The 144,179-nt window shown below is 49.5% G+C and overlaps 1 protein-coding gene across 1 annotated transcript; it reads right to left on the bottom strand.

Moving 5' to 3' along the window:
• Nucleotides 1-51,930: 51,930 nt before the first annotated feature.
• LOC147659470 (butyrophilin subfamily 1 member A1-like) lies at nucleotides 51,931-142,807 on the bottom strand (the record flags this gene model as incomplete). The annotated part of the gene is made up of 3 exons (XM_086951732.1): nucleotides 51,931-57,489; nucleotides 140,847-140,890; nucleotides 142,785-142,807. Coding segments are annotated over 3 exons (567 nt in total), but the record flags the coding sequence as incomplete, so codon positions are not given.
• Nucleotides 142,808-144,179: the final 1,372 nt, after the last annotated feature.

Raw genomic sequence — 144,179 nt, 5'->3', positions numbered from 1 at the left:
GGTTGCCGGCCCAGAGTTACGAGAGTGGGAGTAAGGTGGGAACCCTGTTGGCGCGCCAACTACGGGCCAAACAGGAATATGAGTACATCAAACACATAGTAGATGGCAATGGTATCTCTCACAGATCGGAGGAGGGTAAGGCTGGAGCTTTTGAAGCTTTTTATAGGGCCCTGTATACCTCAGAGTCATCTGGGTCGATCGACCCATCGGGCTACTTAGACGCTCTGGACCTCCTTCAGGTAGGGGCACGTACCAATGAAGAGCTGTCGCAACATTTCTCTGTCGAAGAAGTGCAAAAGGTGGTCGATTCCCTTAAACTCCAGAAAGCTCCCAGTCCGGATGGATTTTCAGCCGACTTCTATCGGACTTTCGCACAGGAGCTTGCCCCCTTCTTAACTACACTGTTTAATTCCATTGCTTCTACACACAGGGATACTCCTTCCGTGGTAGAGTCAATAGTGGCTGTAATTTCTAAACCTGGCAAGGATCCAGCACACTGCTATCGCCTGATCGCTTTGCTGAACCTTGATGCCAAGATTTATTCCCAAATCCTGGCTACACGTCTAGAAACCATCCTACCTGTTCTCGTGGATCTGGATCAATCGGGTTTTTTAACGGCAGGCAAACTCATGACAACTTGAGGCACATCATTCATATCATTGAAAAAGCTAGCAAGAAGAATATTCCCGCAGCGCTTTTCTCGTTAGACGTAGAGAAAGCTTTCGATCGGGTGGAATGGTCCTTCTTTATTTAAAGTGCTTCAGCGCTTTGGCTTCAGCCAAACCTTCATTGGGATGATTAGCGCTATCACTCTCCTAGTTCTCGAGTCCCTGTCAACGGAGTTTCGTCCTCCCCCTTTCCCTTGACGCCTGGGACGAGACTGGGTTGTCCCCTATCTGCCTTCCTCTTTGCCTTGAGCATCGAACCTCTGGCGCATAGGATCAGGGGGTAATGAGTAGATTCGGGAGATGAGTTTTGGCACAGACGATCATAAGATATCGTTATTCTCCAATGAGGTGCTACTTCCGTTGACGGATCCCCAGGTTTCTCTCCCGGCCATCCAATCTGAGCTGAAAGCGTTTAAAGAGGTAGCAGGTTTTAAGGTACACCTAACAAAATCCTTCCTACTGAACTTGACAATACCCAAAGACGAATGGCGGCGGATCGAAGGGATGTCACCTTTTCGTTGGACTTCGATGGAAATTACCTATTTGGGAGTTATGCTTACCCCGCGGGTGCAAGACCTGTTCTAGGCTAATTTGCCTCCCCTAATGCGTCAATTGGAGAGCGATTTGAGCAAATGGAGTGCGGCTTACATCACCTGGATAGTCAGAATTCATGCCATTAAGATGAGTGTTCTCCCAGTCTATTTAATCTCTTTCAGGGCCTTCCTATTTCAATTGAAAGAAGACTTTTTCAGGAATTGCGAACCATGCTGACCAGATTTATTTGGCTGGGGAAGAGGGCTACACTTCCGTAAAAATTGCTCATTAGACCACGCAAGGAGGGCGGCCTAGCGCTACCGGACATTCAGTCCTATTACACCCCAACACAATTGCGCATGCTCACGGAGTGGTCATTGAGGGAATTGGAGAAGCAGTGGCTTCACATAGATAAACAGATAATTGGGCGCACAATTTGGGATCTCCTCTGGAAACCTAAACGAGATGGGACACTCAATGCTTATAGTAGCCCTCCTACCTCCACCACACTTAAGTTATAGGACACTCTCACCTCCAAAATTTAACTTATGACCTTTCCATCCCCTCACACGCCTATACACTTTAACGCAGCGTTCCCCCCTGCTCTGCAGGACGGCCCATTTGAAGAGTGGCGTGAGGGGGGTTCTCTCATGGTTTCCCACTTGTTTATGAAGAGAGAACTCCTCATGTTCCAGAAATGCAAGGCGCAGTATTCGTTAACATATAAAGAAGAATACCACTGCTTGCAACTGAAACATTGGGTGCAACAGCCCCTGGTGCGGCAGGCCGCTACCCGGGAGTTGCTCCCTATCGAGAGGTTCGCGCAATTAGGGTCCTCTTCCAAGGGGTGTATATCCTTCCTGTATTCTCTTATCCAAGCGCTGAGCCACAGAGCAACTCTGCGCGTCAAACAATTTTGGAATAATTTGTTGGAGGCCCCTATGGAGGACGAGCAGTGGGAACACTTAGGAAGGGATATAGCTAAATTCAATCGTTCCATGTATCTCAGGGAGGCACACTACAAAAATATGTATGATTGGTACTTGTACCCTCAGAAATTACACACAATTTTTCAGGGAACCTCTGATGGGTGCTGGAGGGTGTGAGGGCTCTTAGGCGATTTCAGACATATTTGGTGGGATTGCCCTGTTATCAAGTCTGTTTGGAAGGAGATCCTCTCTCAAATAAAACTTATCTTGAGCTACCCCATTCCCGACTCTATATAACATGTCTGGCTGGGGGTTCAGGACTCACTCCTGAGAAGACCGACACAGAGTGACAAATCTGTCCTTTGGCTCTATTTGGTGGCTGCGCAAATTGCAGTAGCTGCGGCGTGGAAGAAGCCGGAGGCCCCATCCCTAACCTAGTGGCATGCTCGACTGTGGCGGGCTTTTGCTTTGGAGCGTATGACTGATATTGTTGGTGACGCCAGGAAAGGTTTTAATTACATTTGGTGTATACAAACTGGGAAACCCAATATACCCTTGGAGGCTTGGGCAATTCAACAATGATAGGTAAGGAGTGCCTTCAAGGGGTTTTGTTTCAAAGAAATTCAATGAATAACTGTTCTAAAATTATTCTGGGGGTGAGTCTCATGAGAACATCCACCCAAGTATCCTTTGACAACAACAACAAATGAAATTCATCAGCACAAAAACACGGGAAAATGTTATTTGTTTGAAAATATAGATTTGTTTATATATCAGTAGTTAATTAAAAAGAGTACAAATGAACGATCAAATCAGCAATAAATCATGAAAAGAAGTAGAATTAAATGAATCCAACAATTCATGAAAGACATCTATTCCAATGAAATCTGTAATGACATATTCCCTGATGAGAATAATAGTCACTAAAGACCAACACATATCTCAGAAATAGATGGTGGAGTCGACGTTTCGGTCTCAGTGGCATCAGTCCATCAGATCATCTTCAGGACAGTAGATATTGCATATAAAAAAGGACCCCTATTCAAACATAATACAGTAAGTTACAAACAAAATTGCAAACATTATTGTACTGTAAACATATATTACAACAATTAAATAAGATACCTGTGTGCAAGAAAAACTAAAAAATATATCTCATGTGAAATTTCAGTTATGTCAACATATTTGTGCAGGAATACAATTTGTACACATTCCAGGTGAAAAGATACTCAGTATCTATCACCACCCTCACCTAAGTTTATTCTGTTAAATAAAGAAAGTCATGCTTACTTCTATAGTCAATATTACCACGATTAGTCCTTATCGTGGGTGTATGGTCAAATCCGCGTAAAACGAGGGCGGAATTGTCACTAAAAAACAGAATATGCAAATGTCATCCGACCAGATGCTATTGCCTACATTTCCTGATTGTATTCTGTTCAAAGGCTTATTACGGACATACCTGATCCACAAATCAAGAAAGTCATGTTGATGAGGATGATTTAAAGTACGAATCAGTGGCATCAGTTTCGGGGGAAAGGGTAACAATCTTACAGTCACCACGTGTGAGTAATATCTGTAAGATGTGAGACATCATCATGTGCTATGTCATCTTAATGCGGAGTATCGCACATTAAGTAACTAAAAAGATTATTGTCATAGATAGAGTTTATGCAGGACTATCTTATTTGTGAGCGAGCTCTCTTGGTATTGAGTGGGCCCCCTCAGAAAAAGAACGCTAATCTGATCTAGATGACTAATATTGTGGTAATACTAAAAGTTAGTATTGCCACAATATTAGTAATCTAGAGCTGAGCGATACTCGGCATTAAGATGACGCAGCACATGATGTTGTCTCACATCTTACAGATTTTTTAGTTTTTCTTGCACACAGGTATCTTATTTAAGTGTTGTAATATATGTTTACAGTACAATATTGTTTGCATTTTTATTTGTAACTTACTGTATTATGTTTGAATAGGGGTCCTTTTCAGGTCGAGGACTCCGACGCACCGCGTAAGCAGTGGCGGAGCTCCGAAGATTTTATGTTTCTTAGTGTAGGGGGTTTATACCCGCCCCTCTTCTCCATTGGCTGGCCTCGTAAATGCTGGCCAGCCATTGGAGGAGAGGAACGTCAGTCCCCTTTGAGGTTCCGTGACAATTGTAAGTGGTGTTTTCGACTCGCACGAATATGGTCGAGTCTGGTATCTATGAACCGCAAATGACGAGTTTAGTAAGTGTGCGTAGTTTCGCTGTGCTAACTTCAACCGTTCGTTTGTTATATGGGTTTTTCATCTGTACCCACGGGTTCCATCTTAGATACGGCATCCATTTTGTCTCTTGCCCTCAAGTAGCCAGCGAACGGACGCTGTCCGCTTCGCGACCCTGGGACTCCCAAGATATTTGCGGAAGACACATGTCCTTTGTAAGTGTCTTTATGACGAGGGGGATGCTACTGTAAAGCAGATGGCGCCGCTCGAGGCTCATCTTGCCGCACGGACTTATTGTCTCAGCCGTGCATCTCATTAGGCACGTCCCTTTGATGCCTGTATCTCGTGTTTCCCGATACCTCCCCTTTTACACCCTTTCCGATCTCCCCACTGTCTCCGTCTTCCTCTGCACCTGTCTTTGTTCCTATTTCGATCTGTTTTACTGCCGATTGGAATTCGCTAATGTTGGGAAGATGGGTTTTTACAGTTGGGAATCGCCAAATGTTTCCGCACTTATGTTCCGGACCTCATGTGTATTAAAGTGACCAAAGCGACCCCTCTGGGGGATAATGGTGGGAACCGGGTTGTAAACTTTTGTGTATCATGTTGTCCTATGGGTAAAAACTGTATAAAAGGAGCGATCCACAGAACCAATTTGAAGCAGTCTCCCCGAACTACACTCGATGTACTTCCTGTGATTTCTGTGTTCCCTGCAGCAAATAAACCTTGAATCTTTGACGTCGAAGGAAGTGTCCCGTGTCTCTGTGATTCGTACGCCGGAGCAGGTTACCCACGAAGGTTTCAGGTGTTGTGCCCTGGCACCGCTGGGTCTTAAAGAGCCCAGTCCTTCAGTTGGCGCCCAACGTGGGGCTGCATCAGTGGTACCGGTCCAAGCCCGACGATCGTGAGGAACTTCGTGTGAAATCTCCGAGGGAAGGTGCACTCCGCTTCATCGATCCTGTTGTCGAAATAAGTGGCCCGAAGACTTTTCCTGCGAAGATTCCCGCCTCCTGACGGCTGCGACGGACTGCTGCCCTGACTGTAGACCTGTTTTGGCGCCTGGCGTAGACCTTGGTAGAGCGAGACGATTGACGGGCCTTCCTGGAGACGCCATCGATCTTTGAGTTAAGTATTTGTGGGTCGCTCCCAGAGTTCTTGGTTGTTGACACTTTAGTGAGTGTTTTTGTTGTTAACGCTGTGTGAGTGTTTTTGTCGGAGACACTTTGCTAGCGTACTTTGTTGTGTTGTTTGACGACTGCAGCCGCCAAAAACCGAGGGTTTTGTTCTTTGCTGGGACTTGGTAAATCCCGTAACCCTTGAAGTTTGTGAAACTCGGCTAGTGTGCAAGATGCCTGGCCGCAGTACTTTGTTTAGTTGTTTCAGGCCTTGTGGTACGGATTCCCGACTGGAGGACTCGTGTCCGATACCTCCGGTTGGAACTCCCACTTATGAGCTCTATAGTAAACATGGGCTAGGCCCGATTACTTTTAATGATTACTGGATCAAGTATACGAAGAAAGACGGCGACCTTCGTTGGCCACCTCATGGTAGCTTCGAGGCCCCGATCTTAGATAATCTAGAGATTAAATTGTTCGAAAGAAAGTCAAGGCCGGCCATGTTTGATGCCTTTCGGTTGTGGCGTAAAGAAGCCCGACAGAAAGAAATCAGACAGACTAAACGTAATCAGCGAGATAATGTTGCTACCATAGTGAAGAAAGCAGAGCAATTTCAGCGTGACAAGGAGGTTAAGGATAAGGAAGTGTTTGACAGACTACAGCGTATGACCGTAGATAAATGTTATCCCGTTTTGCCTACGGAGTCGGAAAAGAAGGAAGAGGCAGTTGAGGATCCTTTAATGTCTTATCTTATGAAGTCGCCACCTCCGTACGTACAGGGTACCACAGCCCCTGTGATTCCCCCTGTACCTGTTCCTGCACCTATTCTTCCTTTGCCTGTTCCTCAACCTGCACCCGTTCTTCCGACTATTCCTGCTCCTTCGTCTGTTTCTATTCCTACTGCTCCTCCGCTTCCACATACTCCTGCTCCCGCTATTGCTCCTGTTTTGCTAACTCCTGCTGTTGCCACTGTTTCTACCCCTTCTCTTGTTAGTCGTGTGTCCTATGCTTCTCCCTCTACTCGTAGTCGCAATTCTCCTCTTGCGGCTAGCTTCTTTCATTCGCTCGGACCTGTTCATGGGTCCGCTGGTTCCGATGGTCCTCAGAGACGTAGTCAGCTTCCTGGAAACAGAGAACGCGTTGCGCTATATAATATGGCGATGGGTTGGATGGTCAATCCCCTTAGAAGTCCACCCCGTGTCGTACTCGATACATTTTGTCAATTTAATATACCTACCCAGAGATACGTGTTTAACGAAATGTGTAAGTTCCTTCATGATCAGATAGCGGCCGACGCGCCTGACGAGGTGCTGACCGCCCTGTCTGATCTTCAGCTTCAGTTCGCGAATGGACTGATAGTGGATACCAACGTTCGACGTGCTGTTGAGCGGTTGCTATCTTTTCGTCCCACTCCGATACCTCATGCATTGTTTGTCGAGGATGTCGAAAGACAGACAGATGAGTCTGGTCAATTCCCTATGCGTGAAGTTCCGCCGGTTTGGATACCAGCTGATCCTAATGCTCAACCCCCGGTATTGGCGTATTTTCAGAAAGTATGGATACATCTCCCATGGAAACGCTCGGAAGTGTTACAGGTGAAGCAATCTTTGCCTGATCCACGTAAAAATCCTACAGGGTATTATAAGGAATTATCGCAGCTCGTAGATGCTACGGTGATGAATCTTGCCGATATTGATATGTTGTTCGGCAATGTCGTACCGCAACCGGTATGGGCTAAGATTCGCCATGAAAACCATCCGAATGAATTAGGTGGTGCATGGGCTGCCATCGTAGCGGCAGATGCCGGACAAGCGGCTGCTACTAAACCCGACCAGTTGATTATTGACCTTCCTCAAAGAATTATAACGCTAATGAAAACTCTTATGCCAGCTATGAAGGTAAATTGGGACAAATTGTCGGCTTGTAAGCAAAAGAAGGACGAGAGTGTTTCCGATTTCTTTACGAGGTTCGAGGAAGCATTTATCGACCATAGTGGTCAGGATATGGGCACTGAGGGTGGTCAAAGGTTGTTTGTGGATAAATTTGTTTTGAACTTATTGCCCGATTTGAGCAATAAATTGAGGAATTCAGAAAGTGCATGGGCCGTTTCTACTTCAGCTCAGATATTGGCTACGGCACAATATTATGAGAACAGAGAGAAAGAAGAGAGCGACCGTGCTGATAAAAAAACCAAAGAGCTAAAAACTAAAGTTCTGCTTCAGCAAGCGTATCCCCCACGCTCAATTCAGAATAATTCGCAACAGAATAGATCGCAGCCTCAATCAAACAGATCTCAAACTCGTAATGACTCCTCTTCCCAAAGATCATCGTTAGGGTACAATCAATGTGCTTATTGTAGACAAGAGGGTCACATTAAATTCAATTGTCCTGTTCTAAATGAACGTAATAGTGGTAACTCGTCTAGAGGAGGTCGTGGTGGTTCGCAGCAGGCATCACGTGGTAGAGGTCGTGGTGCTCCGAACGATCGCTCAGATAACTCATCCAATTCTAATAATTGTTTCGATCAACGTGGATCGTCACAAGGACGATCTGCGCAGTACAATGTAGACGATTATTACGTCGATCAGGGAACTGACGACAGTAATTACTAGGACAGCCAAAGACAAGGAGAGGGAGTGGTATCAGTTCCGGTTGATCAGAGAGGGCCGTACGTCGCAGTTGCTACATCGGGCGTCGTTGAGCCTTTTCTGTTGGACACTGGTGCAGCGAAAAGTTCTATCATGCATTCAAAACTCCCTGGCGCACCTTTGTCTGGCTTAACAAATGTTTCCGTTGGATTCTCTGGCGCCCCTGTTAGCAATCCAGTTTCGCGCCCTTTGCCCCTTAAAATTGGGCCACGTGAGCTAGAAGCTCCGTTGATTTTGACTACGGGTTGTGGTGAAAATCTTTTGGGCCTGGATTTGCTTAAACGTTTGTATGCGACTTTGTATTGTTCTCCTGCGGGTGTAAAGCTTACGTTAGGAGAGAGGGTTGTCTCTCCCATGTACTTGTCTCTCGATAAGCTTCCACCGGAATTGAGTTCTCTTCCTGCGTCTTTGTGGGCAACAGGTCCAAATGGCGTGGGCCTACTTGATATCTCACCATATGTTGTTCAGTTGAAATCTAATGTGCGATTGCCACGTATTCCCCAATATCGTATCTCCCTTGATGGTGAACGAGCACTGTTAGCGATCATTTATGATTTGATCGAGAAGGATGTTATTGAGGAGACTCGGGGAAACGTGTGCAACAGTCCTGTACTGCCCATTCTAAAACGTACGGATCCTTCAAAACCGCCTGTTTATCGCTTTGTTATCGATTTACGGGAGGTGAATAAAATTGTGGTTCCTCAATTCCCGGTTGTGCCTGACATCACGGCGCTACTGACTCTGATTCCAGCTTCTGCATCGTGGTTTTCGGTGATTGACTTGAAAAATGCGTTTTTCAGCATCCCGATTGCCGAGGAAAGCAGAGACCTTTTCGGTTTCTCTCTCGGTGGACGCAGCTTCCGGTTCAAACGCGCTCCTCAGGGCTACTGTGAAAGTCCATCGATTTACAGTCAAGCCTTGAAGGGTCAACTGGATGCGTTTAGGTTGCCGGCTGGCGCGGCCTTAATCCAATACGTCGACGACTTATTGGTAGCTGCTGATACTCAGGACATTTGCAAAATTGCTACGGTGTCGTTGCTGCAACATCTCTGTGAGTTGAATCATAAGGTGTCCCCTTCTAAACTCCAATATTGTTGTCAAGAAGTAACCTATCTAGGTCACTTATTGTCAAAGGAGGGAAGGAGATTGACCCCAGAGAGAATTGCAGCGATTGCGCGAATGGCTGTGCCAACAACCCAAAGAGATGTGCGTGCCTTTCTAGGTATCACGTCGTACTGCAGGCAATGGATCCCTAATTTTTCATTGCTAGCGAAACCATTAGTGGCTCTTACGTGCAAGGATGTTTCAACTCCTTTACCATGGAAGGAAGAATGTCAGAAAAGTTTTTCTGAATTGCGTGATTCATTGTGTTCGGCTCCTGTGTTGGGTACTCCTGACTACAGTAAGCCGTTTACATTATATGTTCACGAGAGGGAAGGTTGTGCGTTGAGCGTCTTAACGCAACCTTTTGGTGGTAAGCAACGTCCATGTGCATATTTTTCCTCGACTTTGGACCCAGTAGCTAGAGCATTGCCGAGTTGTTTGAGAGCAACTGCGGCAGCCGCGGTCTCCATCCGACAATCAGCAGGATTGGTCATGGATAATATGCTTACGGTGATGGTTCCGCATGCAGTCGATACTCTTTTGAATCGAACGAAAACTCAGCACTTGACAAGTGCAAGGTTGTCTGGGTACGAGTTGACGCTGTTGGCAAGCCACATTCAAATAAAACGTTGTAATGTTCTGAACCCGGCAACTTTGTTACCAATTAGCGCAGAGTCAGATGAAGTAGCAGAACATGATTGCTACTTGAGGACTGAAGAGGAAACAAAAGGTCGAGTGGACCTTAAAAACACCCCATTGGAAGATCCGGATGGTACATTGTATGTGGATGGGTCATGTTTTAAGTTGCCGAATGGCGATGTGACTACTGCTTATGCTGTTGTAACGTTGAATACTGTTGTTGAGACTGCAAGATTAAATCAGAATTCTGCTCAAGCTGCAGAGCTGATTGCTCTTACTAGAGCGTGTGTGTTAGCGAAAGGGAAACGTGTGAATGTGTTTACCGATAGCCAATATGCGTTTGGTGTTGCACATAGTTTTGGACGATTGTGGAGAGAGAGAGGTTTCTTGACGTCGCATGGCACGAAGATTCAGCATGGACAACTTGTGAATGATCTCTTGGATGCACTGACGTTGCCTAAGCAAGTTGCGATTGTTAAATGTAGTGCGCATCGTAAGGTGACGGATGATGTTGGTCGTGGTAATGCGTTTGCGGACGAGACTGCTAAGGAGACTGCCCGGAACCTTAGCACTCGAATGTATGTGACGAGTTCGGTTAGGTGGCCTACAGAATCGAGTATGTGTGAGGACACTATCGAGAGTGTGAAAGCAATCCAGAATGAAGCTACCGACACTGAAAAGACGAAATGGAAAGAAAGTACGGGAAAGTTGGATGCGAATGGTTGTTGGATTGATTTGTCTGATCAGAAAAGATGGATGTTACCGGATGCGTATGTGCTGGCCGTTGTGACAATGGCGCATGGGTTAGCACATATTAGCGCGAAAGGTATTTGCAAATTGCTATCTCCTGTGTGGAAGAATGATGGTATTACGAAATGTGCTGAACGTCTGGTGAAGAATTGTATGGTGTGCATGATGTACAATCCCGGCAAAGGAACCCCAACTCCTCCTGGCAGTTTTGCTCCCCCTTCATGCCCCTTCGAGGTGATTCAATTGGACTTCATCCATATGGAGCGATGCAATAACCTGAAATACGTTTTAGTCGTGGTTTGCGCATTCTCCCGATGGATCGAGGCCTATCCTCTCAAAGACAATACTGCTTTGTCCACTGCGAAAATCCTGCTGAAGGAATATTTTCCTCGGTATGGAATGCCTAGAGTCGTGTGGTCAGATAACGGAAGTGAGTTTGTGGGTAGTGTGATGAAGAGTGTGTGTAAGGGCCTTGGAATTAATCAGAAATTCCATAGCGCCAATCATCCCCAGTCAGCTGGTTTGGTTGAGGGGTACAACGGCACCCTTAAACTAAAGCTAGCGAAGATTCAGGCTACGACTGGTCTTTCGTGGCCTGACGCTTTACCTTTAGCATTACTGTCAACTAGGGCGACTGTACACTCCCGAGTAGGGCTTAGTCCCTATGAGATAGTGTTCGGCCGTCCTGCGAATGTGTGGGGGGTTCCTAGGCCAGGAATATTCTGTGATCTTGAGTACCCAATGTTGATCGATTATCTACATGACTTGACTGCTAAACTGAGTTTAATTCACCAACAGGTTTACGACGCATTGCCGACGCAGACGGAGGGTCCAGGCCACCAGCTCCAGCCCGGAGATTGGGTGGTGACGAGAAATTTTTCACGCAAGAATAACCTGGACCCGAGGTTTACTGGACCCTACCAGGTGCTCCTGGCCACGAGGACTGCTGTTCGTCTCGAGGGACGCAAGAATTGGGTGCACGCCACCCACACCAAAAGAGTCCCCATCCCGTTGCCAGCAGACTCGTGGGTGAAAAAAGGCATTGCATCAACTGAAACCGAAGGATTGCCGGCGTTTGTACCTTTCAGCGACGCGCAGCTTGTTGGAGAATCCTCAGCGCAGCAGAAAGACATTGTTGAACAATTATCATCAAAAGGCTCAAGACCAGAACACTCAACTGATCAGCGGGACGCTGTCTCTTCAACGGATCCTTTGTTTGACGAGCAGACACGTCCTGGGAAAACTCGATACTTTCTACGATCTAGCACTAAAGACTAATAAAAGATCCTGCTTTGCTGTATTGACAACTGCATTATCCCGTTTTCCGTGATCAGTTTTGAACATTCATATTACTGTGATTATTTCTGTATATATATATATTGAGCTTCATTCCTTATACTTTTTGCTTTCACAGCTGAGAGACTTTGTTTTTGCATCTATACATATTGTGCATTAAAGGCCGTAGGGCCGCGCGCGTACTTCCTTCTGGATAGTAGGTCTTGACGCTAAGTTAAAGGCCGTCGGTTCCTGGGAACTCCTAGGGATTGACTATTGCTACACAGAACGAAGTGCGTCAAGAAACGTTGCGGACGGTCGTAGGGAATGGCATTCTCGAAGCTGAATGATTTGGAAGGAGCTCAAGCTCACAGATTCAAGCTGCAGCAACTCAGTCGTACCAAATGTTTTATATTCCAACTATTCGTATTGTTTTTGACTGCTTCTGCATTATTGGCGGGTGGGGTGTATTACACGATGTCTTATTTCTTACCTTCTGCTACACCTACTCCTACCCCTGACCCTAAACTTACCTCCACTGTTTCTCCTCATTTCTTTCATATGTTACCCGAACACGAGCAGGCTAGACGTGTAGAATTCCGCAACAATTCCTTTATTCAGCTCCTTCATCAGCATCAGTTAGTGGTTAACACTACTAATTGTTGGGTGTGTGGGTTGATGCCACATACTACGGATAAGGGAATTCCATATCTGGTGTTACCGTATAGTTCCCAAGGGTCCGCTCGAGCATTCCAGACAATGTTTCGAAGCGCACTGGGTTTCCACCCCATTCGAGAACCACGTTCCCCCTACTCTGGTCCTACCTCGTATCAAAAACCTTTGTCGATAGCAATAGAGGATTTAGATAGTGATATCTATGATCCCTCGCTTATTCCCGAAGAAGAGATACAGGCCTATAGGGTCCTAAGTAGAGGTGAATATAGTGCGTTCACTAGTGAAAAGCAGCTTAAAAGCTCGCCTCCAATATGGGTCGTACCCCACACTGGTAATTTTTGTCTCATGGGTCGTGGCCGAAGATCGCAAGCCCGACTTGGAGCGAGTGCTTGCACTGAAAATTACATTCTGCCGATGTTTTCGTCCCCTGTGTTTCTGGCTGCCAAGGGTACATACTTTATCTGTTATGATCGTGCATACGCATGGCTGCCCGCTGACTTCATGGGCTCATGTTTCATTGCAAATTTGTTGCCTCCGACGTTCACTGTAGATGCCGATTATCATAAGACTAGAGTTGTGCGAGGCGTAATTAGCGAAGAGGATACTGCCGGTCAAGAGGCAGGAGACTTTTTCAAGGGTTTCCTCCCGTTTTGGGGACCTATGGTTAATAGTAGGAACCTGAGACAGTTGACTCGAGTGGTAGAATCGACAGCTAATATTACTGCCAGTGCCCTTGGTAATATCACCACAGAACTGCAGGCGGATAGACTTATGACGTTACAAAACCGTATGGTTTTAGATGTCATCTTAGCAGATCGAGGTGGGGTATGTAAGGTGATCCATTCGAGCTGCTGCATTTTTATTCCAGATAATGCTCCCACTGTCTATCAAGCCATCTCGAGGTGGCATAAGATCTCCGAATCCATACACGTGGATGTAGGGGATTGGACGCTACTTGGATGGTTTTGGGGCCTGATGTCGACTTGGGGTTGGAAGATTCTGATGATCATCGGAGTTGTTGTGGTGTTCCTGTTCACGTGTTGCCTTTGTGTGCAGTGCGGTCCTGCCTTATGTGGCCTCTGTGCTACGACGTGTATGAGACAACCACCTGTTACCAAGGGGACTCGGGTGGACAGAGCTATGCTACAGCAACATCTCGATGGTCTGATGAACATTGAATATGACTCCGACTAGTGCTTGCCTACATGAGGGCAAAAGGAGCGTCTGAGGTTCCGTGACAATTGTAAGTGGTGTTTTCGACTCGCACGAATATGGTCGAGTCTGGTATCTATGAACCGCAAATGACGAGTTTAGTAAGTGTGCGTAGTTTCGCTGTGCTAACTTAAACCGTTCGTTTGTTATATGGGTTTTTCATCTGTACCCACGGGTTCCATCTTAGATACGGCATCCATTTTGTCTCTTGCCCTCAAGTAGCCAGCGAACGGACGCTGTCCGCTTCGCGACCCTGGGACTCCCAAGATATTTGCGGAAGACACATGTCCTTTGTAAGTGTCTTTATGACGAGGGGGATGCTACTGTAAAGCAGATGGCGCCGCTCGAGGCTCATCTTGCCGCACAGACTTATTGTCTCAGCCGTGCATCTCATTAGGCACGTCCCTTTGATGCCTGTATCTCGTGTTTCCCGATACCTCCCCTTTTACACCCTTTCCGATCTCCCCACTGTCTCCGTCTTCCTCTGCACCTGTCTTTGTTCCTATTTCGATCTGTTTTACTGCCGATTGGAATTCGCTAATGTTGGGAAGATGGGTTTTTACTTTTTACAGTTGGGAATCGCCAAATGTTTCCGCACTTATGTTCCGGACCGCATGTGTATTAAAGTGACCAAAGCGACCCCTCTGGGGGATAATGGTGGGAACCGGGTTGTAAACTTTTGTGTATCATGTTGTCCTATGGGTAAAAACTGTATAAAAGGAGCGATCCACAGAACCAATTTGAAGCAGTCTCCCCGAACTACACTCGATGTACTTCCTGTGATTTCTGTGTTCCCTGCAGCAAATAAACCTTGAATCTTTGACGTCGAAGGAAGTGTCCCGTGTCTCTGTGATTCGTACGCCGGAGCAGGTTACCCACGAAGGTTTCAGGTGTTGTGCCCTGGCACCGCTGGGTCTTAAAGAGCCCAGTCCTTCACCTTAAGCCCCGTCTTTTTCGGATTCGGGGGCGTGTTTTTTAGGTTCTTTCTATTTGTAACGTCATCCGTCACTCAAACCTAAAAACACGCCAGATTCCGAAAATATCGGAGCTTTACGGCAGCCATTTCTGCCCGACCGCACATGCATGTGGAACCCTCTTCCTTCAGCCTCCGTAAGACCCTGTGCTATACTACTTTAACAGGCAAGCTCCATCCCTTCTCTTTAAAGAGGATTGGGCTGAATCTCTGATTCCCACACACTCTGCTGCATCTCGTGTTTTCTGAGCTCTTGAGGTAAGCGAGGGCCCAGGGGTTTCCGTTCTCTTTCCCTCATTCTGACGGCTCCCAGAGGCGCCCACGCACCGGTTGTTTTAATCCGTTCTCGTGTGAGGCTCTGCCCGGGGTCCTGCTGGGCTGCCCTGACTACAATCGTGACTCCCTCGGTCTGTCATGCTAGCCTGCAGAGGCTCCAAGCAATTCCGAAATCTCCCAGATTCTTACATTCAATTAGTCCCATCCAAAGAGGCAAGGTTTGGAAAATCTGTATAACTGAGCAACAGTCTAAAATAAAATGCCTGCCCCTCTGCCCCCTCCCTGTCCTACTCTCGACCCCGAACTAGACTTCCTCTCTTGCAGAAAGTAACAACACCGTTGCAAGCAACAGGTAGAAAAGTGCTGCCAGCCTCCAGCCAAAGTGCCTCCGGGGCCCTTGCCTCCGTTCCAGCCCCTGTTCCCCACATACAAATACTGCGTCATGGCGCCAGCAGTGACTGCTACATATGGGGCGCCAGGGCGTCGACTCAAAATGTACAGCTTTTACATGGAAACAAATGCCCTCATGGGTCATTTATTTGCATGTAAAAGCGGACTTATCCCATTGCCAGCAGCAGGTGAGGGCTCCAATGAATGGACTGCGCATGTGTCAGGCGGGGGCTGATACGGCCCAGCCTTACACTGGCACAATACATATCTGGGATGCTTGCACTGGCTAAGGCAGTGCAGCGTGCCCGATAAGTAATGGAGATTCAAGGCTTGCCAATTCATGTGCCTTCTTATCCTATCAGAAATCGGAAAAGAGAAATAAGGTGTACCTCACACTCTGTTCCGGCTTCTGATTCGGTGAAAGCTTGTCTGTTGTTCATAAAAGTGGACTGACTTGCCCGTCAGATTAAGGAGCAGGTACGTTTTGTTTCTCAGCCTCCAAATGTTGTGCATTTGTCTCTGCCAGGACTGAAGTGCATGTGTATGCCTGTGTGAATGTCTGTGTGTGTGTGTGTGTGTGTGTGTGTTCATGCATATATGCTTGTATGAGTGAGTGCGTGCGCAATTTGGATGAGCCTGTTCGGTGGGTTGGCAAAGTTGGGAGCCGGAGTCAAAGTTGATGGAACTGTGAATACACTGTGTGATTTTTATGCAGTTAGCTAAGTGAGGAAAGCAAACCTGCTGCTGCAGAAGAATTACTATTTATTCCAGATTTCTGACTGCTACTTAGGAGTATTGGTTCGCTTGGAGAGAGGCCTGCCTTCTTTCCTGTACCTGTACCACAGTAAACGTATATCAAATGACAAAAGAGACTTTGGCCAATACACCACTAAATAATTATGTTTGCGAGGAAAGGGGAAAAACTTAGACCCAGGTTTATTTGTCAGGAGGTGTTTTGAGAACTGTATGCCAACCATGTCTCATTGTTTTGGAGAGTTTTGACATGTGGAAAAAGTGGAGGAAAGGGAATATTGAAATTTGCAATCTGTGGAGAGGCCCAGTTAAGGAAGGGGTTCCTTTGTTTCTGCATACACCATGGTGTGTGTGTATGCAGAAACGGATGGGTGTGTGTGTGTAAGTGTGTGCGTGCCTGCGTGCCATTTACTTACAGGAAATACAGGGAGATCAGAAGTGCCCAGAAGCCCCGCCTCGAGCTGCCAAACCTCCGCTTGGCTTTCATTCACAGCGTGAGTCAGAGGGAGCAGCCATGTCTGCGCCTTGTTTACCAGCGTGCTGCTGTATGTGTGTGTGCATGGGTGTCTGTTCCCTGCTTGTCATCCTGGTTTTTCTGCGCCTATGTGTGCGTGGCTCTGTCTGTGTGTGTGCGTGGCTCTGTCTGTGTGTGCGTGGCTCTGTCTGTGTGTGGCTCTGTGTCCGCAAATACTCTCTACTACTCTCTAATGCTCACCTATTGCCATTGTAAATGACAATACCATTTATTTATGTTTTAAAAAAAAAATTAAAAAGTCATGAGCAATGCTAAAAGCTCTACCTTTATTAATGCTGAGACCATTGCATTGTACAGGCTTGTTTTATATGCAATATCTACTGTGTTGAAGATGGTCTGACGGACTGACACAACTGAAACCAAAACGTCGACTCCACCATCTATTTCCGAGATATTTGTTAGTCTTTAGTGACTATTATTCTCATCAGGGGATATGTCTTTACCAATTTCATTGGAACAGACGTCTTTCATGAATTGTTGGATTAATTTGCTTTTACTTCTTTTCATGATTTATTGCTGATTTGATTGATCATTTGTATTCTTTTTTTTATTGTGGTGATTATTAAAAAACAAGAGCATCAATTGCGTCTGCGCACAAGCAGGCTTAAGGAAAAGGATTGTGTACGGTTCAAAATAGAATACACAGCCGTTCAGCCCACACCCCTGAGGTCGGGCGGCATACAGAGGAAGCATGTCAACAAATAAGACAAATAGTGGCCTGCACTGAACACAGAAAACTTATCTGCACCACTTTTTTTTGGAAACAAAACTCAAACATACAAATCAAGCAGAGAAATTCAATTAGCATACATCTCGTCCCATGGGTCCAGCTCGGACTAATGTTATTTCTGTTATCTGAAGATGTTAATGATAGAATAGAGCAGAGTCAGAAAGTAATCACGAGCATCTTAGTACATATAAGACCATATGTAGAGCAAGCAAGTTAATGATTAGCGTACATGTCTTCCCCTGGGCCCCTCATGGGACAATGCCAGTTAGACTGTAGGCAAGTCACACAGTTCGCCCCAATAAGCATTCCAGTGCCCCCATTTCTTGCCCCACGTCTTTGGGCAACCTCGTATCCTTTAGACTGTCTTCTCTGTGATCATGCAGCGATCCATTTCAGCCACCCATCCCACCACTAACGGCCCGTCCGGGGATCCCCACTTCATCGCAACGGAGCGCTTGGCCAGTAGAAAACCTAGCGCCGCCCACTGTAACTCTTGGACATTCAAATCATTTGCCCCCCAGATGTTAAGGACACATTCCCTGGGCGATGGCAAGAGTGGTTTACCCAAGGATCTGCTCATTTTACAAAGCGTTCCCCTCCAGAACTTCTGCACCACCGGGCAGTCCCACAAGATGTGATAAAAGGTACCAGGTAGTCCACAACCTTGCAGGCACAGTGCGCCGTCCAATTTTGGCCAGGGTAAGAGCAGACATATACGCCCTGTGCAACACCTTCAGTTGGATCAACCTAAACCTATGGCAGATAGCTGATTCTCTCGGGGTCATTAAGGCTGACCGCCAGTCTTCCTCATCTAAGGGACCCAGGTCTGCCTCCCACTTGGCCCGTAATGACAGGAAGGGATCGGGGAGGTTATTACAGAGCTTGCGGTAGGTAAGGGAGATGGCCTTCTCAGGGAGAGGTTCTGATAGCAACCTGTCCTACAGAGGGGAGGTCTCGGGTATGGAGGTGAGGTCCGGGACAGCGGCATGAATGGCGTGAGTAATTTGCAAGTACCGAAAGTATTCAGTGGATGCAAGGGCATATTTGGCTTGGAGGTCACTACAGGTCAGCAATTCACCCTTATGGACAAGGTCCCCCACCTCAGAAATCCCAATCAAGTCCCATCCATCGAAGCCCCGAAGGAAGCAGAGGGAACCCAGACTTTGTGTAGACCACAGAGGCGTGGCCTTAGTGAGCCTGTCCGCCCATCCCAAGCTTCTATTGGCTCTGTGCCAGATGACAACTGTATGCGCCATAGTTCCAACATATCTAGTCCTAGCTGGTTTACTGTAGTGGGCCCCCAAATAACCCTCCCGGCCAGTCTGACACCTGTCTAATAGGAAGGCCGGGTTCAAGGGCGAACCGTGTATCCAGTGGTTTACAGCCACCAGCTGCGACGCCCAATAATAGAGGCGGAGGTTAGGCAGGGCGATGCCCCCATCGTACCAACCCTGAAACAGCTTGCAGAGGTCAATCCTAGCGGCACCCCATCCCACAACAGCAGTCGTAGCTCACTGTCCACCGTCTTGAAATATGAATCCGGAATCAAGAAGGGGCAATTCTGTAGGATATACAGGAAGCGCGGAAGCGCCAGCATTTTAAACAACGCCGGGTGAGACAGCGGGAGTGACCGCCAGTGGGCAACATCGCTGCGAAGCCTACGCAGGGGGCCCAACAAATTACGATCATAGAACGTCTTGAAGTCGGGTGTAACATAAATACCGAGGTACATAAAACCCTCCGTGGCCATTTGATGGAGAACCCTCGGGGCAGGCGAGGAGGTGGGCCATGCAACACATACAACACCAATTTAGTCCAATTTATAGCGTATCCCGAGTACTTCCCGAAGTTGGTGAGAACGTGAAATAGATTAATAGAGGACCGTGGAGACGACACGTATATCAGGATGTCGTCTGCATACAGGGAGATTTTGTCCACAACTTCCTCGTTCCAGTGTAGGCCTCTAATAGAGACATTTATACGGAGCCAGAGGCTCTAGGGTGAGGGCAAACAACAGAGGGGACAGGGGGTAGCCCTGTCTGGTTCCTCGATGAAGAGGAAATCTCCGAGATGTGTCATTATTACCCCAAACCTGTCCCAAGAGGTCTGTATATAGAAGGCGCACCCAGCTGATAAAGTGAGGCCCAAAGCCAAAGCGGCGGAGGACCTCGAACAGATAGGGCCATTCGATCGAGTCAAACGCCATCGTAGCATCAAGGGATAAGATGGCCGCGTCCTGTTGTATAATGGACTGGCGGCTCATTATGTTATGTACTCTCCGAAGGTTTAACGCTGTATTACGACCCGGAAGAAAACCGGACTGGTCTTCGTGTATCAGGGAGGGAAGTACTAGGAGAAGGCGATTCGCTAGTAGTTTAGCCAGGACCTTTGCCTCTGTGCTAATCAAGGAGATCGTCCGGTAAGAGCCGCAGTCGGTGGGAGGCTTGGTGGGCTTAAGGATGACCACAATGGAGGCTAACCTTTGGTCGAGCGGGAGGACCCCCACCTCCAGGCTCTTTGTGAACATATTCTGAAGATGAGGAATAATGTCAGGGACCATGCCCTTCAGGAATTCGACCGGGACCCCAATGGGGCCCATAGCCTTGCCTGAGTTAACAGCAAATACAGCTGTGGTGAGCTCCTCCGCCGTAATGTCGGCGTCCAGGGCCACCCTATCCGTATCCGAAATGGTCGGGAGGCACATCTCATCCAGAAGTTGTCTGGACTCAGCAGACGTATAGCCATCACCAGCTGTATAGTCACGTTCCAAATGGTCGGCAAAGGCCTCCGCAATGTCCTGCGGGTCCACGACCACGGATCCATCCGGCCTGATGATGGACGACACCCACCTGGACCCCCGATCCCCTCGTTCCAGCCATGCAAGTATCTTGCCCGCGCTGTCTCCAAACTCATATACCCGATGGCGCGTGTGAAGCAGCCGCGCCTGTGCCTTTTCCTGCGCCAGCGCCTTATAGGCCAGTTGTTGGGCACAGAGACGAGCAGCAGTAGCATCAGACGGTGCGGCGTTATGAGACGCCTCAAGGCTGATGAGGTCAGATTCAGCCTGCATAATCTGCTCGTTGTGTTTACGCAGGTAACCCACCTTAAGAGCATGTGCCTCACCTTTCACCACCGCCAAGTATGCCTCCCAAAGCGTGACCGCCGAGTCCACTGAGCTATCATTTTCAGCAAAATAAAATTCAGTGCGCTCTTGCAGCGCCTCTCTGATATTTGGAAGTTGCATTAGCCAGGGATTGATAATGATGGGTCCCTGCTCAAATTGGCGATTGTAGGTGAGGTCCACAGTGAGTGATGAATGGTTGGATATACCACGGGGAAGACCCCTAGGGCGGACAAAGCAACCGACGTCTGCAGTAGGGCAGAATAGATAATCGATTCGAGACATACTGTTATGTGCATTAGAGTAGTGTGTGAAGTACGGTGTGTCTGGGTAGGGAAGGGGCCATAAGTCTTCCAGCCCTAAAGCGTGTATAAAGTCAGCCAGGTCCGAACTCTGACGATGAGATCTGCGCTTGGGTCTTCGGTCTAGGTCATCACACATTGTAATGTTGAAATCCCCCCCGATTAGGAGTGTACCCGGGGAGAGACCTAACAGTTGAGCACTCAGCTCCTTAAGGGAGTCTTGGACTAATGTTGGTAGAAGGTATGCAGAGATGATGTTCAGGGGACGCCCCTCCCAGGTGGCGTCAACCAACGCAAAACGGCCTAGGGTGTCAGCCCAGATCTGTGAGTGAGTGAGTGCAAGAGTCTCCCTAACCAGAATCCCAGTGCCGCGAGACCCAGAGGTGAACCCCGCGTGGACCAGTAATTTGTAACCCCCTCTCTGGAGCGTCTGGCAAGTATTGCGACCAAGTGTGTTTCCTGTAACAAAACAATGTCGGGGGAATGGCGCCGGAGAAACTGGAGAACTACACTCCTCTTAATTTTGTGCCCCAGGCCATTGACGTTCCAAGAGAGGATAGTAAGGGTTCTAGAAAGGAGCTGTGCCATGACAGTGGATTTGGAGGAACAAATAGAAGGAACGTCCGAAGAGGGACCTCAGTGTGTCGGCAAGACCCTGGAACATATCGGGGCATAGGACCAGGAGGATCATGGACCCCCCGGGGGCCGGGGAATTGCCAAGGCGGTCGATCCTTCAGTAAGGGGCCATGGACGGGCAAGACAGCGTGACCAAAGAAGACTTTGCTAAGGACACAAAAAAACATCAATACCACAACACCCTGAAGGAGCAATGTAATGTGACTAGAAAAGACTCTGCTGAAAACACAAAAGAAAACTAAGAGAAACGGAACAAAACATCTCAGAACCCCTCTCCCACCCATACCAACCCCCACCCAGCCCCCCTGCCCGCAGACTCAAAACTATCCACTCCCCAACTAGGCAGAGTGCCTGTCGCCCTCCCAAACATGTACAGGGTGTGTGGAGAGGCGTGATTGCCCTCACCCACTGGTAACAATATAATCGAGCCCAGTACCTCTTCAATAAACATACATCAACAATAGCATTCACATGATACAGTAAGCGGTGACATAACCTGGTCGTTCCATGATGTCCAGATCGTAGATAGGAGTGAGCCAACCCGCAGGGGTGAGCTCTTATCCAGCGTGGCCCCGGCCGGCAAGTTTGAAAGACCACAATCACATCATTAGAGTCCCAGGACATCGTCCCCTTTTGCGGCGAAAATGAGCAGGTAGCTGTCAGCGTCTCTGGTTGTCCTAGACGTCGTCAGCGAACAAATCTTGGCTTTCCGGCAGCTTTTCAGTATCTGTATGCTCGGCCGATTTGCGGCGCCTACGCTGGGTGGCCCCCGATTGACGCCATCCCTCGAGCCAGTCCCATGCTTCTTCGGGTGACAAAAAGAACCAGGTCTTCCCCTCCGACTCCACTCGTAGTTTGGCGGGAAATAGCATGGCAAATTTCATGTCTTTGGCCCGGAGAGCCCTCTTAACTTCAAGGAAGCTGCGCCTACGGGCCTGAACCTTCACGTGATGTCGGGGAAGAGTATGATCTGGGCATTTTCCAGTTTCAAGGGCGGTCCTGCCCGTGCCGTTTGAAGGATGACGTCCCGGTCATGGAAGTTAAACACCCAGGCTATTATGGGCGGGGGGGGGCCTACCCCCTGGGACCCTGTGCGCCCGCTCGGTAGAAAAGTAGTTGGACAGTTGTTTTGGGTGGAGGTGTTTTAGGATTAGATTTTTGACAAAGAGGTCCGTCGCTTGCCCCTCCATCCGTTCCGGAAACACCTAGGATTCGGAGATTGTTGCGCCTAGCGCGTCCTTCATAGTCGTCCAGGAGCTCGCCCATTAGCGCCTGCTGCTTTAGTAGTTGGGTCACCTGCTGTTGGAGGGTGGATGTGTCGTCTATGAGCTACGCGGTCTTGACCTCTATATCTTGCACCTTGGAGTACATTTTGCGGAGGGTAACTTCCACATTAACCGAGTTGATCGGGGTCTCCAGCGATGAGCGAACTCCGGCTATCGCTTCCATTACGTCTTCCAGCGTAGGGGCACGCGGGGCCGGGGTCGCACTTTTAGGCGCGGTCTCAGGGTTCACCTCCTTGGGCCCCCCTTTAGAGCTCCACAAGGGTTTGTTAATCTGTCTCTGGGTAGACGGTCGGTTACCTTTATTGGAGGCCATGATGGGGCGCCGAAACGTCTAGCGCAATCCAGGGGCTCGGAGCTGCAGAACAGTCAGTGGGGGTAGGCCCTCACCCCTCCGAGTGCAGGCAAGATGCCACCTCTCCTGTTAGACTGGAGACTCCGTCGTGGTATGGCATAGGAGGCGGCGGAGGAGCAGGGGACACTCACACCGGGGGGCGCAAAGGTGTCACTTATCCAGCCCAACAGTCTGCTGATAGTCCCACAGGAGAGCGCTCCGGTAGGCAGTGCCGGTGAGTAGATGGGGAGGGGGGCGCTCCAATCGTCCGGCCCCGGTATAGGTCTATGGCAACCCAGGTAAGTATCCAGTCGCCCACGTGCCTTCTGGGTAAGTGGGTGGATGGCCCTCCCCCGCAGTCCAGGGCCAAGAACAAGGCCGCAAGCGTCAGCGTCTAACCTGTGTATTGGAGCCGGCGTCCCCGGGGAAGAGGAGGCTAGGCTCCCCACGGAGGGCGACGTGCCAGTCGTCGTAGTGTCTGGTGGCCAGGTATCCAGGAGCGGGTCGGATGGGCCCAGCGAGCCCTGCCGCAGAAACCCTCCTCGGCCGAGCAAAGGTAGGCCCAAGGTCACTGCAGTTCTCTGCTGCCCGATTGGCCCCACGGGGCACCTCGCCGCGCAATGGGTGGACCCCACACACCCTACCAGGATCACCGGAGGGCCCAGACCGGCAACGCCGCAGATTGGTGGCCAGCAGAAGCAATAGGCACAAGTATGGGCAGGATGAAGCAGTCCCCGGCTGTAGGCCTCAAGACGGGGACTCGCGTAGCTGTCGGCCCGGGCACCGGGGGGAGGGGGCAGTTATCCGCTGTCACAGCTCGTCTCCAGTCACCCAGCGAGGCGGAGACTTCACGCAGATGCGGGCAATAGGGCTTGTCAGCTCCGATCCTACCAGGCCGTGCGTGCAATGGTGTCCCGGCCCCAGGAGCAGCCCCGGTGTCAGGCAGTCGGCAGTCGGAGGGCACGTCCGCCATTTTGGGATGATGGATTAGTCCGGCCTCTGAGGGCCGCAGCGGCCGCGGGAGCTCAGAGGCGGCCAGGGAGCAGGCGGAATCGTCCAGGCAGGCCTGCGGTAGAGTTCACTGCAGGTATGGGGTAGCACGGGCACTGGGGGACAGGTATTTCTCACAACGTGGGCGAGGGCCGAAAAGCAGGTTTAAAATGCGGCCATTCCTCCCGGCTGCTAGCCACGCCCCCATTTGTACTCTTTTTAATTAACTACGGATATATAAACAGATCTATATTTTCAAACAAATAAGATAGTCCCGTGTTTTTGTGCTCTTGAATTTGATTGCATTTGGTCTCCACTGATCAGATATCTATCAGAGGGGCTCCCATTGAAAGCTTGTAATCCAAGGTTTAGGGCTCTCCATCTATTTGTAATCTAAACACCTACTACCGTACAGTGCTAGGTCTGCTGCGTTGCTCATCAGGGTGTAGACATCGACGCCACATCCCTCGTACCCATTTCTCCTCTCTTTTCATTTGCACCATGACATCGTAGTTCGATCTTTTCCCCTTTTTTTCCCCCTTTCTGTTCACTGTTTTTCTCTTAGGTATAATTAAGTTTCCTTTTCCAGTTACTCTCATGGGAGTAGATGGTTATCAGCAAACATTACCAGGTTTGCGACTTGTCCTGGGGAAACTGTGTCACATATTAAACTACATCCATGTGGTCATAGGGGGCAGACTGTAGCTCTAATGAATGATTTGTATACCTGGGCGGATGATACTTCTGAAATTTGTCGCATTTGTTGTTTGTGTTGCACTCTCTGAGGAAATATTTCAATAAAAACATTTTGACACCAAAAAAATGTGATATACACTAATGCAGGTAGAGCAGGGAGCAATATTGATCAGTCAGAGTGCACAAAACCAGTTCCAAAGTGACTTCGTTGGAAGCTCACAAAGTCGCTGTCTGGGATCCTCCTGGCCACCAAACCAAGGAATCGCACTCATTGCTGCAGGTACCCGGGTATAAGCAGGCCAGAACATTCTCTTTGATTAAAGGGAGCTTTTAGCAGTTGCCTCCATTCTGGCATGAGCTCCTTGCATGTGCAAAGCAGAGGTAGCAGTTCATTCGTAGTCGCGCAGCATAGGGGGCACGCTGTCTTTGCATGGTCTCTTTACCAAGGCGGGAGATGCTGCTCGCAAGGTAGAAAACCCAAACAATATTTCAGGAATTGTTCTTTGATAGTTCTTGAGTAGCCAAGGTCGAACTATTTTTGGGAGACCAGTGTGCTGTAAGTGGTAAAACGCCACTTTTTGTGTAGTGTCTCCCATTTTTTGGTGAGTTTTCCTGCTGCGTTTTGGACCCCGCACAATGGGGTACTGCGGTCTACTGCCAAGGGTATGTGCTCTGATCCCTAAAACATGTAGAAATTGGCAATGTGCTCTGAATCCTAATACATTTAGAAATTGGCAAATTACTAATTGGAGTATTTAACTTTTCTATAAGGCAGTAGTATGTGGTGCAAAAATATACTCATGGCATGAAAAGATAAATGGCACGTGTGGACTGCAGCACTTATTGTGCCATCCACAAGTATGACAGAGGGAAACCTTACTTCAGGCCTACTAGTATACCCAAACTGCTGCAGTGTAAAACATGCAGTGTGACCTGTTAAAATACCCTTTTTGACAGGTAATAACCTCCTTTTTAAATATTGGTAAGTCTCCATGATGTAGGTGTTATAGCCTTCACAGTAGGGTGCTAGGTATTAAAATGTGGGACATGTAGAAAATGAATGTTCCAATGTTCCCACAGTGAGAAGGCCCTAAAAGCTATTTTGACTCTGGAAGGCCTACCTGTACTATGTAGAAAAACAGAGTGCAGGTTCAATTATCGAAACTGCTAACTCTGGACCACTAACAGAAGTAATTAAAGCACTATTTTTAATAGTTATTAAAAATCCAATTCAATGGTGAAGTGAGGTTTTTAATAAATATTAAGGAAATGGAACGTTAAAACAATTTCATTTTCTCTGCTGGAAGCTAATGTCCATGAACTCTCTAGCTTCTCCCAACACGTGCTCAGCCCAGGAAGAGATGTGAAAGTGGTGAAATTCCTCCTAGTAACAAACAATAGCCTGACCTGAATGGCCGGATGACTGATTTATTGAATGGCCAGATGACTGATTGATTGAATGGCCAGATGATTCTTCTTCGTTTAATAGAATATGTCGAAGAGGCTGTGTTGTTCCTGTTGATGCCCCAGTGCCAATTCCAATTCCAGGTTGCACCCTTGAAAGGACCCAAAATGATGCCAGAACAATTCTTGTGTATCAATCAATCAGAGAACTTGTAAAGCGCGCTACTTACCCATGAGGGTCTCAAGGCGCTTGGCGGGGGCAGGGGGGGAGTGGGCGAGGGTGCTGCTACTGCTCGAAAAGCCAGGTCTTGAGGAGCCTTCTGAAGGCGAGCAGGTCTTGGGTCTGTCGTAGGTGGGTGGGGAGGGTGTTCCAGGTCTTGGCGGCGAGGAATGAGAAGGATCTGCCGCTGGCGGTCGTGGGTTGGATGCGCGGGACGGTGGCGAGGGTGAGGCTGGCGGGCGGAGCTGGCGGGCGGGGGTGTACAAGTTGAGTCTGTCATTCAGGTAGGCTGGTCCGGCGTTGTGGAGTGCTTTGTGTGCGTGGGTGAGGAGTTTGAAAGTGATCCTCTTGTTGACCGGGAGCCAGAGTAGGTCTCTTAAGTGGGACGTGATGTGGCTGCGGTGGGGGACGTTGAGGATCAGTCGGGCTGAGGCGTTCTGGATGCGTTGTAGTCGTCGCAGGTGTTTGGCCGGGATTCCTGTGCAGAGTGCGTTGCCGTAGTCCAATCTGCTGCTGACGAGGGTTTGGGTCACTGTTCTTGTTTCGGTCGGGATCCATTTGTAGATCCTGCGAAGCATGCGGAGGGTGTTGTAGCAGGAGGAGGAGATGGCGTTGACCTGCTTTGACATGGAGAGGGAGGATGTCGAGGATGAATCCTAGGTTGCGTGCATGGTCCATGGGTGTTGGAGCTGCTGCCAGTACGGTCGGAAACCAGGAGTCGTCCCATGCCGAGGGGCTGGGACCTAGGATGAGGACCTCCGTCTTGTCCGAGTTCAGTTTCAGACGGCTGTTCCTCATCCACTCGGCGACGGCCTTCATTCCCTCGTGGAGGTTGTTTTTGGCAGTGTGCAGGTCCTTGGTGAAGGAGAGGATGAGCTGGGTGTCATTGGCGTAGAAAATGATGTTCAGGTCGTGCTGGCGGGCCACTTGTGCGAGGAGGGCCATGTAGACATTGAACAGGGTAGGGCTGAGGGAGGAGCCCTGGGGTACACCGCAGATGATATCGGTGGCTTCGGAGTGGAAAGGCGGGAGGCGGACTCTCTGGGTTCTGCCGGAGAGGAAGGACGTGGTCCAGTCCAGGGCCTTTTTCTGGATATTGGCTTCTTGGAGGCGTGTTCTTAGTGTGCGGTGGCAGAGCGTGTCGAAGGCGGCTGACCGGTCCAGAAGGATGAGGGCTGAAGTTTTGCCGTTGTCTAGCTGGCGCATGATGTCGTCTGTGGCGGCGATGAGGGTGGTCTCGGTGCTGTGGTTGCATCTGAATCCGGACTGGGCTGGGTCTAGGATGTTGTTGTCGAGGTGGCGGGTCAGCTGCATGTTGGTGATTTTTCCGATGACCTTCGCTGGGAGGGGGAGCAGGGAGATGGGCCGGAAGTTCTTGAGGTCTTTGGGGTCTGCCTTGGGCTTCTTGAGGAGGGCGTTTACTTCGGCGTGCTTCCAGCTTTCCGGGAATGTCGCTGTGTCGAAAGAGATGTTGATGATCTTCCGCAGTTGGGGTGCGATGGTTGCGGCAGCTTTGTTGAAGACGTGGTGTGGGCAGGGGTCTGACGGAGATCCTAAGTGGATGGAGTTCATGATCTTGCTCTCTTTGTCGTTGACATGGGAGCAGAAGGTCAGCTGGTTGGTGCAGGTGGAGTTCGGGGGGTGAATAGTTGTGGGCAGGGCGGGTGAGGAGTTGAAGCTGTCGTGGACGTCGGCGATCTTGCGATGGAAGAAGGTGGCCAGTGAGTCGCACAGGTCTTGCGAGGGCAGGATGTTGTTGGTGTTGGCGCTGGGGTTGGAGAGTTCATTCACTATGTTGAAAAGTTCTTTGCTGTCGTGTGCGTTTTTGTCCAGTCTGGCTTTGAAGGACGATCTTTTGGCTGTTCTGATGAGGTGGTGATGTCTGCGAATTGCGTCCTTGTGGGCTGCGTGGCTGTCTGGTGCGCGGTTGTGGAGCAATATCGTCTCCAGCTTCCGGCATGCTAGTTTGGAGATCTGGAGCTCTTCGGTGAACCAGGCGGCCTTCTTGCTGGGGTGGTTGGTGGACGGTTTCTTGATCTGGGCTAGGGTGTTGGCACAGTCATCGATCCACTGTCTGAATTTTTGGGCGGCGGCGTCTGTGTCGGTGGGGTCGGTGGGTGGGTTCTGGGTGAGGGTGGAGGTCAGTTGGTTCTTGGCAACTTTGCTCCAGCAGCGACGAGGCAGCTGTTGGGTGCAGTGGTTCGTGGTTGGTTTTTTGAAGGTGAAGTGGATGCATCGGTGTTCAGTCCAGTGGAGTTCGGTGGTGTGGTTGAAGGCGACATGGGTGCTTGTGGTGAAGAAGGGGTCGAGCGAGTGGCCGGCGGCGTGGGTGGGTTCGGTGATGAGTTGTCGGAGGCCAAGGTTGGCGAGGTTGTCGATCAGGGCGGTGGAGTTGGCGTTGTTGTTGTTCTCGAGGTGGAAGTTCAGGTCCCCGAGGAAGATGTAGTCCGTGGAGTGGAGTGCGTGGGTGCTGGCGAGGTCAGCGACAAAGTCGCAGAAGAGGGTCCGGGGGTCTGTAGATGAGTGTTCCTCTGAGGGTGGTGTTGGGGTTGGTGTGGATCCGGAAGTTAAGGTGTTCGGTGGAGATGAGGGAGTCGTCTGCGAGGGTGTGGACCTGGAGGGTGGATTGGTGGATGATGGCTATTCCTCCTCCCATCCCGGTCTGGTTGCTGAAGGGCCCTGCTTTTGTACTACCAGACTTTAGTCTTTGGGTTTGTTGTGGGATAGTGACTGCTTCAAATTAGATTTTAATGTTAGATGTAGGATAACAAAGACTGAGACTTGTGCTCCCCTAAGGGTTTGCATCCCTTTATGCCACTGCCGAGTTCCAAATGGAGGACAGTCTTTGCGTTATTCTTGATGATTACAGACTAAACTTGGTTTCAATATTTTATTCCATCTTGAAATTTATCACTCAAGTATGCATTCAAATGTCAATGTGAATCACTTTTCGTAAATACATCCATGAATTGTATCAATAAAAAGACTGACTGTCAGAGAGAATGACTGACTGACAGAGAGAGACTGATTGACAGTACAAGAGACTGACTGAGAGAAAGAGAAAGAGAATGACTGACTGACAGAGAGACTGACAGAGGGAGGAATAAACTAAATATTATTGTAGGGGAGAAGCGAGGGAAAGAGCATGATCTAGAAAAGAGCAAAGCTAAATAAAAAGAAAATATAGGGGAAAGAGCAAGACATCCCTGGAGTGGTAAACATAAATAGTAAAGAAATAAAAGAAAAGCTGTTCGCGGATATCAACATTTCAAGAAAAAAACTCAATCAGGGTAAAGCCAAATTCCTCCAGGAGTGGGACGAGCACAAGTAGAGAGATAAAAGACAAAATCAGGATCTGGCAATGGAATGGACAAAAAGCCTTGCAATCATGAGCAGGGGGCTGAGCCAAAGCCCACTCTATGTAATATTGTATAAAAACTGGGAAAGGTTTATGAAGCCGTCAATAGCGAGCCCACAAAACTGATGAGAACAGTCAGCTACACTGATAATGCCTATGAGTAGTAGATCCATGGTGTGTGATGGCAGTGTGGTAGCCTGAATATGAAGGTGTATGCCTTGTAGGAGAAAGGATGAAGTAAACAGTGAAAGAAGGGATGGTCTTCATCACCATGGCAGCTTGTGCAAGTTGTATCGATTCAGCATGGCTGGATCACCTCCCCCATCCTTCCAGCAATGGCAAGGGCATTTCTTAGAGTCTGCACTATAAGAGCGTAAAGGGTGGAAGGCCAGACAGACGGAGAAGAACATCTGGGGGGCCCTCTCAGACTGACCAAGTAGTCATGGAGTTTGCACCAGGAATAAAAAGTAAACTCTTTGAGTCCTTTTGAGTTTCTTCAGTTTCTGGTACTTGCCTTTCTGCCAATCCGTTTGCAAGACATTGCAGGCTATTGCGGGATTAAGGGTGGGCCAAACGTAACCCTGTAATGGAATTGGGGTCAAAGTGTGTATGAAGCTATGCAATGCCTCTTAAGATTGCCATTGTCTGCTAATAAAAATGTATTATCAAAATGTGCTCTTTGTAGTTACATCTACCTTTGAAATACAGCATTGTCGCATTGTCTGTTTTGATTTTTTTTTCCACTCCAATGCGCCTCCCGCCCTCCCCCCCCCCCCCTCCCCGCCACTCACCCTTGACACCACCACTACCAGTGCGGCACTCGGCCACAACCCACACACTGTATTTTTGGCCCCCGACAGAAAGTTTGTGAGTAAATATGCTCTCATGCTCATGATTGTGATAACATTTGAGGCAATATGAAGGTAATCTTGAAGGGACATTTTTCCAACTGTCTGTTCAGCCAGTTGATTTAGCATTTTCTGTTCCTTTTTATGATGATATAATTATGAAGTTTAAAACTATTGTGATATTGCACTTTTACTGATCTTGAAGGCAAATATGTTGGAAACATCCTGGATAATTTTTGCGTAGCACACTGGACGGCATTCCTCGCAAAAACGGGATTGCTGCAAGCAAACTACACAGTGTGCACTTTTAGAAACGTTGACATTCACTGGTAGGTTAGGATGCAATACTTCGGTGGGTGCAAGATGTATAAGAATGACTACATTCAATGAAATATGTTTTAAAAAGACAGCAGATTGGATCGAGAGTGAATTGGTGAGTCCGGAGAAAAAAATGAAGGGCAGATATATTAAAATAAAGCAAAGTCGCGCTGCCTTGTGCAACTGGGGGAGAGGAGCAGAGAAGAACCATTGTTACCAAATCTGCGCATGATGTCTAGCAAAGCTTTTTATACTGCAGGCAAACCCTTCCAGGACACATCCAGGGGCTTAAAGCTCCCTGCACCTCCAGAGCGTCACTTTCAGTATGGGAAAAAGGGACATACTGGTGGCACAAGGGTTGGTAAATAGGCCCCCCTGTGTCTAGAAAAGGTTTGAAACATTTCACACATTAGATGTGTGCTGTACAGTGCGGCTCACATACTGCACTGTCTGAAGGTGGTCTTCAAAAACCCAATTTGACAATTTTAATAGATAGTGCTTTGTATAAAAAACATCAGTGCTTGCTCTGGAATGCCCGGGTAACACCCCTGTAACAGCCCTTGATGAAAATCAATAAAAAGTGGTGCAAAGAAGCACTTTTTTTAAAGGTAACTTTTCAGGATTTAGCAGCACTTTGCATGACTTAACAGCGGCACAAACTCCTGATAAATCTGCCCCAGGGTTTTCAAGGTATTTGGCCATTAAGTGGAAGGAGAAGAAAGTGATGATGTCCCACAGGGCAGGGAGGTGGTGTGGAATGAAAATGAAAGTTATCTTAAAGCAAAAAGCGCTTGGGACATTGGCTGGTGCTGGTGGTAAAAATAAATAATGGCGTATCATAAACCATCGAGAAAAGAGGGACTCAGTTAGTTTGACCCTTGTGATAGGCACTGAGGATATTAAAGAATATATATAAATATCCAACCAGTTCAAGGCAGCCAAAAGGCAAACAGCATACAGCTTCATGTAAACTGACTTTAGCAGGCCAATGTCATAATGCTGGCAGTAGTAATTTGGTAGCAGTGTTTGTACAGGTAGCCAGACTGTGTCAAGTTATAGAGGTTGTTGATTTGTCTAGGCAGTTTTTGGAGAGCATGGAATGCTCACCATAGCAATTACTTATAAAGCGAAAACAGAATATTTGAATCAGGGCTGCTAAATTCAGATTTGATTGGTTGGTTTAGGCTACTAGGAAGAGGATCTTCATTTTTTCCAGCAAATTGGTGGCATAGGGCACATTAAGGACTGGCCTACACGGGTGTGGGGAAAATGTTGTTTTTTGAGATGCAGGAGGTAGTTTGTGATCGGGTGAGTGGAGTGAGAAATTGAGCAGTAGGGAGATAGCAAGGGGAATTAGGAGTAGTTTCTGTCCTGTAACTCCAGTTCTGTAGTAGGGGTATCTCTGTTATAGTCATAATCTAGTGAATAGTCCCGCCCATGTGCGTTGACCCCAGCAATCAAAACTAATCTCTTAAGTTGTCAAAATAATGCAGAAACTGCAAAGACACTTAAGAGAGAATTTAAAGACAAATAATGCAGCCTATATCCACAGGCTACACTGTCCAGTACTTCAACTAGAAATTCCACCAAAAAACACCACACACAACACAGCCTGCCAGTTTATACCATAGAGAAACTTGCCTCCCCCAGTCAAAGACTCTGGAATGATAGAGAGGAAGGTAGGGACAGACAAGCCCCATAGGCTGCCATTATGTGGCTTAAATAGGATACTGTGCCTTTAAGAGAACCTTCCAGAACTTCTCCCAGTATCCCAGAATGCATAGCAGGTCCCTCTACTTTCAGTTCTTTTTGAAGGCGAAGCACGCCAGACCTGTCGCATTCTTTACATGATGAAATATCTCCACCGGGGAGGAGGGCGGGCGCTCATGACTATAACAGAGATACCCCTACTACAGAACTGGAGTTACAGGACAGAAACGACTCCTTCTGTAGTAGGGGATCTCTGTGTATAGTCATAATCTAGTGAATAGAATGGTAAGCCCATCCCCACACCAAAGCGGCGGTGGAGAATAATACATAACGCCACTACTGTGCGAACAAATTCCGCAGCGAAGCCTGCCCAACCTGAGCGTCTGCCCTGGCGTCAGTGTCCAGGCAGTAATGCTTAGCAAAGGTATGAACCGACTTCCAAGTGGCTGCCTTGCAGATTTCAGCAATCGGCACGTTACGGAGCAGAGCCGTCGTGGCAGCTTTGCCCCTGGTGGAATGAGCCTTAGGCTTACCTCCTAAGGTCTTATTAGCCTTCTGATAACACAATTGTATGCAGGACACAATCCACCTAGAGATGGACTGCTTAGAGGTCGCAAGACCCGTCCTGACCGATCCATAATTGATAAACAACTGGTCAGACCTACGAATATCTTTGGTTTTATCCAGATAAAATTTCAACACCCTCCTAACATCCAGGGAATGGAGAGACCTCTCCGCTGGGGATGAAGGGTTCTGAAAAAACGTAGGCAAAGTTATAGTCTGGTTGACATGAAAATCAGAAATAACCTTGGGAAGAAATTTAGGGTGAGTACCGTATTTTCCGGCGTATAAGACGACCTTTTAACCCCTTAAAATTTTCTGGGAAGTCGGGGGTCGTCTTATACGCCGGATACAAAAATTGGCGGTTTATTTCACATAGCGCGGACTTCACCCGAAGGTGTCAGACCGCGTCTCAATTGAAATGGGTGCCGCTTAGGGAACTCCAGCACAGAACAAAGAACGTAGGCGGTCTTGAAAATAAATTGATCGCACTGTGCAACACGATATCAGCCCCTCGCCAGCCAGAGGCAACTCAAACACTGCGCAAGCTTTAAAAGAAAACAAATGGCGCGGGAACTCCAGCACAGAACAAAGAACGTAGGCGGTCTTGAAAATAAATTGATCGCACTGTGCAACACGATATCAGCCCCTCGCCAGCCAGAGGCAACTCAAACACTGCGCAAGCTTTAAAAGAAAACAAATGGCGCCGTGAACCCTACCTGGACTGCAGCTGCACATCCCCCAGGCAGACGAGGCGCTCCTCCACGTGTGCTGATCTCTCTCTCCTTCCGCAATTCTTACGCTCATCGGAAGGAGAGGAGCGTCAGTACCACATGATCTCCTCAGTCCATGGAGATAGAAAGGGGACTGTAGGACGTTAGGAAGTGGGGGTCGTCTTATACGGCGAATATATCATGAAACCTACATTTTGTCCATGAAAGTAGGGGGTCGTCTTATACGCCGGGTCGTCTTATACGCCGGAAAATACGGTACGCATAACAACCTTAGCAGCATGAAATACAGAATAAGGTTCATTACAACACAACGCCTGAATTTCACTCACCCTGCGGGCCGATGTAATGGCCACGAGGAATGCCGCCTTCCAGGACAGGTGCTGCAACGCAGCCTTATGAATAGGTTCAAAAGGCTCCTTCATCAATCTGGACAGCACCACATTCAATTCCCATGAAGGCGAGGGAAGCCTGACAGGAGGGAATACTTTCTTCAATCCTTCCAGAAAATCTTTGATCACGGGGATCTGGAAAAAGGAAGTCTGTGAAGGGCATTTCCTGTAGGCAGTCAATGCAGCCAGATGAACCTTAATGGAATGCACATTAAGGCCAGACTGCGCCAAATGCAAAATGTAAGGAAGGATGACATCTTCCTTACAGGTCGTAGGATCATGGATCTTAGACTGGCACCAAATACAAAACCTCTTCCACTTGTAAGCATATGAAGTCCGAGTGGAAGGTCTCTTAGACTCCTTCAGTATGTCCATGCAATCATCGGGCAGATTCAGATGGCCATATTGCACTATCTCAGGAGCCATGCCGCCAAACTCAAAGACGAGAGGTTGGGGTGTAACATCCGTCCCCCGAACTTCGTGAGAAGGTCCGGCCTGCACGGCAACCGAATGTGAGGAAAGAGAGACCGGTGAAGTAGGTCCGTGAACCACCACTGCCTGGGCCACTCCGGGGCGGTGAGTATCATCCGAGCTCTGGACCGGGCCAGCTTGATGAGCACCGCCGGAATCAGGGGAATGGGAGGAAAGGCGTACAGAAAGCTGTTCGTCCAGTTGATCCATAACGCATTCCCCAGCGTCCCTTGCTGGAAGTACCTGGAGGCGAAGTCTCTGCACTTGCTGTTTTTGGCGGTGGCGAACAAATTTACGTCTGGAGTCCCCCACCTTGCGAAGACTTCTCCTAGTACTTCGTCGTTTATGACCCATTCGTGGTTTTCCTGAACCAGTCTGCTCAGTGCGTCTGCCTGAACATTCTGCACACCTGGTAGATGGGTGGCCGTTATCGTCAGTCCTCTGGCTAGGAGCCAGTGCCAGATCGTCTGAGCCTCCTGTGACAGAGTGCACGATCTCGAGCCCCCCTGCTTGTTGAGGTAATACATCGTGGTGGTATTGTCCGTCTGTACAAGCAGAGAGTTGGTCTGGAAGGACGGAAGAAAGGCCTTCAGCGCCAAGTGAACAGCACTGAGTTCCAGGAAATTGATGTGATATGTGGCCTTCATCGGCGACCACGTGCCTTGAATTTGTAGAGTCCCGGAGTGCACTCCCCATCCCAGAAGAGACGCATCCGTCACGACAGTCTGCGTGGGAATTTCCTTGTGAAAGGGAACCCCTCTGAGGAGATTCTCCGCCGAACACCACCACTTCAGAGACTGAAGAGCATGCAGCGACAGTCGAATCTTGTCGTCCCAAGATCCTTTCCTCTGATCCCACTGGTCCTCCAAGCACTCCTGCAGCGGTCTCATGTGCAGCCGTGCGTGTGGCGTCAGGAAGATACAAGAGGCCATCGATCCCAGTAGAGAAGACACCGTCCTCACTGTTGTAGATGGAGTCGTCATAAGAGCCTGAGCCTTCCGAAGGAGTGATAATCGTCGCTCTTCCGAAGGAGACACGCTTGCTGACAGCGTATTGATGGAGGCTCCCAAGTACTGTATGCATTGGACCGGAATCGGGACAGACTTGGCCATGTTGATGTGCAGCCCCAGCTTGTTCAAGAGAACGCACGTCTTCTGGAAGTGTGCTCGCGCTTCCGAGAAGGAGGATGCCTTGATCAACCAATCGTCCAAGTACGGGTAGACGAACACCTTGTTTTTCCTCAGGTGAGCTGCTACCACCGCCATGCACTTCGAGAACGTTCTCGGCGCAGACTTCAGTCCGAATGGGAGTACTGTGTATTGATAGTGATTGGTGCCGACTTGGAACCGCAGGAACTTCCTGTGTTTGTGTGCAATGGGCACATGGAAGTAAGCATCCTGTAGGTCTATAGCGCATAGCCAGTCTCCCTGTTGCAACTGAGGGTAAATCTGATGCAACGACAGCATGCGAAACTTTTCCCTGCGAATCCATTTGTTTGCCTGTCGCAAGTCCAGAATGGGCCTGAACTCGTTCTTGTCCTTCTTGCGAACCAGACAGAACCGGGAGTACAGACCTCTTCCTCTCTGAGACAGAGGTACGTCTTCTATCGCCCTTTTCCTCAACAGGATATCCGCTTCCGCCTGAAGCTCGCGCAGCTGAAACTGCGAGCTGACCGGGGGAATTGCTGGAGGAGGGCTGGTGAACCGAAGACTGTATCCATTGCAAACAATATTCAGCACCCACTTGTCCTGAGTAATTTTTTTCCACTCTGCCAGAAAAAATTGAATGCTTCCGCCTACCGGAGTGGGTAACAGATCCGGGGGAAGTAGGTTCCTAGGGCCTAGACCCAGCCTGGCCCTTGGACGCTGAAGCCGACTGCTGGCCTCCTCTGCCCTTCTGGCGCTTCTGGAACGGCTTACGGAACTGGTGTTGCTGTTGCGATTGTCCCGAAGCCTGGCCCCTTCCTCGGCCTTGCCTGCCGAACCGCCGTTGGAAAGGGCGGTACTGCTTCTTGGTCTCTTTAGGCTTCTCCAGGCCCACAGTCGTCAGCGTCTCGGCCTCCGCCTTCATGCGGGCCATCTCATCGTCCGCATGCTTCCCGAAGAGGGTCTCACCGGAGAATGGTAGGTTGGCCACTCTCTGCTGTGCGTCCGGTTTCAGGGACGTAAGCCGGAGCCATGCGTGGCGTCGTTGGTTGACTCCGTGGCAAAATCCGTGAGCAGCCAACAGGGAAGAGTCCGCTGCCGCGCTGATAATCTGGTTCGCCACCAGCATCCCCTCATTCAGTACTTCCATGAAGTCCTCACGCTTCTCCCGAGGTAAATGCTCTGCAAATCGCTCGAGGGAGTCCCAGAGGGCGCGGTCGTATCGGCCCAACAGCGCCGTGGCACTCGCAGCTTTCATGGAGGTAGCGGAAGTTCCACAGACTTTCCTCCCCGCCGAATCCATCCACCTGGACTCCTTATCCGGGGGAACCGTGGAGGACGGAGTGGTGGCATGCTGCTTGCGGGCCGCCGTCACAATGACAGAGTCAGGAGGAGGTTCCGTTCTCAGAAAGGCCGGATCCGAATCGGGAGCCCGGTACTTCTTCAGTAACCTTGATGGAGCCGCCCTCGTCACCGCAGGGGTGAGAAACAGGGCCATAGCCGGTTCTTCCAGGCCCGGCACCAGAGGCAGGAGAGGACGAGACAGGTGTTTTTGATGTAAAGTCTCAAAAATGACTGACGTGCTCGGAGTAGGCACCGTCAGGGATATGCCCAACTTCGCAGCGCCCCCTAGAAGGACGTCATGGAACGCCACCAGGTCATCTATCGGGGACACTCTCGTGTCCGGTGACCCCGATAGGGTAGGAGAATAGTCCCTGGTCCCAGAGGACCTCGTGTGTGAGCGAGATTCGCGCCTCCTATGGCGGCGTCTCGACCTCGTGGATGATCTGCGTCGCAATCTCTCCCTTCTCCCAGAGCGAGAGCGAGACCTGCCCGCCCGTGGCCGCTCCGTCGGTTTTCGTGGAGGGGTCTTCCTTGGCTCCTCACGGGGTTTCGGTTTTGGGGTCCCCTTAGGAGGAACAGGCAGAGACGGCAGGGAAGTGGACCTCGGAGGAGGAACCTTCGGCTGCGGGGTGGGCCCATGCGGAGGGACCGGAGGTGGTGGAGGGTCTCCTGAAGGGAGCGGAAGTTTGGGTAGAGGATCCTCCTTAGGAACAGGAGGAGGAGTCGGAGTCCTGGGCCGAGATGGTGTGTACACCTCTGAGTACACCGAGCCCGGTGACCCTTTAGGCGAAGGGTGCGGAGAGCCAGCCCCATCAGCAGGTGACCGCTTCCTCTTGCGTCCTCCACTAGAAGCAGCGTGACTTCTGGGACTAGAATCCCTCTTGCGCCGTTTTGGAGAGGCTGACCGACTCCTAGACGCTGACCGCTGTCTGCTGGACGCAGAGCGTCGCTTTTCTGGCGTCGAACAACGCTTCCTCGACTCCGGCGTCGATCGCCGTCTCCTCGGCGTCGACCCTCTTCTCCTCGGCGTCGAACGTCTACTCCTCGACGTTGACCTCTTCTTCCGCGACGCCGTACGCCGCCTCCTCGACGTCGCCGTCGTCTTGATGCTTTCGACGTCGAGGAGCCCCTCGACGTCGACCGGTGCCTCGACGCCGATCGACGGTGTCGCCTCGACGGCGAGCGCCGATGCCGCTTCGACGGCGAGCGTCGATGCTTGTCACTTCGCCTTCGGTAGGAAGACCTCGACGGTGGCTTCGACGGCGACTTCTCCATGATCTTCGACGTCGAGCCGTCACGCCGTCTCGACCCGGAGCCCCGGGGAGAAGGGGAGCACACCGCCGTCATCCCTCTCGACGTCGTCATCGATGCAATCGACGTCGACGGAGACCGGGAACGTTTGCTGGACTTCCTGCCTCTGGGGAGCCCCCCAGAGGCCTCAGCAGAGGCAGAGGGAACCTTCCTGGCCTGCCCAGACCCACCTGCAGCCTGCAAACGCCTCTCCTCAAGGCCAGAAAGCCTGATCTTCAGTCTGTCCCTCAGAGTTCGAGCAGAAAATTGCTGGCAGATGACACAATCCTCAGGGACATGATCTTCAGGGAGGCACACGATGCAGACATCATGGGGATCACTCTTGGCCTTCTTCCTCCCACATGCTGGGCACTTATCTAAAAGGCCAGGCATTTTAGAGCCCTAAAACGCCTAAAACAGCACAAAAAAGAGAAAGAGAACACCAAGAAGTAAACTGCAACACTTTTAGAACTCAAAAGTGCCAAAATATCCAATAAACCCTTGAAACAAGGGAGAGCTCAATGCCAGGGTCCTGTAAGCAGGAGCCGGAAAAAAGAACTGAAAGTAGAGGGACCTGCTATGCATTCTGGGATACTGGGAGAAGTTCTGGAAGGTTCTCTTAAAGGCACAGTATCCTATTTAAGCCACATAATGGCAGCCTGTGGGGCTTGTCTGTCCCTACCTTCCTTTCTATCATTCCAGAGTCTTTTACTGGGGGAGGCAAGTTTCTCTATGGTATAAACTGGCAGGCTGTGTTGTGTGTGGTGTTTTTTGGTGGAATTTCTAGTTGAAGTACTGGACAGTGTAGCCTGTGGATATAGGCTGCATTATTTGTCTTTAAATTCTCTCTTAAGTGTCTTTGCAGTTTCTGCATTATTTTGACAACTTTAGAGATTATTTTTGATTGCCGGGGTCCACGCACATGGGCGGGACTATTCACTAGATTATGACTATACACAGAGATCCCCTACTACAGAATGTGACCTGCTAAATCTTAGCTGAGGAGCTAAACTATCACACGCAGGAGTGGATAACACAAAGCGCCACCTGTTTTGGTTAAAAAAAAAAAAAAAGGGGGCTGCTAAGAAATGGGGGCAATCTGGGCGCCTTGGCAGAAATATAGAGGATGAACTTGAGAAATTGACCCACGCAGAAGGTGTTTTATACCGCCTATCTTTCAGTGAATGTATCATTCTTGCAAAATGGTGTTTGCTTGATTGTGTAACCTTGACTATGCATACTGTGTCTACAATTCTCTTGAGCTTTGTTAATAAAAAGATTTTTTTTTAAATGTGCATGCTGTTGCAGAGTTGACTAGACGCTACATCAGTGTGCGTTGGGTACAAGAGGATTTATCAAGAGCAAAGGACAAGGTGGTACTGGAGAGCTTTTTACTGGGCCACTGTGGAACGGAATCGTCCCCTACCTCAACAGCGAGGCGCCATAGCATACAATCCCGGGATCCCAGAACCCGATCCCACGGCGTCCCTGGCAACCTGGACTCCACCCCTCTGTCCTCCCTTACAGGAGCCTATGGCAGCAAGCGGAAGACCGGAAGTTCCCTCCTGCGACCCCGGAAGTCCCTCCCTCCAACCAGAGCCAGAACCCGGAAAAGCCGGCAGAATCGAGGGAGAAGCGTTCAAAGCGGCAGACTCATGGCAGGAGACAGCGTGCGGAGAACCTGAGCCGGAGATCGGAGGGAGCATGATCGAAGGAGAAAGCGAGGAACAGAAGACGGGAGAAGAGGAGGACATTCTGGACCGAAGACTAGTGGAGTCCCCAGGAGGTGGCTGGAGAGCGGCCGCAACACGCGGGAGGGTTGCGGCGGGGCATGCGAGTACCTTGTCTCCTGGTCTCCAGGCCGACTCATATATTGGTGTATATAAAGTGCCCCCCTCACGTTGCAAACTTCACTGTATCTATAGCCGAATCACTGTATATACACTACAGCTGAATCACGTCACAAGCACTGTTGTATAGAGAACCTTTGCACTTACCCCTCACCGCTATCACCCTCTTCCCTCCCGATCTTTGTATCCCATCTCCTATCCCCCTTTCCTTACCGCCCCGCCCCTCACGCTCGCTTTACCCTCCACACGCCCCGGGTGATGGTAACAGGACTCAATCAGTCCTACTCTCGAGGACTAACTGCCCTGTTGTTTTCTCTTCCTCATACCTCCGAGGACACCACCGGGATCAGCCCACGAACCGGATACAGCCCCGAGACGTCCTGCATACCAGAGAATAACGCGGACCATCGTTCACCCGACACCCGACGCCTCAAGACAAAGATCCTTTCCTTCATTGCTCCACTCTACATTCTTGCCCTCCAACCACTAACTGTATAAAACAATAAACTACGCTAAGTCATAGCACACTATATCCGGCCTCCACGCCTGTTATTCCGGTCTGCCACAACCCCAAGCTCACAGGTGGTGTCAGAAGTGGGATCTCCCGGAAGCATGGAGGCCGCGGTTAAGAAGTTGGCAGAAACCCAGGAGCAACTGGGAAGACTGATGGAAGAATTCCTCAAGATGGCTGAGGACGATCGGGGCCAATTGCATGACGTCCTTAAGGGCCAAGGCACTGCGCAAGACCAGGTTATGGGGAGGTTTACGGATGTCTTGGGACAACAAAGATCGGTTGCCTTCCTCCCTTCGGTGGCACTACAGAAGTATGTCCCGGGAGAAGACCCGGACTTCTTCTTCACGAATTTTGAGCGGCTAGCCCAAGCCGCTACCTGGCCCTCTGAGCAATGGGGTCACTATCTGGGCCCTTTATTGACCGGAGAATTGCAGGCGGCCTATCAACAAGCCAACATTCAAGGTCAAACACCGTACGAAGACATTAAGGCCTGTATACTCGAGCGTCTGGGGATAGATGATGAGACCTACGGGATGCGACTTAGACAAGCCCATGAAGGGCCACAGGAGACACCCCGGGCTCTGTCCTTCCGCATCAAAGACCTGGCTAACCGCTGGCTGAAGCCTGCCACATCCTCAAAGGATGACATCCTTTCGAAGATTTACTTAGAGCAGTTCTTGGCTTCTCTACACCCCTCCACACAGAAATGGGTACGGCAACGTGCCCGACTGACACTGGAAAGCACAGTGGAGATTGCCAGCACCTATAGCCGAGCCCAAGACTTCTAAAAGGCGAAGGAAGAACATATTTCCTGATCACAGCATGCCAGCCACGTCCGGCCACAAAGACCTCCCCTACCCAGGAAACCGGACCCCGTTCCTCTTTTGTCCTACCCGGTCATGCCCCGACCAACCCCTCCCGGACCTCAGTGCTACCACTGTGGAGGGTATGGCCACATCGCCAGAGTCTGCCCTCAGAAGGAAGAGCCAATGGAGGTGGGACTGACCAGGAACTTCGTTTGATCAATCCCGAAGCAGCCCCTCTTCGCTTCCATTGTCCGGTATAGATCGACGGACACCCGGTACTGGCCCTTGCCGACACGGGGTGCCGACAGAGCGTCCTGCGACCCCAAGAGCTACCGACCACAGTAGGACCAGTGACTGGTACCATAGCTATACAGTGCGTGCATGGCGAAACCAAATGTTATCCTACAGCCAAGGTACATGTTCAGCACCCTACAGACCAAGGAAGCTTACTGATAGTGGGTCTGGTACCAAATCTACCAGAGCAAGTGATCCTGGGTAGCGATTACAGTGGATTGCGCCCACCTCCTCCATGAAACGACCGACTCCCTAGAAAAATGGTGGGCAGAAGCACCTTTCTCCCAGACCCGTCCGTCTTGGGAGACACCAACCAAAAACCATAAGTCGAAAGCCCAAAAGAAGAAGGAGAAAAGGAACCACACCACTGCCTATCCCGAACAGCTGGACGACCATCCCAGGGAAACAGATAGGGAATTCCGCGCCTCCTAAAAAGAAGATCCCATCCTACAGGACGCATGGGGTCGCGCCCTGCATAAGGAAGACGCACTACAAGTAGGTCCTTATTTTTTAAAAAAAAAAGGCCTGTTATACAGAAAGGGCAGACCACAGCATCGCTCCAGTTGATAAGCCCCGGCCCTTTTCGTGACAAAGTGCTATTCCTGGCCCAAAGCCACTTATTAGGGGACCACCCCCACCCACTACGCCGGCCACACGCTTGACCCCGTATTCTCCTCCAGCAAGGACATTTCCTTCAGCCACACCACCGGACTCCACTGGACGGACCACAGCTGCGTCCACTTCAGCTTCAGAAAGAACATGATCCACCACCACCAGCAACAGGTTGCACGCAGAAGCTGGAACAAGATCACAGCCGACCAGCTCGCCGCATCCCTGAGCCAGGACCCTCCCGTCCACTCAGCGAACCCCAGCCATGCCGCCAACAACCTCACGAGTTGGATCAGCAACTGCGCAGACGACCTCGCCCCACTGAGGACCCCGCCCAGCAGACCCGGCAGTAAGGAAGTACCCTGGTTCACCGACGAACTCAAGAAGAACTGCTGAGCCCTCGAGAAAGCCTGGCGCAGAGACCCGACACCAGACAACATGACCACCCTTAAGCTCGCCACTCGAAAACACCACCAACTGATCCACACCACCATGAAAACAGCTTTCAAGGAACGACTGGACAACAACGCCCACAACAGCAAGGTACTCTTCAATATCGTCAAAGAGCTCTCCAACCCCAGCGCCGGAAACAATGACATCACCCCATCGCAAGACCTCTACAACTCCCTCGCCTCGTACTTCCACAACAAGATCGCAGACATACACAACAGCTTCAGCACACAGCCGACGCAACCTACGACCGCACCAGCGCCCCCCACCACCACCCTCTGCGCCTGGACCCCGATCAACACCGAAGAAACCTTACGCACAAGGAACTCCATCCACGCCGGATCTCAAACCGACCCCTGCCCTCACCACGTCTTCAACAAGGCCGACTCCGTCATCGCTCTCCATCTACGGGACATCATCAATGCCTCCTTCGACACCGCAACCTTCCCGGAGAGCTGGAAGCATGCCGAACTCAGCGCCCTCCTGAAGAAACCATCAGCCAACCCCACCGACCTCAAAAACTACCGCCCCATCTCGCTCCTCCCGTTTCCTGCCAAAGTCATCGAGAAGACCGTCAACAGACAGCTGGCCGCCTTCCTCAAGACGAATGGATCCCTCGACCTCTCGCAGTCCGGCTTCCGGGCCAACCACAGTACCGAGACCGCCCTCATCGCAGCCACTGACGACATCCAAGCCCTGCTCGACAACGGTGAAACAGCGGCCCTCATCCTCCTGGACCTCTCCGCGGCGTTCGACACTGTCTGCCACCGCACCCTAGTGCAGCGCCTCAGCAACGTCGGAATCCAAGAGAAGGCACTAGAATGGATCATCTCCTTCCTCGCTGGACGGACACAGAGAGTCCGCCTCCCCCCGTTCAGATCAGAAGCCACCAAAGTCATCTGCGGCGTTCCTCAAGGCTCCTCACTCAGCCCCACCCTCTTCAACGTCTACATGAGCCCCCTTGCGGCCATCGCACGCCAACACAACCTCAACATCATCTCCTACGCCGACGACACCCAGCTGATCCTCTCCCTCACCAACGACCCCGCCACCGCCAGAGCCAACCTACACAAAGGGATGAAAGACGTAGCCGAGTGGATGATGAACAGCCGCCTGAAACTGAACTCAGATAAGACGGAAGTCCTCATCCTGGGATCGTTGCCCTCCGCCTGGGACGACTCCTGGTGGCCCCCTGCCCTGGCCAGCGCACCCAAACCAACGGACAACGCATGCAACCTGGGCTTCATCCTGGACTCCTCCCTCTCCATGACCAGACAAGTCAACACCGTCTCCTAGTCATGCTTCAACATCCTACGCATGCTACGGAAGATCTTCCGGTGGATCCCCACTGAAACCAGTAAGACGGTCACCCAGGCCCTCGTCACCAGCCGACTGGACTACGGCAACTCCCTCTACGCCGGAACCACTGCAAAACTCCAGAAAAGACTCCAGCAGGTTCAGAACGCCTCAGCACCACTCATCCTCGACATCCCCCGACACAGCCACATCTCCGCACACCTAAGAAACCTGCACTGGCTCCCCGTCAACAAGAGAATCACGTTCCGACTCCTCACCCACGCACACAAAGCTCTCCACAACCAAGGCCCAAGATACCTCAACGACCGCTTCAATTTCTACACTCCCACCAGCCAGCTTCGATCGACCAGCCACGCCCTCGCCGCCGTCCCCCGCATCCGAAGAGCCACAACGGGAGGAAGATCCTTCTCCTACCTGGCCGCCAAGACGTGGGACTCCCTCCCCACCCACCTCCGCCTGACCCAAGACCACCTCGCCTTCAGGAAGCAACTCAAGACCTGGCTGTTCGAGCAGTAGCGGACCCCCCTCCCCAAGCGCCTTGAGACCCTCCGGGTGAGTAGCACGCTATACAAATGCCTTGATTGATTGATTGATTGACTTTGGTGATGAAAAAACGGGACAAGACATCCTAGACAAGTTTTATTGGCCGGGTGTGCATCAACAAATCAAACAATACTGCCGCACATGCCCTGTCTGCCAGAAAAACAGCTGTTACCACCCCCCTAAAGTGCCTCTTCAACCGCTACCCCTTATCGACGTTCCCTTCAGCAGAGTAGGGATGGACCTCATAGGCCCCATGTTGCCCTCCAGAAGCGGGTGTAGGTATACGCTAGTCCTGGTCGACTACGCCACCCGCTTCCCTTAAGCTGTTCCTCTACGACAACCGACCACTCAGAACATTGCCAAAGCACTCATCTCGATCTTTTCACAAGTAGGATTCCCCAGAGAGATCCTAACAGATCAGGGAACCCCTTTTGTCTCCGCTCTCATGCGACAGGTATGCTCGCAACTGGGTATCAAACAGATAAGAACCTCTGCTTACCACCCCCAAACCGACGGCGCTACAACGCCACCTTGAAAGCCACCCTTAAGAAACTACTAGCATTAGAAAGTAAAAGGTGGGAAGACATGTTACCCCTGGCACTATTCGCTATCCGCTGCAAAGTCCAAAGCAGTACCGGCTATTCCCCCTATGAACTCTTGTATGGGAAGGCCCCCGAACACTGTTAGACATGGCCCGTGAGGCCTGGGAAACCGAGCCGAATCGGACCAAACCCCTCCCCGAATACATAGAAAACCTCAAAACTCACCTAGGCCAGATAAGGGAGATTGTTAGACAAAACATGGTGACCGCCCAAGTCACCCAGAAACGTCGGTACGACAAAGGAACCAAGCCCCGAGGCTTTTGTGTCCCTGGTAATCTCGTGCTCCTGCTCATGCCATCCTCGGACCACAAGCTGCTGGGTCAATGACAAGGCCCCTTTACGATCCTACGACAAGTGACCCCAGTCACTTATGAGGTAGAAATGGACCCCGTTCGAGGTGTCACCCAAATCTACCATGTGAACCTCCTAAAGAAGTGGGAGGGACCCCGACCCGTCCTGTTCAACATGAAACCCCATAACCCCCTCCCTCATGAGATCTGTCTAGATCCGGATCTAACGGAAAGACAGAAACAAGACCTCCGGAATACCTTGTCTTCCCTACAACAGGTCTTCTCGTCCCTACCCAGCCATACCACCGTCATCAAACATGCCATTCAAACCGAACCTGGCAGAACAGTAAGACAACGCCCATACCGGGTCCGTGAGGCTCGCAGGGCCGTTATCAAGGAAGAAACGGATCAAATGCTGCGCATGGGCATCATAGAGCCGTCCATCAGCAGCTGGAATTCGCCCATTGTCTTGGTACCAAAGCCTGACGGCTCAACCAGATTTTGCATTGATTTCAGGGAGGTCAACAAGATCTCAAGCTTCGACACCTATCCCTTACCCCGCGTAGATGAGATGGTGGAACACATAGGCAAGGCCAAATACATAAGTACCCTTGACCTATGCAAGGGTTATTGGCAAATCCCCCTAAAAACGGAAGACAAAAAGAAAACAGCATTCTCGACTCCTGATGGTTTGTTCCAGTTTAAGGTGTTGCCCTTTAGGCTTCACGGTGCCCCGCAACATTTCAAAGAGCCATGACCAGGTCCTACAACCCCATTCTCACTATGCAGGCGCCTACCTGGATGACATCGTCATCTACAGCGACAGTTGGGAACAACACTTACAGCACTTGCAGGAGGTCATCTCCTCCCTTAATTACTATTGCTTCACCATTAATCCCTCCAAGACCACCCTGGCCGCCCAGAGGGTGAAATACTTAGGTTATCTGCTAGGTGAGGGAGTGATCCGACCCCAGAATAACAAGATAATAGCCATCCAGTCTATCCCTTTTCCCCAGACTCGGAAAGAACTCCGTGCCTTTTTGGGCCTTTTGGGTTATTATAGGAGGTTCATCCCCAACTTCTCCCAGACCGCTGTTCCACTGACTGACCTCCTAAAGAAAACCACCAAAACCGAAGAGGCACTACAACATCCCACTCCCCTGTTGCTACAAGCATTTAACCAACTTAAATGGTCCCTGGTATCCGAACCGGTGCTCATCAGTCCCGACTACACACAGCCATTTATCCTTCAGACCGATGCGTCTCATCAGGGTTTGGGGGCAGTACAGTCCCAGAAGGACCAAAAAGGGATCGAGAAACCAATCCTCTAGCTCAGTAGGAAGCTCTTCTCTAGAGAGATGAACTATGCAGTTGTCTAAAAGGAGGCACTGGCTATCAAGTGGGCAGTGGAAAGTCTCCGGTATTATCTGGAAGGACGTGAGTTTGTCCTATATACGGACCATGCCCCATTGGAATGGATGGCCCGAAACACAGGCCACAATGACAGTTTACTCCGGTGGTTCCTGTCTCTACAGCCCTACAGGTTCAAAACCCTACACCGGAAGGGAGTGGTTTCAGCGAAACGCGGATTATCTCTCACGATATCCTCCCCCAACATCCCCCACAAGAAGGACAGCTAGGGGAAGGGGATGTGGAACGGAATCGTCCCCTACCTCAACAGCGAGGCGCCATAGCATAAATCCCGGGTCCCTGAACCCGATCCTACGGCCTCCCTGGAAACCCGGACTCCACCCCTCTGTCCTCCCTTACAGGAGCCTATGGCAGCAAGCGGGAGACCGGAAGTTCCCTCCTGCGACCCAGGAAGTCCCTCCCTCCAACCAGAGCCAGAACCCGGAAAAGCCGGCAGAATCGAGGGAGAAGCATTCAAAGCAGCGGACTTGTGGACGGAGACCGCGTGCAGAGAACCTGAGCCGGAGATCGGAGGGAGCCGGAGATCGGAGAGAGCGTGATCGAAGGAGAAAGCGAGGAAAGGAAGACCGGAGAAGAGGAGGACGTCTGGACCGAAGACTGGTGGAGTCCCCAGGAGGTGGCTGGAGAGCGGCCGCAACTCGCGGGAGAGTTGCGGCGGGGCATGTGAGTACCTTGTCTCCTGGTCTCCAGGCCGACTCGTATATTGGTGTATATAGAGTGCCTCCCTCACGTCGCAAACTTCACTGTATCTACAGCCAAATCACTGTATATACGCTACAGCCGAATCACGTCACAAGCACTGTTGTATAGAGAACCTTTGCACTTACCCCTCACCGCTATCACCCTCTTCCCTCCCGATCTTCGTATCCCGTCTCCTATCCCCCTTTGCTTACCGCCCCGCCCCTCATGCTCGCTTTACCCTACACACACCCTGGTTGTTGGTAACAGGACTCAATCAGTCCTACGCTCGAGGACTAACTGCCCTGTTGTTTTCTCTTCCTCATACCTCCGAGGACACCACCGGGACCAGCCCACGAACCGGATACAGCCCGAGACGTCCTGCATACCAGAGAACAACGCGGACCATCGTCCACCCGACGCCTCAAGACAAAGATCCTTTCCTTCATTGCTCCACTCTACATTCTTGCCCTCCAAACACTAACTGTATAAAACAATAAACTATGTTAAGTCATAGCACACTATATCCGGCCTCCACGCCTGTTATTCCGGTCTGCCACAACCCCAAGCTCACAGCCACTAAGTGAGGAAAGTGAGAAACAGACTTCTGGAACTGAGTTTTGTACCACATTGGCCATTTGTACTGTAAAGACACAAATAAAGAAAGTCAGCCTAAAATTTACCCAGTCCACGGGGGGCATTTTAAAAGTTTACAAAAGTTGCACACACAAAGTGATAGGTCCCGTAGCAGAAATCTACAAAACACAGGCCAGGCAAGTATCACTGTACGGAGCAGAATTATGGGGCCATTGCCCATCAACCTCCCTATCTATGCCAGAGTATCTTTTCCTCAGGCAACTGCTGGGCCTCCCTATGAGTACTCCATTAACACTTCTTAGGATGGACCTAGGGATTGGCCCTATAGCAGATATAGTCTTGTCTAGACCCCTCCTATACTGGTGACGCCTGTGGAGTATACCTGAACTAGCCGATTATAAAGAGGAGCTGAAGGAAGTTATGAGCCTTCTAGGCGCAGGGAAACTCCCTTGGCTAGCTCATATTAGGAATTCTTGCCTGGCTTTAGAGAGGACAAATATGTGGACAGCATCTGAAGAGACCTGCCTCACACTCTCCAGAAAGGCACTACTTGACTCCCTCAGAGAACACAAACTGGCTCTACTATAGCAAGGAACAACACGGAGCTGCTTGACCTCCAGGTTTCTGGATATCAAGCAGCATTACAGGTTGGAATCGGCACTTGATCACATCCAACCCCTTATGGCAAAGAAACTTTTTCTCCAATTCAGACATGGGGTGCTCCCGCTCCGAGCATTTATTAACAAATGGCAGGGAGTCCATAAACTAGACTGTCCAGGGTGCAATCGAGTTGAGGAAACTGAACTGCACGTTCTTTATTTTTGCCCGGCCTATGGAAAGCCAAGATCCCGGTGGCTGCTACAATTATGATGAAACGTGGGGATCAGACACTACATAGAGGTGCACAGACTTTTTAAGCATGAAACCGACACACTCATTGTGTTCACCATTTCTCGGTTCCTACACTCGATGTGGTGCATTCGTAGAGCCATCTTAAAGAAAGCCCTCACAGGAAACCCTTAGTTCCTAGCAACCTTTATATATGCGGTTACCCCTCGTTCGCACATATTTATTGTATGATTATTGCTACTGTAATTATCTTCCCTCCAGGCTTTTTAATTGCATAATAAAATTCGTTTTAACGTGGATTTTTTAACACTGTTATATACATTTATCAGATTAAGCCAAAAGCTTTTTAACAACCAACAGGTGTTCTTTCACCAATGAATTAGTTATGTGCTTAATCATGTGTTACTCTTTCCCCTCCTGCACTCAAGGTTGAATCTATAAACTCTGTTGCACATTGCAAGGTATCCAACCATAGTACCCGGAGTTGTCTTGAGGGAGTGTACCCAAAAAAATACTAAAATAATTTGCACAACTAAGAAATGCACCATTTGTTTAATATAGAACTATTGCATAGTTTTTATGATGACATATTTTAATGATGTTTTCCTTATACAAATTGTATTGTCTTTTTATGTGCTTTTATGGCCTGTACGGTCGAAATAAAGCTTCTTTGACTGACTGACTGACTGTGTGTAAAGAATTAAACTTTGAAATGTTACCTTTTATTATTTGCCAGTGGATGCACCAGATGAGCTGCAAGATGCTGACATGTTGCATTACAAATGTTATCAATAGATATGGTCGGATGGCTAGGAGGAGTGACGCTAATGGTGACATCTGAACGAACATCTTCAGAGGCAGAAATCATAGCAGACTTCATACCTCAGTGAGAGAGGCACCTCACAAACACAGAATTAAATAGGCTGCATGAGAATGATAGAGATCTAAGGTTTGGAGGGACAATCCACACATTTCAAGAAGTTGCTTCAAGAAGTGTTGAATGGTTTGCAGCAGGTGAAAAACAAAGACCATGGAAAACTGAGGGGTGTCATTTAGAGAGTGGTAAAAATACATCAATGGTCAATTTTCAAGCATGAAATGGCAGATATAAATCTGCCTCATTATCCAGCTTTCAAGAGTAGTCAGAAGCAGAAAGTTTCATGTCAGACACCCTGCCCTTCCTGGCACCAACATCTCTGTTGCCAGTTTTGCCCCTCCTACTATGTCCATCTCTCCATCCACACACTAGGGCCTCCGCTATCATCAGCGTGGCTTCTACCTGCACTAAACATACACTTCCTCCTCCAAACACCTACTCCCCACTGCTATCTTAATTACACAATCTACTTTCCCACTTGTGGATCCTGGTACCTCTCAACCCAATACTGCTCCCAAGTCAGCACATCAGCCAACCAGTCCTCAATTCTCCACTCAAAGTAGTACCCTAACTATTTCCCGTCAGCCCATTCATGCAGACCCTCGGCAGGCACACCAGGAAAGTGCATGCATACTCATGTCATCATATTTAATATCTATCAACTTCGTTTGGCCACTTTCTTTGTCTAGCACTATCAGCAAACACTTCCTTTTCTATAGTCCCTTAGAAAAGGGCAACTGGCTGACCAATGCTAGCGTGCCTAATGACAATGATTACAGCTGAAGGTTCCGATTTCATCACAAATATCCTTGTGAAACGTCCTTGGGTTTGTTCAAACAGATGGTCAGCTTTAAGCCGGATCTTGAACAGTTTTAGAAAAACGTGAACATTGAAGACACTATTAACTTCACACTGGCTAAAGAAACCAGGAGGGATGGCAGACTGCTTTATGAATAATTCAGATTCAGGCAGTTCCTGGCCTCTCCTTCTTTCTTTAAGAGTTAAGTTTAGGTCCAAGCAATGGCTCTTGGGAGTCCTGTGGAACAGAAGGGGTACCATATGCGTTCTGGTACTTTTCTATCCATATTTCCTCATATTAGGCCACCTCTCACCAGGTACAATCCTGGCCACTTACTAGTAGAACAGAAAGGATATCTTGAGCACACAGCTTTGCTTACCACTTCCAGTCTGACAAATTCACCCTGGTAACCCCCTTTGTTTACTTACCTATCCATCATGTTGGCATCCTCTGGCTTAGCCCTTCCCTGTTATACCCTAAGGAAAGGACTGATTGAATGGCAAGCAATAGCTTCTCTGTAGCCAGCTTCTTTCTGGCTCTAGGTCTCCTCCTATACTCCACACCCTGGTCAGACAGCTGTGCCCTACCACCTATGTTTGAAACCCCTCACTCTCTCTGTGGCAATACAGCTTATGTCAGAGGGCTGGGCCTTGTGCTCACCATTCTAGTTTACGTTGACTTTGTGCTCCGAGATGGAAATGTTGAATTAGAACTCTCAGGGAAACCCTACCACTACAGAGAGGTAAACAAAGAAAAAATTGGGGAACATTTTGCACTCAAAGGGGACTCAGTTACATTTTAGACAGTTTTGACAGTTGTACTAGAAAGCACACAATCAACACTTCAACCTCAACTAAAGCATAGATATGGTCGATTTTTAATAACACAATCATAAGAAAACATATACTTGGCAGGTCATTGCATATATGTCGTTTGGTAACTTTAGAGGAGAATGACATTTTTGCGGAATCCCACCCAATAATTTATTTCCGTTACTTCCATAACCAGGCAACTTTGATGCCACTGTCATCCATCGTGAGGTTTGATCCAGAAAGTAGAAGTTCTGGACTAGAACCAGGGTGACCATACATTTGCATTTTACATAACCACGCTAAAATGGCTGTAAAAGTATAAAATACTCATGGTTGGCTCGTATGATGTATATGATCTTTCCACGTAAAGTCGATTTATAATATAATAGGATGTTTGTCAATAAAAAGTAAATTTTTTACCCATAGAAAGTTTTCACTATATGCTACTTTATGAGTTCTTGGTTTGCACAATACTCAATGGTAATTTGAATATAAATCTGATTAAAAACCCGAAACATCTTTGGTCTCCCAATTCTTTGGCTTTAGACATAGGAAACTGAATCCAACATATGAAGTCTTAGATTTTCTTAACTATAACTGACCAGATTGTCTGAAACTGACCAGTAAGACATTTTAGTCTCCCTGCCGTATAGCTAGCTCTCAGTCGCCCCAGGACTACACCCTTAAAGACAGCACTTGTCAACCCTCTGTGAGGCTCCACACTAGAATCCTTTGCATGCCACATAAGTCCATTAGATGCACAACTCTGCAAGACTTGGCTCGCTTCCCTGTCAAAGGAAAATGTAAACAGGGATAAATGGAAAATACAGTACAATACAACTTGTCCTGAGAAATGTAACTGAGTTTTTGGGCATTCCGTTATCAAGTTGACAACAAACAAAAGTGCAAGGTTAGGATTAAAGTATTGTACCTGGCAGCTCGCAATTCTTGACTGCGGTTGTAAGAAGCATGAGTGATAACAAAATAAAACATTTTTAAATATGTTCAATGTTATTCTATGTGCATACCTATAAGCATAGATAAAATATACAGTGATAATTCATGTAGTACAAAGCAGTCTTTCTAAGCAAACGACTCAGAGCAAGGACACTTAGGTGTGATGAGAGTTCTGCGTTGGAGGTTGAAGACGAGCCTGGCTGCCAAATTCTGAATGGTATCTACTCCATGTGATATATAGATCCTCTAGACCGCTCAGCCTACCCAGTATTCACATATCCAGATTCTGAACACCAGAAATCAGATCAGGTTCCTTGAATTCACCCTCAGTACATACATAGGCCCAGATTCTGAACACTGTCACCCAACGCAGCGCATGCTCTTAGGAGGCTGCACTGCATTGCGTGACAGGGAGAGAGCAGGAGAGCACCATGTTCACAGAGAAATGGCACTCTCCTCCCGCTCCGTAGCGCCAGCACTGGTTTCAGCTGCTGTGCGCCAGGCGCACACCTTAGCACCAAGGTGCTAGGGTGCGTGCCAGAGTCTAGCATAGGTTTTGTACAGGAAGGGTAATCCTGGCATTCAGTAGCATTGGATGTCAGATCTATGAAACTTTGGCCCCCTGCACTTACTTTTTATTATTATTTACAAATCAATCTCAGCAAGAATCCAATACAGTATTTGGTCCTTTGTGGGAATGAAAAATCATTCTACATTGTAGCCAAGTGCATTCGTAAAGGGTTGATAACATGGTTATGTCCAACAAAACAATAGGTGCTATTTGGGTTTGATTTAATGATGCTAGCACCACTAGTGGCCAATTATATCATATTATACACAAGACGCAACTTGCTGTTAGGTTTGTGGGACTGCTGAGATTCAGATTGCTTTATGAAGAGCTATGCAAGTATAATTTCTCAGGGATTAAGCCCCAATAGCCAGATCACTACACACTGTCAAAACTAACAAGTTAATTACGTTTGGTAACACACTTTCTTGTGGATACTCTATGTAACCATAGATTCCTGTCAGAATAATCACCAGACTGGATCCAGATGTTTTCTTAGCAGTACTCCTGTGCACCTCTATGTGATGCCATGTGGTACCGTGTTGGCTTCGTACTACCCCAGAAGTGACAGAGTGGGGCCACATATAAGCACCACCCCAGTGTGCGGACGTCAGTTTCTTGCTAGATTTTTTCCACACCCTTAGACATGAAGCATTAAGAATTGTCAGTGCCAAGGTGCGTATCTCAAACTTGAGAACTTTTTGGATGGTAAAAAGAGGCCACTCCATAGAACAGGGAGGTGATAAGGCAGCAAGGAATCCAAAGATAAGAAGAGTATCCACCAGAAAGAGCTTTACAGTAAGTAACTTGTTCTTCTGATGGATACTTCTACGTGCACATTCCACACCTTTAGAAGAGATACCAAAGCAGTGCCTCTCACAGGTGCAGGTTCTGTGGAGTGGACCAAAAAGTCTTGCAATACCAAACAGGTGAAATGCCTTTCCCGTCAGATGTGGTTGTCAGGGCAGTAGTGCTTTGTGAACATGGGCACCAATGATCCTGCAGATCCAAGGATACCATCCAGTTGTTTGGGTCCAGGGCTGATAGAATCTTGGTCGGTGTGATCATTTCAAAGGAAGGTTTTAAGGGGGTGAAGATCTAAGCTAGGCAATCTTAGAATGAGGAAATAACAAGAGTAACAACCTGTCCATATTTTAGAGGCCAGAACCGTATTGGTGGCTACTCTGGAGAGTAATGCTTGCACCTCTGCAAGATAATGGATGGGTGCTTCTCTGAGAGCCTACTGTGGTGGGATGACTTGTGGGGAGGGGTAGAAATAAACTGTAGGGCAAAGCCAGGGTAAGCTATCTGGAGGACCTATCTGTTGGATGTGATGGATTGCCACCTTGGGAGAATCTTCTGGATCCTAACTTCCACAGGGTTGATCCGTGCCACTAATGGCAAGCTATGACAGCTTAGGTGCTGTTGCCGCAGGGGAGAGGGAATGGGAGAATCTAGGCCTTTGGAGACCTGTGTGTTGCCTACCAGATCTACGACCCGAGCCATGAAATGATTTGGCTGACTGCAATATGGGCAACGCAGACTGGTGTTGCCTGTATGCCTATACTCCTAGTAACCTTTGAGTTTTCTAAATTGGTAGGGAAACTGTTTGGCCGGGGCAGAAAGACCCAGGGAGTGTGCTGTAGCCCTACTCTCCATGAAACATGTCAAACCAGAATCAAGGTTCTTGTCATATAAGTGTGGGCCACTGAAAGGCATATCCATTAAGAAAGTCAGTATCAATCCAGAGAAACCTGTGGAGCGCATCCACGAATATCGATGGAGGACTACACTGATGCCAACTGCCCATACAGACCATCAGTATCAAGGCCAGTGCGAATCACAAATTTTAATACAATGTAAGGCATTTATAATAACTGGAACTCAGCAGATCACTGAATTACCAGCGCACTGGAAGCATCCTCTTCTATTTAGGGCCCCAAAGGTGAGTTCACCCTGCATCAAGGGAAGTCTTAAGCACCCTTGCCTCTTGCAAGTCCATGTAAAAACTGTTATCACCATAATGAGGGTGAATCATCCTTAACCACGCCATGATCCCTGGGGGGTGGCAAGCTTTGGTTAGAGTCGGAGCCAAAAAAAAGACAATGAAGCTGCTGCAGTAGTGGAAGCATCGAATCAGACTAAAGTTGTATGGCAGCTGGGAGCTCTGTAGTGCATTCGGAGCATGACCTTGTTCGAGGTAGAGCCGAAGCTAGTCTGGCGTTGGTGCACATGCCGGATTCTTCTCCAGCGCAGTTGGTGTTAACACTGGTGCAGATGAAAGGGGAACGGTGCAGGTTGTGGAGCTAAGGTAGAAGTCTGCACAATAGCCAGTGCAGAGCCCATGTCTTGTTCTTGCCGTTGGCAACACAAACAGTTTGCTTCTCTGTCTCAGAATGCTTTCGGGTGCACTCCTTGCATGACTTGGAGTATTGCCCAGAGTCTAAACACCAAAGAAACAAGTTGTGCAGGTCAGTGACCGACCACTTTTTTCAGCAGCCGTGTCATGGTTTGATGCTAGTTATTCTAGGAGGGGATTTTGTTCCCTTACACACAGTATTTCATTCTTGGGAGTCGTCAGAAGGCTGAAGAAAGTGACAGCAGATCCCCAGATCCCAGTTCAAAGGTGTGGAAAGAACACACTGGCATCAGTGCGCATTGGTGGAGCTTAAATGCTGCTCCGCTAGATCAGTTCCGAGGCGTTACCGAGCAAACACATAGCAGCATACCCCTCCTAGGGTCGTGTGAAAGCACTGCTAAGGAAGCGAGTATCCAGTCTGGGGACTAGGGAATATTCTAAAGGTGAATAATCTGTGGGTAGAAGTATCAAAAATTATTTTTGTCAGCCCCAGGCTTCATTTGACATCCCAATGATTTCTGGAAGGTGAAGTCTTGTATCAAATGAACCATAAGTACATCAAAGAACAATGATCTGCAAAATGTAAGGCCAGGCCTGGGGGCATAGTACCCTGCTGACATGCAACAGTCCAACCTCATCCTTTCACCCCACTCCGTCTACAGGGTTAAAAGAGTCAATGTAAGAAACAGGACTCCCAATGGTTAACCTATTCCAGGGTGACCAGAGACGGTGTCAAACACAGTCTTTAGCTTTGTGAACAGAAGTCTAAATTTGTCAGGCATGATTGCCAGCTGAAGTTTTTTACAGCTCTTATTTTATGACACTCACATTCCTGTATTTTCCCATGTTTGAGAAAGTATCATAATCGCAAAACCAAGAGGACAGCACATATTCAGAACTCAAAATGCAAACAAATATCTGCTAGCTTTGTTTGGAAAACTTATGAATGGAGACAACCAGTGGCATGTGGAGGGAAAGTGGGAGTGGAAGCACTGGTATTCAACTAAGTTGTAGATCTGTCTGCCCTCACAGTACAAAATGACAGTCAGTAAGGAAGACACGCTGGCTGTGACCAGCAACACCTGGATATAGAAGGGATGGAGCCTCAAGCATCTACACAAGTTGATCTGTCTGTCCAAAGACATAGAAGTAGAGAAAAAAACAGTTGGTTAGAAAAAAAGATATTGACAGGCACCATAGGACGAGGCCTTAAACTTCTACACAAGTTTTAGATCTGCCTTGCCCCAAACACAGAAGTAAGGAAAGATTCTTTCATTTAGGGCAGAGATGGTGAAAGTGCAGAGAAGACTCATTGTGTCAGCATTGTAGAACGACAGCTGTTCCATATCATAGTTCAGATGAACACCCAGCTTCTTTGGCCGCTCCGTCAGGGTGAGAGGGGTGGAAGAGAGGGTGATAGCAATGTATTTATTATTAGACCTCTCTAAAGCCCAGCGTCCTGATTGTTGTGACAAGGTTTTCCTGTCCAGAGACTCTCGTGCAGCTCCCACACGCCATTCTCCTTCCTCCAGCAGCCGAACTTCCCAATAATGTCTACCCGAAGAGTATCCCTCTTTGCCCAGCACAGCGAAAAGGAGTTTAAATCTCTTGGGAGTGGCTGGCATGGGCTGTGTCCCAGATGAACATCGCACACGCCTTCCGTCCTCGGCCAGGATCAAATTAGGATGGGCCGTTTCTGGATCCAATGTCACCAGCACTGTAGGGCGAGGAGACAACAAACAGGCTTAATATGTACACAGCAAATGTCAGAGAGACACTTTTAAACAACGTAGAAACTCTTCACACATGAGCCAATATAGAGATTATGCAGATTGTGCGACCAGAAAAAAATTCTTTCCATAGAAAGTTAATTAAAAAATAACACTCCGAAGACAGTAATTTGGCAGCCTAAAGGACATTACGTTTTGCACCTCACTAGCAGCCTGATTCATGTACATGCCGTTTTGCGTGTCCCTAATAGCGAATCATAGCGAATCGCTATTGAGGACACGCAAAACGGCATTCATGTAGGAATTGCTACTTAAATAGCGATTCCTACATGTTCTTTATTTGCGAGTAGCAATTTGCTACTCGCAAATACTCCCCAATCATTCCTATGGGCCAAGAGGCCCATTGGAATGAATGGGGATTTGCGAGTAGCAATTTGCTACTCGCAACTGAGATAGCGATTTTAAGGGTGCCAGGGGTGTCCAAAGGACGCCCTGTAGCACCCCTAAAATGCACTTTTGGACAGGTGTTGCGCACACACATGTCCAAAGGACATGTGTGTGTGCTACATGCAACTTTGAATGATGCTTTTAAAAGCATTTTTCTGAGTTTTTGCTATTTACCGACAGGTCTGACCTGTCGGTAAATAGCGGCCCCAAAAGTCCAAAATCGCAATTTTGTTGTGTGTCATGAATAGCATTTGAGGAATCTCTATTAGAGATTCCTTAAATGCCATTCCACGCAAATATGCAAATTCTTACATAGCGATTTTTGCATTTGGTATCATGAATCCCAAATGCAAAAATCGCACTCGCTAAGGGCCAGATTCTGAGAATCTGGCCCTTTGCGAGTGCAATTTACCTACATGAATCAGGCTGATAGGTTACACATGGAGGCATAATTTGTATTTTAAGGTTAAATCTTTAAATTGGCATTTTATGAAAAGTGGTGAAAACCAAATAGCTAGTGACAGTAGCTGCTGTAATGGACTACTTACTACAGCCTATGGTCCATTCAAACCAACAAGAATGTATCCACAGTAATAACATTACATACAAAATGATTAAACATGATAAACACCACTTAAATACGTGGGGAATGGTGTTCCAGTGTCAAAACGAGTGAAACAAACTATCCAACATTACTTACTACTGCAGAGAGTGACCTATTAAGGGAGCATGACGTCTGTATGAGGATATTAATATTAAAGGAATTATAACCACACAGATGGACTCTACCTGGATGATGATATTTAAATAAGGTAAGCACTGAATAAAAGAAAGTCACTTCAGGCGTGTATTCCACTTCCACCACCAACATTTGGTCAATAAAAGACTTTCCTTTTCCCTTGTTTCGGTCTACAACTCAGCTGCAGCTTGGGCGACATCAGGAAATAGTATCATTTTAGTTTTGATGCTTTACTAAATCTTCCCTCAGAGGTTCTTTCTGCTGAAGTTTCTGGTTTATCTCCATTTCTTTGCATTCTGTTAGAGGCAAGCAATATACATTTTCTTTTTTTTTTTGTTGAAAACCTTTATTGTGCAATAGTAGCATACAGTTACGGGTCTACAACCGTCCTGGCCGGCCTCGGCATCAATTTGCAGCACATACGCAAAGTATACGACAGCTCAGCAGTCCACCAATACAAAAATAGCAGATATTCCGTGCAGCATGTAAGGTAAACGTGACCACTGAGGTGCAGGAGTAAAGAAGGTTCATTTTAAAATTAAAGATATGAAGGATCAGATGCTATTCAATCGAACAAGGACACCGAGTGGGCAATGCACATCAGGATGGCGACGAAGCGAATAATCAGAATACTGGTGCTAAAATAAATTTAACAGGATACTGGGATACATATTCACACATCGCACCGGTTAGTGCCCACCCCATGAACGTGGGCCAACCCTAATACCTCTTGCATTACGGCATTGAGCAAAAACAGCAAGAGGCACCACACTGACCCACCATACTGACCCAAAAGAGGAAAGAACAGAAAAGGGAAATAAGAAAGAAGGAGAAAAAAGAGGCCCATAGTAACTAAGAGAGGACAAAACAAAAAGCCCATCCCCCAACCCCCACCCTGCACCCCTGCAGAGGCTACGGCCTACCCCTCCCCCCCCCCCCCCCCTAGCAGCGTGCCTGTCGCCCATAAAACGAGTACCCGAAATATAGATACAGCAAGAGAAGAAGACTTTTAAACTAGATAGAAGGAAGAACCCATGAAAAAGGACAGTAACCGAGAAAGAGCACAGCGAAAGAAAGAGGGCCATAGAAATAAAGAATACACAAAACTAAAAACCCCACCTTTCCCAACCCCCCACCCTGCACATCTGAAGAGGCTACGGCCTACCCCCCCCGCCAGCGTGCCCGTCGCCCCCCCCCCCCCCCCCCAAATGGAAAACCCCAAAGAAGGGAAAAAACGGAGGAGAGACATCAAAACTGGGCCTTGGCCATCCCCCGCCCCGCTCACACTGAGTAACCCAGGACCGGTCGTAAATAAACCCGGGGAGTGTCAATCGATTATAGCAGTATTAAGAAGAAGACAATAAAGCACACCCCTCTCAGTCGCTGGCTAGGCATCCGTCTCTTAGCATCTGGAGGAAATTCACCCCTGACCCGCTCTAACCCGTCCATTGGTACATGTCAACTGATCAGTCGCCATACAGTACAATCCCATATGATCCGAAGCGCCAGGAGAACAAAGCAGAACCAATTCTTCAGGGGACTCCAGCAGCAAGGAACCGACAAAACACAACTCACGAATGTCCAGGTCTAATAACAAGGTTCCAAGCCACCCTCTCAAATCACGACACATCGAAGGCCGTAGAGGATAGAGAGCCACATCAACGGGGTGCAGAGGCGGTGCAACTCGGGTGGGCAAAAGCACTGTTCCGTGGAAATGTTCCACCTGCAGTGTAGTTCCAAGCCCCCACACAGCACTTGTGTAGTCGGCAGAGTGGAGCCCGTCTCTCATACCCGCCAGGGCCCCCCACGTAGCCAGCTGTAGTTGTGCAGCAATAACCCTTGGTGCTGGTGCAAAGTCGTGCGTGGTATCCCTTGTCTGATGACCATCGGGTCTCCCATTCACCGATGGGACAGCAATGGCGTCCAGCTTCTGTTCGAGGTCACTGGCCCCTCCCCCTATGGCGGCGTGGAGGGAGCCGAGAGCAACAAGGAGATCTCGAATCGTGGGCTCCATCGTGCGTGTCTGGGCCAAACTCCGTATCTCGTGATGTAGCCCCTCACTCAGTGGAGCACCAAACACCTCTCGGGTCAAAGCGCTGGACAAAATGCCACTGTCCGAGGCCCCAAAATATGGCGGCGGGGTTCACTAAGTTCCAAGGAGAGCAACTCCTCCCGGGGAAACTGGGGCAGTGGCCGGGCTAAACCACACGCCAAAGGTCAACAAACTGTAAAAAGTCCACAGGCTTACGGCGCTCAGTCCAATCCCGGAGCACACAGGAGGTCAATCTGACAGAGCGTCGCTAGGCTCGGGTCGATCGACTCGCATTTCCCAGCTGTCCGTCACCTTCCCACTCCAGCAACCGATATGGACGCTGTGCTGTCCGGCTGCGCTCCGCACGCAGAGCCCCTGTCCCGGCGCTAGAAAGGCCGCGTGGCGCGGGAGGAGAGTTCTCAAGTTTCCGAGCTCGCAGGAATTTCCGGACACCACCGCCAGCGACAGGAAAGCGTCGCATTAGTAGAAATGAGGTCCTGGCTCAGGATCAATCAATCAATCAATCAATCAATCATGGCATTTATATCGCGCGCTACTCACCCGGAAGGGTCTCAAGGCGCGTGGGGAGGGGGGTCTGCTACTGCTCGAACAGCCAGGTCTTGAGCTGTTTCCTGAAGGCGAGGTGGTCCTGGGTCAGCCGAAGGTGGATGGGCGGGGAGTTCCATGTCTTAGCCGCTAGGTAGGAGAAGGATCTTCCTCCGGCGGTGGCTCTCTGGATGCGAGGCACGACGGCGAGGGTGAGGTTCGCCGATCGCAGCTGGCGGGTGGGCGTGTAGAAGGTCAGGCGGTCGTTGAGGTACCTAGGGCCCAGGTCGTGGAGGGATTTGTTTGCGTGGGTGAGGAGTCTGAACGTGATCCTCTTGTTGACAGGGAGCCAGTGTAGGTCTCTCAGGTGGCTCGAGATGTGGCTGCGTCGGGGGACGTCCGGGATGAGTCGGGCGGAGGCGTTCTGGATGCGCTGGAGTCTCTTCTGAAGCTTGGCTGTTCCGGCGTAGAGGGTGTTTCCATAGTCCAGTCTGCTGGTGATGAGGGCCTGGGTGACCGTCTTCCTTGTCTCGGTGGGAATCCATTGGAAGATCTTGTGGAGCATGCAGAGTGTGTGGAAGCAAGATGAGGAGAAGGCGTTGACTTGCCTGGTCATCGATAGGGAGGAGTCCAGGATGATGCCCAAGTTGCGTGCGTGGTCTGTTGGCTTGGGTGCGGTGCCTAGGGCTGGGGGCGGAGGGTGATGTTCCCAGGATGAGGACTTCTGTCTTGTCCGTGTTCAACTTTATGCGGCTGCTGTTCATCCATTCGGCGACGTCTTTCATCCCTTCGTGAAGGCTCGCTTTGGCGGTGTCGGGGTCTTTGGTGAGGGAGAGGATCAGCTGGGTGTCATCGGCGTAGGAAATGATGTTCAGGTTGTGGTTGCGAGCGATGGCAGCTAGTGGTTTCATGTAGATGTTGAAGAGAGTGGGGCTGAGCGATGATCCTTGCGGGACGCCGCAGATGACTTCGGTGGCCTCCGAGCGGAACGGCGGGAGGCGTACTCTCTGTGTTCTTCCGGAGAGGAATGAGGTGATCCAGTCCAGGGCCTTCCCCTGGATGCCGGTGTCGTTGAGTCGTTGGACTAGGGTGCGGTGGCAAACAGTATCGAATGCAGCGGAGAGGTCAAGGAGGATGAGTGCCGCTATATCACCGTTGTCGAGCAGGGCTTGGATGTCGTCAGTGGCTGCGATGATGTCGGTCTCGGTGCTGTGATTGGCTCTGAATCCGGACTGCGATCGGTCGAGGGATCCGTTCGTCTCGAGGAAGGCGGCCAGTTGCTTGTTGACGACCTTTTCAATGACTGGCAGGGAAGGAGCGAGATGGGGCGGAAGTTCTTGAGGTCGGTCGGGTCCGCTGTTGGTTTCTTCAGTAGTGCGCTGAGCTCGGCGTGCTTCCAGCTCTCAGGGAAGGTGGCTGTGTTGAAGGAGGTGTTGAGGACATAGCATTTCAATGTGTATTCTGGATCTTGATGCTTGCTTTATCTCTACACTCGTAATTTGTTACTGTTCCTGAAGACTCTCTTTGCCGCTACAGGAGTAGCCTACCAACGCCTCCCAGTGCTGCTGATTCGTGGGGAAGCCCTAGGAGACCTTGTGGCCGCAGAGGAGGGTGAGGCGCCGGCCCCGGGACTGCGAGGACCAGCATACAACAGCTCCAGCTGGTCCTCTTCCCGCGTGAGCCGCGCCCCCTCCCAGTGCCACGCCCCCAGGACAGCGCGATAACTTCTCCCGGCACCCGCTTCGCGGGTGCCACTCGTAATTTGTTACTGTTCCTGAAGACTCTCTTTGCCGCTACAGGAGTAGCCTACCAACGCCTCCCAGTGCTGCTGATTCGTGGGGAAGCCCTAGGAGACCTTGTGGCCGCAGAGGAGGGTGAGGCGCCGGCCCCGGGACTGCGAGGACCAGCATACAACAGCTCCAGCTGGTCCTCTTCCCGCGTGAGCCGCGCCCCCTCCCAGTGCCACGCCCCTACAATCAAGCACAACGTAAAAGCGACTCCATCAACGCGCATCGCGGGACGCGCGCGGGGCATAGTCCGGGGCGAAGACCGGGCAAAGAGCGGGCCGTTTGAGGCCGTTCGAGGCCCGGCGAGCCCGGGAGATCGGCCAGAGCCCTATCTACTGTAAGGTATTTCACCTACCCTTTTTCACAATCGCCACTTAACCCACACTATCACAAACCACGAAAACTACCATCTATTGCACCATCATCTCATAGTAGTACAAGATGGTAGCCACAAGAGGGTCTAAACAAAAAACCCCCGCCCCAGGGAGTGCCAGGAAGTTACTGGGACCCATGGACGACTTCCTGGCAAAAGCAAATTCACTCATTGACCAAAGTATCACCCTCATGGAAAAAAGAGTTTCACTGGACCTAGAATTTGCCAAGCGATCTTCCCTGGGTAATCTCGCAGAAGCCAAAACTCCCGCCCCGACTGTAAACAAAAAAGCGCCAGGTATCGCGCAAGAAGGCAGACGCAGCCTTCCAAACAACATAAACCTATCTGTTTCTGACCTTGCAGACTCCCCGTTAGCCTCAGAATTGGATAAAACCCCAGAGCTACCACCTCAATCCCCTACCCAGACATCCCCCCTGGAAGACATGCAAGCAAGAGGAAGGAGAGAAGGAGCGATTAGCAAAAACAAGTTCCCCCAAAATAATCTTATACTAGCCAACACTGCTCCCCCCCCGAATATCCCTCAGATTCCTTTAACCTCGCCACTAATTCCCCTACAACCACAGCAAGCACTTGCGACGGTAATAGTTCATCAAGACCAACAGGAAGGATCCATACCTATTCTGTTGGATTCGCCATCGCAACCACACATAAAGGCTCCGGAAAACTCGGATAACTCTATACTATTAGAGAAGATAACAGAAATCTTTAAACAACTACTACGACCTATAGAATTAAAGCTAACTAAGCTAGAAACACAGATTTCGAAGCTCATCCCATCTCCACAACACTCTCAGGGCCCCCCCCCAAAGAAGAAAGGGAACGCAAATTCTTCTCACAACGCTCCCTCTAATTCTTTGGGCAGCATCACAAAACCTTCTATCCCCCACACAACCACTTCACAGACAGTACCACCCACTGTTCCTCCCCCCATTCCAATACCTCCAGCCACCCTGACCCAAAGCACACCAAACCCTACCACTGTAGGTCCGACTACATCAAAACAAACCAAAACGCAACCACCCACAACCACTCGACCACAACCAGCCCCCAGAAAAACTGCTCCCCTTAAAACCCCGGTACACAACTCCTCTTCTCAACCAGCCCAAAAAAATCCCCCAAAAGAGCCTGGAGAAGCCAGACTCCATACGGAGCTTCCTCCCGAGGCCGCTCCCTATGTAGCAGTCATGATTGGAGTAATCGAACTACCTCCTAATACGGCGGAACCGCCGTGGTCCTTAAAAAACAAAGTTCACCATTGGCTGCAGACTAATCGCCCCATGCCGCCAAACTGCCATGGTAGGATCTCCTCACTTTACAGGACTCCGTGGGTGGGGAAAGGTAGCAAACAATACCCAGGGGACTGCATCATTATCACCTTCGAGGACCCTTGGGTGGTAGACTATATCACTTCTTGGGAACACCCAAATCCAAAGGGAAGTATAAGAATCAAACCCCTCTCATTCTTCTACCCCTCCATCCAAACAGTAAATAGCAATTTCTTCGAGGACCCCGCTTTCCCCTGGGTCGACCCATCCCAGCGCCAACTAAGCTTCCCCGACAACAGACAATATGGCACTTCCCGCTTTAGGGAACAGGAAAACCCTTGGCAATTAGTCAACCAACGCCAGCAGGGAGAAAATCACGGAGAATGGGGATACCAACAACAGAGGAGGACCCGCAGAGCTCCACCTAGATGGGATCCCTGGTACAACATCCCAACAACAAACAGATACAGTCCCCTAGAAATGGTGGATTGACCATTAAGGGATTTAGAACAAACTACCCCAAACTCGATACACTCCTCCTCCCAAAGTAACAACTCCGTCATAACTTCACCAACCTCTGCCCCGAAAGATAACCCACATACAATACCTTTACTATTCTGGAATGTGGCGGGTCTCCGAACCAAGATCAACGATCCTGTGGCAGTCAACTTCCTAGAGCAAGGCAAAATAATCTGCCTCCAAGAAACCTGGGCAACTTCAGAGTTACATTTACTAGGGTATAAAACCTACTTCTCACCCGCTACTCAAAGCCCAATAGGCAGACCCAAAGGAGGTCTAACAATTTATATTGCAAACACTCTTTCCCACCTAAAAGTGTCTAACCTCTTCACCGACTCCAACTACCAGATACTTTCCCTCTCCTTTGCAAATGAAGATACCATCATCCTCGTTAATTTCTACAACAACTTAGCGGAAAACGACTTCCTCACCTTCATCGTTAACATGCAGGAGAGACTAAGATCCCCCCAACATGGGGAGACTAATTCCAAAACGATCCACTTCATCTGGGGAGGGGATTTTAACACACACCCGTGTCCAATGGCAGACACCAAAATTTGCGGTTTCGTGGACGATAATGACGCCCCACTAGCTCACTTCATCCATAACAAATCCGGCAACGCCCTGAATAACACTCTCTCAGAGTTTGACTTATTTATTTCCAACTCCCCGAAGGCTGAGAAAAATCAGTTCAACCCAACCTATGTAGCTAGAGGCCACCAGACAACAGTGGACTACATCCTGCTGTCCTATAGCCTTGCCGCAAAAGTCACAGACCATCAAGTAATATACAATCTACTAAGTGACCACTATGCATTAAAGACCGAACTTCACCTATCGGAACATAGATCCAAGGCTACGGACATTGCAGCTGCCCTTACCCAAAATAATCTACAACTGCACAAACAAAATGGCTATTCTATAAAATGGGAAAAGATCGACCCACAAAAACTCACAAAACAATTAGTCAACCAGGCATATTCGCATATTATTAACTGCCTGGACCCAGCTTTAAACCACTCCGAGGTCCTGTCGAACTTTGTAGAAATATTGAAACTAGCCAAGAGACTACTTACGGGGAAAACAGCCAATAAACACACGGATAGGAAAGGTTGGTTCAACCACAACTGTACAAGAGCCCTAACTGATCTAAAAACCGCCCTCCATAAAAAACCAAGGGACGCGGGCCACATCCAACTTCTGAGAAGGAAATATAAGCTGGAACGTAAACTAAAATTACAACAAATGAAAGAGAAACTCTGGAACGACCTAGATAAGAGCTCCCTATCAAAAAATAGTAAGGACTTCTGGAGAACGATCAGATCCCCTTTCCTCTCGGACAACAACTCTCCCAAGATAGAGGTGGCAATAGATGAGGGAACTTGGATAGCTCATTTTGAACAAATTTTCAAAAACCAAGTAATTACAGATCATCCACCTCACCACCACAACGAAGTACAATACCCAATCCCAATCTCTTTTGACATCACAGAAATCCTGGTGGCTCTGGATAAAAGCAAAACCGGAAAGGCCCCGGGTCCGGACGGCGTGCCTGTGGACCTTTTTAAGTTCAACCAGGAGCTTTGGGCACCTATCCTAACAAGAGTATGTATAGCAGCAGCTAGCGAGGACATCTTGGACTCCTGGACCAGATCAATCATGGTCCCCATCTTCAAGAAAGGGGACCGACAGGACCCAAAATGCTATCGTCCCATATCCCTTCTGGACTCCCTTGGCAAAGTGGTGGGAAGGGTCATTCTGGAGAGACTGCAACTGTGGAGTGAGGAAAAGTCCATTATCTCGGATTTACAATTCGGCTTTAGAGAAGGTCTTGGGACAGTTGAGCAGGCACTTAATCTCAGCCTCATAATGGCCAAATACATGCACGCAAAGAAATCGACGGTATACATGGTCTATGTAGACCTGTCTGCCGCTTTCGACTGCGTCGCACATTCCAAACTATGGACAGTCCTAAAAGAGATGAATGTGGACCCCTCATTGCTGGACCTTCTAAGAGAGCTGTATTCCGGGGCCTCAGCTAGAGTACGGTTCGGAAAGAACGGCGAGTTGACGGCATCATTTGGGGTGGAGCGAGGAGTTAGGCAGGGCTGCGTCCTGGCCCCCTTTCTCTTCTCGCTCTACACAAACGGCTTGGAGGAGGCGATGCTGAGAGGGGCCCAGGACCTCCCAAAAATGAAACAGAGACTGATTCCAGCGCTCCTCTACGCGGATGATGCCGTCATCCTGGCCCGAACCCCGCGTGAACTTCAGTACTCTTTAAATAGATACACCACCTTTATGAACTCCCTGGACCTAAAGGTTAACGTAAAAAAAACTTTTGTCATGACCACGGGGAGGGGGAAGAAAGGAAAAAAAAACATCTTCCTCGATAGTCAACCTTTGGAGATCGCCACACAATATCCATACCTTGGGATTGTGATTGACGATAATCTAACATGGAAACCAGCAGTTGAGGCGAGATGTCACAATTTTAAGCGCGCAATAGCAGCCCTGCAGACCTTTTCTCGGAAACTGGGAAGGAGGCGCCCAGTAGAACTCCTAAGAATCTACAATGCCAAGTGCCAGGCGATAGCTCTTTACGGAGCAGGGATCTGGGGTCACACAGACGTTGGAGCCCTCCAAATAATCGAAAATCGATTTGTAAGATTTCTTCTTGCCACCCCAAAAGGCTCATCAAATTACGCCTCCCACATGGAATTGGGAATTCCTTATTTGCAGGACCTCCTTAAAATTCAGCCACTACTCTTGTGGAGGCGTATTTGGACGTCGGAAGCTAACACACTATCACAGTCGATAGTGGCCGACATAATGTCACTCGACTACGCCTACAGAATTAAGTGGCTTAGCTACGTCAGAAGCTTTTTCACCGACCTTGGCCTCGAAAAACACTACCTCCATCCAGAATCACTGGTAACTCTCCCAAAAAAGGAACTCAAGGAACTTGCACTACGGCACTTGGAAACACTAAGACTGTCATCCGAGTCAGCAAAACCTTCAGTGGTTCACGCAAACACAGTCCAGCAAACGTTTGGCATTCAACCGTATCTTACTCTCGACACTAAAACATACGAGAGGATGTTACTTACCAGGCTCAGACTGAACCTCTTTCACAGACTGGTCGCCTTTCCGTTAAACAAAGCCTGGGACCCAAACCTGCCTCCATGCCCTTGCGACGAGAAATCAACCCAATCCAATATCCACGTCATTTTATTCTGTAAATTTTATCATCCCCACAGAAAATATTGGATACTTCCGCTGTGCAGGCGATGGGGCCTCAGACAATGTCGACCAGCCTTTCTAAGACTGCAAACCTTAGAGTCGGAAGAAGTCTGTTACCTGGTTTTAAACTTTTTAAAATGCATTTTGAACCACAGAAAAAACCTTTAGCAAACTGCACTAAGGAAAAAGTAAAAGAAAACGATTTAATGACCGAAGACTCTCTGAAACAAAATTACCTTTTTCCCTTTTGCTTAACTGCATAAATGTTTTTATGAAATGGTCTTCTTTTTAATCTATGTATGTATGAATTCCTTATGTTACTTGCTTCTTTTATGGTTTCTCTTTGTGATTAACCGAATAAAGAATTATTATTATTTATCTCTACAGGTATGATAACACTGTGATAGTTTTTTGCTTTTTTGTTTTCACTGTTTTCCAAAATTGCACTTAATGCAGTAGCTATAACAACTAGGTCCTGAAGAAAGCCGGGGTCCTTTAACCCACAACGGCTGAAACTAGTAGACCATTCTTTTCGGTAGATTAATTCAAAACCGACACTGTGTTTTTTAAGAAGTCCACCAGTGGTCATCAATAAATGTGCCTTGGACCACTGCTGTATCTTTATATATATATATCCATGAACATGAATATAACAGGTAATGATACTGCACAGGATACCAGTTTCTTGTTTCTTACAGCAATTTGGAAATTGGCTTTCAAGTCCACAAATCCTTTGTGACACATCTAGCTCCTTTAAGCCTTGATCACAGGTGGGCCATCAGCGTGTTAGCAGGATGTCACATGACTGTATACATCATCTAGAAATACTGAATCCTCCTGTAGTTCTAAGAATACAGCAATGCCCAGAGTGCACCTTTTTTGAAAGTGGAATCTCAGTTTTTCTGTAATTACTGCAATTCAGTTTCCCTTTGCACAGTTCTTAAATCCAGGGACATTGCAGTTACTTCCATATGAGAGTGCTTTCAAAGTGCAAATTGTCCAACTTTAAACGATGCCTTAGTACCACATGTTGGTTCCTCATTCTGCATCCATATCCCTTGGACTCCATAATGATGGAAACAATGTTCCTTCATATTCCCTTGTCACGCTTTCATTCTATTTTGTTGAAATGTAAAAGTTATGCATTCCTCTTGCTAGTGTATTGCTCTGTGTAAAGTTAGCATTCGCTGCACCATTTTAAGTTGAGCCTCCATTTTGAGACATTTTTCGAAACAAATGTCTGTCTCACTCGTATGTCAGCCTCAGCAAAAGCAGCTGATATACTTTTTTCCTTTTCTTGTATTTCTCCAAGGTTGAGTTTTGCTGTGCTAATGAATAGACTGTTTTTGCTACTGCGTGCCTTTCTCACTAGATAGGCCTGTTCCCACCCTTAGAGTGGCAGGGTGCAGGCAGAGTAGACTTGACGCTGAGATAACATTTATCTGATCCTGGGATTGCAACTCATCCTTCTGTATCTCACTGTTCACCAACAACCAACTGTAAATTTCAGTCTGGACGTGTCCTTCGTAGTCCTGAAAATGTACATTACATGTTACCTTGTTGGTAGAGGTCAGACCCTCTGCAGTAATCTAAGTAGGCTGGTTAAGACCGGACTCCACTCGAGTGTACTTTCAATAAATACTTTTAGTTTGTATTCTCTGCTGTTTGGCCGACTGTTTATTTGTTAGGAAGTCTGAGAAGTGGTCACGAGTGACCCAGGTGGCCCTAATCGGGTCACTTCCTTCACTTGGCGCCCAAACAGGAACTCTATTGGGTGGCCATCCCGGGTGAGGAGGTCGGGCCACGTCAGACTGGACAGGAAGCCCGGGGATCCCTGCACAAGAGAGTCCTGTACTCGCAGCTGCCCCCTCTGCCTTGTCCAGTGGTCATCCTGACGAGGTCCTGAACGGCGAAACACTTGGATCTGACTGTTTGGTCCGAAGAGTCAGCAGTGGAGAATACACTTTTTGAACTGTGTGCACCAGGTGAGTTTGCTTTGGTTCTTTGTGGATATGGTGCCATTTGTATTTGACATGGTCTAAGGACCGTCTTTGGACAAGCGCTTGAATTTATTTGAGTTCTTTATGAACATGGTACCATTTTTTTTGGTAAAATTTTTATTTTGCATAGCACAAAAAGGAACAATAAACAAAATGTACCACATCGGGCGAACAGATGATCCCACACAGTGGGAAAAACAGTAGATCAGGACGAGGCAGTGATACAATGCGAGAAAAAGGAGCAAGCTCTAGGCTCAAACAGTCGCATGGTAGAGGCAGTCTTATACGTAGCTCCATAGCTGGGAGTCTCTGCTAATCAAGCTGGGAATAGGCCAAGAGTCACAAAAACGAAAAAAAAGGAGCCTCGTCCATGAAGCATAGGTGCCCCGACTGCAGACCGAAGGGAACACAAACATAACTTCCCACGTCCCACCCGCGACGGTGCCACACTCACTCCCCATTCATCCGTCACGCATACTTAAAGCTGAAAGAGATGTAAGGTCCTCAATGATGCTGGGCATACTGCCGAGGGCACACCAGTAGAAAGAAAGGACACCAAGGGACCCCATATGTGTTTAAAGTTTTTGTAATTGTGTAATTGCCGAGGAAGATGTCCGCCATTCTCTCAAGACTCAGGAGCCTCCACAGTCTCGCGTGCCAGAGTGAAATCGCCGGTGCCTCCTTCCGCTTCCAGGCTGCAGCCAGCATGAGCTTGGCAGCGCCTAAGCAAAGCCATAGAATCTTCTTGTCCGCGCGTGTCTGGTGCTCAAGGCCGGGGTCCCTCAGGCCCAGGAGTACGAATGCCAAAGAGGTGTCAATAGGATACCGCAAAATATCTTTAATATGTGAGAGAATCTCATCCCAGAAGGGTTTGATGATTGGGCAGTCCCACCAAATGTGGCGGAAGTCCCCCAGAAGGCCACAGCCCCTCCAACACTTATCCGAGACAGCCGGGTAGATACGATGAAGCCGGGCCGGGACCATATACCACTGTGTGAGAGTTTTTAAGTGCGCCTCCCTCAGGAGGATCGAGTGATTAAATTGAGTCAGATCCCTCCACAGAGCCGACCATTCACCATCGGTGATGTCCCTCCCCACCATCTCCTCCCACTGCTCCATGTAACGCGGTCTAGGGGAAAGGGCGGATTGAAGCAGCAGTTGGTATAGGAAGGAGATGGCTCCCTTCATGGTGGATGTTTTCAGCAGGAAGGCCTCAAATTTGGAGGGAGGCCTCGTGGCTGCCTCCCGCACTCCCGGCGACGTGGCCCAATGAAGCAGTTGTAAATGCCTGTATTTATCAGTTTGCGGCACCTGATAGTCCCGCATGCAATTCACGAAGGTCAGGGGGTCAGGGCCGTGAAACAGATGGAGCAGCGCACGGCATCCTCCCTCTCTCCAAGCATCAAAGGGGCCCTCGGTGAGAGCCGGCGGGAACGCCGGGTTGAAATGTAATGGGGTGAATGGAGATGGAAAGGTCGTCCACCGCTCATCCCCTACCAAGGTGTCCCACACTTTCAGTGTAGTCCCCGTGGGCGTACTGATGTACGCATTCACCGGGCGATCTCGCTTCGGCTTCCAGGCCAGATCCCAGATGGACCGACCAACCACGCTTCGGTCCATATGCAGCCAGTGTTTCTCGGAGAGTTGTTGCGACCATTCCACCATGACTCTGAGTTGGGCAGCCTTATAATAGAGGTGTAGATCCGGGAGGCCGACTCCCCCGTCAGACCGTAGCCGTCGCAGGAGTGCAAACGAAAGACGTGCCCGACCACCCTGCCAGACAAAGTTCAGGATCAACGTTTTGAGCTGTCTAAAGAAGGAAGTACCCAGTGGAATCGGTAGGGCCTGAAAAAGATACAAGTATTTGGGGAGAAGGACCATCTTAATGGCATGCACCCTTCCGAGCCAGGACAGGAATTTGGGCTTCCGCTTCTCCAATTCGGCCCGCGTCTTAGCCAGCAGGGACGGAAAGTTGGCCGCGAATAACCCACCCACCGTGGGGGTCAGGTGGACTCCTAGGTAAAGAATCGATCCCGAAGCCCAAGCTAGTGGTGTCGATGCCCTCGCCTGAGCAACTTCGGCCTGTGATAAGGTTAAGTTCAGAACATAAGACTTGCCATAATTAACCTTGAAGCCAGCCACCCCCTCAAATTCTAGCAGAATATCCCGAACGCAGGGAAGAGAGCTAGCGGGATCAGCCACCGAAAGCAGGACGTCGTCCGCAAAGAGAGAGATTTTGTGTTGCTCCCCTGTGAACGGTATACCCTTCACCCCTTCATGTTCCCTCACTGCCATTGCCAAGGGCTCAATGCTGAGCGCGAATAGCAAGGGAGAGAGGGGGCACCCTTGTCTGGTGCCTCGCGAGTGTTGAAAAAAGGCCGACAGGTGGCCGTTCACCGCCACTCTCGAGCGCAGGCTACAGAAGTTTGCCTTCACCATGGTGATGAACCTATCGGAGAAACCAAATGCTTGCAATGTGTGAAATAGAAAGCCCCAGTCCACACGGTCGAAGGCCTTCTCCGCATCTAGGCCCACCAGCACAGCTGGAATGCGGAACCTGTCTGCCTTCTCAATAAGATGAACCACCCTACGGGTATTGTCGTGCGTCTGGCGGCCTTTGATAAAACCGGACTGATCCGGATGTACAATCGTCGGAAGCAGGTCCTGGAGACGGCTTGCCAGAATCGCCGAATACAGCTTCGCATCAATATTAAGTAAAGCTATGGGACGGAATGAAGCACATTGCTCCGGGTCCTTCCCCGGTTTCGGCAGGACCGTAATCACCGCCTCCGCCAGGGTCCCTGCGTTCACACCGGACGTAGCCATGTCATTAAAGAGAGCAACCAAAAAGTCGCACACCTCAGTCGCATAGGTCTTGTAGAAGACCGCAGTGTACCCGTCCGGGCCGGGGGCTTTATGTAATTTTAAATTTTTGATGGCGGAGAGAACTTCCTCCCTTGAGATCGGTGCTTCCAACAGGTCGTTCCACGCACTAGAGACCTGCGGGAGCGGCAAGCGCTGCAGGAACGCCCGCTGTGACGCAGCATCCAGCGCGTCGCCCGTGTACAGATCGGCGTAGAAGCGGCCAAAGATGTCCGCCTTCGCACCGTCGCGATGGTGGAGCACTCCCGCGGGATCCCTGATCCCCCCTATGTATTCTCGTTCCCTTTTGTCCCGCAACTGTCGGGCCAAGTGTCTGCCAATCTTATTGCCACTAGAGTATGAATGCCGGCCTAGTCGCAGGAGAGTAAGCTCGGCTCTGTTGGCATAGTGTGCCTTCAGCTTACCCCTAACCGCCATCAACGGGCGGAGGGTCACTCTTGAGGGGTTAAGTTTGTGAGCCCTCTCGAGCTCGAGCACCTCAGCTTCCAGTGCTTCACGTTCCTTCCTACGCAGGGTGTTAAGCTGCGAATTGAGGCCCAGGCACGTCCCTCTTATCGTCGCCTTAAAGGCGTCCCACGTATTCGTCAAAGAAGTATCCGACGGGGGGTTGAGGTCGAAAAATTCACGTATGGCCAGACGCAAGGCTTGGTTGGAAACCTCGTCCCTAACCACCGACGCCGGAAAGTACCATTTTCGATTCGCGGTGTCAGGCGGAGACCAACGGAGAGTAAGCACCAAGAGACTGTGGTCCGACACCGAGATCGGAAGAATGGCGGCATCCAATATGTTCCCTCTGAGGGACTGACTAAGGAAGACGTGATCTAAGCGAGAGTAGGAGTGATGCACGTGTGAGAAGAATGTATAGTCTTTCGTGGTAGGGTGAAAAAATCGCCAGCCATCTACTAGACCCAACTCCCCAACCCCTTGCTGTGTGGAATCAGAAAAGACCCCTGTATCCGCTCTGCGCCCCCCCGAGCTGTCCAAATCCCTGTCCCACACCAAATTGAAATCCCCCAGCAGGAACAAGAGCCCTTCCGCAAAGTCCCCCACCTTTACCAACAGGTCCTGCAGATACTTGTTCTGGCCCGCATTGGGCAAATACACCACTACAAACGTGCACAATCGACCCTGTATGTGCCCTTTAACCATCAGCCAACGGCCCTCCCTGTCGTGGCGAACCTCCACTGGTTGAAAGTGCAACGCAGCCCTGAAGAGGAGTGCCACCCCCCTGTGTTTCGTGACAGCAGAGGACCTGTAAATAATGGGGTACGCCTTATGGCGGAGCCTCAACTCATCCTTCCGTGCCAAGTGTGTTTCTTGCAACCCAACTACATCAAGGTGGTGATCCGTTACATACTTCAGAACCCTCTGCCGCTTCTGTGGCGAATTCATGCCCTTAACATTCCACGTTCCTATGCTAAGCGGCATAGCGAATATAAATCCCAGAAACTGCTCTCAGCATGCCAAGCGCCCCCAACCCCGCATCCAGCCCAGCCCGCAAGCAATAGATGACCAGTAGCCTCCAGAACAGCCGCGGCATGACATCTCCAACAGTGAAGTACACACTCAGCAGCAGACACACAACAAGCATCCCCTTTGGCCCACCGTCACGGGTCCCCCCCCAACATCCCGGAAACACCACAACTCCCAACCCCGCCCCAAATGATATGCAATCAAAAAACGGGGCAAAAACAAAAACAAAAGTGCAGAAACAATACTCATCATGTCCAGAAGGCCGAAGTCCGTAGGAAGCCTCCCGTACAAGAAGCAGGCCGGGGGGGACTAACACACTATCCCCCATGGCCATAGTCGAGGGTGTCTCCTCCAAGAGTACTTTCATACCCCCCAACCAGAAGGCCTGGGCCCCTCCGGCGCCGATCCACCAACTCCTTGAGGTCACGCCGCTCCAGAGCTGTGCTGCGTGTCGGCCAACGTGACCGATGCCACCGATGCAACTGCTTCACCCCGTTCCTGCAGGCTGGCAGAGAGATCCGGCCGCTGTCGGATAGGCGAATCCCCCACCCTTTGCCAGGAAGATGAACGGCGGCGCCTCCGAGACGGAGAGGCAGTCGCGGCCTGCGAAGGCGGCACATCCTCCAGGCCTAGAAGCTCTTTTGCTGCTTGAAGCGTGCGGATTTGAGCAAGACGATTCTGCCACCTGAAAATGATCCTAAAAGGGTGCCCCCAAGAGTAGGCGATGCCTCTCTCCCTCAGGAATGCAGTCACCGGGCGAAACTCCCGCCGCTTTTGCAAAGTAGAGGCCGCCAAGTCCTGGTATAGCTGAGGTCGATGATCCCGGAACTGCAGCGACGTGAGAGTCCTGGCCTTGCGTAGGATCCGTTCCTTAAGCTGGAAATCATGGACGCACACTAGGATGTCGGGGGGGGCCCCCCCGCGCCGGGGCAGTCCAACCCTGTGCACTCTGTCCATCTGGATCTCCTTCGTATCTTCTTCATCCAATATGTGAAGGAACAGGTCTTGGACATATCCCCGCAGGTCCCCAGCCTCACCGTCCCATGGCACCGCCCGTATTCGGATGTTGTTTCTACGGGAGCGGTTTTCCAGATCCTCCGTGTGCAACTGCAGATCTAGGTTTTGCTCAGTGAGGCGAATGATGTCCTGCTGTAGCAGGTGGACGTCGGTGGCCACACTCAGATCTCGATCTTCCAAGGTTGCCACCCTCTCGCCTAGGCCATCCACGTCTCTCCGCACCTCCCGCAAGTCGGAGGCCAGCTGCGCTCTAAGTTCGGAGATGTCCTCCTTAATGGAGGCAAAGAGTTCGGTCATAAAGGCTTTCGTCGCCGGAGCCTCATCATCCGACTGCTTCGCCGATCCACTGGCTCCAGGGGAAGCCGGCTGCTGGGAAGATTTCGGGCCATTATCCTTCCCCTGGCCCCGTTTGCGCTGCACAGTAAACATGGCGGCTCACAGTGCTCCGGCCCAGCGCCACGTGGCCAAGTATAATGGCGGGCCGCGTCGTTCAGTTCAAACGCACACCAGTTCACGCTCCATAGTCTCCAGCTGCGCCTAGCCTCACGTGCACAGCAGTACGATCCGTGGGCCCCACCGGTGTTCAGGCAGGACAAAGTCCAGGTGCTGACGTCTGCCCCCAAGCACCCTCCGGGCCTCCGTGCGATACAAGCTGCGCCGGGATCCGTTGGTTAACACCGCACCCCTACTCCACAGTAGACATGGCGGCTCACAGTGCTCCGGCCCAGCGCCACTTGGCCAAGTATAATGGCGGGCCGCGTCGTTCAGTGCAAACGCGCACCAGTTCTCGCTCTGTAGTCTCCAGCTGCGCCCAGCCCCACGTGTACAGCAGTACGATCCGTGGGCCCCACCGGTGTTCAGGCAGGACAAAGTCCAGGTGCCGACGTCTGCCCCCAAGCACCCTCCGGGCTTCCGTGCGATACAAGCTGCGCCGGGATCGGTTGGGCCAACACCGTCCCCCTACTCCATGCCAGGACAGGGAGAGCGCCGCTGCTCAAGGCCACCACCTTCGGAGTGCAGATGTCTCGGCAACACCCCGAGGGCCAGTGGAGTCGATACTATATCTGCCGCCAGTTCTACTGTACGTCGGATCACAGCGACCCTCCACCTTCCGCTAGCTCCGACCTCTTCAGACGAGCTTAAGGGCCCCGCCCACCACCTGTGCCGGGCTCCGATGTCAGGAGAGCCCGGGGTCTCGCAGGCCGCGGAGTGAGCTCGATCCCAGGAGCAATCTCGGGGCTACACCGCTCCGGCGACCACACCAGGGCCGACCGCTCTGTCAGACGGACTTCCCCACCGCTTTTGAGGCGGGTGCGCTCCCTCAGATTTGTGCTATTAGAAGCTTTGTCGGATCAGCGCCGGAGCGGCACGAAAAGGCGTCCTACTCCGCCGCCATCTTGGCCACGCCCCCATGGTACCATTTTTGATTTGTACTTGATGAGGTCTGAGGACCGACTTTGAAAAAGATATTTGCAAATATCTGTTCGGCATAAAAAGTGAACTTGTTTTCGTATTCACAGTAAAGTGTTTTGTTTGGGCTGTCGTTGTTCTGCAGATGCTCGATTGGAAGAAAGTCAGCCAGCACCTCCGGAAGGCACTCCGAATTTTGACATGTACATAAAACATGGCCTTGACCCTATTATGTTTAGTACATTATGGCACAAATATACGAGGGACAATGCTGAGTTGCAGTGGCCAATGACAGGCACTTCTGATTAACAGAAATTTAATTTTCTACAGGATAAATTGTTTGCGAAAAGGAGTAGGCAGTCGATGTTTGATTTCCTCAGAACGTGGCAAAAGGAAGCTAAACACAGACAAATAAAGATGAGAAAGAGGCCCGGAAGGGGAGAATGCAGGCATTGACTCAGTAGTGCACGATATAGAGAAAATAGGAAAGGGAATAGAGTGTGCTGATAGGAAGATTAGATTACAATGTGAAAAGTCTTGTGTTCGCTGAGAAGAGAATGATACTTTGTGGAGGAATAATTGGAAGCTTGACCCCCACCTACATATGCCCCGCCGAGGGTATACCCCGTACTTCCTCTGCAGCCCCAGCTACCTGGTTCTTCTGTCTCTGCTATGGTTGCTCCGTCTGGCTTGACCACAGCCGAGTGGATGAAGCACAGCCGTCTGAAACTGAACTCAGACAAAACAGAAGTCCTCATCCTAGGCACCTCCCCCTCCGCCTGGGATGACTCTTGGTGGCCAGAGGCCCTTGGAAAAGCACCCATCCCGACGGACCACGCACGGAACCTGGGCGTCATCCTGGACTCCTCACTCTCGATGACCAGACAAGTCAACGCTGTTTCATCATCCTGCTTCAACATTCTTCGCAGGCTCAAAAAAAACATTTCGCTGGATCCCCACCGAAACTAGAAAAACGGTCACCCACGCACTGGTCACGAGCCGCCTGGACTACGGAAACACCCTATACGCCGGTACAACCGCAAAACTCCAGAAAAAACTCCAACGCATCCAGAACGCTTTAGCCAGGCTCATACTAGACATCCAGCGTAAAGAACACATCTCTGGTCACCGGAAGAACCTCCACTGGCTCCCCGTAAATAAGAGGATTACTTTCCGCCTCCTAACCCACGCACACAAAGCACTTTACGAACTTGGACCCGAATGCCTCAACACACGACTGTCCTTCTACACCCCCTCCCGTCAGCTACGATCCTCCAACCAAGCCCTTGCCACTGTACCTCGCATCAACAAAATCACCATGGGAGGTAGATCCTTCTCCTACCTGGCAGCTAAAACCTGGAACTCACTTCCCACTCACCTTCGCCTTACTCAGAACCACCTAGCATTCAGAAAGCAACTTAAAACTTGGATATTCGACAAGTAATTCCCCACCCTTCCCCAAGCGCCTTGAGACCCTATGGGTATGTAGTGCGCTATATAAATCTCTTGACTTGACTTGACTCTTGCCCTTTCTTTGACTTTGCCCTCTGTGGCTACGATAACTGCTAGTCTCCCTGCTACGCCTATTGTTTCAACATCTCTTTCGCCAGCTCTCACACAGACGACACAATCGGCAGCGACGTTGGTGCCTATTACTTATGTTACTACTCCTCCCCTGTTCCTCCATCCCGACATTATTGGGCAGCGGAACGCAGCTCTCACACAGACGACACAATCGGCAGCGACGTTGGTGCCTATTACTTATGTTACTACTCCTCCCCTGTTCCTCCATCCCGACATTATTGGGCAGCGGAACGCCTGTACGTGGACTTAGGTACAGAGACTGGGCGACTGCTAGCGAGCGACTGGGGCGGATATTGATACGATTTGATGTGGAAGATGAAGAGAAAGGGTGGCAGCCAATCAGGCCGCTCAGTGGGCTCATAACCCCATTTACAGTGTGGAGGATATGTGGAGTGTGATAAAAGATTATGAGCCATTTGTGCAGCAATATGCCCTTAAGCACATGTCGTCTACTTTGATTGGATTGTGGGAAGTGTTTTAATGATGTGGCACCCCAAATTGTTTATATTAGGGATAATGTACATGCAACTGGTATGGCACCTGGTGAGGTTTTTCGTAACATCACGACGCTTGTCGCTTATTGAAGTAGACTGCTTGACAAGAGCCCGAAGACAGTATCCTAGTTTCCATTGAGGGAAGTCACCCCATATATCACCCTCAACTACCAGAGCTACGGGATCAGCAGAATACTGTTATTAGACAGAGAGTAGAAGCCCGTTTCCAAGAACAATGGGTCTACACTCCGTGGAAAAGGAGTGAGGGTTTTTTCCCTTAAGACTCAGTTACCTGACCCTAGGAAAAATCCTACTACATAGTATAAAGAATTGACTGAGGCCGCATTGTCGATGGTGATGACGCTGGCGGACATTGAGATTTGGTTTGCTGGTGCCCGTTGATATTTGGAGGCAGGTCCATACACAGTATCAAGTTATGGAATTGGTTGGTACCTGGGGCCAGATTAAAGCAGGGGACCAGGAGAGGAAGCCTGGGGAGAACCCTAAGGCCGAGATACTAGTTGTGCCTGGTCGAATAATTATGTACAAGCACTCTCTTATTCCACGAGAAGGGTCGATTGAGACAAGTTAACAGCATGTCGTCAGAAGAAAGATGAGAGTGTGTCTGATTTCTTCACTCAGTTTAAAGGGGTATTTTTGGATTTTAGCAGACAGGATTTGTCGGTGGAGGGAGGTGTCCGATTGTTCATTAATAGATTTGTTACGAACCTGCTTCCCGAGATTGCGACTCTTTACAGGCCTCGGAGAGCACTTGGACTACCACCTCCCCTTCTGTTATATTGAGTATGGGGCAGTATTATGAGACTAGGGAGAATGAGGAGAAGGTGGAGAAAAGCATAAGGAATTGAAGACGAAAGTGTTGTTGCAGCAGGCTTTTAGGGGGAATCTTAGAGGAAGTGGTGGTTCGGACCGGCAGCTTCCGCGTACCAGCCGGAGCTTTTGCAGAAAGTCGTGGCCCTTAGAGGAAGGGGTTCTCGTGGATGGGGTTGTGGAGCTGGTGGACAGGACAAAGCTCAGCTTGGTGCAGCCTCAAAGGATCCTCCCGACGGTAATTACTTCGATGACAATAAAGGCGAACAGTATTATCATGATGACTATGATGTGAATGAGGTGATGGGACTGTCTCACAGCTAGGACAACAGGGACAGAGGGAGGGACCAGTTCAGATACCTATAGATCAGCACAGTCCTTATGTTACTGCAGATTTGCATGGCTCAACTAAGGAATTTTTGGTGGATACAGGTGCAATGAATAGCTCTATTTCTTCTTCACTGGTTCCCGGGGCAGCTCTGTCTGGCTGCAATAATGTTTCGGTAGGATTTTCTGGTGTACAAGTTGCGAGCCCCATTGCCAAGTCTCTTACACGGACTATAGGTCCTTTTACTGTGGATTCGCCATTTTTGTTGACATCTAATTGTGGCGAAAATGTTATGGGCCTGGATTTATTAAAGAAATTGCATGCTGCAATTTATTTTTCAAGGGAAGGTGTTTACATGACGATGGAACCGAATGTAGGCAGCTCTAAGCAGTGTCTGTCTAAAGTTGCGCCACTCCCTGCTGAATTTAAGGATGTGCCGCCCACGTTGTGGGCAACAGGTGACACAGACGTAGGACTATCACAGATATCCCCAGTTTACATTCAAATAAAGACAATGCCTTTTTGCCTCATATTCCTCGGTACAAAATACCACAAGCAGGGGAACAAGCCTTGTTGGAAATTATTCACTTGAATCAGTCATGAGCTGTTGAAGAGACAAATGCGAATGTGTGCTATTGCCCTATTCTTCCCATTCTTAAGAGGACACCTTCGGGCTCCTCTGACTATCATCCTGAGGTTTATCGTTTTGGGATTGACTTGCACGAAATCAATAAAATTGTGGTTCCTTAGTTCCCGGTGGTCCCTGACATTACTGCTCTTCGATGATTCCTTCTACTGCCAAATTCTTCTCTGTCATTGATCTAAAAAATACATTGTTTAGTATCCTGATTGATCGAGAAAGCAGGTACTTGTTCAAATTTACATTAGCTGGCAGAAGCTTTAGATTCTGTCGCATTCCCCAGGGCTATACTGAGAGCCCTTGCATATATAGTCAAGTCTTAAAAGCCCAATTTGACTCCCTCATGCTCCCCTCAGATAATGTATTGTTTCAATATGTAGAGGACCTTCTCATCGCTTCGGACACTGAAAAGGGTTGCAAAGACAAAACGGTTAAATTGTTGCTGCATTTGGCACATCACAGACATAAAGTGTCCCTTTCCAAATGTCAATATTGTCGAGAGGAGGTCACCTACTTTGGTCACCTGGTGTCGAAGGAGGGTAGAAGATTGTCTCCTGAGGGCATCATTACCAATGTTAAAATGCCTATCCCTCAAACTCAAAAGGATGTGCGCGCGTTTAATGGCATTATTTCCTATCGTCAGCACTAGATCCCTAACTATTCGTTACTAACAAAGCCTTTGCTAGTATTAACCAATAAAGATGTGCATGAATCCTTGCCTTGGACGCCTGAATGTCTTTTGAGCAGTTAAAAGTTGCGCTTTGCTCTGCGCCTGTGGTTGGCACGCCAGATTATGCAAAGTTGTTTGTGCTGTACATACAGGAAACGGCTGGTTGTGCGCTCTCTGTTTTAACACAGGCCTTTGGAGGTAAGCAAAGGCTGTGTCCTTATTTATCTGAAAGAAACACGTTAGTTAGATTCCTTACCTTAGAATAACCAAGTTTTTGTCAGCAGTAGCCCTGCGCATCGGTAGGCGTTGTCTGCAGCTCCGCCTCCGTTGTAGGCATTGTGATCACCGGGATGACGTTGGAGTACTTAGACGCCGCCCTTGCGTGCTGGTCAGTTTTATTTGTTTCCGCGCCAGCAAGCGCAGATCCGGGAAGAGCGTACCCTTAGTCATTTTTTGACTAACTTTTTGGACATTTTCGTCTATCTTTTTCAAGTCGACTTCGACTCCTGGTGCCGGTAGGGATGCCCGGTTTCAAGTCGTGTGACACCCGTCACCGACTGATGTCAGTTACCGACCCCCACCGTGGTGTCTCTACTGTCTCGGGGCCGGCCACGATGACATGTTGTGCCTCGACTGCCGGGCCTTGACGTCGAAAGCTAGGCGAGAGCGGTCCCGCAAGCTCCTCGAGATCCGGCAGTCTGCTCCGCGCCGCTCAAGGTCCCGGTCGGGGAGGAAGTCGAGGGAGCGGTCGGTGAGCCGCAGTTCTCACCGTTCGTCGGGATCCAAGTCCTCGCACTCAGGTAATTCAAGGCATGGTAAAAAGAAGTCGAAGAGACGGCATCGCTCTTCTAACTCCCCTCGACGAGGGTTCGGGTGGCACCACCCACGCGGCTCCGCCGGAGCCGCAGGAGTTGCATCCGGTCCCACACCCTCTGGTCCCTGGACTTCATGCGACTCTGGGCGAGATGCGAGACTTCCTCGTGGCCATGAGGACTCTCTTCCCACTGTCGAGGCCTGCCGGTGCGCATTCGGGCCCCGCAGACCCGACTGGGGGTCCAAGCAAGCCGGCAGCTTCGACCCCAGCGCCGTGCTCGACTTCGGTCCTGACGCTGCAGGCTCCCGTGAGATCCAGGCCTGGATTCCAGTCACCGCCAGTTGACGTTACGACTCCTCCGCAGGCGCCGACCCCGCGGTGCCACTTCCAGGGCCGTCCTCGGACAACGCCGTCCCTGGTTTTAGCAACGGTCCGAGTCCGGAGTCGGAGCGGCGCCACTCGGCGCAGTCTCCAGCGTCGATGGAGGAGTCCTTATCTTATAGCCCGGCTCCGCAATTTCTGCCTGTTTATCAGGATACGGATGAAGAGGAGGACTGGGAGGGGTCTGAGGACCCTCTGGCACAGCTGTGCCAGTTAAGTCAGGACTGGGCAGATGAGCTAGGGGAGGCCAGTCGTCTAGACACTTTGCCTGACACTGGTTTTATCTTTCCTCCTTCCGTGGCTAAGGAGGAGGGAGCGACTTATGCCGTGGTGCGGCCAAGGCCTTGGGCCTTGAGCTCCCTGCAGCGGCCGTGAGGACTAACCTCCTCACTGAGGTGCTTCAACTGCCAAAAAGCTCTTCGAAGCCTCTGCTGCAGTTTAATGATGATCAGATGACTGTCCTTAATAAAGGACTTGGATTTGTGCCGACACCTACACTGAACCGCTTCAAACTGAAATGCGAAGTCTCAGAATTTTGTCGGACATTGAAATTAAAAGCCTTTTTCAACGAATCCATTAGTCCACCAAACGAAGGCGATACTACCCTGAAGAGGAAATCTAAGTTCTGTCCTCCAATGACTACAGTACCCATTGAGATACTAACCTTTGAGAAGGCAATCATGAAAGGAATCGACAATCTGGGTCCCAACAAAAAGACTTACCAAAATCTGAGCAAAAAGGAACGACTTGCTTTGACGGAGTTGAGGGATAATGATAATATCGTCATAAAACCAGCAGACAAGGGGGGTGGAGTAGTGATCTTATCAAAAGAAGGATATAACCAACAATGCCTATCCCTCCTGTCTGATGAGAATTTTTACAAAAAACTTGAAGAAGACCCTACCGACAGACTGACCAATGTCATCGCTATCATGGTACACGAAGCTGAAGTCAGTGGATGGATTTCAAAAAAGGAGGCAGATTTCTTGACGCCTAAAAGCCCTAAAACACCATTCTTTTACTTGTTACCAAAAACGCACAAGAACAAGTCCCCTCCCCCGGGACGCCCGATTGTCTCGGGAATAGGGTCATTACTAGAGCCCCTCTCGAAGTTTGCTGATGAGTACTTGAAGCAGTTGGTCCAGAAAACACCAACCTACCTAAAAGACACTAGGGACCTCCTGATTCAGATCGCAGATCTAGAATTAAATCCAAACACAATGTTGCTGGTAGGTCTTGATGTAGAGGCCTTGTACACAAGCCTGCCCCAGGAAGACACCTTACAAATGTTGGAAGACCTCCTCTTTAACCAAGAATGGCCACACAAAACCCCTCGCCATTTCATTTTGGAATGCTGCCGGTTAGTCTTAAAGGAAAACTACTTTGAGTACCATGGTCAACTTTTCCTACAAAGCCATGGAACATCCATGGGGAGCGCTTGTGCCCCTTCGGTAGCGGGACTTTATGTAAGCCAACTTGAACAAGACTCTGTACTTAACACCACAAATCCCTATGTTTCCAGTATTATATACTGGAAACGCTATATTGACGACATTTTGTTAATTTGGGATGTCAAAGAAGATCTGATTAAATTCATGGAATGGTTGAATAAAAGAGACCGATGGCTAAAGTTCACCTTCACTTCCAGCAACCAATGTATTGACTTCCTTGACCTGACAATCTTCCATGAGAATGGGAAATTGGAGACTAAAACTTTCACAAAACCTACAGCAAAAAACCGCTTGCTCTCGTACTGTAGCTACCATCCACGACCATTGCGGGACAATCTTCCCTTTAGCCAATTCTTACGTCACAAACGTAATTGTAGTAAAGGCAGTGACTACAAAATACAAGCACGGGAATTGAGCCAGAAATTACAACTGAGGGATTATACACCTTCTGTCATCACGAAATGCATGAAAAGGGCCAGACATCAACCACGTGAATGTCTCTTGCAGACCAACAGAAAAGAACCAATAAAAGATCTGGTAACATGTGTCACCACCTATTGTCCGGCTACTTACGATGTACAGAAACTCATCAGAGAAAACTGGCAGATAATTACTTCTGGAAAATTCGACTGGCCAAAGCCGAGATTTGCTAATAAGAGAACGAAAAACATCAAAGACGTTCTGGTCCATACAAGACCAAAGAGAAAACAAATCCAGTCCATCACTAGAGATGTCAGGATGGAACCTGTAGTTGGCCACTATCCATGTGGCACTTACGGAGTATGTAAATTCACAAAACCAACTAAAACCTTACAATTGACCGATACTCTAAAATGGACCCAAAAGCAACAAACTAATTGCAACTCGACACATCTAATCTACATGGTCACCTGCCCCTGCAGACGTCAATATATAGGTATGACCTGCAGAAAAATCAAGTTATGAATTGGAGAACACAGGAGCAATGTCAGAATGAAGAAAAACACCACAAAGCTCTGCACAGACTTCGTGGAAGCAGGACATACCTGTGATGAGTTGAGCTGGACAGTACAAGAAATGCTACAAGACAAGAACAACAACGCAGAGCAAGTTCTTTTTGAAAAAGAACAAAGGTGGGTGGACCGTCTTGGCACCCATATATCAGGGATGAATGATAATATTCCCTGGAGTCAGTTTTATTGAAAACATCTCTATTAAAAACATCTAAAACATGCACCTGAATATCAGACTTGCAAACCATTCTGATGATGGCAGGAACAACTCATCCAGTTTGGTAACTGTGATATAAATTGGCATCATCCCACAGATGTCTGTCACTCTTTTCCCCAATGTCTAAGTGGAGTACGACTACCATAATGCAAATATATATTGATACTCTTAAATCCACCGACGAACTCTGTTTCTCAGCAACTTAAGCTAACCATAGTAGCAGGACTGTGTCCATGCCCGCTTTTGAGTTGGTTAATATTGCACCCCTTTCAAGTAAACACCAGGTCCTTGAGCCTTTATGTTTAAAAAATATAAATAAAGCATTTTGTTTTTTGAACTGGTGGAGGTAACCATCTTGGAGGGACTAACTTGTTTGTATTTTAGTCCTTTTTTAGTGTCTAGACTCCTACCTAAAGACTGGTAGGCAGAGCCCCGCCTGTAACCAGGCGCAGAGTCAGCACAGGGACTGAAAGCTGGTCCTCGTGGGTAAGAATTATGTTTGGAGACGACTTTACTCGGGTAAGAAGTCCTACCTATTATATTCTAACCGAGTTGGTAATTTTTTCTAGCAAAGACCACTCCTAGCGACTCTTCACTCCTGTAGAAGCCTCTAAGAACGCCTATTACGGTATTTTTTCTGAAATTTTGCCGCGTGTGTAAATATGCACTTTATTGGAATTGGCACCCATAGAGCAGCGTAGTAATTGACAACAGTTTTTGAGCACGAACCTGTGACTGTGACACTGACACCGGTTTTTTAAACAAGAATCGCAACTTTCTTTTAGAGACCTTGCTCTCATTGTGATTTACAATACACTGCTGGGCGCCTGAATACATGCGCGTAACAAGCGTAGCGCGTATTTGCAGCAAAGATAAATTCCCTGCGTGCTACATACTTGAAAGACTATGCTCTAATCGCAGAATGTTTGCGGCTTTTTTATCCGTGGGTGCAACTATCTCTGAGAGACCTTAATAACCAGAGTGAACCACATCCCGCTGTAAAGCGTGTAATCACAGCCAGGAGATATTCCCCGCTTTGGCACATCTTGCTTTCGATGTAATTAGGAATAGCCTGATGTATTTGACGTTTTGCCACATGCGTGCAAGTACGATATTAACAGGCATCCCCCAGTATCAAGCGCGTAAATGCATAATAACATCCCGCTTTTGTAGAACAGATGCTCGACATTAATAACACCAACGCAGTGATTTGTAGTCTAACTACAGAAGTCTGTCACTACAGGGACCCTGCACTCTTAGCATTCCACTCCTACCCCACCAATAAGCAAGAATTGCACAAGTAGCCTCCTCACTGTGTTTAGAGACTTGAAACCTGTTTTCCCCTGCCCTCCTTCCTTCTCACTATTAATGTATCTACAATTAGGTGCATACCTTTTACTAGTAATTCTAGTCTGTGTGCTTTAAGAAAAGTATTATGCCTACTCACCGCATTTAACATACCATAATATAGTGTATTGGTTTGTGTTCCCACATTATAGGTGACTGTATAAGAAATTCCATAATAGCTATAGGAACCTACACAAGTTGTGTAAGTACCTTCTGTGTATGTATTTTTGTCTTTTTGTCCTGACGAAAGCTCTACAGACCCGGCTGGGCTCATAGAGCTGAAACATGTTGACGCATCCATATATATATAGATATATTGTAATCTAGTTGCCCGATTACATATATATCGAATTTTTTAACAACAGTGCCAACCTTTTCATTAAAAATTCTTTTTTGGTGACACACTGTTTTTATATTTTTCCCTTTCCTATTATTTCTGGACACTTCTACCTGGACCAGAGGTAGCCTTGGGTGAGGCAGGCATACCGCACGTTATTTGACTACCCTATGAATATGCCATGACCCTTGACGGGGCGGATAAAAGATACACCGCATCGACTAAATCAGGCTGTCTATGAGGGTTTTCAAAGACTAACCGAAGGTTTAGTAGACACCAGTGTCCATTCCCTTTTGATTAATTCAGCAGTTTAATGAGGCCCTCACTGACTTTCTGATTGGCACTTGGTCCAAGCCCACCACAGTCTCTCCTGTGGATCCGAACATGGCCTGGCGCCACGGCCCAGCTCCCGGCGACCCCTGCTTTCTGTCCGTACATCCCACCCCCGAGAGTCTGGTTATCCAGGCCTCCACGTACCAGACCGCCTTCCCGACCGCACCGCCGGACCGGGAAGCAAAGAGGATGGAACAGTTTGGAAAGAAACTGTTTTCGCCCCTCAGTTTGGGATTGCGAAGCATTAATACCGCACGCCTTTTGGACCATTACACCCACTCACTGTGGGATACGTTGGCAGACGTGCTGCCCCAGTGTCCGGAGAAGGCCAGGACACGGCTCGCCCAAGCTCTTGCTGAGGGGCGGGATGCAGCACAGTATTCCATCCGATGTAGACTTGACACAACGGACTCGCTAGGTAGAGCGATGGCAACGACGTTGGCGATTCGTCATCACGCCTGGCTGAGGTGCACAAACTTTACAGGGGATGACCAGAGCACTCTCATGGACATGCCTTTTGATGGCCGTTGCCTCTTTGGCGACAATGCAGATAGCGTGCTGGAGCCCTTTAAGGACTCCAGGACTACGGCCAAGTCCTTGGGCCTGTCGGCCCAGCGCCAGGAACCTTCTGCCTTTCGCGGCCACGGAAGGGGCGCCCCAGCACATTCGTCCAGCCACAGGCCGCAGAACCAGCCCCAATGTGGTCGCGGACGTGCATACCGCCGTGGCGGAGCAGGGGGACAGAGAGCCGGTTAGTCCACATCCGCTCCCTTGCATCTGCCTCAAAGCCTTCCTGGTTCAAGCTTTCAGTCCCATTCCATGCCAGTGGGAGGCAGGGTTCGCGATCACCTGTTCCACTGGTGTACCATCACTTTAGACAGGTGGGTACTGCAAATCGTCCGAAGGGGCTACTCCCTCTCCTTCGAGGCAACCCCTCCAGCCATGCCACCGCAGTACCACCTCCTACATTCGCTGGGTTTCTCCATCAACATGCCGAAGTCACATCTGAGTCCCTCCCAAAAGCTCCTCTTCATCGGAGCGGTTCTGGACTCGGTGCAGTTTCGGGTTTATCCTCCCGAGCAGCGGGTTCGAGATATTCAGGCTCCGATTTAGATCTTTCAGCCTTCATCCCGAGTTTTGGTTCGGTTGACCCTACGGCTGCTGGGTCTGATGGCCTCTTACATCTTGCTGGTACATCACGCCAGGTGGCGGATGCGGGCTCTGCAGTGGGACCTGAAGTTCCAGTGGGCACAGCATCAGGAATACTTGTCCAACCACATCCTCGGAGGGCACTGCAAAACAGTTGCAGTGGTGGCTCACGGACCGCAATTGGGTCAGTGGCAGATCCCTCTCCCTACCCCAACCGGAGCACACAGTGGTGACGGATGCGTCCCTCCTGGGATGGGGGGCCACATGGGAGAGGCAGAGATCAGAGGCCTCTGGTCTCCGGCGGAGTCCTGGCTCCATATCAACCTTCTGGAGCTCCGGGCGATCCGACTTGCATTGAAGGCATTTCTTCCCTCTGTCCGGGGAAGTGTAGTACAGGTGTTCATGGCAACACCACCGTCATGTGGTATTGCAACAAACAGGGCCGGTGGGGTTGTGGACCCTTTGTCATGAGGCTCTGCGCCTCTGGACATGGCTGGAACATCAGGGCATCACCCTGGTAGTTCAACACCTGGCAGGTTCTCTGAACGCCAGGGCAGGCGAACTCAGCCATCTGTGCATGATGGATCACGAGTGGAGTCTGAACTCAGACGTGGCGCAAGGTCTCTTCCAGCAGAGGGGAGAGCCTTGGTTAGATCTATTCACCACCGAAGAGAACACACAATGTCATTAGTTCTGCGCGTTGGAGTTTCCAAGGCGGCACTCGCTCGGAGATGCTTTTCGTCGCGAGTGGAGTTGCGTTCTGTTATACGCCTTTCCGCCTATACCACTTCTGCCCAGAGTCCTGAAGAAGATCAGCCGCGACCGGGCCCAAGTCATCCTTGTGGCTCCGGACTGGGCACAAAGATACTGGTATCCAGAGCTACTCAGTCTGTCAATCGATCCCCCGATTCGACTGCCTCTTCAGGAGGACCTTCTGTCGCAGCAGCAGGGGACGGTCCTCCACCCGAACCTGTCCAGCCTCCACGTCCATGCGTGGAGATTGAGCAGCTGCAGTTGATGCAATTTGACTTGCTTCCTGAAGTCTGTGATGTCATTCTGGCAGCCAGGCGTCGCTCCACAAAAACGGCATACGCCTGCAGGTGGAACAAATTTGTGGCATGATGCACAGCAAAGGCTGTGTATCCCCTTTCCGCCCCTCTTTCTGAGGTTCTCCTCTTTCTTCTTTCCCTGGCCAAGCAGGGCTCTGCTCTGGGCACCATCAAGGGATATCTTTACGCTGTTTCAGCCTTCTTGAGGCTTCCTGATTAGCCTTCTCTCTTTAAGTCCCCTGTTGTAAATAGGTTCTTGAAAGGCATTACTCACATGTATCCTCCTGTTCCTTTCGTAGCGCCTCAGTCGGACTTGAATCTGGTATTAACTTATCTGATGTGTGCTCCATTCGAGCCACTCCACAACTGTCCTTCATTTTCTGACTCTCAAAACTGCTTTCCTGGTTGCCATTACCTCTGCCAGAAGAGTAAGTGAGCTCCAGGCTCTTTCCTCTAAGCCTCCTTTCCTCTCTGTCCATCCGGACAAAGTTGTTCTGAGGACTCGTCCTTCTTTTCTACCCAAGGTGGTTACTGCCTTTCACATCGGCCAGACCATTACCATGCCCACCTTCTTTTCGCCTCTGCATCCTTCGAAAGAGGAAGAGAGGCTCCACCGTCTGGACCCAAAATGTGCGCTTTCTTTTTATCTAAACCACACACAACAGTTCTGGGTGGACGACCAACTTTTTGTTGGCTACGTGGGCACTAAGAAGGGATGGGTAGTGCACAAACGGACCATCTCTAGGTGGGTCTTTTTGTGCATCAAGGTCTGTTATTCCTTGGCTAAAAAGGTTACTCCTGATGGGCTGCTCGCCCATTCCACTCGGGCCACGATGGCTACTACTGCCCTGGGACGGGGAGTCTCTTTGCAGGACATTTGTCAGGCAGCTAGTGGGCCTCGCTGCACACGTTTGCCAAGCACTACTGCCTCGACAGCCAAGTCTGGAGGGATGGCTTCTTTGGCTGTTCGGTTCTCCAGGACTTCCTGGTGTGATCTTGGTTCGCAGACCCACCACCGGTGTTATTATTGCTGGGGTATCTATTCTGAGGTAAGGAATATAACTAACGTGTTTCTTTCAGATGCACAAGTTACTTACCTTCGGTAACGATATATCTGTAAGAAACATTAGTTAGTTAGATTCCTTACCACCCCACCAATCCTCCCCGTTCTGCGAACCGATATCTAGGGTTAAGGTCATCCCTTTCAGGGCCCTAGTTTCAAGGCACCAGTGTCGGTTTCTTGCATGGCTCTGTGCTCCTGGCACGGAAAGCTATGTCCAGAACTGACGTCGGCGCGCGAGGGCGGCGCCTAAGTACTCCGACGACGTCATCCCAGCGATCACGACGCCAACGAGGGACGCGGAGTCGCAGACGACGCCTACCAACGCGCAGGGGTACTGCTGACGAAAACTTTCCGGATCCAGTCTGGCGCCTGGGGGTTATTCTAAGGTAAGGAATCTAACTAACTAATGCTTATTACAGATATATCGTTACCGAAGGTAAGTAACTTGTGCTTCTGCGCCTTTTGGCCCTGTGGCAAGAGCCCTCCCAAGCGGTCTAAGAGCGGTTGCAGCTGTGGCCATCTCAATACGACAATCGGCTGGGCTAGTACTAGATATTGACCTCACAGCCATGGTGCCCTATGCTGTGGATACCCTTTTGAATAAGACCAAGATGTAGCACCTCACCAGTGCATGTCTGACCGGTTATGAGCTAACTCTCTTTGCCTTGCATGTCATGATCAAAAGATGTGCCACACTGAACCCAGCCACATTGCCACCCCTCCCTTCTGAAAGTGAGGAAATTGACATACATGATTGTTTCTTCCAGACAGAGGAAGAAATGAAAGGACTGGTAGACATGACTGATGTTCCCTTATCTGACCCCCAAGGGAAACTATATGTCGATGGCTTTTGTTTCAAGTTACCAGATGACACTACAACAGCTGCATATGCAATCACAACACTGGAACATGGTAGTTGAGACGTCACAAGTTCCCCATCAGTCGGCCCAAGCTGCAGAGCTCATTGCCCTTATTCAAGACTGTGAGCTGAGTGAGGGACTGGCCGTCAATATCTATACTGACACAGTATGCCTTCTGAGTCGCCCATAATTTTGGACAACTCTGGGCAGAGAGGGTTTCTCACTCCCTATGGGATGAACATCCAGCACGTCCCCCTTATACATAGGCTCTTGTCGGCTTTGACACTTCCCAAGAAATTAGCGATAGTGCAGCGCACATAAGAAAATTACTGATTTGTAGGTAAGGGGAACGCCTTTGCAGACTAGACAGCTAAGGAGACAGCCCGAACCAAAATGAAAGGGATGTTTGTAGCAGGTCCCGCTAGGTGGGTACCCGAGGTCACCATGTTTGAGGATACACTGGAAAATGTCAAGGAGATACAAAGTAAGGCAACTGTTGAGGAATTAGCGATATGGCAGGAAAGCACAGCACGTTTGGATGAGGATGGGTGTTTGACTGATAAGTCAGGGAAACAGAGATGGATGCTACCAGATGCATATGTCCTTCCTGTAGTCACCATGGTACACGGGTCAGCTCATATCAATGCCAAAGGTATTTGTAAGTTGTTAGACCCTGTATGGCAAAATGATAACACCTGAAGACAGACGTTCATTTGGTTAAATATTGTATGTTGTGTATGATGCACAATCCAGGAAAAGGTATTCCTACACCACCTGGTAATTTTGCACCTCCCACTTTCCTTTTGAGGTCTTGGAGATTGATTTTATAGAAGTGGACTGAGTCAACCATTTGAAATATGTGTTAGTGGTCATTTGTGCATTCAGTAAATGGGTTGAGGCTTACCCCACCAAAGAGAATACAGCCATAGCGACTGCAAAAGTGCTCCTGAAGAAGTTATTTCCTTGCTTCGGCTTGCCCTGTTTGATTTGGAGTGATAACGGCAGTCACTTCAATGCAAAAATTATACAGTTAGTTTATGAGTGACTACACATCAGGCAAAGATTTCATGCTGCAAATCACCCCAGTCTGCGGGTTTGGCTGAGAAGTACAATGGTACTCTCAAACTGAAATTAGCAAAGATTCAGGAGAGCACAAGGTTGCAGTGACAGATGCTTTACCATTCGCCCTTTTGTCCACAAGAAAGACAGCCCATTCTAGAACAGGACAGTCACCCTACGAGGTCATGTTTGGGCCCCTGGCAAATGTTTGGGGCGTCCCACGACCTCGTCGTTTTTCAGAAATTGAATATCCTCTATAGGTGGACTATTTGTATGAGTTAACTAAAAGTCGGCATTCTATTCACCAACAGATCCAGGAATCCCTCCCGCTAGCACCTGAGGGGCTGGGTCATGGCATTCAGTCTGACCATTTGTGTTCGGCCGCAATTTCCAGGGAAAGCAGAGTCTGGAGCCGAGGTGGAAGGGGCTGGTCCAGGTGCTCCTTGCAACACGCACTGCCATCAAAGCCAGTGGGTCAGCGAGGGATTTGGGGACTCTGAGTGGGAACAAGTCCCACGTTTCGTCCCCTTTTCGGATGCCAAGCTTACATGGACCCATTCAGAGGCTGAGAACAATGAGGTGCTAAATGCAGCAGTGCCCCCGGAGATTAGGGCAGTCCAAGAGCCCTTTTCCACCTCTGTGTCTGAACCCCTTTTTCCTGTTCCCTCTGTGCCTGGAGCAGCTAGGTACAATTTGAGCCCTAATTGGTGCATTATTCTGACATTGGACAGGATAGATTGAACGTGCCTCCCTAGAAGAGGGGGGTACGGTATCCTGGATGATGATATATTGAACGTGCCTCCCTGGAGGGGGATACGGTATCCTGGACGACGTGCAATTTTCTTCAAGAGCTAGGATTGTACAGCTACACCGCCTGTGCTCAAAAGCGACAGCGTTGATGAGCAACAGGACTCTACCAGTGAGGCTCTAATTAATACTGGGAACTTTTGCTTTTGCCATTAGTCTTATTGCATTCCTTTTTTCCTTTGGTTCCACTATGTATCCATTTGGTCGGCCCATTACTGAGGAAGAACATCCATTTGGACCTCTGCGCCCAGAGCGAGATTGGTCCACTAAAAGTTAAATCGTTTTTGCATCTATAATTGCAATTTCATTGATATTTGTATTGGGGATATCTTGGCTTTTGGAGGAAAAAGTATCCCGCACGTTCTTTGATTGGGACAACACCCGTCCACCCTGAACACGTTTGTTACTTTGGCCCCTCACAAAAGAGAACATCGAAAAACCTACGCAGACAATGAATTTTTATAAATGTTGCATCAGCCCCATGATCCTTCCAATGCTACTAATTGCTGGATCTGTGGGTTACTCCCCTCAGTTACCCATAAGAGTGATATTTTATTATTGATGTCATTATCCTATCTAGGAAGTTGTGAGGGGATGGTTTGAACTGTTTACTATGGTGCATTAGCACTTTCGATTATCTGATATAAATATGACATCTGCTGAGTCGTACAGTGACAAAATATATATGTTTCCATCAAGGGTTTACTCCTGCAGGTTGGGGGGACAAGGGACCCCTGGTACATTGTCTACAACAGCTTGCATGAATGTACATGAGCAGGTAAAGAATGCAACATGGCTTCGCAATGAAATGTTAGATTTCCAGGGGTTCATTGCTACTGAATATTTCTGATCTTTTCAGACATGCAATATCACAAAGAATAAAGCGATGCCAGTGCCAGTAGTCAACCCAACAGCTGGTTTGTGTGTTTGGGGCATAGGGAAAGTGAAAGTGGGTGAGAGTAATTGGAATTACACATATACGTTGAGCACAATTAGTAGCCCGCCTTTGCTCCCAGCATATAATGTCTATTTTCTTTGTGGATCCCAAGCTTAGGTTTGGCTTCCTAGGGGGTGGTCAGGTATATGCTATCTCTCTTTCCTTCTTCTTTCAGTGTATATAGCACTGTCCAATTCCTATAAGGACCACCGATTGCAGGGTAGGAGTGCCTACCTGACCAGAGTTAGAAGGGTTATTAATACAGAATATATAGATCAGACAGATTCCACTTTGCAACAATTCACGGACGCCATGAAAGCGATCATACCCTTTTGGGGCCCATGTCCAACAGCCTTAATATTCGTCGACTCACAAGAGTTGTAGAAGGGGTCATGAATAAGACAGCAGGGATTCTGATGAATATCACAGCTGAGCTCCAGACTACGAGGCGTGTTGCTTTACAAAACCGGATGGTGTTAGACGTCATCCTTGCCGACCGGGGAGGGGCCTGTCACGTCATTGGCAGTAGCTGTTGTGTATACATCCCAAACCACGCCCCCAATGAATATGCTGCCAAACAGAAGTTGCACAGGCTTTCATCTGACATACACCAAGAGAATGTTACCTGAACACTCTCTGGATAGTTCTGGAGTACTTCACGTCCTGGGGTTGGAAGATCCTTGCTTTCATAGCAGTCATCGCTTGGATTTTCTTCACCTTTTGCCTCTGTATCCAGTGTCTCCCGGCTTGTTGCACTTATTGTATTACACTCCTTACCCCAATGCAGAAGGCGCCCACCCATGATACTAATGTAGTTATTATGACTCAGAAGGAGATAGTTTTATGCAGATAGACAAGGGTATATTTGAAGACACTTCTTTCCTTGATGCTGAATACATGGAGTGCTCTGAATTTAAGATTATGTGTAGTATACATGCTATGCTGCACTCTCTGTTCTCTCAACGTCCAATGGTTAGCTCATGCTAAAAGGAGGGTCTTTTGAAATGTAAAAGTTATGCATTCATTTTTACTAGTGTATTGCATTCATTTTTACTAGTGTATTGATCTATGTAAAGTTAGCAATCGCTGCACCATTTTAGGATGAGCTGCCATTTTGAGCCAAGATCAAAACTAATTTCTGTCTCACTCGTATGTCTGCCTCAGCAAAAGCGGCTGCTATATTATTTTTTTTCCTTTTCTTGTATTTCTCCAAGGTTGAGCTTTGCTGTGCTAATGAATAGACTGTTTTTGTCATTGCATACCTTTCGCGATAGATAGGCCTGCTCCCACCCTTAGAGCAACAGGGTGCAGGCAGAGTAACCTTGACGCTGAGATAACATGTACCCGGTCCTGGGATGGCAACTCATCCTTCTGTAGCTCCTTTGTTCACCAGCTACCAACTGGACATTTCCAGTCTGGGCGTGTCTTTCGTGGTTGTGAAAATGTACATTACATGTTACACTGTTGGTAGAGGTCAATCCATCTACAGCATTCAAAGGAGGCTGGTCAGACCGGACTCCACTCGAGTGTACTGTCAATGAATACCTTTGGTTTGTATTCTCTACGGTCTGACTGACTCTTCATTTGTGAGGAAGGTTGAGAGGTGGTCGCAAGTGACCCGGGTTGCTCTGATCGGGTCACTTCTTTCATTTAAATGTTGGGTCAATCTGTACCTTTCAAACCTGGTGTTTTAAGCAAGCGGGTTGGCTCCCTCCTTCAATATCAAATACCAATTACTCTGTCTCAGAACCTGGTCTAAATAAGGCAGTTTTATAGTACAAACATTGCCCAAAGGCACTGGAGCGTTTTACATGAGTACCAGATTACAGTACACACATTTAGATTCATTTTATTATAAGCACAGGAGATTGAGGGATTTGCCCAGAATCGAGGAGGTTGAGGCAATGCCAGGATTCAAATCTGGAATGCATATCCAACAACAGTAGGTCTGGCCGTTAGGCCGCAGCCATATTTTTTAAATTATATGTGAAAGTCATACACAAGGGGTATAGTTGTTAATTATCGCATTTAGTGGGCACATTTTCTGTTGAAATGGCTTTATGAAATGCAAAATACAGCAGCAACAAATTTAGGAAGTTTCACTAGGAGTTTTGCATGGGAATACTTGCAAGGGTTTGTTTTAAAACTGGACTAACTGACACTGTTCAGCACCTTTGCACTGGGGCACAAACAGGGGCTAATAATTTTAAATATTACTTTCACATAGTCCAGGTCATTAAGAAGACAGTTAGTCAAAGGGAGATCCCTGGAGTCAGCTAACTACACGGTGACTCCTAACCTCGTGTGTAGGAACGAGGCAGAAGTGCGGTGGTGGCGAATCCCGGAACATATCCAGTTCTTGAAAATACCGGCGACATTTTATGCCCGTTCGAGGAAAGTTTTAATATACCAAGAGATATACGAAAAAGACAGTGAAATAGCCTGACAAAACTTTAAGAAGACACCCCAAGAGAAGGAGCTCCTAGATCAGGAGAGAGGAAACATCCACAGCAAAGCTTGCAGAACCAAAGTGTGATGCAAAGCAGACCCTATTTTGGAACGTCTCCTACATCATTTGGGGATACGGTGTAACTATCCACTTCTTGAAACCCCAGCAAGAGAAGTCCTGAGGAAGGTGCCACAGAATCCATTGTACTGCACCGAAACGCGTCGACGCATTGGTTTTTGTTTAAAAGAATCCAGTCAGGGCCGGGTAAAGCTTTAGATGGATGTCCAACTTTTTCACTAAAGCTTTATAGTAGTGGTTCAGGCCATTGGATCTGGTTATACTCAGTGGTAGAGATATCTGGGAGCCACATTGACACAAGGGGTTTTGTGATTATATGTAGTTTTGTTTTTTGTCTATCCATTGTCAATATGTTTTAGATATGTCTCCATGGGTTTTGTATTCTATTATTGTGTCTGTATAATATGATTATGCTTGTTTAACACTGTTCTCAATTTTTATTCCTTCAAGGTATTTTTCCTTGGATTTTAAATTGTACTGTAGAAATTGTATGAAATTGTTTTGCTTTTTTTATTGCTTTTGTGTATTTTGCTTGATTTTGTGCTTTTAATAAATAATAGATTGTTAACGATTCTATTTTCTTTGTGGAAACCTTTTTTATAATTTTTAACATACAGTGCACTGTGTGACCTTCTTCCCTAATTAGAAAGGTTAGGAGTCACCGTGTAGTTAGCTGACTCCAGGGATCTCCCTTTGACTAACTGTCTCCTTACCCTGTTCCCTGGTGAAAGTGGGGTACCCTCTCCTTTTGAAACTAAACAGGTCATTAAGAACACACCAAAAATTGGCTCACAACCAGTGGATCCCAACACGCAGCTTGGAAAACGCTGTTCTAGGGGGTGTGGGAGAACGTACTGAAAAATTGTAAGCCGTGCCACACTGCACCAGTCACAGCCTATTAAACAACTTTTTCCATTGGTGAATTCTTAAAAAGGCCTGGGAAAAGGAAAACTGAATGAAGGAGGGGGGTGTAAGTGTTTTTACCTTTTTTTAAACTGAAAAAATGTGCATAAGGGCAGCTTCATAGAAACTGGATAGATCCTTGTGTTATTTCATCATTGTGAGAAAAAAAGGCTTGCATTATTACAGTATTGCAGAGACTGGCAAAGATCCATTACCAATTAAAAAGTTCTGTAACCTTCACACCTAAGTTAATCACACTAGTCAAAGTAACTTGCATCAATCAATCACAAGTTTTTTAATGGTGCTGTTCCTGGTATAGCCTGGATAGCCCTAACAGGCATTACAATTTACCACATTTATCAAACAACTCTGTTCGAGGCCAAGAACGCACTGTTCACAAATCCTGTAAGGGATCACAGATTCAACTATTTAGTGAAAGTGAAAAACATTCAGTGCAAACAACAGTTCATCACAAAACATACAACCTAAATCAATATTCCCTGATGCACGGAATCCTCAGTGCATCAATATTAATGAGCGTTCAATTATAATTAGAAATCCATTCAGAATCCAAACGTTATGCCAACTTCTTCAAAGAATTGTTTTTTATTTTCTTATGTTGATTTTCATCTCATGTTCCATCACAGAAATGATATATTCAAACTTCCCAATGCATTTCGGTGTGTGGCACCTTCATCAGGGGAATACCGTGAAAAGGTATACACATTTTCAAATTCATAAAATTGCTTCAAGATCCATCTATTTAACAAAACAACTTTTCTTTTTAAAGAATAAAGCATTTACCCGACCAAAACACAGTAGTCCATGCTTAATGTTTATGAAACACATACATGCAAAAACATGCTCCTGAGTATATTAATGCTACTCATTCGCAGCCAGTGAAAACGAAAAAAGTAGAAATACAAGTGATAAAGAAATGGTGTTCAAACCCTGAAAAAAAAGGTGCTACGTGCCGTCACCCACCTCCACTGAATACCTGCCCCATGGTTAGTCCGTGTGTACCATGAAAGGTATGAACCTAACTCACCTCCACAATAATGGAGTGGTATACGTCCACGCTAATTGTCACTGGCAAACGTTCCCTAAAGTAGAAAAGTGCAAAATGAATAGTCAATTCATCTGCATCTCTATGTGCTTTCCACATCCTACAACTAAATTGCGTACAGATGTTATCAGCGCATACCTTTCCCAACGCGACGCAACACAGAGATGCGAGAAAGCAACTGGCGAAGGCCGAGCGGCGGAGGGGCCCTCCTGGGTCCCTGCGGCGGAGATAGCAGCGGTGACCGGGCCTGCCAAGAATCGAGCCGGGGCTCGGGACCTGCATGGCGCCCTGTCTAGGTGCTGATCCATCCTGCGGCCTTTGAAGGTGAGGAGGGGGAGAGGGACTCCCGGCGACGCCTGAGCTTTGGTCACCAGATCGGCGGACGGCTCCGTGGGTTGGCAGCCGATCAGCGCGGGAGGGCGGTGCGGTGCCCCTGGTTCGGAAGGGGGCAGGGCGGCCAAGATTGCTGCGCGACTCCCCAGCGGCGGCCCGGGGATTACAGTAGGCCCGAGGCCCGGAAAACGTTGAAGAGGCCTAGTGCTGGCAAAGGGGCCCTTTTTCCCACCCTTAGATCTGCTCACGTCGCCAGGAGGAGGGACGGTGGGCCCGCGGACGGATCTATGTCGATACAACGCATGTTATTGCAACGCATGCTTTTACACCGCAATTTTTACAACGCAAAAACTTTTACAACGCATGTATTTACAACGAATGTTTTTACAACGCAGGTACCTTTACAACGCATACCATTACAACGTAAGTATTGTTAAACATATATTAATTTTATAATCGTAAATTAATTTAAAAAAATATAATTAAATGTAATTTAATTTAAATTTTATTTTAATTTATTTTTACCCTGTACCCCTGTACCCCCTAAACCCAAAACTGACCCTGAACCCCAAAAATACCCCTTTACCCAAAAACTAAAAACTGACCCTGAACCCCAAAAATACCCCTTTACCCAAAAACTAAAAACTGACCCTGAACCCCAAAAATACCCCTTTACCCAAAAACTAAAAACTGACCCAGAACCCCAAAAATACCCCTTTACCCAAAAACTAAAAACTGACCCTGAACCCCAAAAATACCCCTTTACCCAAAAACCCAACACTGACCCTGAACCCTAAAAATACCCCTTTACCCCAAACATATAACATTTAAAATATAATTATATACTTACCAATACTTACGTTGTAATGGTATGCGTTGTAAAGGTACCTGCGTTGTAAAAACATTCGTTGTAAATACATGCGTTGTAAAAGTTTTTGCGATGTAAAAGTTGCGTTGTTATAGTATCTCGTTGTAAAAGTTGCGTTGTAAGTGATGTTTCCCCCCGCGGACATATCTACTGCCTACTGCCTAACAACTGGAGGCGATTGTGCTGGACATTCCACGAGGGGAGCCAGGTGACTCGGCTATGGAGAATGCTTTGGCCCGTGCCTCGCTGCCTTAAGGGATCAGCAGAGTGGCCTCTTGTCCTCCGCTGGCCTTGGTGTGGTGGAGGCCGCGTGAACCCGGGGGTCCCTGATTGGCCCCTGGAGGTGCGGGGAAGTTTGCAGGAGGCAGCCTGAAGCGCAACACCTGTGCACCGGTGTTATTCCTGGCCTGGAGTGTTGAGAGTACCCGGTGAGGGCGAGGGGGGCGAGTAGCACGCTGGGACCCTGCGGCGGGGGCGGCAACGGAGATAGCACTCCTTGAGTAACTAGCGGAGGCCCTGTGCTGCCTAGCGCCCGCCGGTTGCATTAACCCCCCTGCATTGGCCCGGTGAGTCGGCTGGAGGCGAGGAGCGGGAAGGGGATCCCCCCGGGGTGACTGGGACTCTGTCGGCGGACGTAGCTGACACGCGTGCAGGGCGGAACCCGGTTGGGGTGCCGGCTCCCCCCCCGGGGCTCCGGTGGGTAGCGAGAAGGCTGGGTGAGGCCTAGATTTGGAAGTGGCACCCTGCCCCCTCTCATAGCGCCAAAACAGATGGTGGTCTGTGCCTGAATGCAGCAGTACACGGGGCCCTGAAGAACCCACCTGCTTTTTGCCCAACGGAGTGACTCGCCCACCTGGAGATTGAGCAATAGCGTGGCGATTGGGCTGGGTCAGGCTTAAAGGAGGCCTGGGGGTTTGTAGCTGCCTGGAGGTCTGCGGTGCTGCTGACGGAGGGAGCCTGGTTGGTGTGCCCTTCATCGCCTGCGCAGCCCACTTCGCCAGTAGCAGATAAGACCCCGCGGCAGGAAGATCATGAGGCGCCAGTGACCAAGGCCTTCATGATAGAGCTGTTCTCTGCTATCAGGACATTTTGGAACTGCACTCCCAGCTGGTGTCTGATCTTCGCGAGGTGCGGCGGGACGTGTATGGTGTGGGAGAGCGGGTCGCGACCTTGGAGGAGCATGATCTGGGGACGGCGGAGGACATACATCAGCTCCAGCAAGACATGATTCGCCTGACGGAGCAGAACTTAGACCTACAAGCCCACGCCGAGGACTTAGAGAATAGGTCCCGCCGCAATAACACTCTGATTCGGGCGGTGCCTTGGAAAGGTGAGGGTTCGGACCTGCAAAAGAATGTGGCAACTCTCTTCAAGCACATCCTAAATGCGGAGGACCTGCAAGATATCCAAATGGACCGTGTGCATCGTATTGGTCTGCCGCGGGGACCTAAGGCACCTCCTCCTGATATATTGGTGTGTGTGCATGACTTTCAGCTCAAAGAACGGAACCTGAGGAAGGCACGCGACCTTACTCCCCTTCAATTCCGCGACCACCGTCCTTTGCTTTTTCAGGAACTTGCAGCCTCTACACTGGTAAAACAAAGGGAATTCAAGCCTGTCACCAACTACCTACGAGAGCAGAGTATTCCCTATTCCTGGGGGCATCCATTCAGGCTTATTTTTAAATGGTAAAACAAGCTGATTAAGGTCCGGTCTCTGGAGGTGGCCTTTGACATCTTGGGGATGGAACGGTCCACCCCCCTCATCGGACGCCGGCAGTTCTCCCAGTAGGCGACGACGGCGCTCTGCAGAATGGGAGATAGTTGGTAAGCCTGCTCCCGCGGCAAAACCGGACCTGTCAGCAAGCTTGCTGGAACGGGGGGCTGCAGTGGCCTCTGTGGCTCTGGTAACGGACGCATCAGTGGGCACTTGAGGTATGGACCCTTCGCTAGGCCCTAACAGGGCCGGTAGCTGGCGCCGGAGGTGACTGTCCACAGGAGGTAAATGAGTAGAATTTCTGTGTCCTGGTTCGGAGGGGAGTCCTGTATCAGGAGTTGGTCAAATGAAAGGTTGGCGCCATGTTCCCCTGCCTTTGGGGCCTATCGTATGTTCCCTTTTCTTGAACTGTTGTACCCTGTGTTCTTGGGGTTTTCCTTGGTTGGGGGGGCGGGGCTGGGAGTGGGGAGGGGGTTGTGTTGGGGGCTCCACCTCAGCTGGGGGTGGGGTAGGAGGAAGGATCCAGAAAGGGCAGCGGGCGCTTTGGGACCAAGCGTGCTCCAGGGTTGCACTCAGGGTTGAAATTCTGTCCGACTTGTGGCCATGCTGAGTAGGGAACGGAGGGTGGTGAGCCTTAATGTCCGAGGCCTTAATAGCCCGGTGAAGCATGCTGCTGTCCTATCACAATTGGAGGGTGTGGAGGGGGACATCTGTCTGCTGCAGGAGACTCATCTCCTTTCTAAAGATACCAGACGCCTGGCGGACAGACGCTTCCCTGTGCAGCTGTGGTCTTCAGGGCCTCATAAGAACAAGCATTTACAATGCAATGGTTTTGCCTTTGTTAAAGTTAGAGCTATTGGCATTGCTCTTGACATTATTTTTATTTGGTTTTTTTTAACATAAATAAATGGCATTGTCATTTACAATAGCAACTTCAACCAATCATCTAACCCATCTGAACACCCAGCCACTGATCCATCCGCTCATCTATCTACGCATGCACTTGCCAATCTCTTCATTCACCCACCCAGCTGCCCACTTGTCCATTCTGGTACCCACTCATCTATCAAAGCAGGCGCCCGCCGACCTCATCATACATCCGCTCCCTCGTCCCTCCCTCCAGCTGCCCACTTACTCATCCATCCACTCATCCTTCCACCTATTCGTCCATCCGCTCACACATCCATCCGCCCACTCATCAATCTGCTCATCCTTCCACCCGCTCATCCATCCTCTCACTCATCCATATGCTCATCCTTCCACCCACCCATCCGCCCGCTCATCCTTCCACCTACTCATCCATCCACTCATCCTTCCACCTACTCATCCATCCATCTACCCACTCATCCATCCGCTCATCCTTCCACCCACTCATCCATCCGCCCACTCATCCATCCGCCCACTCATCCAAGTTTACCAACAATCAGCTCTCAAGCCCCAAAAGTAAAGCACCAGGTAGTGTTGCGCTACAGGCGCACGTGCCTTGAAAGAACACACTGAACTTATGTCACCGTACAATTCTCACTACCACATATTCTTAGGAGATATAGCAAACGACAAAGGAGGAAAACGTGCATCTCTGGAACATTGGAAGCAAAATATGGGTGTTCTCTATTAAAACATGTGCAGATCCTTAGATTCCTGTGTTAAAACTGCAGGAGTCTACAAGAGGTGGAGTCAGCGCTTAATTTGTAAAAAAAAAAAGTCCTACCTGTTCCTGAGTAGCCAGCGGGCTGCTGTCTGGCGAGCAGCGCCCTGGGCTCAGCTGCCCGGTTCATTTTCCCATCATGTATTATTTGTGCGTCTGCGAAGAGCTGAGTGAAAAGCTGCTGGTGGGGAAACATTGGGGGCGTGTTTATGAGGACATCGCCGGCCTCTCTCAGCCACTGACCACCGTGTCGCCAGCCCCCTGGGGATCTGGTAAATTAGTGAGGCACCAGCAGGGGCTCTCCAGCAGAGCCTTGCTGTGTGTTGAAGGGGTTAACTTGTGTGTGTGGTCCCGAGGTAGCCATACATTATATGCGCGTGCTGGTGTGAAAACAGTGCCGATCACCATAAACCCACCTTACCCACCCCAAGCACGGATGTACCAGCACGGGCTCTCCGCCCAAGCCTCCCTGTGTACTGAAGGGGTTAACTGCTACTCTAAGGGTCCCGTGATGCCGTCTTTTGCAGCAATGCTCACTATTAAGCACGGACCATCTTATCACCAGAGCTCCTGGGACTCTGATGAACTATTTCTGCACCAGCTGCAGTTTTCCCCGCCCATCCGCGACGTGCACTGTCATAAGGGCTGGGGTATGTCCGTGGACACATTGGAGGCGTGTTTGTGTGGGGCTAGCGTCGACCACCATAAAGCACTAATCAGCCTTGTAGCCGGCTGCCTCCAGAGTGTGGGGTGAGCTATTGATGGTGGAGTGATGCTGTGCTGCTGTCAGATAGGGATAGGGAGACGGCAGTGCACGGCACACGTGTGTAGAAATGGATGGGGTGTTTGTGTGGATACGAGTGCCCTAGAAACAGAGGTGGTGAAAACAAGGGCTCCGCTCTTGCGTTGCACCTGCCTCGCTCTAGTGTGCAGGGGGTAGCTGCTGCGCAGGGTTTAGCTGCTACGCTAACGCCAGATGGGCGCTAGTTGTGCTCTGTGGACTTGTGTGGAAGCACAGGTGGGGGAAACGAGTGCTCGGTCTAGCGTTGCACCTGTCTCGCTCTTCTGTACAGGGGTGAGCTGCTGTGTTAATGGCACCAGGGCGCTAATAGTACTGTGCAGACTAGTGTGTAGTGTGGAAACAGAGGTGGAAACTCGTGCCCCGGCTGTGCGCAGCACCTGCTGCCTCGCTCTGCTGCGCAGTGCATGGGTTAGCTTCTGTGCAGGTTGTAGTTGCTGGCTGAAGGGGCCAGTGCTCCAGTGGCGCCCCGCAGACTTATGTGGGAACAGAGGTAGTGAGATCGAATGCTCGGCCTTGTGCCCCTCCTGCTTAGCTCTGCTGTGCAGGGGTCAGCTGCTGTGCTCAGGGGGTCAGGTCGTGCTCCCGCAGACGTGCTTTGAAATACCGGAGGAGGGTTTGTGTGCCGAAGGACTGACGTCCATTACAAGCCACTGACCACTTACCGCCACCCTTGCAGTATTCTAGTGATCTAGTGTTGCACCTACCTGTTGTGCCACCGAAGGGGTTAACTATTATCAAAGAGGAGGGGACGGGGGAAGGGCGCGAGCTGTTCACTGCAGCACTGAACATAAAATCCTCCCCGCAGGGGACCCCAGCTCTGGGGATCACCCCAGGTGCACCTCAAACGACAGAAGGAGCGAGCTTAGGCAGGGTGACTTATCAGTGTTTGCGACCGGAGCCCGGCACGCTTCTGGCGTCTGCAGACGGGGGCAGGGTGGATGCCGTGTGTTTTATCCCACGAAGCAGAGCGTCTTCCGACGACTCGGGGCTTAAAGCAACAGTGCGTGAGAGTATCAAATATGGACATGTGCATCGTGGATACTGCGCCTCTGTTACGACCGGCCTTGCTTCTGGTAAGCAGCACTATGAGCACAACCTGCTGCTTACGCGCTCCTGCAGGTCTTCCTCTTTCGTCCTGCTGCGCCACAGAGGTCCTGGCCTTTGGTGTATTCGTCAAGATGCAAGAATGGGTCTGCCTTCGTGAACTCCACACCCTACCTGGCTGCAGTGTACACTCGCCCGTAACCGTCAAAGACTTAACCCACTGAGCTATCTCGCCGCCTCGACTCCCCTGCCTTCCCGTGTGGACGCCTGCGTGGCTGCGGAGCGCGAGCTCCGTGGCCCCGCCCCTTTGTGCTTTAGGTCTCTCCGACTACAGCCCCGTCACCTGTCACTTGACAACCTGCAGCCGAGCGGCCGCGTGCACCTGGCGCGAGCCAGGCGGCGTTTCAGAGACTGTTCCGGGGATACTCGCAGGAGGGTTCTCCCCGTACTGCAGGTGGCAGGTTAGAGCACTAAAGGGGCGCCCCACTAAAAACGACGTACTTTGGGGGGCTACTGCGGACTGCTACTGGCAGGGGATGCACCACCAGACAGAGGCACGTCCTAGCCAGCTTCCCGTCTCTCTTTGAATGCGTGCCTCCCCGTGGCTGCTTCAAGACACTGCTGCTAGGACAGAAAACCTACAACCCTGGCAGTGGCACCAAAGTGGCTCTTTTCCAGTCTTTTTTTGGATTTACAATCAAAGCCTCTGCTGAGGGTCCCGGCCAGGCGAGCTCCGTATACTCTTGCCGTCTTCCTTCTTCCCCCGGGCTGCGGGGGGCGGGCACTTCCGGCCGGCCGCGCTAGGATTGGCCGGCCGGCCAGTCACGGGGCGGGAAACGGGGGAGGAGAGACGCAGAAGTGCCGGCAATGCCGGACCAGACTCGGGGGCGTTCCCGGCGTCGCGTGACGTCGGCAAAAGCCAAAGAATGTCGGGAACGCCCCCGTGTCTGGTCCGGCATTGACGGACAGGCCCCTCGTCCAATGGCTAGGCTCCATTTACGGAGCCAGCCAATGAATGACGAGGGCCGACCCAAAGCACACTACAGTTCTCATCAGGTTTTCGCCTGCGCGAAAAAGATGCGCAGAGCGCATCTTTTTGGCGAGGCAAAACCTAAAAATGAGGTGGCCATTCTTTTTAGTGCGCGGGCACACTGTAGGGTCGTCTCACAGGTAACCGAAATTAAAGGCAGGTTCTTAGCTGTGCGGATTCTGTGGGGGGAGACTATGTTTACGATTGGGTCCATTTACGCCCCAAACACGAACCAGGAACCCTTCTTGCAGACAGCACTTGATCAGGCCCTGGCATCCCCGGATGCCCTCGTGCTGGTGGGTGGAGATTTAAACATTGCTATGAAGGCTGACGTTGATAGATCGGGACAGCGATCCAATCAGGCTGGGGCGCTATCCCCAGGGGGGAAGCAGTGGCTGTTGGGTAGAGGGTTGCATGATGTATGGCGCGCTCAGCATCCCCAGGAAGCGACTACACCTACTACTCAGCGGCCCATAAGACTTATTCGTGCTTAGATAATTTTTTTAGCTACGTCCTCCCTTATGCCCCACTTATCTGCAGCAGACATTGTGCCGCGCTCCTTGTCGGACCATGCGCTTATTTCTGTAGTGCTTACCTCTGGGGGGATTAGACCCTCGGCCGCAGGTTGGCGCCTGTGCGACTCCTTAATTCATTTCGAATCGGTGGTGGCAAAGATGCGGGAGGTCATCGTACATTACATCGCAGAGAACGAGGCCGGGGATACGCCTCTCGCATCTGTCTGGGAGGCGCTGAAGCTGGTAGCGAGGGGAGAGTTTCTCGCGCTGGCTGCGACATTCTCTCGCCTGCGCAAGGAAAAGCGGGCGGAATTAGAGGGGGAGGTTAAGGCCCTGGAAGCGATCCATAAGAGGACTGGGGCGCCAAGGGTTTGGAGGGAAATGGAGGCGAAGAGGCGCATGCTGAAGCATCTCGACATGGATAGAGCCATGCACGCCCTATTGCGACTGCGCCATAAATTTTATCTTTGTGGCGATAAGGCAGGGCGGATGCTTGCCCATAGGCTTCGGGCACGCACTCAGCTACACACGGTACACGCTGCGCGGGATTCGCAGAGGGTGGAGAATACCACTGACTCTGCTATCGTAGAGACCTTTCGCCGCTTCTACCAGACCCTGTATCAAGCGGAGGGTATGCCTGCTATGGGAATCACGGACTTCCTCGCTACCTCTGGGATTACCCCCTTACATAGGGACTCGGCGGAGAGTTTAGATTCGGAGATACGAATTAAAGAAGTCATCTCGGCGATCGCAAAACTAAAAGTAGCTAAGTCTCCAGGGCCCGATGGCTTCTCAGCTGTTTTTTATAAGACCTTTTCTAGGGAGCTGGCTCCTCTTCTGATCCGTCTTTTTAATTCTTTTCTGGATACGAGGACGGTGACTCCGTCCATGTCGGAGGCTGCCATTAAGGTCATTCTCAAACCAGGGAAGGACCCTAAAGAGGGCGGATCGTATCGGCCGATTGTTACTGAACCTAGACGCTAAACTCTTTGCTGGCGTGCTCGCGGCGAGGCTGAGCCCCTTGATGGATGGAATTATTGAACCTGACCAGGCAGGATTTGTCCCTACAAGGCAAGGGGGGGACAATACGAAATGACTGCTACATCTCATGGACGGGGTTCACCGCTCGCGGACACAGGCTTTCCTGCGCTCCATAGACGCAGAGAAAGCCTTCGACCATGTAGATCGGGAATACCTGTTTGCGGTACTGAGGACCTTCGGGGTGGGGGATAACTTCCTGAGATGGATTCAGTGTATCTATGCGGCTCCTCTGGCAGCGGTTCGGGTGAATGGCTGTCGGTCAGCACTGTTTCCTATCGAGAGGGGGACGCAACAGGGGTGCCCCCTCTCTCTGTTGCTTTTTGCGCTCTATTTGGAGTCGTTTGCTCAGTGAGTTTGGCCAAATGTGGACATTGCAGGGATTAAATTTGGGGCTGACCTGCATAAGATCAGCCTTTATGCGAACAAGGTTATCTTGGCGCTCGCCAACCCCTACTCTTCTCTGCGCAGCCTTTTGAAGGAACTGTCTGAGTTCCAGAAAGTAGCCGGCTTCAAAGTTAATTACTCCAAGTCTCAAATCCTTAACCTATCCATTCCAGAGACGGATGTCCGGGACTTGAAGCAGGACTTCGAGTTCCAATGGGCTTCACCTGACATCCCGTACTTGGGTATACGGCTGTCCGCTTCTAGTATCAAAACGCTATCCCTGAACTATGCACTGCTGGTTGAGCAGGTTACGAAAGCCCTTGCCGATTGGTCCCGTCTTAACCTGGCCTGGTATGGACGACTGGCGGCTCTAAAAATGACGGTACCCCCCTGCTTACTGTACCTTTTTCAAGTGTTGCCATTAAGTTCCCCGCACGGTGTCCTTCGGAAGCTGCAGAGGCTCCTCAATCGGTTATTATGGAACAACAAACGCCGGCGGCAGACCCTGTCCGTGGCAGTCGCACCAAAAGCAGCAGGAGGGCTGGGCTTTCCCCTGTTGACGGCCTACTTCCAGGCGACCGTTCTGCGATATATAGTCGAATGGAACAGGCCCATGTCCAGCAATCATTGGAACTTTATGGACCAGACGGTGGCAGGTTGTAATATCTGGAGGGAGCTTTGGCTGTCACGCAAACTTAGAGCCTGGGGTCTTTACTCCTCCCTGGTGACGTTTCCGACCTTTAAGGCATGGGATCAATTGGCTCAGGACAAAGGATGGACTTTGTTCCCCTCCCCGATGACCCCTATCGTGGATAATCTGGACTTTCCACCGGGCCGCGTGTCCGCGGTCTTCCATCGCTGGCGAGAGGAAGGCTGCAAGAGGGTTGGTTCCTTTTTTGACTTGGATGGTTTGATCCCGTTCACCCGGCTGCGAACAGAGTTCTTTTCACTGCGGGTCACGGACGCCTTCCATTATTCGCAGGTGGCGCACTGGATCACAAACCCAGCTAATGTGGCATCCATGTCCCGCCCTTTGACAGTGTTCGAAAAATGACTGGTCTGCAAGAAAGACGACCGGAAACTTATTTCGGAATTATATGCGATGATAGTGCATCAGCCCAGGTGGCAGCGTAGGGCAGCGCAAGTTAGATGGGAAACGGAACTGGGACGCCCGTTGACGAAAAAGGAGTGGGAGCACGTCTTCTATCGTGCACAGCACATGACTGCTAGCACCACAGGCACAGAGTCAGCCTACAAAGTAGCGACGTATTGGTATTATACTCCAGCGCGCATTAAGGTGTGGGATCCCTCCAAGTCGGGCATCTGCTGGCGGGGGTGCGGCCTTACGGGGGCGCTGGCACACTTGCTGTGGCATTGCCCAAAATTGAAGAGGTACTGGACCACAATCTTAGATGAATTAGATGCTGCGTTTCAGATTACATTCCCCCGGTCTCCCGAGTACACTCTGCTAGGGCTTCCTTACCCTAAAGTATTTCCCCTGCGCTCCCTGAAAGGTAGACAGATTGCGCTGGCGTTGTTGGCTGCGCGGCAAGTGCTCCTGGCGCAATGGAATTCTCCGGCTGAGCCCGACCCTCTGGACTGCTTCCAAAGGCTTTGGCACATTTTAGATATGGAGCGGCTTTCGATGGGAGTGGATGGGAAGGGGTCGGAATATGCTCAACTGTAGGATCCATTCTTGCAGTGGAGGACCTCCGGGAAATAACCTGCCCGAAATACCTGCAGATTCTGCAACTCATTCCCTTGGAGTCACCAGTGTCCAAGACAGGGTGCTGACTGTTCTTTGACTAACCTAGTGATGGTAGAGGTGCCATGAGAGGAGTGAAGCTGATGCGGAGCGGGGTGGGAGTTGGAGGGGGGTCGTTTTACGGAAGGGTTGGCTTGTTTTGCTTATTTGATAAAAAGCAGACACAGGTGGGGTGAATACCCGGGTACGAAAACGCGGTGTCGCCCTCCAGGACGTAGACCCATACGCTGTGTCATTGCACTGAGTTTTCGCCCTGCCGGCAAGTTGATGTTCGGTACAAAAGGGGGTGGTGATGGACAGAGCATCTGAATCAATCAAACACTCACACCCAGTCAAAAGATCTGGGTTTCATCCATCACCGTTCTTTAGCCCACTCTGCTACCCCAGTTCAGACATGGCTATATGCAAATCAGTCTGACCTCGTGCCTCATGGGAACAGTCCAGCCCGAACTGCCAAGCCATGCCTTCCCTGGACCGGAAACAAGCTTCCGAGGACCGGTTTCTGGCATTCCAGCCGTCTTCAGCCCGGCTTGCTTGAATCCAGTGGCAAAGTGAGCAAGGGACTCACGTCTGAGCATACCCTGTCAAACTTATGGCAGCCAAAAGCGGTATAAAAGGGGCTGGTGATGGACGGAGCATCTGAATCAATCAAACACTCACACCCAGTCAAAAGATCTGGGTTTAATCCATCACTGTTCTTTAGCCCACTCTGCCACCCCAGTTCAGACATGGCTATATGCAAATCAGTCTGACCTCGTGCCTCATGGGAACAGTCCAGCCCGAACTGCCAAGCCATGCCTTCCCTGGACCGGAAACAAGCTTCCGAGGACCTGTTTCTGGAATTACAGCCGTCTTAATCCCGTCTTGCTTGAATCCAGTGGCAAAGTGAGCAAGGGACTCACGTCTGAGCATACCCTGCCACACTTATGGCGGCCAAAGCGGTACAGGGAAGACATGGCTTGGCAGTTCGGGCTGGACTGTTCCCATGAGGCACAGGGTCAGACTAATTTGCATATGGCCATGTCTGAACTGGGGTGGTAGAGTGGGCTAAAGAACGGTGATGGATCAAACCCAGATCTTTTGACTGGGTGTGAGTGTTTGATTGGTTCAGATGCTCCGTCCATCACCACCCCCTTTTGTACCGCTTTGGCCGCCATAAGTGTGGCAGGGTATGCTCAGACGTGAGTCCCTTGCTCACTTTGCCACTGGATTCAAGCAAGCCGGGCTGAAGCCGGCTGTAATGCCAGAAACAGGTCCTCGGAAGCTTGTTTCCGGTCCAGGGAAGGCATGGCTTGGCAGTTCGGGCTGGACTGTTCCCATAAGACCCAGGGTCAGACTGATTTGCATATGGCCATGTCTGAACTGGGGTGGCAGAGTGGGCTAAAGAACAGTGATGGATCAAACCCAGATCTTTTGACTGGGTGTGAGTGTTTGATTGGTTCAGATGCTCCGTCCATCACAACCCCCTTTTGTACCGGCAAGTTGATGTAGGCAGCTTGGCTGTGTACCATGCCATGTTCCCGCTCAATAAAAATGATTGACTCTAAAATGGTTAATTTTCGACAGTGTTTCTTCGGAAGAACTTACAAACCACCCATGTCTTTATTCTTTAGTTTTCACCAATTAAACTGACTCACTATGTTTTAAAATTTAGCATTACCTACAAACACCCCTTAAAAGAACTCAATACAGAAATGGTGCATTGATTGGATGAAAAGCGTAATTCACCTTGATTAAATTACAGCCTTAAGTAACCCTGCTATACTCTCCATCCCCAAGCACCCTTCAAAAGGCTTTAAACTGGGATTCTGACACTCATTTTGACAAGCACTTTCATGGAGCCCAGTGACTCTCTCCCGTGCACTGGCCAAAATCTTGGAGCGATTTGCTGTGAAAGAATTTTCAGAATAACTTCAGGATAATAACATCCTTCATTATAAGTGTTTCTGCTTTCGGCCAATGAAAGAAAGAGTAACCACTAGGTGACCAGCAATGGCAGAACATAGGACCTGTGTCCTCCTGGAAATCTGTGGCTTTTGAAATGATTGAGCATGCAGAATTGTTAGCCAGTCTCAGGGCAGCAGGTATCTATGGGACCATGCTAAGTTGATTTAAATTCTTCTGAGAGACCAGTATAACTTGACAATTTCTATTCTAAAAAACATAGTCCCGTAGGGTTCATCCCTGTTCCCCATACTAATTAATGTCCAGATTTTTCCTTCCTGTTTTTTTTAACCATGTTTTATTGGCTTTTAGACTACATCAGTACAGTACATTTGAGAATTCTCAGTTCCGTATTTAACGCTTATTGTACATGGTATTCTGCGTTCATTCTCTGGCTTATTTTCTTCAACATCCCCTCTTTAAACCAGTCTATCCAGCCTTTCCCCTTGAGTTGCGCTTATGTAAACATGTTAGTGTATCTGCGTGTTATTGGGTTCTCGTGCATCAATCTCTCAATGTCCGTGCATTGTGGTGCTGTATCGGCAGACTTTTCTTGGCGGTATGCCCCTCATGCCCATCCTTCTGCCCTGGCTCTGCCAACCTCGTGGTGCTTGCCCCACTGCAGTTATCCCTCCCACTCCCTCCGAACTCACCCACTAGGTTTTCCCATGCCCTAGCTCTCTCTATTTTGCCTACTCCCTGGCTGGCTTCGCTGAGCAGTAGCCTGCCTTCTGCTCCTGCCCTCTTCTCAAGCTCTGTTTTCCAGGTGGCAATCTGTGGCCTTCCCGATGTCTTCCAATTCCTGGCAAACTCTCTCTTAGCTAGGACATATGGGAGATACTGGAACTTTCCAGTTACTTTATTTTTGTTCGTGTGGGGGAACCACCCTACCAGGAAGTGCTCTGGTGACTGCGGAAGCTCCTTGTCAATAAGGTCACCTACCATCTGTCTTGTTGCTTCCCAAAAAGATCGCAGTGTGGAACAGCTCCAAAACATGGATGCATGTGCGCCTCCCTCTCCCCGCATCTCCGGCAAACTGCCCCAAAATATACGTTAGATACGCTCTATGTAACACAAAATAGTTAATACAAGATTTTGTCCCAATCTCCCTCTGGTATCCGTTTACCCAGGTCCTCTTCCCATTGTAATCGCAAGCGTTCTAACAGCTTTTGCGTATCACCCCGCATCGCCTTGTACAGACAGAACACAGTCTTAATTTTCCATGCTGATAGCACGACATATCTTCACCTAGCCAGCGCTCGAGGTTCTGCACCTCCAACATTCCAGTGCTTTGTAATCCTTTGTGTGAGGGCTCCGTACTTCAGGAAGTGACCCCCGGGCAAGTCATATGCAGGTTGCAATTCTTCAAATTATTGGAGCGTGGAGTCTTGGTATAACCCATCACTCTCAGTCCTGCCTCAGCCCAGTACTCCAGCCCTGCCCACTGCTCTCCCTGCAGAAGATAGCACAGCATTGCGATAGGGATGTCAGGGGAATACGGGGTCACAGCGCCCGCTCTTCTGAAGTACCTAGCCCAGCAGCGCACCACCACCCTAGTTTCGGTTGTGTCCTCAGACGTATTCCAATGCACTCGCAGCATGATTTTCGCCAGGGTTGCAGCATCCGGCACGGCTGGCTATTGTTCCCGTTCCAGGTTATGATCCGCTGCCAGCCATTGTATCAGCCAGTATAGCTGTGCTGCCAAGTAGTAACCCTCAAAATCAGGCACTGCCAACCCGCCCTCTTTCGTGGGGCGTCGCAATAAGGCCAACACTACTCTCCTACACCCTGCACCCCAAATGAATGTTGTAATCATTGAGTCAAGGTCTTTGAATGTCGCTCGTGGGATCCACACTGGGAGAGCCCCAAAGTAGTACAGTAGGCGCAGCAGCATGACCATATTCAAGACGGCTACCCTCCCAGCCACCAACAGCGTACCCCAAAAGTCCATCGCTATTCTGGCTGATAATTTTGGTCTGCCCACATTACCTTCTAGCAATTCGGCCACTCCATGATATATTTTAACTCCCAGGTACTGTAGGCAGTTAAGTTCCCACTTCAAATGTTCTAAATCAGACAACGGGGGCTGTCTGGTGTCATGGGGTATAAGCTGGATTTTGCTCATTGACTTTAAGGCCAGACACTGTATCAAATCGGGCCAGCATGTCACGCACTCCGCGCAGCTTGTCCATCATATTCCGTAAAAATAGCAGTAGGTCGGTAGCATACAATGCTATGAAATGTTACACCGCTCCCATCCCTAGGCCCTCGTAGTCCTGCCCACTCCTGGTCCTGTTTGCCAGTGGTTCCATGGCCAGTGCAAACTGGAGCGGAGAGAGGGGACATCCCTGCCTCGTTCCCCTCTCCACCCTCTGCCTAGCCGAGATTGTCCACCCAGTGCGCACTCAGGCTGTAAGGGGTTGCATACAACAGCTGCACCCATGCCAGAACCCTTCCACCAGACCCATTTTAGGCAGGACATCATAGAGGTACGACCACTCCAGGCTGTCAAAGGCCTTCTCTATGTCCACTGCAAATACTGCCAACTCTCGTTTATCGTACCCCTCAGAGCCCATCACAGTCAGGAGCTGCCTGATGTTTATGGCCGTGTTCCGCCCCGGAATAAACCCTATCTGGTCAGCGTGGAACAGAGTGGACATGTGGGGAATAGGAGCATCGCGAGGATGTTCTCCAGGTTTAGCATGGACAGCGGTCTGTAAGCCTTGTAATCTATCAGCTACTTCCCTGGCTTGGGTACTGGGACAATAAAGGGTCTCCCTGGCACTCTCCGGTAGTACTCCAACTTCTCTGGCCTCTTGGTACAATGTGGCCAGACGACAGGCCACCTCCTCTGCATACGTTGCGTAAAATTTGGCCGGGAAAACTTCCGTACCTGGGGTCTTGTTTCTCGCCATACCCTTAATTGCAACCCGCACCTCTCTCTGTGCAATGTCAGCTCCCAGCTCCTCTGCTTCTCTGCTTCTTCTGGGCTCAGCCTTGCCAGCCGCAAGTCTGCCAGGTATTCTACTACATCTGTGGGTTTGCCGCCTTGTGTCTTCTTGTAGAGTTTGGCATAGTAGCCGGCAAAAACCTTGTTGGTCTTTTCCAGTGTGTAGGGTCTAACTCCCCATTCATCCTCTAGCTCCACCAGAGGGGGCCCCCTATTCACCGGGTTCATCAGCCATGCTAGTAGCGACCCTGACTTGTCCCTCTCAGCGAGAGTGCGTCCTAAATATTTCTTGTAATCAAAGCTTCTAAGCCTCTCCGTCTGCTTTGCTACTTCCTACTTGGCTGTGCCTGTAGGAAGTAGCAAAGCCTGTTGAAGCTCCGGATGCTCTGGTCTCCTGCGTTCCAACTCTCTGAGGGCTGTCTCTGCCCCCTCTACATCTCTCAAGATGACACGTCTGACTCGTGCGGCACGTGTAATGCATTGGCCCCTCAGGACGACTTTGAAATAGTCCCACTCCCCATTTGGCGATGTAGCCGTTCCCGCGTTAGTTTTGAAATAATGTGCTATTTCGCCCTTAATTTCTTCCCGGAAGACCTGGTCCTCCAGGGTATCTGGGTGAAGTCTCACTGTAGGAATCGCTGTCGTTGGAAAGGACCACTTCAGGGACAGAACTAGTGGGTTATGATCCGAAATTGATGCGCAGGGTATTCCATGGCAATAACATGACGCTTGACTTCTGCTGAGCACAAGAAGGTGTCTAGTTGTGCATGTACTTCGTGGACTATCGAGAAATAGGAGTAGTCCCTTTCCTGGGGGCATAGGGTCCTCAGTGCATCTATCAGTCCCCAACTCTGTCTCCACATAGTGAGTGCATGAGAGGCGAGCGCTGCCCGAGAGTTTCACAAGGGCGGGTGGGATCTGTCTATAAGTGTACTGTCTACGCTGTTAAAGTCGCCCCCTACTATAGCAGTACCTGTTAGATATTGCGCTAATCTGCGACTCAAAAAAATGCCGGCTGCTCTACATTGGGGGCATAAATACTGATTATGCTAAGCTCTCGACACTCTAGTCGCCCCTTTATTGCTACGTATCGAACCTCTGGATCTACCATTGAGCTCATCAGCTGAAATGGGACTCCGGCTTGAATCCATATTAGCACCCCCCGTGCATAGGCCGAATAAGTGGTGTAATAGAGCTACCCACTCCATCGCCTCTGTAGTGCCTGACCCTCCTTTTGCCTTAAGTGCATTTCCAGCAGAAGAGCTATCTGGACTGCCCACCTCCGAATGTATGAGAGGACCTTGTGACGTTTTGACATTGTACGCATCCCCTTGATATTCCAAGTCATATACTTGTATAGTTTGTCAGCCATTCTTAGGTATTACTATGCCCTGCTCGCCTCCCTGGCTGTGTTGCGCTGCCAGGATGCGCCTCCCACTCGAACCCACATGGCTTTTTATGCGCTGCAACTCAAGGTGCCCCCCCCATCAACATGCAACATTTTCCCCAACTCCCACTCCCCAGGACAAGCAGGAACCCCCCCCATACAAACTAGTGGGAATATCCGAAAGTAACTGCTTGCAGTTCGATCAGTCAATCACAGGGGGGAGGCCACTCACTCGTTGCTCTCCCAGTCTCTGCGGCTACGATCGCTTTCCATAGTGTCAGAGGTCCCTCCTGCAGCACCCCCTCTTATCAACCCCCGTACCTTATAGCAGAGGGAAGAGTGTCTTGTAGCAGTCCAGACCTGTTCATCGCAGCCCATGGTCTTCTCCTACTAAACAATGTAATCTTCCGTTTGCGGAGTGACGTCTGGGAGTGTCACAGTGCGTCTCTGAGTCACTTGTTACATGTTCTGAACCAGATTTTGCTGCAGTTTCGCTGTCCTCCTGGGGCGTCTGGTTCCTCGTTATGCCACTGATCAGTGCTGCAAACTGCATCATGCTCGGACGTTCAAGCTGTGCCTCCTCCTGTGTGGGTGCCAGAGTCTCTTTCCCAGTCCGCTGGTTCCTGGAGCAGTTTTCCCGCAGTCTTCTCTGGGTCTCGTGGCAGTCCTGTCTCTCCATGCCGGTCCAGCCAGTCCGCCACCTCTTGGAGGGTTCTTAAGAACTCCGTATCTTTGCCTGAGGTGACTCGTAGTGTGGCCGGGTATTGCGTCACGTACTTGTAGTTCAGTTGCCGCAGTCTCTGCTTCACGTCCAGATAGGATCCTCTCAGCCGTTTCACTTCTCAGGAGAAATGTGGGAAGATTCGCACCGTGCAATTCTGTACTTGTATATCCTCCCTAAGGCGTGCCAGGGTAAGGATATGATCTCTGTTCTTGTAGTGGAGGAGCTTCGCTATCACCATCCGTTGTGGCGTTCCCAGCAGAGGCAGCTTTGCAGGGACGTGATGTGCCCTTTCTAGGGCAAAGAAGTTCGATAAGCCGTCCGGCGCTACTTATTCACGGAGCCACTTTTCCAGGTAATCTGTCATGCTGCGACACTCAATTTTCTTCGGCAAGCCTATAATTTGCAGGTTGCTTCTGCGTGACCGGTTCTCTGCGTCTTCAGCCCTGCCCTCCACTGCCCTCCACTGTCATTCGCTGCTTCATTATTGCACGAGCCGGCAAAGCTTCAGCTAGTTCCCCCTCATTTGTTTGACCCGATCTGCCAGTTTTTTGTGGTCTTCTCAGAGCAATTCCGTCAGGTCTCTGCAAGTCAATTTTACCTTCCAACTGTTCACTGGAGGAGGCAATAGCCTGCAGTATGGCCTGCAGTGTGGGGTCTCCAGATTATCCCATCTGCATCGTGGCCTTCTCTTTCTCATCCGAGGATTTGCCTGCTAGGGTCTCTTCCCAGTCTTTCTTTTTGGGGAGCTTCTGTAGCACTTCTAGCGCTACGCGTGCTCATGCGATTTCAGGTTACTCTCGCTGTCTTCGCGATCATCTTATCTGGCCAGGGCTCTATGGGTTGGTGGTTCCCCCACTAGAGTTCAGCCCAGGCCTGTCTGCCTCTGTGGCAACTTTCTATTGTTGTCCCACTGACTCCCACATTGCTTCTTGGCTCTCAGCCTGGGTCTGGCTCCGCCCCCTTTCAGATCCGCCCAAGGACTCTGGTCCTCCCCGGGCTCTGGCCCGACACACCACTTCACCTCCAAGTTAGGTTATCACCACTGTCTCGTTTGCAGGTGCATGAGCCCTCTGTCTGCTGATGCAGTTGTCCAGATTATGCGCTCTGGGGTGACCTCTCTGTCACTCCATGATTTAAGCCTCAGCGCGGTCTGCCCCAAGGTCCGCTCTTGGATTTCAGCAGAGGGGTCAGGCCGTTCTAGGACCCTTTTACGGAAGCTTCCCTCTTGGGATCTTGTCCTCATTCATTCCAGGTCTGCTGCCTCTGGCCTCCTCCTCCCGGCACTGCGCCGATGCTTCCTGCAACCACTGCTCACTGCAAGGCCTAGGCTCGCCCCTCTTTAGGTCTTTGGCTATCTGTTTCATTCCGTACCACCTTCTGTACGTTCAGACCACCTCACCATCCCCGCCAGCCAGAGGTCCGGGGGGGGGGGGGTCTTAGCTGTATAAGCTTAGCGCCTTCAGTTGTCTACGCCACTCTGGTATGGGTCCCAGTAGACACTCGGCCCAGTGTCTACGACTGTTGCCATTTCCGCCATACCTAGCGGGCACGCTCCCCACCACAGGAGCTTCTCGGGCAGCGTCCAGGCTATAGTTCTCCAGGAGTGGGCCCGTCTGGGGAGTACCAGTCAAGCCGTTGCTTCTGCTGCCGCTCCTCACTACTTCGAGTTTGCCGCCTACTCCTCTGCTCCAGTCGTTCCAGGGCCCAACTTCTGGCCTTTCGGAAGCTGTGGGGCCCGCTCTCTCAATCCGGGCTGATTTCCTAGGCCCGTCAGCCAACGTCACTTTCCTCTGGTCTCCAGCGCTTCAGCTGCGCGAGGGAGGACACTTTCCCGCCCCGCTGCTCCACTCCCGTCTTCTTCTGGGGCGCTAATCAGCCCGCTTGAGCCTGTCAATGGTGTCCTCTGTCGTGGTGTCTCCATGGCCGGTCAAGGCCTAGAAGGCACCAGATCTCAGGGGGTGCAGTTCAGTCAGGGCATCTCACTAGGCTATTTGGGTCTCCTCTCTTTGCTTCTCCCAGCCTCCCATGCACTGTTGCCCTCCTCTGTTAACAGCAACTTGGGGCTCCAGGCTTCCTCTCTTTGCGTCTCGGCAGTCCCCGCTCCTTCTTCCCCCCAAGCCGTCTCTCTCTGCTCCCGCTAATGCCCAGTGCCAGCGCCACAGTACTTTAACCTCTCATAAGCCAGTGCCGCACTTTTCTGCATGCGCCAGGCTGCTACCTCTGCCGCGCTCTGGCTTACCACGCAGGGGGTCCCAGCCGAACCTGCGCCGGCCTCCGCTCCGTTCTCCTAATGCCGCCTCAGAAGGGGGAAGTCTCTGACCTCAATCCTGGTCGGTAGGAGGGGCATCATCTGCTATACAGAGTCCCGGCCCGATCTGAGCAGCCAGCTAGTCTTCGTCCCCGGCTCCGTCCTCTCCCATCGGGCGCCGCCATCTTGGCTCGCTGCACAGTCGCGAGCAGCTCTGCCAATTTCAGAAAGTTCTGCGGTTCTCCCAGACCTTTCCTTCCCAAGACTTTTTTTGTGATTTTTGTAGCAAGAAATCATATTCTGGAAGTAAATATACCTTTTAGAGATTTTCCTGCTGGCCTTGACCAAAAACAACTCATCTTCCTAATTCCTGATGGTTTTTGGGGAGTTGGAGTTGCAAGATACAGCATCACAGCCCCACCACAAACACATCAATTAGAAAGGGATATCTTGTCGCACCATCAGCAAGGCTTGTATCCTGAGGCGCTATGAGAAGAAATTTAATCTAGTCGCTGTTTGAAGCTGAGAATTTAATCAGTGAGTGGAAGTGAGAGAGCTCCATACTGTATCAATGAGCTGTGTAAAACAAAACATAAGGGACATGACCCCACCAGCTGGTGCTCAATGTAACCCAATGATGTAATGTCTGGAAATGGAGTTGTGCTGTAGCTATGTGGTGCAACTTGGCAGTGCTAGGAAGACACTGTTGGGAAAATAGATTCTCTAGACAGTCTGAAGAGCTATTAATATGGTGAGGAATCGACAGGAAGATGTAAAGATATATCCATTAGAAATATGGTTTGCTAGTGGAAGGAGGAGGAAAAATACACTAACTTACCTACTTTGTGTATGTCCCCAGTTGATTAGATTTTGGAGGAAGGCACTGACTGCTACAGGGACTTCGCAAGGTAACAATTGCCTGAATGTCATTAAGTTATAATACCGGGATTGTCCTCTGAAGTCACAAAACATCTACAACCAGGAAAGGTGCCATTATCTCACACGTGCTCTTAGCAGTGAAGCAAGTCACATATGCTAGGTAGGGTTCCACAATAGTTCCATTAGGGAAGGCCTGGTTACAAAAAATATGGCAGACCTTAGGAATGGAGAAAATTATCAAATGGTACAAGGGAGGAAGCATGATTTTCAAAACCAACTGAACATTCTAATAGCCCTTCATGTGAGAGATTGCAAGGAACTTCATTGTGCCAGCCTTCTCAGAGCACTTAACATTTTAGATGACCAAATCTGATGCAGAGGTAGCAGCAAAGTTAGCTGAGCAGCCTTGGCGTTGGTGAGACTACTTCTGCTGCCAAGGTTGTGCTGCCTCTGGACAAGGCACAATGTCTGGTACACTAACATGAATTTAGGACAAAGAGGTGCAGACCGATGTGACGATAGGGAACAGAGAGAGGATGTAAGTGGGACATCACAGAACCTTCTTGAAATATTTACCGGGACAGATGTAATGTTACCGATATGCTATTAACATAAATAAAATTTATCAAAAATTAAATTTATAGGGCATGGCTAGCAGCCGAAAATGATGGCGGCTTAGCTCAAGAGCTCCGTGGGTTGAACGGCCCTTCCCATCGATCCGCACATTAATCCGGCTGTAATATAGGCCTTGAGGGCTAGCTCCGACGTCCGGACCCGGGCGGCTATGACCTGTGCTGATCCGGATAATTTCCGAGACCGGGAACTGGTGAAGCCGAGAGGCGACTAACTGCGGCCTCTGCAACGGCCTGTGGTGCTGCCTGGATCTGGGCGGAAGTGAGGGTGAGTCAGGCGCTATCGGCAGGAAGTGCGCCCTGCTGTCATCGGGTGGAAGACTGGAGAGTGCGGCGACGGCCTATCTTTATTATCACCAGCACTGAAGGACCGCGCACTCCTAGAAGAAGGCCGGAGCACCCAGAGAAGGTATTGAGACCCTTAGGCGGCGGGGGCGAGTGACATATCCCGTCCCCACAAACCTTGAATACAGTGCAACATTCAAAGCGCAGTTCGGAACACCACCCCTTGCTCGGCCCTACCACAGCGCGCACTTCCCCCTCCAACGGACAGCGGCGAGCGACAAACACTGCAGCGATATCCCCCACGTGCACTCCGATAAAGCCAGGGCTGACAAGCTGCGGGAGAAGCAGGAGGGAGTGCAAGGTATATAGGGGCATCGACGCTGGTCCCGCTCCCCGCCACAGAGCCACTGAGGTGGAGAGAAGCTCCAAGAGTGCACGGAGATCGGGGGCCCGAGTGGACACCTGCAGCGGAGGAAGCAATTTAGTTGGTGGGTTAGACCACCCACGGGGCAGAAGTAAATAGGCACCAATGAGCCCTCTCACGGCATTGACTCCAGCTGTCAACACATAGACTTTGGGCGTATTGGAGCTAGGGAGCGTGACGATACGAAGGATCCGGATTACCAAACCACCCCATACCGGCTAAGTTTGGCGGCATAACTACCGCAACATTCCTGTGGGCCAAGACCTGCGCTACTACACAGCGTCGACGGGCATAGCACTGCCTCCCTGGGTCGCAACCTCCCACGGCGCATTACTAACAGATCAGTACCGTGTCATACAACCAACACCACAATCTGTGCGGCACTATCAGCTGTGATTACTGCGCTGCACACTGGGCTCACCGGAGTGGGACTCAGTGACTGGATACCATGGCAGGCAGAGGAACGAAGAGTCAAACCACGCAGGTGAAATTAGATAAATATGCCTAAGATAAGAACTATCCGACACTGACGGAGGGACGCGCATCCACAGGGAAGACATCAGAAGGGAATGGGGCCAAGAAGGTAACGCAGGAGGACATAATGAAGGCGCTGTCTCGTGTACAGATGACGGTGGGGACGATCTCCACGGATGTCACTCTGCTGTGCATGGACTTTCACAAAATGGCCGACCGGATCAAAGAAGTTGAAGTGGTCACGAAATCTTTGGTGGAGGACACCTCGGAATTACAAACAGCGATGGCTCGGATCGAGGCCGAGAACAAGGTACTTAAGGAGAAGCTGGATGATCAGGAGGGGCGCTCTAGGAGGAACAATGTACGAATCTTGGTGTTTCTGAGACGGAAGGCACGCAAGCAATGGATTTATAGGTCTCAAAAAATGTGGAAGACTTAATCAAGACTAGGCTGCAGCCCAAGGGACTATCTAACTTCTTTTCAGTGGAAAGAGCACACAGAGTTCCCGGCGGCAAAACAAAACCGGGTGCGGCCCTGAGGCCGGTCCTGGCCAGATTATTTTATTTTAGAGACAGGGATGCAATCCTCCATGCGGCAAGAATTTCTCCGCCAATCTGTGTACTTAACTCAACGATTGCCTTTTTTCCGGATTACACGGCTGACGTCTCCCGTCGCAGAAGAAGTTTCATTGACGCCAAAAAGGCGTTCTGATCGAAGGAACTACCCTACTCCATGTTGTTTCCAGCTAGGCTGAGAGTAGTAGCTGATGGCAAGACATGGTTCTTCGAAACGCCGGAAGCAACATATGACTGGTTGGAGGGATGGAGACAGGTGGAAGCACCTCGCCGCACGAACAGGAATCAGCGGCACCAACAGGAAGAGGACAGTGACGGATCTCAGGTTTCAGGACGAGAAACTCCGGACACTCACCAGAAACAGAAACAGACGTTAAAGGATAGAAGCCAGAATCTTGACTTTCCTGCTTCCGCCGGAGTACCGTTTGCTACAAACACTGGAGGTAGGGCTGCCCTTGGACACTGGACGTCGACGAGCCGGGGAGAATAGGAGGGGCCGCTGCCTCCATGGGACCTTTTACCCCAGCAAGCAAGCACTATGGTTTGGGAAAGGGATAAGCACTCTGCTAAGTTGGGGTGGCGGGCGGTTTTAAGTCCATACAGCAGGGAGGTGGGAGGGGTGGGGAAGGGTAGTTCTTGTTTTTTTGTACGTACACGTTATTACAGGATACGACAGGGTAAGCATACTACATGCACGAGTAGGAGGCAGGTGCAATACACCAGCGGTATGGAGGCGACTCCACAAGTTTAACCAAATTCTCCATTTTGAGTTGGTTGTATGCAATGTTACTGGGGCATCACTCTCCTTTATTGGTGGATCCTTGTGGAACAAATGTGGCTTAGAGTATTTGACGATTCTTAATATGGCAGATGGCTGAGTATATTTCGCAGGAGCCTAAGGCTCACCAAACAGCCTTGACGATACTGTCTTGGAATGTCCAAGGGTTGGGGGACAAGGTGAAGAGAGGTCTGGTGCTACAACATTTAAAAACGTTGTGGCCCTGCGGTGGTTCTACTGCAAGAAACGCATCTAACGGGCTCGACTGTCAAGGCTATGGATAGATGGGGATATCACATGGTTGCCCATGCAGAGTTTTCCTTAGGTTCTAGAGGTACGGGAATACTTGTCAGAAAGAATTTCCCACCGGTGATACAACAGAAGCGAGTTGACGATCAAGGTCGCTTCGCAGCGCTTACATGTCAATGGGAAGGACGTTTGTTTAATCTGGTCTCCATTTATGTCCCACCAGCCCTGCATGCACAAATCCATTCTGCTCTCACAACGTTTTTGCAGACACTACCTACTGCAACACTACTCATAGGGGGCGACTTTATTGATATACTAGACGGCTCACTGGACAGATTCCCTACCAGATCGGGGGTGCAGGGGGGACGACGCCTCCTTGGTCTCTTAGATGCTTTGGGACTCACAGATAATTGGAGGTACAAACACCCTGACGAGAAACAGTACACTTTCTACTCCGCAGTCCACAACTGTCTTACACGCATTGATTACTTTCTCATATCGGTAGATGGCTTGCCTAGAATAGAAGAGGTAGTTATTCGCCCTAGGGGCATATCAGATCATTCTCCATTGATGCTAAAATATACGCATCACCAGACCTCCAGAAGGCGTATGTTCCCGCTTCACGCTGGTTTTCTGCATGTGGGCCCTATCATGAAACACCTCACAGTCACTACCAGACAATTCTTTCAAGAAAATGCTGGCTCGGTTGACTCCCCTAGCACGCTTTGGGAGGCCTATAAGGTGGTCTTGCGCGGGCAAGCAATAGCCTCAATTACAGGTCACAAACGGTCGTAACGAACAAGTTACTTACCTTCGGGAACGATATATCTGTAAGAAACAGTAGTTAGTATTAGACTCCTTACCTTAGAATATCCCCAGGCGTCAGTCTGGATCCGGAAACTTTTGCGTAGCAGTACCCCTGCGCGTCGGTAGGCGTCGTCTGCAGGCGTCCCCTGCGGCTCCGCGTCCGTCGTTGGCTTCGTGTGCCGTGATGACGTCGCTGGAGTATTTAGACGCCGCCTCCGCGCGCTGACGTCAGTTCTTTGCACACAGCTTTTCCGCGCCAGAACACGCAGAGCCATGTGAGAACCAACACTGGTGCCATTTGAAACTAGGGCCCTGAAAGGGATGTCCTTAACCCTAGGTATCAGTTCGCAGAACGGGGAGGATGGGTGGGGCGGTAAGGAATCTAATACTAACTACTGTTTCTTACAGATATATCGTTACCGAAGGTAAGCATCTTGTTCATCTGAAAGAAACAGGTTAGTATTAGATTCCTTACCTTAGAATAGATACCCCAGCAATACCAACCCCGGTGGTGGGTCTGCGAACCAATACAATCCTACACCAGAAAGTCCTGGAGGACAGAACGGCCAAAGAAGCCATCCCTCCGGACTTGACTGTCCAGGCAGTAGTGCCTCGCAAAGGTGTGCAGCGAGGCCCACGTAGCCGCCTGGCAAATGTCCTGCAAGGGGACTCCCCGCCCCAGGGCAGTAGTAGCCGCCGTGGCCCGAGTGGAATGGGCCCTCAGCCCAACAGGAGGCTCCTTCCGAGCCAAAGAGTAGCACGCTTTGATGCACAGAACGACCCACCGAGAGATGGTCTGTTTATGTACCGCCCGTCCCTTCTTCGCACCCACGTAGCCAACAAACAGTTGGTCATCCACCTGGAACTGGCGTGTGCGATCCTTATAAAATGAAAGCGCACGTTTTGGGGCCAGACGGTGGAGCCGTTCTTCATCCTTTGAAGGATGCGGAGGCGGGAAGAAGGAAGGGAGGGTGATGGACTGCCCGATGTGGAAAGCAGAGACAACTTTGGGCAGGAAAGAAGGTCTAGTTCTCAGAACCACCTTATCTGGATGAATGGACATGAAAGGAGGTTTGACAGAAAGAGCCTGGAGCTCACTCACCCTCCTGGCAGAGGTGATGGCAACCAGGAAGGCCGTCTTTAAAGTCAGGAGACGGAGAGGGCAGGAATGAAGTGGCTCAAAGGGAGCACACATCAAGAAGGTTAGAACCAGGTTCAAGTCCCACGGAGGCATCACAAACGGAACAGGTGGATACATGTGTGTGATGCCCTTCAAGAATCTTGTTACAATGGGGGACTTGAACAAAGAAGGTTGATCAGGCAGCCTCAGAAAGGCCGAAAGGGCAGAAAGGCAGCCCTTGATAGTGCCCAGAGCAGAGCCCTGCTGGGCAAGAGAAAGAAGGAAGAGAAGAACCTCAAAAAGAGGGGCAGAGAGAGGATCCACAGCCTTTGCTGTGCACCATGTCACAAACTTGTTCCACCGACAGGCGTATACCGATTTCGTGGAGGAACGCCTGGCTGCCAGAATCACATCACAGACTTCAGGAGGCAAGTCAAATGGCCTCAACTGCCGCCGCTCAATCTCCACGCATGGAGGTGGAGGCTGGACAGGTTCGGGTGGAGGACCATCCCCTGCTGCTGCGACAGAAGGTCCTCCTGAAGGGGCAGGCGGATCGGGGGACCGACTGACATGCTGAGTAGCTCGGGATACCAGTACCTTCGAGCCCAGTCCGGAGCCACAAGGATGACTTGGGCCCGGTCGCGCCTGATCTTCTTCAGCACTCTGGGCATAAGTGGTATAGGCGGAAATGCGTATAACAGACCGCAACTCCACTCGCGCCGAAAGGCGTCGCCGTGCGAGTGCCGTCTTGGAAACTCCAAAGCGCAGAACTGATGACATTGCGCGTTCTCGTCTGTGGCGAATAGATCTAACCAAGGCTCTCCCCATTGCCAAAGGAGGCCTTGCACCACGTCCGAGTTCAGACGCCATTCGTGATCCATCGAGCACCGACGGCTGAGTTCGTCCGCCCTGGCGTTCAGAGAACCTGCCAGGTGTTGAACCGTCAGAGTCAAGCCCTGACGTTCCAGCCATTGCCAGAGGCGCAGAGCCTCCTGGCAAAGGGTCCACGACCCCACCCCGCCCTGCTTGTTGCAGTACCACATGGTGGTGGTGTTGTCAGTGAACACCTGCACTACACTCCCGTTGACAAAGGGGAGGAATGCCTTCAGTGCTAGACGAATCGCCCGCAGCTCCAACAGGCTTATATGGAGCCGGGACTCCGCCGGAGACCAGATGCCTCTGATCTCTGCCTCTCCCAGGCGGCCTCCCCAGCCCTGGAGGGACGCGTCCGTCACAACAACGTGCTCCGGTTGGGGAAGGGAGAGAGATCTGCCTCTGACCCAATCGCGGCCCGTAAACCACCACTGCAGCTGTCTTGCAGTGCCCTCCGAGATCAAGACATGGTCGGACAGATTGCCCTAATGCTGGGCCCACTGAAACTTCAGGTCCCACTGCAGAGCCCGCATCCGCCACCGGGCGTGATGCACCAGAAGGATGCAGGAAGCCATCAGCCCAAGCAGCCGCAGCGTCAACCTGACCGAAACCCGGGATAACGGCTGAAAGATGGGAATCAAAGCCTGTATATCCTGGACTCGCCGTTCCGGAGGATAGACCCGAAACTGCGCCGAGTCGAGAACCGCTCCGATGAAAAGGAGCTTCTGAGAGGGACACAAGTGTGATTTCGGCACATAGATGGAGAACCCCAGCTCGTGCAGGAGGTCTGCCGTCATCTGAAGGTGGTGGACGACTGTCGGGGGCGAGCCCGCCTTCAACAACCAGTCGTCTAGATAGGGGAAGACTGAAACCCCCAATCTGCGCAGATGAGCTGCGACCACCGCCATCACCTTGGTGAACACCCGTGGGGCGCTGGTAAGGCCGAAGGGGAGCACGATAAACTGAAAGTGCTCGTGGCCTACCGTGAACCGCAGGAAACGCCGGTGGGCCGGCAGGACGGGGATGTGAAAATATGCATCCTGCAAGTCCAACGCTACCATCCAGTCTTGCGGGTCTAGAGCAGCCAAGACCTGAGCTAAAGTCAACATCTTGAACTTCTCCTTCCGGAGGAAGCCGTTGACGTTCCTTAGATCCAAGATAGGACGTAGGTCCCCTTTGTCCTTCTTGGGTACCAGAAAGTAGTGGGAATAGCAACCACGTCCTACTTCTGGCCCAGGAACGCGCTCGATGGCTCCCTTGGCCAAGAGGGCCGTAACTTCCTCCCTCAGAAGTGCCAAGTGGTCCCCCGACACACGGTGGTTCTGCGGTGGCATGGCTGGAGGAGTTGTCTCGAAGGGGAGGGAGTAGCCCCTTCGGACGAGCTGCAGCACCCACCTGTCCGATGTTATTGTGCGCCAGTGGGAGAGGTGATGGCGAACCTTGCCTCCCACGGCGTCACATGGGCCTGAAAGCACGGACTAGGAGGATTTAGTGGCAGATGCTGCGGGGGGAGGTGTGGCCTGACCTCACCGCTGTCCCCGACCGCCACCACGGCGGTTTCCACGGCCGCCACCGCGTTGATAAGTCTGTTGCGGCGCGTGGCTGGCAGCACTTGTGGGACCGCCCCTTCCTTGGCCACGAAAGGAGCGAAACGAACCCGTTTGCTGGCGCTGGGTCGAGAGACCCAAGAACTTGGCCGTGACCCTGGAGTCCTTGAAGCGCTCCAGCGCGTGGTCCACTTTGTCGCCAAACAGGTGACTGCCATCAAACGGCATGTCCATTAAGGCATTCTGGACATCAGCCGAGAAGTTGGCGGATCTCAGCCAGGCGTGGCGACGAATCGCCACCGTCGTGGACATCGCTCTGCCCAGCGAGTCGGTCGTATCAAAACCACACCTGATGGAGTATCTTGCTGCGTCTCGGCCTTCAATCATAGCCTTGCCGAGCTTAGCCCGTACCTCCAGCGGGCATTCAGGCAGCAGGTCCGCGACCGTATCCCACAGAGAGTGGGAGTAGCGGCCCAAGAGGCATGCGGTGTTGCAAGACCGCAGTCCCAGACTCAGGGACGAGAAGACCTTTTTGCCATACTGGTCGTACCTCTTTGATTCCCTGTCGGGCGGGGCAGACGGGAATGCGGTCTGGGAAGTGGAGGCCTGGATCACCAGACTCTCAGGGGTGGGATGGGTGGACAGTAGGTATGGGCGGAAAATCCGTTTCGCTCGCGGATTTTGCGGATTTTCGGGAAATTCGCAATCCGCGAGATTCGCGAATCTCCCGCAAAATCCGCAAATCCGCGAGCAGCGGATTTTGCTCGCACTGCTCGCACTGTTCGCGTGAGTTCGCGGCTTCCCAGTACAACTTCGCGCCCCGCGAATAAGTGCTAAATTGCAGAAATACGATCTTAGCAAAACTGAAACTACTTGCCAGGTTCAAAAGTTCAGGCTCATCATTAGTAGCCATTTCCTGTAGTGCTTCCTGAGGGGCCCCTCCAGAGTTCAGTTGCCAGTTGCAACTATTATGTGACCCTGCTCTGAACCTCAGAATAGTTACACATATGCCACAAAGGTCCTGAATTACAGCTAAGGGAGACAAGCAGGAGCCAGGCTGGAAGTTAAAATCCATTAATCAGCCCCTAATTCATTATTGTCAGTTGGGGCAGGGCAGGTGTTGTAACTAATTTTGCAACAATGAAAGCACTTAGCAAGTGCAAAAGATCACTAATCAGGGCGCACTAAGGAAGCAGGTGCCAGCTAAAAAAATATTCTGTGACACATTAATCAGCCCCAAATTAATTCAGGTCACTTGAGGCAGGGAAGGTGTGCTTTGCTTTGCCGAAAATAATGTACACTGGACAACCAGAGGGTGTGGTGATGAAACAGAGGGTGGCATGGGTGGGCCAGAGGGTGGCATGAGTAGTCAGAGAGTGGCAGTGGTGACAGAGAGTGGCAGTGATGAAGAAGAGTGTCCCAAACAGGCTGGACACGTAGAAACAACAAGTTCGCAAAACTTGCGACCCGACAGGTAAGTTCGCAAATTGCGAAATTGTAAAAACCCTCGCGAACTGGCAGAAACACGGGCGAACACAAAAAAAAAAAATCCGCAAATTCGCGGGAATTCGCGGATTTTGCGGATTGCGAGTTCGCAAATCCGCAAAATTCGCGAACGCGAGATCTGCAAAATTCGCCCATGCTTAGTGGACAGAAACTTGGGGTCGTCCGAACACGGACGGTGGCGTCTGGCCACGTTCCTATCAACAGGCGAACCTGAAGCGGGCCTGGACCACGTGCCCAAAAGAACGTCAGTTAAGGCCTCGTTGAACGGCAGCAGTGGCTCCTGTGGGCATGACTGCGGTTTGAGGACCTCAGTGAGGATGTTAGTCCTCACGGCCACGACGGGGAGCACAAGGTTTAAGGCCTTGGCAGCCCTCATCAACACCACTGAATAGGCAGCCCCCTCCTCCGTAGCCACGGTAGGAGGCGAGACAAAGCCAGGGTTGGGGGAGTCATCCAGACCACTGGCGTCACCCAAGTCACCCGTCCAGTCCATGTCGTACTGACACTCGCGTGTCAGAGGGTCCTCAGACCCCTCCCACCCCTCTCCGTAGTCTACATCCTCACCATATTCGGAATCAACAATGTAGACCGGCTCCTCGGGGTTCACAGGCCCCATCGGCGTCGGACCCGGCGTCAGGGGGGGGAGTCAGGGGGTACGATGATGACGCCCCGACTTCTTGTGCTTCCTACCTGAGGACCCAGATGAATGGTGACGACTCCCGGAGCGCTCGTGACGGCTCCGCGACTGCTCCATCGATCGCTCCCTTGACCTCCGGCAGGACCAGGACCGCTCTCGACGCGGGGCCGACACCCGGAGCTCGAGCAGCTTGTGGGACCGCTCCCGCCTAGCTTTATTCCTCAAGGCCCGGCAATCGACGCAGGCGTCCACGTCGTGGTCGGGGGCCCAGGCACCGGAGACAGAGTCGGTGATGATCCGTGACCGACATCGTCCGGTCACAGTCGTCACAGTTCTTAAAACCGGGCATCCTACCGGCACCGTAAGAAGAGTCAAAGAGATCAAAGATCAAAAAACTTGGTCAAAAGACCGGAGTACTGCACTTCTCGGATCTGCGCTAACTGGCGCGGAAAAAAGAAGAACTGACGTCAGCGCGTGGAGGCGGCGTCTATATACTCCAGCGACGTCATCACGGCGCACGACGCCAACGACGGGCGCGGAGCCGCAGGGGACGCCTGCAGACGACGCCTACCGACGCCAGGGGTACTGCTACGCAAAAGTTTCCGGATCCAGACTGGCGCCTGGGGATATTCTAAGGTAAGGAATCTAATACTAACCTGTTTCTTTCAGATAGGCGGAGTTAGATAACCTAGAGGAAGAGCTAGCCACTGCACTGACAGAACAGGCGGCACACCCGTCACTTGGCGCCACCCTTGAGGTCCGGCTTAAACAAAGGGTGTATGTGACATATCAGCGGGAAAGTGCGATAGCTAACCTCCAAACAACTAGGCATAGGGTATACGACCTGGGTGACAAGGCAGGGAAGATGCTAGCCTGGCTAGATAGGAAAGAAAGAGCGAACAGGGTCATAGCACACCTGCTGGCCCCCACAAGCTCGATGATCTCTAAGCCGGATGATATAGTTGACATCCTGGCCGATCATTATGAACAACTATATGCCCCCCCGGGCGTCATACACGTCTGAGGAGGCTTATGACTATATTAAAGATTTGACTATCCCTCAACTTTCCCCAGAAGCGGCACTCCTGTTGGAGGCAGACATCACCTTAGAAGAATTATAGACTGCAATCTACGCGCTCGCGTCTGGTAAGGCGCTTGGGACTAATGGACTCCCAGTAGAACTGTATAAAAGGACAGCACAAATGACAGCTCCCTTCTTGCTTGAGATGTTTCTGGATAGTCTCGAAGCAGGAGAGTTGCCGAGAGACCAGCGGATTGCTACTATAGTTGCGGTCCATAAACCTGGTAGACCAGAGGGACTGTGCTTTCTATCGTCCAATCTCCCTGATAAACGCAGAACCCAAGATCCTGGCCAAACTACTTGCGTTCTGACTGACCCCCCACCTCTCCTCTTTAGTAAATCCGGACCAGTCTGGATTTATGCCACACCGCAGCACGGCCCTTAACTTACGCAGGCTTTATGCGATCTTAGCACGCACATCATATATCCAGGAGCCGTCGGTCATCCTCTCCTTAAACGCCACCATGGCATTCGATAAGGTGGAGTGGCCCTACCTCTTCGCAGTGCTCTGCCACATGGGCTTCGGTCCGAAATTCTGCACTTGGATTCGCCTCCTTTACAACAAACGCTTACATTTACAGGAAGAATCCAGCCGTGAGGTAAACGGCACAAGCAGCGCCAGGCTCCCTGAACCCCCAGCATCGTGAGCCAGCAGCCTTGCCGACCCCGCCGCCACCGCCGAGAGGGCAGAACCACAAGCCCCAGGTGCCCCGGCGACGACGAGTCAGAGCAGAGCGCCCGGAGGCGCGATATAGCAGAGGTGCGCCGAGAGCACACCGGGAGCATTTACAGGAAGAATCTAGCCGTGAGGTAAACGGCACAAGCAGCGCCAGGCTCCCTGAACGCCCAGCATCGTGAGCCAGCACCCTTGCCGACCCCGCCGTCACCGCCGAGAGGGCAGAACCACAAACCCCAGGTGCCCCGGCGGTCGCGGTGACGACGAGTCAGAGCAGAGCGCCCGGAGGCGCGATAAAGCAGAGGAGCACCTCTCGCCCCGCGAGTCGCGGCCGCGGGAGCGCCCGGGGCGAAGCCCGGGCAAAGGGCGGGCCCTCTGTGGCCCTCAGTGGTCAACAGTGGTCTGGAGGGCCACCCCTCGAACGCTAAGGATCTGGTGAGTGCAGAATTTAACACCATGGAAGTAACGTCTAAAACAGCTGTTATAGATGACTTCCCATTCCCCCCACTCACATTTGAATCACTGTTGGAAAATGCTTTTAACTTGGTATCCAATGAAATCGCAGACACGGAAAGGAGAATGTCCCTGAGCTGCTCGAACATTTCTTTAAGGCCATCACCTTCGCAAACGAATCATATTATCCCCTTATCCCCTACGGTTCTGATTGCTAAACCTACCTTAGTGCCTACACTTACCATGCCTCCGCCAGAGGGGGACAATCCCCCTATAATAATCGACTCTCAGGTGGAAGATAATGCTAGTGGGCCTTTGGAAGGCAGTAATAAGCTGGGCGGGGAAAAGCGCAAGAGAGGCGCTTCTAAACCTAGTGTCAATAAAAGGAAACATTCGCTAAACCACAGGAATCAACCTACGCCCCAGAGGCTGTGGAACAAGCAAAAACACCAACCTACAGGGGCAGATACCATTCATGCTGGCGATAATGATGTGGTGGATACAGGCGACAATTCTACTGCTACAGTTATGAATCCCATTGGAAACCAGAATACAATATGGACACAGACTGTTCCAACAGGAGATAATAGCTTATCAAAGCAAAATGGGAATCTCAAAGACACTATAGTTGATACTATTTTTAAAAGATTGGAGAGTCAAATGACTAAACAGTTTAATAATGTTTTTAAAAGACTGGACAGACTAGAAAATCTGGTGAAAAATGAGGAGGTAAAAAGAAAGGGGACTGTTACCTTAGATCAAATAAGGGGTGATCGCTTATTGAAAGAACTGGAATCAATTAGCAGTACTATATCATGTGGAAGGCCTGCAGCGTCGCGTAGTGGTCAAAAACCTGTTGGGGGGCTAAGTACTGGCGGACAACAACCACCTAATGCACCGCCAATTACTCAAGCCAAAGGTAATAATGATGGGAACAACAAAGTTGTAGTGAATCCACCTCCCAAACCCATGCCCATACCAGTAATTACACCATTGCCAGCTACTGCCAGACCTAGTATCGACAACCAGAACGGTGGCTCCATCTTGACAAGCGCAGTAGCGGGGTCCACTTCTGATGGCAACAGGCATGTGGGATTGTTAGGAGATGGTAGGCCCATCAAACATCAAGGACCTCCTCTACATCTACCCCGAGATGCCTGCCCCTTTGTTTTGGTGCTAGCTGGCATACCACCATTAAGGGAGGGACAGGGAGAATCATGGGTCCAACTACATAATAAATGTATTGACTGGCTAACTAAGCACAAAGGTGTTGGTTATGACATCTCCAATGAAATCCTATCAGCCCGCAGGGTGTCATGGGTAGGGCCTTTATTTAAAGATATTGATGGTGACTGTATAGTCCTTAATTTCAAGAACCCTGGCACAGTTAGATTTTTGCTTAACAGAAATAATATTCGCCCTGGTATCTCCACTGTTGTCACCTTATTACCCCTAAGCTACTTTTATAGACCGCCACAAAGGCAATTGCGCCCAGTATTCTTTCCCCTTAACTTGCACAACAGGTTTGCACCCCTTTCTGAATTAGACATGTTGAACTGACCACTATCCACCGACTGTGATATTATGGCTGCTGATCCCTCACCTGCGGTACCCAATCATGATTTATCATTACATACCTGCCCACTTCTTCCAATCACTGTACCTACTAAATCATTTGGTAATTCAAGCACTACCCTACAGGGTTGTAACCTAGCCATTGTGAGTTGGAATATAGCGGGTCTTAAATCGAAATTAAAAATTAAAGAATGGTCAAACTGGGTAAACAATAATTGTGATATACTCATGTTACAAGAAACCTGGTGTACAACCTCACTTCTATTAGAAGGATTTAGCTGCCATAATCAAATTGTACCGGCGCCCCCTATGGGTCGCCCTAGCGGTGGCCTTTCTATCTGGGCCAAAATAACAGCTGGTGTAGAAACCAAACTGATCCAGACTCATGAGAAATGTTTTATGGCTGTGAAATACACAAACAGGTTAAAACTATGTTTAATTACTTTTTATAACAATGATTTTGTGTCCCATCCTAATAACAATTTTTTAATACTGTTTAAATTTATCGATGATGTAATAGTCGGGCAGAAGTATGGAACCTTCGATGGAATCTGTATTGGAGGTGATTTTAATGCTCACATGTATCGTAATGACCACCCATGTAGAAATGGTGAGGAATTGAGGGATCACCTAGCGCCCCGAAATTTAGTGAACGTCCTGGAAATTGCAGGCACAGGAGGAAATAACATGGCGACTCCTACCTACATTGGCCAAGGGTGTTCTTCCACCATAGATTATATGTTTATTTCCCCTTCCCTGAGTGATATCATCTTAAAAGCAGAGGTCACTTGTTCCATCTACAGCGACCACTATCCAATTATAATAAATCTAAATAATCCTGGTAAAAACAACAAAGATGAAGTCAGAATAGAAATAGGGGCGCAACTTCTGGAAGCATCTACTGATAAATTAAGAGTCGTTTGGAAAGGGGCCGATAACAAAGGCATTCTAGCTAGAGTTATTAATAAAAATCCGACATTAATGGAGAACTGTTTGACTCTTGATAGATCTGGACGTGATGTCGTTAATTCCTTTAGCGATCTCTGTTTCGGCAATTAAAAGGGAATCCTCGAAACCTGCCCGTATGAACAAGAATTGCGGCCCTCGCTGGTTCGACTCTTCTTGCTCCAGGGCCAATAGAGAGCTAAGGGAAGCCCTGAAATCTAAACCTAGGGACCCGATACTTGCAAAAGACTTAAGAACAGCATATAAAACCGCAGTACGCATACGTTCTGAGGCCCTAGTTAAGGACCACTGGGACTCTCTGGTCCGATCTGCGGCCCTGAAAGACACTACGGGGTTCTGGAGAGAGGTCAAGTCACTAAGATCCTTTGGCTCCAACATTACAGCTATTAATTGCAACATAACGGGGGATGAGTGGGTCAAGCACTTTTCTAAAATCTATGCCGCACAAGGGCCCCCCACTGATAGTATCACCCATGTTACGCCGGCTATACCCCTCGATATTGCACTATCAGAGGTTGAGGAAGCTATAGTTGAAAGCGCAGGGAATAAAGCGCCCGGCCCGGACGGTCTATCAATAGATCAAATTAAATCTGAAATCAACATTTGGGCCCCCCTGTTATGTAATTTATTTAATAACTTATCTGACAATTCTATCCCTGAATCTTGGTCAAATAGCGTTATTGTTCCAATATTCAAAAAAGGCGACAGACAAGATCCTGGCTGTTACCGTCCAATATCACTAATTGACAACACACTGAAGGTTATCGGCGGGTAATCTTTAACAGGATGAGGAGCTGGGCCGAAGATAACAATATATTAGACCACTGCCAGCTCGGCTTTAGAAGCCACGTTGGTACAGTCGAACAATGTCTGAACCTGAATCTGTTAATGGCAAAGTACACCATCATAAAAAAATCTCCTTTGTACCTTGGTTTTATGGATTTAAGTTCAGCCTTTGATTTTGTTAACCGTTCGAATTTGTGGTCACTTTTGCTTAGTTATGGTTTGGATGATTCCCTAGTTTACTTTCTTTCATACCTGCACCGGGATTTGAAGGCTAGAGTGCGCATTAATAATGAGGGTGTGACTTCGAAAGACATTCTAATCGGCAGGGGGGTCAGACAGGGCTGCGTGCTCGCCCCCCTGCTTTTTATTCTTTACATTAATGGGCTGAGTAGGAATTTGTGCACTTTAACTGACGATGTTCCAATCATAAAGGGTAACCCCATCCCCGCGCTGCTGTACGCGGATGACGCGGTGTTATTAGGCCGAACACCCAACGCCTTACGTACCCTAATCTCTGGTTTTGTTAATTTTATGGCAGATCTGGGCCTAACCACAAATTATAAAAAATCTTTTATTATAAATTGCGGGCCCAAAAAATATAATATAACTGCAATTAAAACAGGGGATAATAGCCTTAAATGCACAAGCACTTTTCCATACTTAGGACTGTTATTTTCGAATACGGGCTCTTGGCCACCACATGTGTCATATGGGAGAAACAAAATCAGTAAATCCATCAATTCGATTCTCTCACTTCGGCAACCTAAACAGGCTGATACTATCTCCTCACTTTTAAAGATCTACCGTACACAATGCCAACCCAAGGGAACCTATGGGGCGGAAGTGTGGGGATATATTTTAATTGCACACACATCCAAATTGAGGAAAATAGGTTTTGCAGAAAAATATTGGGGGGAGTTTTCTGTGCCCCAACATTTATTTGCCATAATGAGCTCAAACTTCCATACATAGAGGATTTTATCCGCTCAAGACCTGCTATTTTCTGGCTCAAAATCTGGCTAAATCCCGCGGCCCACCTAACCCGCAGAATAATAACCGATTGTTTACAAAGCGAGAGGTCTCACCATGTACCTTGGTTAAAAGCTGTTGAGGAAAGCTTGTCTAGTGTGGGCCAGGGCCTTTTGTTCAGCTCCCCTAACACCATCCACTGCTCTCACAAAAATATAGTTAAAAGAGCACTATATGAATTATATGGGGAGGAACGGGCAAGATCTGAAAATTCCAAATCTTCCATCGCTAAATATCTTTCCGTAGTTGAGCCTGATAACGGTTCCCTAGTTTTACCACAAAGATATCTGCTCACCACAATAGGCAGGTAGAACAGGAGCCTTCTGTTTCGATTCCGGGACGGAAGCATTGTAAACCTTTTAAGTTTCCCCCTTGGTTATAATAAACATCTGGAACAATTGGACTGTCCTTGTTCGGTGGGCAGCAAACAAAGTCTGATACATTACTTTTTCTTTTGCGGTTTTTACAAACGTTATACTAGTCAATACTTAAAACCGTACTGTTGCAGCTAAGGGACTTGAATCAGGCAATGAAAATTTTCCGAAGGATGTCCTCTGATGATGTGATATTTATTGTGAGCAGTTTTCTTAAAGCTAGTGTTCGCTCCCGTGCAAGTATGGAATCCGCATGAAGAACTTTTGCACATTGCACTTTTGCACATTAGCTTTTTTTCGCACACCTGAGTATTGTATTTTCCATTGGTGTTTAGATACGTGGCTACTTTGACTGTTCAGATACGCCCGTCTGGGGATTATTTAAGAACATTTGCACATTGCTCATCTTTGCACAAAATAGCTGTTTATGCAACATCCAATGTGCAAAAAGCAATCTTCTGCATTTGAAAAGGACTATTCTGTATGCATGTACGCAACTTTTTAATGTTATTTTATGTATGATCAATTGTACAATGTATTGGATTTTATCAATTATTTTATTGTATCTTTTTAACATAACCTGTGTGTACTTTTATGGATGCTTTGACTTCCGAATAAAGATCATTTGACTTGACTTGACAACAAACGCTTAGCACATGTTGCTGCCAATGGGCACATCTCTCGAGACTTTCCGCTTGGACGAGGCACGAGGCAGGGATGTCCTTTATCCCCGCTGCTTTTCGCGCTGATTCTTGAGCCACTTTCAATCTGGATTAGATGGGAACCCTCTATCAAGGGATTTTCTTGGACCAATACGTGGGAGGACCGCATATCCCTGTATGCGGATGACATTTTACTGTACCTCACCTCCCCCAAGAAATCCATTCTAGAATTGCTGAACGTCTGTGAGAAGTTCGGTAGGGTGTCAGGTTAAGAAATCAATTGGTCTAAGTCCATTCTCATGTATTGACCGCCCCCCCCCCCCCCTATTCTACCCTTGAGTTGCCCCCTGCGACCTACTACGACAGCATTCAAATACCTGGGTATTTATATTACGTCAGACACAAACAAATTTTACGATCTGAATCTTAATCCCCATATAGAGAGGTTTAGAAGAGACGTTAAGGTATGGCGGACTCTCCCTCTTACGCTTTTGGGTAAGGCGGCGTTATATAAAATGAAGGCGCTCCCGCGATTTCTATATGCCCATGAGAATACGCCATTTCTGGTTCCTGACTCTTATTTCCAAACTATAGCTACAACGGTTTCCAATCTTTTGTGGGATGGGAGGCATCCGCGCATCGCACAAGATAAGTTAACAAAGAATTGGTATGATGGGGGAATAGCACTTCGAAACGCAGAGTTATATTACTGGGCAGCCCATCTTAAGTAGATTAACTATTGGTTGCATGCTCCGCAAACCGAGCCGGCATATCTCGCTGACCGACAGTGCTTGGAGGGCAGGGGACTGCTGGGTAATCTGTGTAGTCGTCGCATGCCCTCAGACCTACTCGGACCCACGCAACACTCTGTACACCTTTGGTATAAAGCGAACAGACGTCTTAAATACTCGGGGACGATCACACAAATGACACCGCTGTTGGACTCCTATAGGTTAGGCTTCCTTCGTAACAGTAAAGGGTTCCAGAACTGGGATAACATAAGCATTTCAGTGGTAGGTGAGCTCTGGAAGGGGGGAAAGGTGGTAGATTTCTCCCACCTCCAAACACATTATGAAATGGCACAGAAGGAGAAGTTCAGATACCTTCAAGTTAGACATGCGCTCCAGTCGGTCATACCTCCAGGTATCGAACTACAGGAATCCTCTCCTCTAGAAGACAGGCTTCTGACGGAATACATACCAGATATGGCCACTTCTTTGACCTACCGGAAATTGATCAATAACCTTCCTGACTTGGCGTCCACGCTGAGACAGAAATGGTCCAGTGATGTGGGCGATTTTGATGAGTCCAAGTGGCAGGAGGCCCTTTCGTCCCCCTGAGAAACAGCAATACCCTCCAGGTTGAAACTGGTTCAACTCAAAATATTACACCGTACATATTACACTAGAACGACATTATTCAAAATAGGATCAACCTCCCATAAATATTGCTTACGACACTGCGGAGACGAAGGGACATTCTACCATACCATCTGGGACTGTAGACATATAGCAATGTACTGGACGGCAGTTATGCGTACGATTTCCCAAACTATCAACATCTAAACTGGTGCCAGAACCTCGTCGTCGTTTGCTGAATGTATGGGAGCCAAATGACTTAAATAACCGACAACAAGACTGCGTAATGTTGGGTATGATGGTGGCAAAACGTAAAATTGCCTTATTATGGGGCTCAGAAGCGCTACCTACCCTCCGTAAGTGGTGCGGGGATATGGATGAAATTATAGTGGCAGAAAAGTCAGTGTTTATACATCGTGGGTGCCCCAAGAAATGGGAGACAATATGGGGGGCTTGGAATAAATTTCGAGGTAATATTTGTGACCCTCCGAACCTGGACGATGATGGAAGTGCCTCAGAGGTGACGTAGAATGGACATGTAAAGATATAATTGGGCTGTTGTGTCAACACGTATGTTCCTTATAAGTAACTTAGGGCCAGATGCATCAAGCGAAATGCGCTCGCAAAAGGGCCAGATTCTCAGAATCTGGCCCTTTGCGAGTGCAATTTTTGCATTTGGGATGCATCATCCCAAATGCAAAAATCGCAAATAGAGAATTCGCTAAATTGCGATTATTTGCATTTAAGGAATCTCAAATTGAGATTCCTTAAATGCAATGCATGAAAGTATCAAAAATAGCGAATTCGCTAAAAGGGCACGCAAATTACCACGAAGTACAACTTCATGGTAATTTGCAAAAACTTTGAAAAATTCACTTTTGTGCATTTTTCAAAGTTTCATGTTGCGCACACACATGCCCTAAGGGCATGTGTGTGCGCAACATATGTGCAAAGATCACATTCAGGGGTGTAACAGGGTGTCCTTTGGACACCCCTGCACCCTTGAACTCGCAATCTCAATTTGCGAATCGCTAATTGCGATTCGCAAATTGAGATTGTCTTCCCATTCATTCCTATGGGCCTCTAGGCCCATAGGAATTAATGGGGAGGTATTCATTAATTGCGACTCGCAATTTGCGAGTCGCAATTAAGGAATTCTAAGGAATCGCTATTTTTATAGTGATTGCTTGATGCATTCCATTTTGCTATTCCTTATTAGCGATTCCTTATTTTTCGCTAATAAGGAATCGCAAAATGGATGCTTGATGCATCTGGCCCTTAGATACTAAACAAGGTTGCTTTGTTCTCATGATCCACACAATGTATAATATTTTATCTGTATGTATCATTGCCCCGATTGTTTTGTTAATAAAGGGAAAAAAAACAGAAAAAAACCTGGTTTTTGGGGTGAGCCAGGTACTCCCTCATCTACAAAAAAAAAAATGTAATTTATCAGTTTGGGCAAGAGGATGATGTGTAAGTGTAGGTCATGGAGCTCCCACGGTTCATGAATAACCACAGATTTTACCATTAATATATAGCTAAACTAACAAAACTAGAACAATGCCATTAAGCTTTACAATTAAGTAAAACAACAATATATTTTACCTTTGTATTTCATGAGCTCTTTCTTTAGCTTCACATTTTGACAGCTGGAAAAAATATTAACTCAGTTACTAGGGGAATGAAAAGTGCACAATCATAGTAACTATAAAACATGCCCCTTGTCTCAGGGGATGCATGAACATGTGTGCGTGCGAATGGGGTATATGTGTATGAGTGACTGAGAGCCTGTGTCATATGTACTTGTGGCATAGGACACACCTTTCCCATATGTGGCACAGTTACATGTATAACACAAACATAAAACCTTTTTTTTTTAATTGGAGAAATGTAAAGAGCAAATAAATGTTCTGCAAAAAACTGGACAATTTATCTGCACCTTACATTTTTCCAATTTAAGAAACAAGCATTTGCAATGCAATAGGTCTTGCATTACCGAAAGTTTGACCTATTGGCGTTGCATTATTATTTGCAACGCCAATAGGTCAAACTTTCAGTAATGAGAATACTATTGCATTGCAAAAGCTTGTTTAATCTTGATCTTACCTCCCGGATCCCATGACGTTCTTTGGCAGGCCAGTGGCCTGTAGAAAAGGGCCTAAATGTTCCCCCACTAGATAGTATGCGCTGCCCAGGCTCGACCTAATGACTGTAATTTTCTGTTCTACATATGGCACAGAGTCTACCGGTCGTTCAAAGAATGAGTCCTTCCGTTTATAAATGCGACATTTAGAAAAAGAAGAAAATTAAAACGGAGAGTTAATTATTAAGGTAAATTTGAATTTTTTCCCCTTTAAAAGCATTCAGAAACATAATTTTGTTCTTACGCTCCAATATTGAGATGACAAGGATTTGTATTCAAGAGTTAAAAACCTTTGTGCCCCAGCTTAGGTTAAAAATCTGCCTTAGCACTACTCATTATCTGGTCCTGCTATCTGCAGCCTGATAATGATAATGTAAAATAAACATAGCCTTCCCTTAACTTTAAAAGGAAAATGTGAACCTGTGCTTATTTAAAAAAGGAACACAAGGCTGCGAGCTACTCCGAAGATGTCTGGAAGATACTGGTAGCTTGCGATCAACTGGTTGGAGACACTGGATTTAGATTGTTAGTCAATTCAATAAACTTGGTTAAAGTGTCCTCATTTTCCCCTCCATTTCACTAGAGCATTATTTATATATTGTTTCCAAAGTGAAATATGGTGTTTGAAGGGATTTGTACCGTCATCGATTTACCTTGTCCAATCATGGATATTGAGGAAGATCAATGTTTTTGGCAAAGGTGCTCTCCACAGAAGTCCAGCATATGTGATGGTATATATCATGTTCAAAATGGAAACTGTTTTTTTTAATCACAGTATTTTCCATTAAAAGACCAATCAGATCTGGTAGTGTAGTCTGTGTTTCTCAACATTTCCTTTATCACACTCACTGTTGCTTCCTGAGGGATACTAGTATGTAAAGCGTCTATGTCCATGGTAACAGAAATCACATGGGTGGGTTTGTAGTCAACATCTGTGATTAAGGGCCCAAGGTTTTTCCTCACAAGTTCGCTGCTGGTTCTGGACACCTAGAATTGATACCTCCTAATGCCTCTTTCTTCCACACCCTACACTCCTCTTTCTTTATCTTACTCTTGAAGGTTGTTTTTCATCCCTGCTTTCTCCCTCCCTTTGGTCCTTTTTTTCTATCTTTAGCTTCCTTTGTCCCATTTCTGCCTTTCTCACTCTTGTCTGGTCAAAGTCTGATGATAGAAAATAAGCACACATGAAAATAGGCACTCAAATGACATGAGGAAACTCTAGCACAAACTAACCAAGAGCATACTCCCTTCCGCCTGAGAAAAAGTTAGTAAGTGTAATACATAGGAGAATGTGTGACTTAGGGCAGAGTATGGAGAGGTGATGTCAGCCAAGTGTTCAGCAGTAACAACACTACCTCCTCTCATCGTCAAGATTGCTGGTAAAAGAAAAGCAGACTAACCTGTACAGCGTGCTTGGCTCCTCCTGAAAGACAGAAATGACATGAAATAAATGAGTTACCATGATACAGTCTAAAAATCACCTGAAGCATTTCGTCCCTAAATAAAGAGTTGAGATCTGAACTAAATTAAATGCATGGGCAGTGCCTCGGACTAGCATAACCTGGATATCCTTTGACAGCCTTTAAGAAAGACTGAAATATATTCAGTATAGCCCCAGCATCGGTAAGAGAATAGTTAAGACCAGAATTATAGGACTAAGATATTCTCATTTTCAAATGTAGAGATTTCTTGTGGTTGGTGTATTTATTCATACAAATGCTTCAGTAAAATGTGGATTTTCTTACTAAGGGGCTGTAATGACTGAGACCCCGGTACTGATTGGCTTGGTTATGACCATTGCCCACCACCATCTCAGTATATGATGTAGTTTCAACTCTTATTCCACCTATTTGCAGGGCTTGCCTATGGACTTTGACAACTTAATGCTGCCTTACACACTGTTTTTGCTCCTTTACGGACCTAAAAGACTGTGCTCTAGCAATGCCATGTTCTTTTCTGACACCATCTTGCTGAGCCTCTTTAGGTGAAAGGCAATGTTTTAGTTTCAATGTGTTATTCGCTAGCAGTGAACCAGTACGGACCGGTTCTTATCGGAGGAATGTGCTCTCTCCGCGCCGGAGCCATAACAAATGCTTGGCCAGCTGCTGTTGTGGACCTGGTACGAGGAGGTACAGGAATCCTATGAAAGCGGTAGGCGGGTTCTTCTAGAATCATCGAGAAAGGGCTACGTTCTATATTAGTGAAAGCGGGTCCAAGTGAGGGGGAGAGGATGGTCTGGCGGCTATGGCGGTTTGGTGAAACTTCACGGTGCAGACGTGCAGTCGTGCTTGTGGAGCAGAGAGTCTTGGCCTAACCAGAAAGGGACAGAGAGAGAGTTGGACCCTTCTTCGAGCAACAGATGCCTAGTAATATGGTGAGATGTTCCATGTATATCTAACTTTACCTAATTTTGCCTTTCATTTTCAGGTTCTATGTGTATGTATGTGTTGATATTTAGTTATTATTTCTTTCTTGTCACCTTGTTAGCATGTAATAAAGACCCTTGGAATGTGTATTTGGTCCTTATTCTTTGTAAAGTGCTTACAATGGGGTGGTCTATTTCCCCTCTAATGAGTAATTGTAGATATGGAAGGGAAATCTGCTCCCAAGCAGGAATACCAGAAATATTAGTAGATCAACCCAACATAGTGTACGAGGGATGTACTGATTTGTCACCGGAAGGTGTTGCTTGTGCAGATGCGCATTGTTCGTCGAGGGGCGTTGTTGATCCACACCAGGGTGTGTTGCTCGCGTAGGTACGCGTTGTTCGCCGGGAGACGTTGTTGATCCGCACC

This window comes from Lissotriton vulgaris, unplaced genomic scaffold (genome assembly GCF_964263255.1).
Source record: "Lissotriton vulgaris unplaced genomic scaffold, aLisVul1.2 SCAFFOLD_3603, whole genome shotgun sequence".
Lineage (NCBI taxonomy): Eukaryota > Metazoa > Chordata > Amphibia > Caudata > Salamandridae > Lissotriton > Lissotriton vulgaris.
The sequence above is the reverse complement of the archived record's forward strand: the minus strand, read 5'-3'. Positions and strand labels throughout refer to the sequence as shown.